Below are 144,179 nucleotides of genomic sequence, written 5' to 3' on the forward strand. Positions count from 1 at the left end.
TAAAAGACTTTCTTAGAGACCTACTAAGAAACTTAGACTCTCACACAATAATAGTGGGAGACTTTAACACCCCATGTCAATAATAGACATATCATCAAGACAGAAAATTAACAAGGATATTCAGGAAATTGATTCAGCTCTGGATCAAGTGGACCTGATAGAAATCTACAGAATTATCCACTGAAAAACAATGGAATATCCATTCTTCCCAGTGCCTCATGGCATTTATTCTAAAATCAATCACATAATTGGAAGTAAACACTCCTCAGCAAATACAAACAATTTGAAATCAGAACGGTTTCTCGGACCACAGTACAACCAATTAGAACTCAAGATTAAGAAACTCATTCAAAAGCACAAAACTACATGGATATTGAACAACCCACTCCTGAATGACACCTGGGTAAATAATTAAATTAAGGCAGAAAACAAGTTCTTTGCAACCAATAAGAACAAAGATAAAATATACCAGAATCTCTGACACTCAGCTAATGTATTTTTAAGAGGGAAATTTATAAGACTAAATGCCCACATCAAAAACCTAGGAAGATCTCAAATTGACATCTAACATCACAACAAAAAGAAAAAGAGAACCAAGAGCAAACAAATCCCAAAGCTAACAGAATAATAGAAATAACCAAGATCAGACCAAAACTGAAGGGACAGACACACACACACACACACAAAACAATGAACTCAGGAGCTTTTTGAAAAAATAATAAAATAGATATACCACTAGCTAAACTAATAAAGAAGAAAAGAGAGAAGAATCAAATAGAACCAACAAAAAACGATAAAGGGAATATCATCACTGCCCCCACGGAAATACAACCAACCATCAGAGAATACTATAAACACCTATATGCAAATAAACTAGAAAATCTAGGAGAAAAGGATAAATTCCTGGACACATACACCCTCCCTAGATTGAACAAGGAAGAAGTTGAATCCTTGAATAGACCAATAACAAGTTCTAAAATTGAGGCAGTAATAAATAGCCTACCAGCCAAAAAAAGCACAGAACCAGATGGATTTACAGCTGAATTCTACAAGAGGTACAAAGAGAAGCTGGTACCATTTCTTCTGAAACTATTCCAAACAAATGAAAAGGGACAGACTCCTCCCTAACTCACTTTATAAGGCCAGCATTGTCTTTATACAAAAACCTGGCAGAGATACAACAACAAAAAAAGAAATCTCCAGGTCAATATCCCTGATGAAATCAGTGAAAAAAATCCTCAATAAAATACCAGCAGACCAAATCCATTAGCACATCAAAAGCTTATCCACCACAACTGAGTCAGCTTCATCCCAAGGATATAAGGCTGGTTCAACATATGGAAATCAACAAACATAATTCATCATATAAACAGAACCAAAGACAAAACCCACATGACTACCTCAATAGATGCAGAAAAAGCCTTCAATAAAATGTAACATCCCTTCTGGTTAAAAACTCAATAAACTATGTATTGATGTAATATACCTCAAAATAATATGAGCCATTTATGACAAACTCACAGCCAATGTCACACTGAATGGGCAAAAGCTGTAAGCATTTCCCCTGAAAACTAGCACTAGACAAAGATGTCGTCCCTCCCCACTCCTATTCAACATAGTATTGGAAATTCTGGCTAGAATAATCAGGCAAGAAAAAGAAAGAACATTCAAATAGGAAGAGAGAAAGTCAAACCATCTCTGTAGATGACATGACTGATATCCAGAAAACCCCATTGTCTCAGGCCTAACATTTCTTAAGGTGATAAGCAACTTCAGCAATGTCTAAGGATACAAAATCAATGTGTAAAAATAACAAACATTCCTATATGGCAACAACAGACAAAGAGAGAGCCAAATCATGAATGAACTCCCATTCACAATTACTACAAAGAGAGCAACATATCTAGAAATATAGCTAACAAGGGAAGTGAAGGACTTCTTCACTGAGAAATACAAACCACTGTTAAAGAAAATCAGAGATGACGCAAACAAATGGAAAAACATTCCATGCTCATGGATAAGAAGAATCAATATAGTGAAAATGGTCATACTGCACAAAGTAATATATAGGTTCAATGCTATTCCCATTAAATGATCATTGACATTCTTCACAGATTTAGAAAAACTACTTTAAAATTCATATGGAACCAGAAAATATTTCATAGAGTCAAGACAGTCCTAAGCAAAAAGAACAAAGCTGGAGGCATCACACTACCTGACTTGAAACTATATTACAAGTTTACAGTAACCAAAACAGCATGTTATTGATACAAATACAGACACATAGACCAAAGGAATGGAATAGAGATCTCAGAAACAAGACTCCACATCTACAATCATCTGATTTTGACAAAGCTGACAAAAACAAACAATGAAGAAAGAGTTCCCATCATTAATAAATGGTGTTGGGACAACTGTCTAGCCATATGCAGAAAATTAAAACTGGACCCCTTCCTTACACCTTATACAAAAATTAACTCAAGATAGATTAAACACTTAAATATAACACCACAAATTATAAAAACCCTACAAGAAAATTTAGGCAATATCATTCAGGATATTGGCAAGGGCAAAAATTTCATGATTAAAACATCAAAAGCAATTGCAACAAAAGCTAATATTGATAAATGGGATCTAAAAAAACTAAAGAACTTCTCCACAGCAAAAGAACCTATCAACAGAGACAACCTACAGAATGGGTGAAAATTTTTGTCATATATCCACATGACAAATGGCTAATATCCAGAATCTGCAAAAAATTTAAACAAATTTACAAGAAAAAAAAGTGGGCAAAAGACATGAACCTACACTTCTCAAGAGAAGACATTCATGAGACCAACAAACATGAGAAAACCTTCTCATCACTGATCATTAGAGAAAAGCACAACGAGATACCCATCTCATGCCAGTCAGAATGGTGATTATTAAAAAGTCAAGAAACAACAGATGCTCATGAGGCTGAGTAGAAAGAGGAACGCTTTTACACTATGGTAGGAAAGTAAATTATTTCTACCATTGTGGAAGATAGTGTGGCAATTTCTCAAAGACCTAGAGGCAGAACTATCATTTGACCCAGCAATCCCATTATTGGGTATAAACTGAAAGGAATACAATTCATTCTATTATAAAGATATATGCACACATATGTTCATTTCAGCACTATTCACAATAGTAAAGACATGGAATTAACCCAAATGCCCATCAATGATAAACTGGTTAAAGAAAATGTGGTACATATACCCATGGAATACTATGCAGCTATAAAAAAGAATGAGATCATACTCTTTGCAGAAACATTGGTGGAGCTCGAAACCATTATTCTCTGCAATCTAATGCAGGAAGAGAAAACTAAACACCTCATGTTCTCACTTATAAGTGGGAGCTAAACAATGAGAAAACATGGACACAAGGAGGGAAACAATACACACTGGGGCTTGTGGTGGGGATGGGAAGGAAGAGCATCAGGAAAAATAGCTAATACATGTTAAGCTTAATACCTAGGTGATGGGTTGATAGGTGCAGCAAACCACCTTGGCAAACATTTACCTACCTAACAAACCTGCACTTCATGCACATGTGTCTCAGAACTTAAAATAAAATTTAATTTAAAAATAGTGTAATGTGAGAACACAACATGGGAACTACTCAAAATGGTACCTTTCTATGCAAAATTTAGTTTGGATAAATTTTAGCATTTTAAATAAGCATTTTGCAACTGAGGCTAAATATCAATCATCTCTTTAGGTTTTCTATGTACTAATGTCAGATCTATGTAGGAACAAACATTATTCTTATTTGTCTCCTTGATATCAGATGTCCTGAAGCCTTTGTGTTTCTTTGGAACAAGGTTAAGTTTTTGAAGGCACATTCCAGTATAAAAATTATCAATAGGGTAGAGATTGACCCAGTCACTGATATGGTACAGCCTCAAAGCCGGGTGGCTGGACTAGAGGATTCCACCCTCCCACTTGCATAGGGTGAGTAGAGGACAGAGTAAACAGCTTCTATAATGTAGTATTTCAGCTTCTTATCCCCATAAGGTCCAGCATTGTGGATCACATTACCTATAAACAGATCTTTGGCTTTTTTTCTTGGATAAGCTATTCAACTAATTCAGGATGTGATGGGTGTTCACAAAAATATCATTTTTGCCCTTGAAAACAAACTGGGCAGGAAGTACTTACCCAGTGAGAAACAATACTTTTTTCAGAGACAAGTTGAAGAAAATGTATAGCTCTGCATAAGAATGTATTGGTGCTTCTCACTCGCAAATTTCAGCATATCAGAAAAGTCCAGGTGGTTGACCTCTGGGTGTCTGGCCCAGCAAGACAACCTACACCACTGTTTGGTTTCCCAAGTTGCTTTCTCTGACCCAGGAATCCAGAATTGCTTGCCTTCTGATAAAACGCAGAGTGAGGTACTTAATCATCAGCAATTTGCACACCTATCTGACTGGTCTATAAGCAGTGAATCATTGCAGCATCTCAAATACATCAGAAAGTGTTCAAATCTGTCCAGGAAATTGTTAGAATCTGTAACCACTGACATGACCCTCAAGTCAGGTTCACAATAATTTGGAAAACCCATACACTTCCCCATCTGGTTGGCCAACATACTCAGGATGGGACTGTACCACTTGTTCAGCTTTTCTTGTTCTCTGGTCCAGTATGCCTCGGGAGGGGTAGCAATCTTCCAAAACTTGTCTTTGGGTATTACTACTAAGCCCCTTACATTTATTATTATTATTTTGGCTACTGCTTTTGGAGACTTTCACAATCAAATAAATGAAGATATTTGCCATCATCAGTTTACCCAAACAACTTTATTCTTCAGTGTCAAACACTTATTTCTCATATCTTGTCCAAGAATAGTTCCAGCTCTGTGGGGCAGGTCATGAGGGTGTGAGAAATCGTTGCATACCTACTTTTCCCATGCAGCTCTTCGCTGCTCAGCCCTAGGAAGGCTACAGCTCACCTTCTATGGGCAGGACAGCTCTAGTTCACCTCACCTGGTCTCCAGCACTGGCAACTGCAACCAATGTGTCTCAGTCTATGCTTGGTCTCCAGCTCCTGGCGCCGGTGCCACTGCCACACTGGGGCACCTCGCTGGGTCCCCATTTATTTTTTTTCACTTTTTTAAATAAAGTACTGATTAACAACCCTACTAGGTATGTTGGTAATCGGAATAGACAGACACACTGTTATTATCTTATCATCATCTTTGAGAATCTACAACAACAATAATTCTTAGAACTGATGATTTTATTCCAGGAAACATAAAATTCCCCCAAGAAAGATCTCAGCCTTATCTTCCATCCTAAAAGCCTAGAAAAAAAAATAAATTCAAAGCAAGCACAAGGAAGAAAATAATGAACATTAGAGTGGAAAAAAATAGACTAAAAATAGATAAAATCAATGAAAATAAAGGTTTCATTTTTGAAAAGTTGAACAAAATTTACAAATGTTTAGCTACACTGACCAAGAAAAGAGAGAGAAGATTCAAATTACTAGAAAGAAATAAAAGATGGGATATGACTACCAACATTATGAAATTAAAAGCATTGGCTGGGCGCAGTGCTCATGTCTGTAATCCCAGCATTTTGGGAGGCCGAGGCAGGTGCATCACTTGAGGTCAGGAGATGGAGACTAGCCTGGTCAACATAGCGAAACCCTGTCTCTACTAAAAATACAACAAAAATTAGCTGAGCGTGGTGGCACAGGCCTGTAATCCCAGCTACTTGACAGGCTGAGGCTCAAGAATTGCTTGAACCAGAGGCAGAAGTTGTAGTGAGCTGAGATTGTGATACTGCACTCCAGCCTGGGCAAAAGAGCAAGACTCTGCCTCAAAAAAAAATAAAAGGCAGAAAGAAAGAAAAGAAAAAGAAATAAAAAGTGTTATGAAGTAATACAATGAGCAATTGTGTGCCGATAAATCAATAAATTAGATAATTTATGTGAAATGGACACATTTTCCAGAAAGACACAAACATTGAAAACAAACTCAAGAAGATATTTTTTAAAAACCGAAATAGGCACACAACAAATAAAGCAATCAAATTAGTAATCAAACAACTACCAAAAAAAATTTTCCATGCCAATATTTCACTTGTAATTTTTCCACACATGTAAAGCATTAACACTATTGCTTCTCAAACTTCTCCAAAAAGTAGAATAGGAGGAAACACTTTTCAATTCACTTCATTAGGCCGGTATTACCCAGATACCAATTCCAGACAAATATTACATATACACAAACTGGAGACTAATATTCCTTATGAATATAGATGCAAAAATCCTTGACAAAATGTTAGCAAACCAAATCCAACAACATACAAAAATAATTATACAAGATTATACAATATAACCCAGTGAAATTTATCCCAGGAATTCAAAGTTGATATAACATTTGAAACCAATCAATATAACATACTGTTTCAGTCTGTGCTGCTATAACAAAATACCACAGACTGGATAATTTATAAAAAACAACAACAAAATATTTTTTCACAGTTCTGAAAGCTACAAGGTATAAAATCAAGGTGCTAGCATTTGGTGTTTGATGAGGACTGCTGTCTGGTTCCAAGATGGTGCCTTGCTGCTGCATCTTTCAGAGGAAATGAATGCTGTATCCTCTCATGGCAGAAGAGAAAGAAGGGACTGAGGGCAAGAGAGTGCTACCTTCAACCTTGAGCCTTTTCATAAGTCTGCTAATCTCGTTCATGAGGGTGGAGTCCTCATGACTTAATCATCTCCCATAAGCCATATTTTTTAATATTGCTGCATTAGGAATAAAGTTTCAACATGAATTTTGGAGGAGATACTGTCTTTCAAACCAGAATGTGCACCATATTAATAAAATAAAAGGCAAAACCATGTGATCATCTCACTTGATGCAAAAAAAGCATTTGACAAAATCCAATGCCTTTATATGGAAAAAAGAAAACAATGCCCTGGGAAGAGAAGAGGACATCCAGAACCTGATACAAGGAATCTATGAAAGTCCCATAGCTAACATACTTAATGATTAAAGACTGGAAGCTTTTGCATTGAGATAAAGTATAAGATAAGGTCATCAATGGATGAATGAATAACAGAAATGTAGTATATGTATACAATGGAATACTATTCAGCCATAAAGACAGGAAGGAAACCCTGCCATTTGCAACAACATAGATGAACCTGAAAGATATTAAGTTAACTGTAATAAGCCAGGTAGAGAAAGACAAATATTACATGATCTCATTCATATGTGGAAAAATAAAAGAATGGATTTTATAGAATTCAAGAATAGAATGGTAGTTACCAGACAGGAGGAGTTAGGGGAGGAAGATGAGATGATCATGGTCAAAGGATTAAAAATTGTATTTAGATAGGAGGAATAAATTCAAGAGCTTAATTGTGCTACATGATAACAATAGTTAATACAATATAACTGTCTTGGCATTTTCCAATGTACATACCATGTCACAAGTTATTTTTGTGATGAGAACACTTAACATTAACTCCCTTGGCATTTTCCAAGAGAGTTAATGTTAAGTGTTCTCATCACAAAAATAACTAATGACATAATATGTACATTAATTAACTACATGTTAATTATGTATATATTCCTCAAAACGTCATTTGTACATAATGAATATGTACAATTTTATTTGTCATTTCAAAGAGAAAAAAAAGAACAAGACAAGAATGTCCACTTTTACTACTGCTACACAACATTGTACTGAAGGTTATAGCCAAGCAATTACATAATAAAATGAAATTAAAAGTATCCAAATTGGAAAAGAAATAAAACTATCTCTATTTACAAATGGCATAACCTTACATATGGAAAATCCTAAGAAATACATTTTAAAAACATAAGCTAATAAGCAAGTTCCGCAAAGATTTCGTATACAAGATGAAAAAGTAACTTATAGATTCAATGTTATCCTCATCAAGCTAACATTGACTTTCTTTACAGAATTGGAAAAAAAAAACAACTTAAAATACCTATGGGACCAAAAGAGAGCCTGCATAACAAAGGCAATCCTAAGCAAAAAGAACAAAGATCGAAGCATCACATTACCTGAATTCAACTATACTACAAAGATACAGTAATGAAAACAGCATGGTACTGGTACCAAAACAGAGATATAGACCAATGGAACAGAACAGAGGACTCAGAGGTAATGCCACACATCTACATCCATCAGATCTTTGACAAACCTGCCAAAAACAAGGAATGGGGAAAGGATTCCCTGTTTAATAAAGCTGTTGGGAAAACTGGCTAACCATATGCAGAAATCTGAAACTGGATCAATTATCACACCTTATACAAAAACTAACTCCATATGTATTAAAGATTTAAATGTAAGACCTAACACCATAAAAACCCTACAGGAAAACCTAGGCAATACCATTCAGGATGTAGGCATAGGCAAGGACTTCACACTAAAACATACAAAACAATGGCAACAAAAGCCAAAATAGACAAATGGGATCTAATTAAACTTAAGAACTTCTTCACAGCAAAAGAAACTCATTAGAGTGAACCAGCAACCAACAGATTGGGGAAAAAAATTTGCAAGCTATCCTCTGACAAAGGGCTAATAACCAGAATCTACAAATAACTTAAACAAATTAACAAGAAAAAAACAACCCCGTCAAAAAGTGGGCAAAGGATAGGAACAGACTCTTTTCAAAAGAAGACATTTATGCAACCAAAAAGTATATGAAAAACAGCTCATCATCACTGTTCATTAGAGAAATGCAAATCAAAACCACACTGAGATACCATCTCATGCCAGTTAGAATGGCGATCATTAAAAAATCAGGAGACAACATATGCTGGAGATGATGTGGAGAAATAGGAAGAACACCTTTACAATGTTGGTGGAGTGTAAATTAGTTCATCCATTGTGGAAGACAGTGTGGTGATTCCTCAAAATCTAGAAACAGAAATATCATTTGACAAAGCAATCCCATTACTGGGTATATACCCAAAGTAATATAAAACATTAAATTATAAAGACACATGCACACATATGTTCATTGCAGCACTGTTTACAATAATAAAGACTTGGAACCAACCCAAATGGCCATCAATGATAGACTGGATAAAGAAAATGTGGCACATATACACAATGGAATACTGTGCAGCTGTAAAAAAGGATGAGTTCATGTCCTTTGTAGGGATATGGAGGAAGCTGGAAACCATCATTCTCAGAAAACTGACACAAGAACAGAAAACAAAACACCGCATTTTCTTTAAGTTCCGGGGCCTGTCGGGGGGTCAAGGGGCTAGGGGAGGGATAGGAGGGGGTAAAGGGATTGGGGAGGGCTAAGATTAGTAGAAATACCTAATGTAGATGACAGGGGGATGGATGAAGCAAACCACCATGGCACATGTATACCTATGTAACAAACCTGCATATTCTGCACATGTACCCCAAAACTTAAAGTATAAAAAAAAAAGAAACACAATCTAGCAAATAATATATAAAAATATGTTGGGAATAACAGTACTTTCATTGAATTGTAAAACAAACTCCTACATTTTATTTTAATAATTGTTTCTTCAACTCTATAGCAATGTTTTCAATTTTCCTTTCAAAATATTTGCTGACAATAAAATGTATTTTAATTTGTTGCCAAAAAAATTCAAATTTATACCTATGCAGTAACAATGAGCAATCTGAAAATGAAATTTAAAACAATTATACATGTGATAGCATCAGAACAATTAAATACTTAGGAATGAGCTTTAACAAAACCAGAACAAGATTTGTTTGCTTACAACCATAAAACATCACTGTATGGATGATGGAACAAATGTACACAATAAGGTTGGGTGGAAAAGATCATAGTATGCAAAATAATACAATTGAGATAAAGAATTCCTTTAGTTTCCCATGTACCTGGGTCAGTCCCCACCTAACCCTGCTCTATTATATTTTTTATTCTTTCAATTTTCTACACTTCCATTCATATATTCACTTTTTTCATTCATTTAATAAATGTTTCTTGAATGCCTACTATATAGCAAACATTGTTCTAAGCATCAGTTTTATGTTGGTGAATAAAACAAAAGTCCTTACTCCTATGAAGATTACTTTCTAGTGGTGGAGAGAGACAGAAAACAATAAGCATCATACATAAATTACACAGGTGGCAGAAGTTAATACGTGCTAAGGAAAAAGAAGAAAAATTAAATGTAAAAGAAACTGGCAGTGTGGGTTAAGAGTCAGGTAGATGGGTTGGTGAGTTAGATGACATTTAAATAAGGGCTTCAAGGAGGTGAAGAAGTTGGCCCTGTAGATATGGGTTGGGATGGAGTTGGTGGTGGAGATGGAGAGGGCTTTCAGACAGATGCAACAGCCAGTACAAAGTCCTTAATGTAGGAATATGCCTAGAATAGTCAAGGAATGTCAAGGATGAAAATGTGGGTGGAGTGAAATAACATGAAATAAAGTAAAGAGAACAAATAGTAGGCAATTCAATTAGACATAACGTAAGGATCGTAAAGATTGTGTAGGACCTTGTACTTATTGATATGACTTTCTTAAAAAACCCTAAGTGAAATACAGAGCCATTGGAGAATGTTATCAAAGGAGTAATGCAAAGTAACTTAACTTTTTAAAGAATTACAATTCATATTGTGTTGAAAATAGACTGTGGGTCAAGAATGAAAGCAGATACATAAGTTAGATACTATGACAATAACACAAATGAGAAATTGTCATAGCTTAGATTAGAGTTACAGCACTGGATATGGTGAGAAGTGGAAAAATTTAAATCAGTGCTATTTGCTGATGGATTAAATATAGGATATGAAGGAACACTTCCAAACTCATTTTGTAAGGCCAGCACCACCATGGTGCCGAAACCACACAAAGACAAAAAAGGAAAAGAAAATTACAGATCAATAACTCTGATGAACATAGGTGTCAAAATCGTCCATAAAACACTTGCAAACTAAAAGTAATAGCACATTTAAATGATTATATACTATGATCAAGTGGGATTTATCCCTGAGAAGTAAGGATAGCTTAAAATTTGCAAATTAATAAATGTGAAACACCACATTAACAGAATGAATAAAAAGCACATTACCCTCTCAATATTTGCAGAAGAGTATTTGAAAAAATTCAACACCCTTTGATAATAAAAATGCTCTAGAACCTATTAATAGGTATAGGCACCTCAACATAATAAAGGTCAAGCCTACGGCTAGCATCATACTAAATGTTTAAAAAAAAAACTGAAAGGTTTTCCTCTAAGATGAAGAACAAGACAAGCTAGAATAGACAAACCTACTGACAGAAAGCATATTAATTTTTGCCTGGGGCTGGGTGGGGAGATTGTGGGAAGATGGTGAGTGACTGCTAATGAGGATGGGGAGTTTTTTAGAAGCGTGATAAAAATTGATTGTGATAACGGTTACAGAACTCCGTGAAAATATTAAAAACCACTGTATTGTACATTTTAAATGGATGAATTGTGTGGCAATAACCTCACACGTTAGTATAACCAATATCCCATTATCTAGAAAAACACAGAGAGAGAGAGAGAGAGTGGTATAGGTGAAAATGTGGAGATATTTGAATTTTTTATTTTACACTGTTGGTGGGAAAGTAAAATGCTGCTGCCAGTATACAAAACAGTATGGATGTTCCTCAAAATATTAAAAATAGAATAATTACATGAATCAACAATCCCATTTCTGAGTACATATTCAAAAGAACTGGAAGGGAGCTCTCAGAAATATTTGCACTCCTGTGTTCATTGTATCATTATTCATAATAGCCAAGATATGGAAAGAATCTTAATATTCATTAACAAATAAGTGAATAAAGAAAATATGGTAAAGACACACAATGGAATATTATTCAGGCTTATAAAAGAAGGAAGTTCTGCCCTTTGCGATAATGTAGATGAATCTGGAGGAGATTATGCTAAAAGAAATAAGCCAGTCAAAAAAGGGCATATGGTTCCACTCATAAGAGATATCTAAAATATTAAAACTCATAAAAGCAGAGAGTAGAATGGTGGATGTCAGGAGCTTGTGGAGAAGACAAAATCAGATTTTGCTCAATAAGCATAAAGTTTCTGTTATACTGAATGAGTAAGTTCTAGAGACCTGCTGTACAACCCAGGACCTTTGGTAAACAATAGAGCATTGTTTTAATTTTGTTGAGTGGAGATTGCACATTTAGTGTTCTTACTACACTCATACACACAAAGGACATTAGAGAACTTTTGGAGGGGATGGATATGTGTATTACTTTGATTGTGGTGATGGTATCATTGGTGTATGCATATGTCTAAACTTATGAAATTATACACATTAGACACATGCAGTTTTTTTGTATATCAACTATACTTCATTAAATCTGTTTTTTAAAAAGGAAGAACCAAAGATTTATCTGCTATTTCTGGTCTGATAAGCTAGAGGGATGGATGTTCATGAAACTGTCTATTGTATTATTTCAATAAATCTCCCTTTTATCTGAAATAAACCTTACTCTTCTTTGCTTATGTCACATGTTACAAGGTGGACTATTTTAAGCCCCACAAATCTGGAAAATGAACAAGGGAATGAAGACTCTTCCATCTAATAATTCCTTGCATTTGCCTCATTCCTAACAGATTCCTCACTTCTTTAACCTCCTGAGTAGAATGTGGTTGACATCAATTAGGTAATTTGAGAGACTCACTGTATCAACTAAGCATAGAGTTTAAATGTGTTGGAGACCCAACTCCACCAAATCGAAGAGAATCACACATCTGTTTACATTGATAAAGCCTCCTACTGCTGATGCTTCCTGAGACTTTTCCATCAGAGGACATGGACGAAGAAAACCAGTGGAACATAAGCAGGGTCCAAAATCTGCTGTGTCCCTTAGGCATTTACCAGCCTAAGTGAAATAGAAACAGCAAAAGAAAAATGCTTCTACATTTCAGAAAATTGTATTTCATTCCAGTGTCAGGGCCAGAATATAGCCTCTTCCACAGCTTTATTTTAAAAGATCTATGTGATAAGATAGGAGTAGTTCTTTAGTGTTTAGCAAATATCCATGTTTCAAGTCTAAGCATAATAACAAACTCTCTTCGAAATACAAAATTTATGTAATTATAACTTCTTTGGAAAGAAGAATTAAGAAAATTCAAGACATTATCTTAGCATTTCTTTCATAATAGGGGAAAAGGAAATATAAGGGAAAATAAACAGAAATTATTGATTTTTCTTTAAAAAAAGGACAAATGCAGAGAGTTTTCAAAGCAATGTTAACAATGTTGCCCTTTATTTAACATGATGCATTGCTATTTTATTCATGACTGTGCTATTTGACAGAAGAAGAAACTGAGGCTCTGAGAATTTATATGGCTCTCCCACTGTAGGTCATTCAACTAGACAGCAATAAAAAAAGGACAAGAATCTAGGCCCTAAAAATTGTGCTTTGATTTCTTGCTATTATATCAATGTTACCTGTCAATTTTTAAACTAAAATGAATGAGGAAAGCAGATATAAGGATAGGGAATTTCTTACTCCTTAATGATGTCAAAAGGAAATTATGTAGGCTTCAAGTTATTGCATGATTATACATGACACAATTAATCTACCTGTGGAGCTATTTATGATTGACAACCAATGCATCAATTAAAGAAAGCTCAGGTAATACTCTAGCAAAGGAACACAGCTTCTAGAAAAATCAATAGGTTACTATAGCATCTTAGACTGGGAACAGAGGTGTAGAAATATCTAAATTGCAGACACTTTGGAAAACAGTACAATGTTTACAAGTCTGCAATTGGTATGGTAGTTTTGACTATAAGAATCAATCTGACCTGATAGCTCCTGCTAGTGATTGATAGCCACAGTAACTCTTCTCACAAAGTACAGTATTGGGGAGATGTAAAACACCATGCCTGGTATTCATTTGGCAGGAATATATGCCTTTCTTTTGCTGAGCACAGCTATCTTAGGTACACTGCTGACACAAATAGCAATTGCAAAGTCATCATGATAATTAGCATGAGTGCTTATCTTTAGAGATGTTTTGAGAACATCAGTGAGTGGGAAGTGACTTCATTTACCCTATATGATAACTAAGAAAGGAGGCTTTTAGGTGCCTATGATTTTGAAATATTGTGTAGATATAAGAGACACATACCAAATAAATATTTAGATATGGGAATTTCAAAAAGTTCATGGAAAAGGGGAATTAAAAGATAAAAGTAGAAACTATAAACATTTTTCAACATAAACTTCATCAAGTTCAAGATAATTTTGTAAGTGGTAACACCAGCCATTTAGTTCATCTCTAAAAGCTGAGGGTCATGGGAATTTAACCATATTAATGTGATCTTTTTTACATTATTAACTGAAGAAATATGGGTGCCTCTTACAGACTTTTTAATATTATGAAACAAATTAAGTCAGAAGAAGACAAATTATGACGTTAAGGTAGATGCTTAATGACTTCCCATCAAAACTCTACCAAAATTATCATAGTTGGATGAGAGAAATGAGCAGGAGCATTGTCCTGGCAGAGAATGACCCTCTGGTGAAGCTTTCCTGGGAATTTTTCTGCTAAAGCTTTGAATAACTTTCTCGAAACACCTCATAATTAGCAGATGTTATTGTTATTTGACCTGCCACAAAGTCAACAAGCAAAATGCCTTGAAGATTGCCGAAAAATTGTTGCTATAACCTTTTCTCTTTACAGTGCACTTTTGATTTGAGTCAATCACGTCCACTTCTTGGTAGCCATTGCTTTAATTGAGCTTCATTGTCAGGATCATACTGGCAAACCCATGTTTCATCTCCTGTTACAATTCCTTGAAGAAATGCTTCAGGATCTTGATCTTATTTGTTTAAAATTTCTATTTAAATCTCTGCTGTTCTGCTCAGCTATGCTAGGTGCAACAGTTTTGGCATCTACCAAGTGGAAGGTTTGCTCAACATTAATGTTTCAGTCAGAACTGTGTGAACTGAATCATATGAGATATCTGTGGTATTGGCTATTGTTTCTGCTATTAATTGTTGATCTTAAATTAGGGCATGAGCAAGATTAGTATTTTTCTCACAAAATTTGTGAAGTTACTTGGCAAATTTATGTGGATGGTCTGCTGCTGCAGGCTTCATTTTCAACATTATGTTGTCCCTTCGTAATATAAGTTAACTATTTGTAAACTGCTGATTTATTTAGGGGATTGTCTCCAAAAATGTTTCATAAAGCATCAATAATTTTACCATTCTTCCACCCAAATTTCACCATAAATTTCATGTTTGTTCTTGCTTCAATTTTAGTAGAATTCATGTTACTCTAATAGGGTCTCTTTTCAAACTGTGTTATCCTTTTTTTTTTTTTTTTTTTTTTGAGACTGAGTTTCGCTCTTGTTACCCAGGCTGGAGTGCAATGGTGCGATCTCGGCTCACCACAACCTCCGCCTCCTGGGTTCAGGCAATTCTCCTGCCTCAGCCACCCAAGTAGCTGGGATTACAGGCGCATGCCACCATGCCCAGCTAATTTTTTTTATTTTGAGTAGAGACGGGGTTCACCATATTGACCAGGATGGTTTCAATCTCTTGACCTCGTGATCCACCCACCTCGGCCTCCCAAAGTGCTGGGATTACAGGCTTGAGCCACCGCACCCGGCCTGTGTTATCCTTTTTAATGCCTCAAACTAGATACTACTCAAAAATATAACTAGCTAGTACAAGTTAATTTTGGTGCAAAAATATTTTAAAATCCAAGCATAAATTTTTCTTATAATATGCATTTTCTGTGAAGTTTTTGAAGACCCCTTATATTACAGTAGACTTCTTCCAATGCATTAGTTTCACAAGCTCTCCTTTATAAGAAAATAATACAACTGATTCTATCAGTAAAGCAGATGTTACTTCAAGGAAAGGAGAGACAGTGCCCTGATCCATCTACATTGCCTCGCAGCTTCCCCCTAAAAATTATAACGCATACTTTTAACAGAGTTGGCTGAGACTACAGGTATAGTCTATGGCCAGGGAACAAAATAGGGCTAATTGCACTGTGAGGGGGCAAACACTTGGCATCAGCTTTATTAAAGATGTATCAGCAGGGCTATTTGTCCACACTTAATATAAAGCATAAGTTCAAACACATCAAGGATATCATTCAGCTACAAAGAAAATAGATTCCTACCAGGTGTTGATATTTTCTCTTTCAAAAGTCTAAAAATAATTTTTGATAACTTTTTGCTAAACTTGTTGGGATACCTCCTTCAAAAATAAAATGATGTCAGATGGAAGTAAGATTCTAAGTTGATAAATAGTAGGACTTTCTTGTCTTTTAAGAAAATAAGAAAAACCTTTGAGAGTTTAGAATCTTAGAAAACTTTAGGGAAAAATATTCTGGATTCCCTTCATATTCTGAGATCATGTGAGCATGTCTTGGTTTAAGGCAATGTTTTTGACAAAATTTCTTTTCAAGATCCATTCCAGTACTATAAATTCATCACTCTACTTGACATAATATCAATATTCTATATAATGGGGTTATGGTTTTGACTCTACAAACTCATCAAAGTGACAACAAGCATGGCCTTTGAAAAATGAAACATTTTTAATGCAGAACATTTGATTTGGACAAAGTAAATTTTATCTATTCCCATATTAGCCAGTCTGCTTCACCTGCAGAAAAATTCTATTTCTTGGCAACTGGAAATTCCTAAAACAGGAGTCACTTCAAGAAATCAAGAAGGTCACAAAGCTATAAGAAATCTAAGAAAATGCACTTCTAAGTCACAGCAAGCCTTAGGGTTTACTGCTCAAGATAGGTAGCTGGGTGTAGAAATGTGAGGTTCTACATACATGAGGAAAAGTAAGACTGTCAGATGGCATTAGAATTAAGAGAAAATAAAGAAACAGAGTTTTACCCTTTTCATAAAAGAAAAAAAACCATCCATCTTGTGTGTTAAACTATATTACCATTGAAAGCATTTGAAATCCCATCTAATTTGAGCCTCAGATGAAATTGAGAGGTTTGCCTTTTGTCAAGTTCAGAAATGCATTGTCTTCTCAAAGGCACAATAAGAAGGTGACAGCATAGAATCACTTTCCCTTTTAAAACTATGTAAATTGAGAACAAACAATGTTTTTAAATGATTGTTTGTGCTGCTTTTGGGCTGTGAATAATTTTCTTACAACTGCAGAGCCATCTGTTAAACAGAGAGGTCTTGCTTGTTCAAAAAGATAAACTTAATTTTTAAAAATTTCAATATACAGGCTTTGTTTGAAAACTAAGCAACACATTCTTTGATAAGTAAAACTCCATGGTATTCATGGGCCAATTAACTAGGAAGGAAAATAAGGTACCTTTTGAAAATTATATTAAGGACTGCTTTCCATAGAGAAAGGACCACACAATCACACCTCTGAGGTCTTTCAGCTGCACCATCTGTGGCCAAGTAAGAAACTGTCATGTTTTGGTGATCTTCTTGACCTTGAAAGAATAGTCCTTAAATGAAGGAACTCAGGGTGGGTGGGGAGGGGACAATACAATGAACGGAATAATTCCTAGATACACAGCCTTCTGACCATCAAATTTTTTATGTAGCAATCCCAGTTTCAACACAACACACTACCGTCTTGTTACTAGCTCAATGTGTACTAAAATAACACTATTTTTTTTTTTTTTTTTTTTTAATTTTTTATTGGATTATAGGTTTTGGGGTACATGAGCAGAGCATGCAAGACAGTTGCGTAGGTACACACATGGCAGTGTGCTTTGCTTTTCTTCTCCCCTTCACCCACATTTGGCATTTCTCCCCAGGCTATCCCTCCCCACCTCCCCCTCCCACTGGCCCTCCCCTTTTCCCCCCAATAGACCCCAGTGTTTAGTACTCCCCTTTCTGTGTCCATGTGTTCTCATTTTTCATCACCCACCTATGAGTGAGAATATGCGGTGTTTCATTTTCTGTTCTTGTGTCAGTTTGCTGAGGATGATGTTTTCCAGATTCATCCATGTCCCTACAAACGACACGAACTCATCATTTCTGATTGCTGCATAATATTCCATGGTGTATGAATGTTCATTGCAGCACTGTTTACAATAGCAAAGACCTGGAATCAACCCAAATGCCCATTGATAATAGACTGGATTGGAAAAATGTGGCACATAAAATAACACTATTTTCATGTAGTTTTAGTGAATTACTTTTGATTTTTCAGTTTTCTTCACTTTCAGAGTTATCCATCACTGAAGAAACAGTGCATAAGTATGGCACAGTTACGTTCAAAACTATAAGATGTTTAGTGTCTTAGTTCTATGCATTATGACATAGTTCATTACAAAATAAAATATAATCGTAGTTGAGTCAATAGTATCTATTGAGCAGCTGCAATTTCCTAGCTAACCACATGCTCTACTCTTAAGTAAAATAACATATACTCTTCTTAATTCAGAACCCATCTATGATAGTCTTCTGAGTTTCAAATTAATGAGGTTTAACTATGTTTAGCTATTATCAGCCAATATGGTGGTTAGCAATATGTTAAAAAGAAGATGGGCATGGTGGCTCATGCCTGGCATTCCAGCACTTTGGGAGGCTGAGGCGGGCAGATCACAAGGTCAGGTGGTCAAGACTAGCCTGGCCAACATGATGAAATGCCACTTCTACTAAAAAATACAAAAATTAGACTGGCGTGGTGGTGCATGCTGGTAGTCCCAGCTACTCAGAGGTTGAGACAGGGGAATCGCTTGAACCCAGCAGACAGAAGTTGCAATCCTATAATCAAGCTTTCCATCCAAAGAGGAGTAAATTTGTTGTATATTAGCAATGAAAATATGTTGGCTGTCCTCATTAGAATAGAGACAGAAATGGTCAAGGCTAAAAACAATACAAGGAAGTGAAATGCATTCCCACAAAAATACATACTTTTCCAACACCAATTATATTTCCTATCTTGATCACTGTGCCCTCCTATGCTTCTCAAACTTTCAATAAATCAAGGTAAGGAGAGAATATCAGAAAGAGAGTATCAGAAATTCAGGGTCTGGTGAAGGGAAGGGGGGATAAAGGAGAACAAAATCACCTGGTGACCATCCAGCAGGCCTGAGACAAAAACTCCTTGTCTGAGGAATTTAGAAGTAATTAGACTTCCCTATTACCTAAAGTCACCTAGTTTCAGGCCTCTTTTCTACTTAAAATTTATGAGTAACTGGAATTTCTATACATCTCTGGAATGTATGCATACCAGAAACTCAATGTGCAACCCTTCCCCATATTAAGGTACGAAAATGTCTACAAATGTAATCATTTATCCTGTAAATTACCCTTCAGCTCCTGCTTAAAGGTCCATAAATACCCCCAAGGAAAAATCCACAGTGGTGCTCTCAGTCCTCTTGCTGAGGCACCCCACTGCACTCCTGCGGTGTTCTATCTCTCTAATAAAACTTTCCTTTTTAAAACCTATACTGTTAGTAAGATCTTCTTACCAACCCACAAGTCAACCATTTCCTTATGCTGGGGCTCTGACACCTTACCCAGCAGTAATGAAGTCGTATAAAATAACAAGGACAATTTATAGAAAAACAACAAGCTTTTGTTGAGTCATTGAAATATAGCATTTTTTAAGTTCTTAGGCTAACAAGCATTTGAGAGTACTACTACGAATTTGTTAGCTGAGTGGACACATTATGATTCCCATATTTCTTAATCAATTAATGAAGTGGTAGCATGAGATAGAGAACTACCAAAGGGCTTTTTTTTTTATACAGAGTCTCACTCTGTCACCCAGGCTGGAGTGCAGTGGCACAATCTCAGCTCACTACAAACTTCACCTCCTGATTCTCCTGCCTCATCCTCCTGAGTGGTTGGGATTACAGGCATGTGCCACTACTCCCAGCTAACTTTTTGTATTTTTGGTTGAGACGGGGCTTCACCATGTTGGCCAGGCTGGTCTAAAAATCCTAAACTAAAGTGATATGCATGCCTCAGGCTCCCAAAGTGCTGCAGTTACAGGCATGAACCACTGCACCAGGCCAAACATTTTTTTGTTTCATCTTATTTTCATTTCAGAATCAGTGTCACCAACTTGGTGAGTTGAGTCACAGTAGGTGCTCAGGAAATGGTTATTGAATAAAAAAGGCACAGAAAAGAAAATCAATGATGATGGTAAGAGATGGAAAAAATAGAAAAGAAACAAAGATAACACCCCAGTTTGGTTTGGCTCATCAAAGAAAAATTAAATAAGCCACTTGAACCTTCACGCCTCCTGAACAGTGTCACAGTATTTTACCATCATCCTGAAACCACCCAATAGGTTCACCTTGCCTGCTGCCTAGACAGAGCCCATTTATCAAGATAGGGGAATTGCAATAGAGAAAGAGTAACTCTGCTGGAGGTGGTTGGGGGGTAAAATGAACTCTGTGAGTTTCCTTGGCTTTGGTTTCTTAATGCACTATTTTTGCGCTGGTTGGCCTCCTTCCAGGAGGTGGTGCTTTCCAGAGAGCATCAGCTGTGGTAGTATGAGGAGGAACAGCCGGTGGGCAGGGTCCTAGAACTCCCAAGAATGTATCCACTTTTTCTTCAGTTACCAGAGTGGGTAGAAAATGACCACTAAGTAGGGGCAGGGCTAGGCATGTCTGGGCTCAGGCTCTCCTTTAGCAGATCTTGCTGCAGCTGCTGTGGGGGATGGGGTGTGGTTTCCAGGTCAATGGAGTTATGTTCCTAGGATGGTTATGGTTGCTTCCACTGTGTCATACAGGTTGTCAAGGAAATGAGGGAAAGTCATCAGTCACAGGCCTCACCCAGCTCCCATGCAACCCAAAAGACCGGTCTCACTTCCAACATGCCCCCACCCTCAACAGCCCCAAGTCTGTTTCCAGGCAGTGGGTGAGCATGGCTGAGAACTTGCCCAGGCTACCCACCTCCCAGCTGCAAAAGCAAGAAGGGCTTTCATTCTTCTCCCACCTATGAAGTCTGCACACACCAGATTCATGCCCTCCCCCAAGCTCTGGCCAGGAGACTTCTTGATCAGTTCAAATTGTTACAAGGTTCAGCTGGAGGTTTCCTTCTCCCTGTGACCTTTTCCCAGTGCTTCTGGCCTTCTACCTCCCCAAGGACCTCTGTGAGGCAGGGAAGAAATGGCTCACCCAGTGAGCCCACAGGGCTTTTCCCGCTGCTTCCTCTACCCCTGTGTTTCACTTGGCTCTCTAAATTTTCTCAGCTCCAGGTAGGGTCAGAATCTACTTCTGTAATCTAGACCCTCAGGTTCCCTAGTTGGGGTGTGTGGTCTGAGGTAGACAATCTCTCTTTCCCACTTCCACAGTTTGGGCACTCACAATACTTGGGATGTCTCCCAAGTCTTACAGGAGTAATCCACTTCCTTCAGAGGGTCTGTGGGTTCTCTTGGCTATCCTAATGTATTCTTGCAGTTGTTCTGGAGCAAAAGTTCACAATGCAAGCCTCCAAATGCTTCTCTGTTTGTCTGAGTGGGAGCTGTAATCTAATCTTGCCTGTCATCTGCCATGACCCTTTGTTGCTGTTTGCTGATGATATGATTGTTTACCTAGAAAACCACGAAGACTCTTCCAGAAAGCTCCTAGAACTGATACAAGAATTTGGCAAAGTTTATGAATACAAAATTAATGTACACAAATCAGTAGCTCTTCTTTACAACAGCAACCACGTAGAGAATCAAATCAAGAACTCCACCCCTTTTACAATAGCTGCAAAAAAAAAAAAAAAAAAAAAAAAACTTAGGAATATACCTAACGAAGGAGGGGAAAGACCTCTAAAAGGAAAACTACAAAACATGGTTGAAAGAAATCAGATAACACAAACAAATGGAAACATATCACATTCTCCTATATGGGTAAAATAAATATTGTGAAAATGATTATACTACCAGAAGCAATCTATAAATTCAACCAATTCCCATCAAAATACCATCATCATTCTTCATAAAAATAGGAAAAAAAAGACTAAAATTTTTTTTTTTAATTTTTTATTGGATTTTAGGTTTTGGGGTACATGAGCAGAGCATGCAAGACAGTTGCGTAGGAACACACATGGCAGTGTGCTTTTCTTTCCTTCTCCCCTTCACCCACATCTGGCATTTCTCCCCAGGCTACCCCTCCCCACCTCCCCCTCCCACTGGCCCTCCCCTTTTCCCCCCAATAGACCCCAGTGTTTAGTACTCCCCTTTCTGTGTCCATGTGTTCTCATTTTTCATCACCCACCTATGAGTGAGAATATGCGGTGTTTCCTTTTCTGTTCTTGTGTCAAAGAAGAGCCCACATAGCCAAAGCAAGACTAAACAAAAAGAACAAATCTGGAGGCATCACGCTACCTAATTTCAAAGTATACTATAAGACCATAGTCACCAAAACAGCATCGTACTGCTATAAAAATAGACAACTAGACCAATTAAATAGAATACAGAACCCAGAAATAAACGCAAATATTTACAGCCAACTAATCCTTAACAAAGCAAACAAAAACATAAAATGGGGAAAAGACACCCTATTGAACAAATGCTGCTGGGATAATTCACTAGTCACATGTAGGAGAAAGAAACTGGATCCTCATCTCTCACCTTACACAAAAATCAACTCAAAATAGATCAAGGACTTAAATCTAAGACCTGAAACTATAAAAATTCTAGAAGATAACATTGGAAAAACCCTTGAAGACATTGTCTTAGGCAATGATTTAATGACCAAGAACCCAAAAGCAAATGCAATAAAAACAAAGATAAATAGCTGGGACTTAATTAAACTAAAGAGCCTTTGCACAGCAAAAGGAACAGTCAGCAGTGTAAACAGGCAACCCACAGAGTGGGAGAAATTCTTCACAATCTATACACCTGACAAAAAACTAATATCCAGAATCTATGACAAACTCAAACAAATTAGCAAGAAAAAAACAAACAATCCCATCAAAAAGCAGGCTAAGGACATGAATAGACAATTCTCCAAATAAGATGTACAAATTACCAACAAGCATATGGAAAATGCTCACCATCACTAATGATCAGATAAATTCAATTCAAAATCACAATATGATACCACCTAATTCCTGCAAGAATGGCCATGATAAAAAAAATTTTAATAATAGATATTAGCATGGATGTGGTGAACAGGGAACATTTCTACACTGCTGGTGGGGAATAAAAACTACTACAACCACCATGGAAAACAGTGTAGAGGTTCTTTAAAGAACTAAAAGTAGAACTACCATTTGATCCAGCAATCCCACCACTGGGTATCTACCCAAAGGAAAACAAGTCACTACACAAAAAAGACATGCATACCCTTGTTTATAGCAGCACAATTCACAATTGCAAAAATATGGAACCAACCCACATGCCCATCAATCAACAAGTGGATAAAGAAACTGTGGTATATAGGTATGATGGAATATTACTCAGCCATAAAACTGGATTAATTGATGCCATTTGCAGGAACCTAGATGAGATTGGAGACTATTATTATAAATGATGTAACTCAGGAGTGGAAATGCAAACATCATATGTTTTCATCCATAAGTGGGAGCAAAGCCATGAGAATGCAAAGACATAAGAATGACACAATGGACTTTGGGGACACAGGAGGAAAGGGTGGGAAGGGGGTGAGGGATAAAATACCACAAATCATGTGCAGTGTATACTGCTCAGGTGATGGATGCACAAAAATCTCACAAATCACCACTAAAGATCTTACTCATGTAACCAAACACCACTGGTTCCCTAATAACATAAAGAAATTTTAAAAATTCATTTAAAAAAGAGAAAGAGTAATTCACTCATAGTCAGCTGTGGGGAAGACTGGCATTTTATTATTACTCAAATCCATCTTCCTGAGAATTCAAGGATCAGAATTGTTAAGGACAACTTGGTGGGTTGGTGGGGAAGCCAGTGAGCTGGGAGTCCTGATTGGTTAGGACAGGGATTAAACCATAGGGTCAAAGCTGTCTTCTTGTGCTGAGTCAGTCCCTAGGTAGGGGCCACAAGACCAGATGAGCCTGTTTATTGGTCTGGGTGGTGTCAGCTGATTCAGCAAGTGCAGGGTCTGCAAAAAATCTCAAGCACTGATTTTAGAAGCAATTTAGGAAAGGTCAGACTCTTGTAGCCTCTACTTATATGACTCTTAAACCATAATTTCTAATCTTATGGCTAATTTGTTAGTCCTACAAAGGCTGTCCAGTCCCCAGGCAAGAAGGATGTTTGTTTTGGGAAAGGGCAGTTATCATCTTTGTTTGAAACTTATAAACTAAGTTCCTCCCAAAGTTAGTTCGCCCTACACCCAGGAATGATAAAGGACAGCTGGGAGGTTAGAAGCAAGATGGAGTCGATTAGGTCAGATCTCTTTCACTGTCTCAGTTACCATTGTGCAATGGCGGTTTCAATCCCCAAACGATTTTCAACTAAAAAGTAAATCATTTTTCCTTTGCTCAATGTGTATAAATAGTACTCAAAGGATATTCTAATTCCTTCAAAAAATATTAGTTTTTATCCAATTATAATAAATGTCTGTTGTTTAGAATTTACTCCTAGTAATCCATTAAAATCTCTAATCTTCCCTATGTGTTAGTCTTAAAGATTAAATTTAGTTACAGAATGATAAAGAATCTCCATTGGAATTCAGACTTTTGGTAAAAAACAAAGCTCTCTGACCACTATCACCATTCTGACAGGCAGTAGCTATCTTCCATGAACGAATGTCTCAACTGGCCTGATGTATTCTCTGTAAAAAGCCCATTATACCTTCAGTAAATAGTTTATAAACTGGAAAACATAAAACTTTAATCATTTAATCTGGCTCAAGCCTTCCCAGAAGCAAAAGAAAAATAAACTGTGAATGTGTCTATGTGCTCACATTTTGAATTAAATACACCTCCCTTTAAATTATGCCTATTGAAGTTATAGCTTGCCAATTTTTCTGTATATGCTAAGCATGTTTATGATTATTTTCCTTAAGAATATATAAAAAGTATCAGCATAAGAGAAACCTGCAAACATTATAGATATGTAAGAAAGCATAATCTGTGAATTTGATCCAGACCATATTTTCATCAAAACATTTGACCAGAGCAAGACATCCGATAGTTTTTTTAGTTTCAAGCTTTGCCTTATGTCAATAGTTTTTAAAACCAGTAATCTAAAACAAACAAAAAACTTGCAGAATAAGGGAAGAATTAAATAAGGAAACTGAGAGGAGGTGTTCAATGGTCTCAAAGCATCATAATTAAGAACACACCTTGAATAAAACAGTCCTAAGCCAGAATATCAAATATGACATTGACTAGATTTAAAATTAAAACAAAGTATCTACTTATATGTCCTTTCTCCATTGGTGAGCAGGGGACAGTGATGTCTACTTTGCAATTAAAGATATTCATTTACATAGGAAGAAGCAAATATAGATACATACATACATATCACACAATGATTGGTGACCAGTGGATGTTCAATTAATAGTAGTTATTACCACTACTACTATGACTGTTATCACTGCTATTGTTATTACTACAACCCATTTGTTGTACCTGGTAGAGAATAAGTAGCATAGAAAGCAAACACTATGTCCAAAAGGAGCAGTTAATAAATTTGAATCTATGCACATTGAATTCTTGTTTTTAACCACTTGATTTATTTCTCTAATTTAACTAATAAAATTTTAATAATATCTTACACTGGTATACCCTTTATAATTTTCACAGGGCTTCCAAAAACTCCTGTCTTATTCTGTTTGTATTTCTATAAAAGAACACCCAAAGCTGGGTAATTCCTAAAGAAAATATGTTTATGTGTCTCATGATTCTGCAGGCTGCATAAGAAGCATGGCACCAGTATCTGCATCTAGTGAGGGCCTCAGACTGCTTTTCCTCTTAGGAGAAGTCAAAGGGAATCAGGCAAAAGGAAGATGGCATGTGCAGAGTTCATATGGTGAGAGAGGAAATGAGAGAAAGGTCAAGCCCTTTTTAACAACCAGCTCTCATGGGAACTAGGAGTGAGAACTGAAGGAGGGCATCAACTCATTCATTAGGAATCTGCCCCCTTGACCTGAATATTTCTCATTAGGCCTCACCTAATTTGAACAGTGGGGATTAAATTTCAACGTGAGGTTTGGAGGGGTTAAATATTCAAATCATAGCACAACTATTGCTATCTGAATTATTCTCAACAATTTTTGGTCTATTCTATCTCCCTGACCAAATATTATTCTAAGACAACCACTGTATTATACAGAACATTGTCAAATTATAAAATAACAGAGATAGAAAATTATTTAGGTTGGTGGCTCATTTGACATTAAAAGAAAGCAAGGCCTTGGAATATTGAAATATCTTGCACAAACCTACTTAGAAATAAAATTCTAAAACTTTCGCAATAAATAAAACTATCAACAAAAGATATCATAAGAAAATATTCAAAGTTTAACCAGTAGACCAACCATTCTAAATGATATTTAATACAAAATCAAATTCATAACAAACAAAAAAGTAGGCAGCTCATGTTTGCTATGCAATGTGGACCTGAGACTAATTATGTCAATAGCCATAGCACAAGTACAGCATTACCCGAGAACACAAATGAGTACATTCTGTGTCAATCTCACAAATGTTTCCAGAGCCACATTTAGAGCTATGCTTAAAGTTATTGATGATCTTTAAATTTTGCATGCTACATTACAGGATGTAGAGAGATATTTCATAAACATCTGACTTATTTTTACTTTCAATATTGATGTAATTACATTTTGAGAAGAGTTTCTTATTCCTATAGTATATCATCAGGAATAGAAATGCCAACCAATAATTCTCTTTTGGTGTGTGACTTTGTAATAGAGCACTCTTCAATTATTTTAGTTGTCTCATCCTTTCAGTGATACAAAATATTCATGATATGTTTACCTCATTCTCTTTGCTTTACCCCCAGGGAAAAAAAATCAGTAGAACTGATACAAAGCTATCATCTTTTTCATATTCAGTTTTTAAAATTGTACGTAAAATATTATTCACAACAGAAACAAATGTAGATAACATTATCACGTTATACATATAAATAAGTGATTAATTCATAGACTACCTAAATATTTTTAAATATTAAGATTCACATAGTAGAATATTTACAGTTCTCACTACACACCAAGCACTAGGTTTAGCATTGTAATATTGTTATTAATCCTAATGATCACTCTGTTAACCAAGTGTATTTTTTAATATATCTTGACATTTTACAAATAAGCAAACTAAAAGCGTAAGTAGTTTGCTCATGGTCACATAATAAGAATGTGAACCAAATTTGGACTGACTCTAAAGCTTATTCTCTTTTCACCACGCTATGCTTCCCCTCTAAAAAAAAAACACTCAAATATTTTGTATAAAAATTTAAGAAAAGCAAATGCTTCTGAGGACTGGCTCAGATCTAATATCAAATTAAAGTAAAATTTTGCCCTGGTACACACTCCCATTATGATCACAACCCTCTTCCATCCTGTTTTCTCTGTTGATGTCACAGAATATTTGATGGTTGTATAGATATCAGAGGCAACAGTCACAGGATGGACACTGGAGATTGTCTATCCCTCACAAGGATGAACAATAAAATGCCAGTTAAAGGAAAAGTTACTTGCATTGCATAGTGGTTCTACCCTTCTCTTGTATAGCCTTTCTTTAACCACCCCCATAGATTGCATTTTTACTTTATTTTCCCTTCCTCATTTGTCTGCTCAGACACAGCACATTTACCAGTGAATGCTCTCCAAATAAAAGTGAAAAGTATTGAGATAAAAACATAAAATCACAGTAAAATATGAACAACATTCTCTACTCTTATTTTATCCTGATATTGTACTATTCAATAATGACTGATACATGTGTTTCTGATGCCGTTCCTGATATACATGAAATCCTAATTGCATGAAGAAAAATATCTTTCAAATAATCTCAGCAAATGTTCTCCAAGCTCCTGGTAGGGTACCAGTTACACAATGAATACTCAATAAACATATGTTCATAAAGATAGTGATTATGAATATAATAATTTTGTTGAACTTGGTACATTCAAAGAGAGCCATAGTTCATGACACTAGAGTACCATTTAAGTTATCTCAGTGACTACTAATCAGTGTCTCCTATTAAAACCATATTGTTTGTTAAGATAAAGTTAATGTAAGAACTTTTAAGTGCCACTTTGCATATTTAGATTTTCTTGGTGTTTTAAGCTCTACTTCAGTTTTACCTCTAAGGAGTCTAAAATGTGTGATGACAGCTGGCACAGGATTTCAGAGAAAACGGATCAAATATGATGAGAACTTTCCCAGCATGTTGGACTTTTCACCAAAATTAATGTCAGCAATCAGCCAAAAATGTGAAATATATCAGAACACACATCTGACGATTCACAGGGGAATTAGCACCACTCAAGATTTCCTTTAGCAACAATTCCTGTTACTCAGTCTCAAACAAACATGAGTGTATACTCTGTTACCCTGGGAAAGCAGTAATGGCATATAGGACCTCTCCAGCATTATATATTAGGACAAAGGCAGGCCCCAAAGAGCTAGCCTCCAAGAATCTACCTGGATTGCTTATTCATAACATTCTTCACTTCCAACATATATTTAAGATACCTAGGGTTTTTTTAATTGCCCATTTAAGTAATTCTGGAATTTACTATTAAGGAAAAACATTTATCCATAATTTAAACCAATGTGCAATTAGAATATATGATCTGTCCAGAAACTGAAAAAATCATTATTGGCAATAGTTCTTGGCTGAGCCTAAGAAAGGAATATGTTGACATTTGCACATGCATAAATGCATAATATTAAATTGTTATGATTCAAATTCACTGATCAGGAAAGACTGTGAGAAAAAAGAACTTCTGATGAGTCAATGTCAGCTCTATTTCATCTGGTACTCCGGAGAATGGGAGTTCACTAAGAATATAAAACTTCTCCAAGCTAAAGAGCTCTTTCATGACTCTCAAAAGTAAGCTGGGATTCTTTCAAGATCAGATATTCTCCTAAAATTTTCACAACTTTGTGACCCTAAAAATGGCATGAAAAAACTTCTTTTTATTTCCAGTCTTTTTACAACCCTGAAATTCCAGATAAATATTAAATATAATATTAAACATTCATAAAATATGTAAAGATATTTATTGTTGAGGTTGAGGTTAAAAAAAGAAATGTAAATAGTTCTCTTATCACTAGCAAATAAACAGCACTGCTATAATGTAATTAACACAGGCATTAAAATATTTGCTATCTTAATAGCTAAAAAGCAATATGCTAGTTAAATGAATTTAGACATTCATGCATAGTATTAAGTGATGCTTTTATAATATTTGCAAAACCTTAAATTGGAGCATTTTTCTCTAAAATGTAGATGCCCTTGCATTATAGCTTTTCACAGAAACCTTGTTATTTATGAGCATCTGGTTACCTTCTCCCATCTCTATAGTCTGCCTGGACTTGGCATAATTGTGATACGAACATAGATGGCAGATGCCTTGACTTTTGATGTAGTTAATCATGACTGGAGGTGTTCCAAGACATTGGTCCTGAAGAAATGTGGCAGTGTGTGGGCTCTTGTGTAAAGTAAATAAAGCAATGAAGCTCCTGCACAGTTTCTCTGCTTATTAAAGATTTGGGGGATATTTTCTCTCCTTTAATTTGCTCTTAAGTAGACCTCTTTTGACAATATTGAGAGAAAGTAAAATCTATCTTCTGGATACTATGTTTAATGCTGCTCAATACTTAATCATAGAAAGTCAATTACCTGCATTTTATACTTGATTGTAGAAATTTACTTGGTGGAATTCTTTTGCATGTGAAATGTTGATAAATCATCAATTCAACAAATATCTGTTCTCTTATTGCTTTATTAACATACTTTAAGTTCTGCGGTACATATGCAGATCATGCAGGATTGTTACATAGGTATACACATGCCATGATGGTTTGCTGCATACATCTCCCCATCATCTACATTAGGTATTTCTCCTAATGTTATCCCTCCCCAATCCCCACATCCCCTGCTTTCCCTCCCCAACCCACACCCCCAGTGTGTGGTGTGTGATGTTCCCCTCCCTGTGTCCATGTGTTCTTATTGTTCAACACCCACTTATGAGCGAGAACATGCAGCCAACCCAAATGCCCATCAATGTTCTCTTGTTTCTGACAGTGAGAAAAACTTTAAAAAATAGAAAATAGAGGAAAATATGGTGAGTGTGTTTCCCAAAATTAAAATAAGAAAAGCGATCAACTTCAGAGCATTCTTATTTATGTAAAATCTCATGTTCTTTCAACAATTTTAATTAACAAGTTAAAATATTTATTCTTTCTCCCAACATGATCATTCTCTCCACTAACTAGCAGAACACAGTACCATCAATGCAGGCAAAAGCAGAGGTTATACCCTGACTTTCAGGCTTTGTTTTTTATGAAAGTTAGCAAAATTCAATGTCAAATTGATAATATAATAGAAGAGAATGGAAGAGTGTAACACCAAAGCCAGAGACAATATTCTTAGTGGAATGAATTCAAAAAGCAAATGTGTACTGAACAAAGTGGAGACATTCCTCCTAAATCAATTGCGTTAATAGGCATTATTTCAAGCTTAGCCTTTTCATACAGCAATCATCTGGCAAGTTGCCTTTTGCAGCATTCCTTATCTCCTACAAAGCTGTGCAATTTCAAAGACTGAATCAAAAAAAATGGTGCAGAACAACTAATGTGAAATAGAAGATCAGAATGCAGAGATGTTTCTCTGCATGTTTCCAGAATGCAGATGCTTCAGTGTAGAAGCATCTTAAAAAGAAGCATCTGAAGCCCAGAAATGAATAACAAATATTACTCAGTGAATCTGCCCATCAAGCCATGACTTGTCAAGTAAAGAGGTTTCATATTCTTCAAATATTCGAGTAATTTGCCCTGATATTAAACACTAATTGATTAAATTTTCATTCTTCCAGGTTGATCCCTCTTTCCATGTGATGTATAGCTCTTATGTGTTTACTTTTCTCATTTTTAATAAATGCTCTTATACGAAAACAATACAAGCTGGGCATGGTGGCTCATGCCTGTAATCCCAGCACTTTGTGGGGGCTGAGGCAGGTGGATCACCTGAGGTCAGGAGTTCAAGACCAAGCTGGTAAACATGGTGAAACGTCTCTACTAAAAATACAAAAAAATTAGCCAGGTGTGGTGGCACAGGAAAATTGCTTGAACTTGGGAGGTAGAGGTTGCAGTGACTAGAGAACTGCTGAGGCAGGAAAACTGCTTGAACTTGGGAGACAGAGGTTGCAGTGAGCAGAGATCACACCACCGCACTCCAGCTTAGGTAAAGGAGCAAGATTCAATCTCAAAAAAAAAAAAGTATCTTTGCTGCACCAGCCTAACATTTCTTTCTCCTTTTTTAAATTGTATTGCACTTTAGGTTCTGGGGTACATGTGCAGATCATGCATGATTGTAGCATAGGTACATACATGGCAATGTGGTTTGCTGCCTCCATCCCCCCATCACCTATATCTGGCATTTCTCCCCCTGTTATCCCTCCCCAATCTCCCTATCGCCCTCTGTGCCTCCCCTATTCCCCCACAACAAACCCCAGTGTGTGATGCTCCCCTCCCTGTGTCCATGTGTTCTTATTGTTCAACACCTGTTTATGAGTGAGAACATGCAGTGTTTGATTTTCTGTTCTGTGTCAGTTTGCTGAGAATGATGTTTTCCAGATTCATTCACATCCCCACAAAGGACAGGAACTCATCATTTTTTATGGCTGCATAGTATTCCATGGAAGAGATGAATAAATTCCTGGACACTTGCAACCTCCCAAGCCTGACCCAGGAAGAAGTTGAAACCCTGGATAGACCAATAGCAATGGCTGAAGTTGAGGCAGCAATTAATAACCTACCAACCAAATAAAGCCCAGGTCCAGACGGGTTCACAGCCGAATTCCACCAGACATACAAAGAGGAGCTGGTACCATTCCTTCTGAAACTATTCCAAACAATACAAAAAGAAGGAATCCTTCCTAAATCATTTAATAAGACCAACATCATCCTGATACCAAAACCCAGAAGAGACTCAACAAAAAAAAAATTCAGGCCAATATTCATGATGAACACAGATGCAAAAATCTTCAATGAAATACTGGCAAACCGATTGCAACAGCACATCAAAAAGCTTATCCATCACAATCAAATAGGCTTCATCCCTGGAATGCAAGGCTGGTTCAACATATACAAGTGTATAAACATAATCTAACACATAAAGAGAACCAAAGACAAAAACCACATGATTATCTCAGTAGACGCAGAGAAGACCTTCAACAAAATTCAACAGCCCTTTATGCTAAATACTCTCAAGAAACTAGGTATCGATGGAATGTATCTCAGAATAATAAATGCTATTTACTATAAACCCACAGCCAATATCATACAGAATAAACAAAAGCTGGAAGCATTCCATTTAAAATCTGGCACTAGACAAGGATGCCCTCTCTCACCACTCCTATTCAATATAGTACTGGAAGTTCTAGCCAGAGCAGTCAGGCAAGAAAAATAAATAAAGGGTATTCAAATAGGAAAGGTGGAAGCCAAATTGTCTCTATTTGCAGACGACATTATAGTATACCTAGAAGACCCCATCGCCTCAGCCCAAAAACTCCTTAAACTGATAAGCAACTTCAGCAAAGTCTCAGAATACAAAATCAATGTGCAGAAATCACAAGCATTTCTATACACCAATAACAGGCTTAAAGACAGCCCAATCAAGAACGAACTGCCATTCACAACTGCTACAAAGAGAATAAAATACCTAGGAATACAACTAACAAAGAATGTAAAGGACCTCTTCAGGAGAACTACCAGCCACTGATCAAGGAAATAAGAGAAGACATTAAACAGATGAAAAAACATTCCATGATCATGGTTAGAAAGAATTAATATTGTGAAAATGGCCATACTGCCCAAAGTAATTTATTAATTCAATGCTATCCCCATCAACCTACCTATGACCCTCTTCACAGAACTGGAAAAACCAACTTAAATTTCATCAGGAACCAAAAGAGAGCCCACATAGCCAAGACAATCCTAAGCAAAAAGAACAAAGCCAGAGGCATCATGCTACCTGACTTCAAACTATACTACAAGGCTACAGTATGTCTTTCTTTTCTTTAAATATTGAGTGGTTTTAGAGATCTCCTCCTGATTATTACTGTTCTTCCTCCCAGAAGCAACTCTTGTCTGTCATCTTCTCCAGTTGCTTGTTCAACATTAGCTAACATTTTCCTCTTTGAAAGATATAGCCACCTTCAGCATTCAAATTAAAGGCAGCATCACTTAAGAAACAGCCAATCTTGATGGCTGTGACCTACATATTTTCACCTGGTAAATTCTGGAGTATAAATTCACATGTCTAGAAATGCATTTAGTAATTTATATAGTCTTATCTTCTAAAATTAACTTTATACATTGCTTGGAATTTAGGACAGAGTTTGTATACGTACAGAGAGCTGAAGTGCAGAATTGGCATGCATAGCAGAGCAATAGATGACACAACTTTACTACAGACAACATTATGGCACAGGAGAGGTGGTGTCTTTTTACTTCTCAAACTAATTAATTCACAAACCTTCTAATTGTCTTTCAGGAAACAAATGGTTATAAAACAATGTCTTTTGCTTAATTTTCTCATAATAAAATATATTATCTAATTAGAAACATTTTTCCTATACCTATTTTCTTGAAATTTGTACTTCCTTCACATTGTGCTCTTGCAAGTGAAACAATAAAGCAATTAGGTGGGGAAGAACTATGAATTCTAATATTGCTATATTATTATGTATTCCATAGCTCTTTATTCACTAGCTTCCCAGGAATCTGGCTAAGAACCAAGAACTAATGCCATCCCACCATTGAGAGGAAGTGGAACAGAAATTTCATTCCCTCTGACATGACCTATTCAGTAAACTGTACCCCTGCAGTGGGAATTAAAATGTATTCCCCATCCCACCTCCCACTACACACACATATATCAAGCAAGAGTAGCTCTTTTTCTCCCCTCCATGACACTAAACTTATATTTAATTCTATCTGCAACACATTGAGAGAAAGATTATTTGGTTTTGAAATTGGACTTGCCTTTACCAAATATGTCAGTAGTTCATTTTTGTTTCTGAAATTGGATTTGCATAACTCCCCCTTTGTTACCATTAAAATAAACTGCTAAGACATAACACATATTGAATTCTGTTCAGACATTCTGTCATTACTAAAGGGTGATCCTCTCTTTAAAAGGTAAAAGAAATAATATGCATGAGTGTGTACATGCGAACAAAATGTGTGTGGGAGTAAAATGTGCACTGCAGAGGTTGCCTGCCAGCAGCCCATTAATTGAAGCTTCCTTGTTTTTCCAAATTCAAAATAATTCCCATATGCCTTGACTTACTCTGAGCATGAAATCCAAGTCCCTTAGCAGATCAGGGGAGCTGCAGACCTGATCACCAAGGCAGTTTAAGAATGTTAGTTTTGCCCCACGGGAAATATGAAACAGAGATTTCAAAGTGCTCTGCAATTCTTGCTTGTCCCTGAAACAACATGCAATTGTAGAGATAAGATGATAATCTGCTCCACTGATTACCAACTACATATTTGCACACGTGGGTGCGTTATGTGCAAATATTTTCTTTCAGAAACGGTGCAGGTGCACAGTAGCCTTTTGCTACACTGAATAAAAGTACCATTAAGTTCTGTGCTGCTGTTATGATTTAATTCCTTTACATAGCAGTCTGTCACCTCCATTCATATAGAGTTCCTCAATTTTATATTCCCAGGCCTGTCTTATAAAATTGTACCACCCCTCCCTTCAGCCACCCATTTGCTTTTCCTCGATAGAAAGATAGGATCTCACTCCTGAGTCAGCGGCTTTTAAAATTATTATTTACCCCACTGCATATTCAGGTTTTCCATAATAATAGCTCTTCAATTTCTGTATGCAGAGTGAATCAGTACTTTCTGTTCATTTCTTTTTGGGTCTCTATATCCGTTTATAACTTTTCTATACTTAATACAAACAGATAATGATGTGCCATCATTTCACTGTTCATCACAGGTAAGTTTTCAGGAACTCTGGTCTTTCAACTTTCTCTTTTCATCAGCATACTCTCTATAATACCTCTTCCATCCAAATTTTTTTATTTCATAGTCTTTTGCCTATATAAGTTTATTCTGAAATAATATACTATACCGATTCTATATCTACTTAAAACTAGGGTTTTTTTGATCACTCATGCTTATCAAAACACGTCATATGTATTTCTCTCATATTCTGCAACATTTTATCTTGAGCTAATTGTTCAATTTATGCAAAAAAATTGCTTCTGTGAGGAATACTGCCTCAGAAAGTATTATCTTAAAAAAAAGAAGCCCATCAGTAAGATGCCCAGAAACTGTCAGAAATCATGCACAACTGGACTCCTGTCTGAGACAGAATCTGCTGCTAAAGGACATCCATGGAAGTCGGAAGACGAGTATCCTGAAAATTACAGCGAATGGTTAATTGAAAGAAAGACAGATTGGTAAGCCATCTGTGGCCTGACTAGCTTTGGGAAGAGACTAGATCAGCTGGCTATCTGTTGTTGCTCTAATTTATAATACCCAGCAAATAATCACACTGCCATTTTCCGGCCTGTTCTCATGTCTCTGCCACCTAATAACTGTGCAACCATAGGCAAGTAACTTAACCCCAATATCCTCTGTGCCTCTTTATTTTTGTCAATAAAATGCTGATAATGGTCATTCCTACCTCACAATGTCATGTTAGAATTTACTGAGATAAAATGTGGCACTACTCTAAAAACAATGAATAGCACAGTGTTAAATATTAGGTGTTCATATTGTCTTCGTTACTCTTACTACCTAATATTTAATATGAAGTAGTCTGTTAATCTTGTGGCATTTGCCTTTTTGCTTTACTGGATATTATATCTGTTAATAAATAGTTTCTTCTCTAATTAAAATCAAGAGAGACCTCTTCCTGAATCACACACCTTGGCAGCCTTTACTTTTTATCTCACAAATCCTATGCAAGGATGTTTATACAAAACATCAGTACTTTATGTACAAGTCTATTCAACACTTATGCTTATGCCCCACCAAGACGTGAAGAATTCAGTCAATAATTAAAATTGAAAGCTTATGCTTTTCCTTTGCATGTGTGGGAAGAGGGTGTTTTTTAACTGGACAATTCAAATCAGTCTCCTTATTTATATTAAATATAAACCACTTTTCACCTATGAGTATCAATCAGGCCATAAAGATTTCTAATCAGAGAAAGAAGTACTAAGCCTGTTTCAGTGCACAGAATTTTTTTCAGTCCATTTCAGCAGTCTATTCCACTTTTTATCATATTCTGTTCTCTCTCATTTGACCAGCCAGACACTGAATGTAACACTGTTGTTTGTTTTACCATATCTGAAAACCAAAAACCAAACACAAATCAGGCATGTCTCTTGTAGATGACTATTTAGCATGGTCTAGCAGAAAGAGTGAGGCACCTAAGCTAACAAATAGCTGCCATCTTTATGCACAGCAAACAGTGACTATCATTTTACTCATTTACTATCCAATTCCAAAAACAATGTTAGGCTCACAAGGCATGCTACAATGTGACCGGTTAAATATATAAAGAATATACCTATCACCTCCCTTCAAAGACTGGTACAATAACCACATCATCAAATCCAGCTGCCATTTTCTGTTCATGAGTTATTTAAAAAGAAAACTCCAGCATATTATAAAACATGCTTTAATCACTACATCTAATTATCAAGAACAGTAAATAACTTTTACATTAATTGACTTCAACATAGCAAAGTTAATAATAATTACAGACTGAAATTCCAGCATTATATTGTCAACGAGGACAAGGGCCCAGAAACTGTGACCTTATCTACCACTGATTCTACGCACAGTTCTCATGGGTGTTTTGGAGAAAATGTCTGTCACTAGGTATCACCTGTTTAAGGTGAGATTTAACTGGGCTTTACGCTAATGCTTGTAATATATTCTGAATTAATTGGATGAACAGCATTAAATATTAATAAAATATCAGTTTAGTTGTCTTAATCTTATTAATCATCCCTTCCATAACTCATTTCCTCTGCCTGTCTCTCTACCCCCCTCTTGTGTTTTTGTTTTTGTTTTGTTTTATTTCATTGAGACAGAGTCTCACTCTTGCTTGTTGCCCAGGCTGGAGTGCAGTGGTGAGATCTCAGCTCACTGCAACCTCTGCCTCCTGGGTTCAAGCAATTCTCCTGCCTCAGCCTCCTGAATAGCTGGGATTACAGGTGCCCACCACCATGCCAGGCTAATTTTTGTATTTTTAGTAGAGACAGGGTTTCACCATGTTGGCCAGCTGGTCTCAAACTCCTTACCTCAAGTGATCTGCCCACCTTGGCTGAGCAAAGTGCTGAGATTACAGGTGAGCCACCATGTCCGGCCCTGACTCTTGTTCTTACTCTCACTTCATCTCCTTTTTTTCTTAAGAATCAGAAAACACTTTTATTTGGAATTCACTGAATATTTCTGTTTCATGCTTTAAATGACAAGCTGCTCTGAAAATTACATTAACTAATCCAAAGGGTTCAATAACTACATTTGAAGCCTTGTCCATATAACTGTAAGAACTAACCCAGGAACAGGTTTTGAGCAGAAATGTCAAGAGTTAGAAAGTTGTAGTATTTTTTCAAAATGTAGACATTATTCTATTGTGACATGCCCCTCATTCCTCAGTGAGATGGAATTTTTAAAAACTTCACCTAATATAGGTGTGCTTTTAACTTAAAAGCTTTATTTGTCTAACTACCTTAGTTGGCCTTCAATTCTAGCTGGTTGATGATCTGTACATAAATAGCTGGAAAGAGAAATAGGCTACATTTTACTCATATTTACTCTATCCCACAACACAATTATAATTGAGTTATTCTGAATTATTTTTCAATTATACTTTAATTTTTCAAACATAATTTAAAAATAAAGACTGGTATGAGGAGATTTGATAGTCTCCTAATTGTAAGCCCCCAGGCTTGGTACTGTCAAGTCTTTAGTGATCAAACACTTGGAGATACAATGATATTACACTTTACTGTCACCAATTGGATCCATCTGTATCTTTCTCCTATATTTTTCAGGTCCGTTTTTCCTGAATAAAGCCTTGGAATAGTACAACAATGACTTTTTCTCAGTCATTTTCAGTTCAATAAGTTGCCTTCATTCTTTTCTCTATTTCCTTTTATATAAATTTCAGTAGAGGAGTATGAGAAATCTATTATATAAAACCAATTTTTTTATGTTTCTGTTCAAAATTTTTGAAAACTTATAGAATTGAAGGGGGATGGGGCAATAGGTAATATTACTATAGGAGGCCTAAGGTCTAAAATATATAAAAAATATATAAGGTAGCTTGAGGAAGTTGTTGCAGTAGATTGGCTATTTTTCATAAAGAAGTACAGAGTGAAGATGAGAGAAGCTTAATAACCCACATTTCAGTGTGGGAAGGAGGAACTAAGTGAACTGACAGCATTAATATTAAAAAAAATGACAATCATCTCAGACTTTTGAAATTGAAGGAAATCATCATGAAGTGATGCCTGGTAGATGGCTATTCTATTATAATAAACTTTTTGTCATTTTAGCATTCCAGCTGACATCATTTATAGAAGAGGCTCTGGTGAGGGGAGATAAGGTTAGATAAGGTCACTGCTAAGAGCAATTAGAATTAACAATAATTAATAGTTTGATAATTGAATTATGATGCCAGCAAGTTCAGAACCAGAAACAGGAGGGTGACTTATATGTGCTAGACAGTCTGTAACTCACAGCTACTTTCAAATGCCAAGAAGCTTGATGGAAGGCTTGCATGCTTTGGATGACATCAGAATTAAAAGGTTGCGTATAAATACTAGAGCATAAAGCAAAGCCCCTCCTTTTTAAATGAGGAAACTAAAATGTGAGTTCTGCAGGTGATTCAATTAGCTACTGGCAAAACCAAGATAAGAACTCTCTCTTGACTCTCAGTTTAGCATTCTTTTTACATTACACAGGAAATAAAAGAGTTGAAGTTAGGCAGAATTCATTCATTTATTCCAGATGATATTATTTGTTCAAATAATACTTTTTGTTCCTTTTAACAGTAATGAGCAAATGATTGATTAGTATTTAATCCCATTTGGGTGGTGTGATAGTTAATATTAGGTGTCAACTTGATTGGATTGAGGAATGCCTGGATGACTGTTTCTGAGCCTGACTGTGAGGGTGTTTTCAGAAGAAATTGATGTGTGAGTCAGTAGACTGGGAGAGGGAGCTGCACTCTACAGGTGTAGGCACCATCCAATCAGCTGCAAGGGCAGCTAGAATAAAATAGGTGGAAGAAGCAGGTATTCAGCTTACTGAGCTTCCACTCTCCCTTCCTTCCAGAGCTAGGTGCCTTTTCTCCCATTCTTGGACATCAGACTCCAGATTCTTTGGCCTTTGGCACTAGCGTTAGTGGCCTTTGAGGGGCTCTCAGGCCCTTGGCCTCAGACTGAGGGGTACATTGTCAGCTTCCCTGGTTTTAAGGCTTTTGAACTTGGATTGAGCCACGCTACTGGCTTTTCTAATTTTCCAGCTTGCAGATGGCCTGTAGTGGGACTTTGCCTTTAATTTTATGAGCCATTTCTCCCTAATAATCTCTTTTTCACACACACACACACACCACATACACACATACACACACACACACACACACACACACAGGAGAGAGAGATGGTTCCTAATGATTCTGTCCCTCGGGAGAACCCTGACTACTACACTACTGCAGGTGGGGAAACAGAGAAGTCAATGTTATATAATTGAAAGAGCGCTACACTAGAGTCAGGGAGACCTAGGTTCTCATTCCAGGTATTTACACAAACTAGCAGTGTAGCGTTAGAAAAACTACTTAATCTCACTAGATCCAACCTTCCAAATTACAAACCAAGAGGCTTGAAGTAAAAAGTGTCTGTGATAGTTAGTGTTAGGTTTCACAATGTCAGGGACTACATCCTTTATTTCTCTGACATACATCTCCTTCCTTTAGTAGTAGTGCCTCGTTTGGGGCTCTGTTTTCACTGGTTACTTAGTCAGAGCTGACAGCACTAAGGATTAACAGTTATCATAAGACACCAAGGGATGCAACTAATCAAGAAATCCACTGATTCCAAAGGTAGGTAATTTGAGGTCTAAAATAATACGTAAATGCCTTATGTTCAACAAGTACAGGATAGAAGATTGAAGCTTTGCTGAGGAGGGTGTTCTTTCAACATGTCTCTGCTTCTAATCCTTTATCTTTAGCATTCTCTCTTTTGGTCAAGAATGTTTGGTTTCAGGTGTCTGAAATCCTACTTGAGAAACCCTGAGCAGAAAGGGGAGTTTGTTTATTAATTTAACTGGGAAGTCTAGGAGTGGAGTTCACCTCTAATATGACTATATCAGGGGCACAAACAACATTAGGACTCTTCCATCTCTGCTTTCTGCTTGTTGCTACATACTGGAATAGCTTACCATTTTCGCAGATCACCTCTTCCAAATAGTGGAAGATGTGGGCAGCAGTATTTCAGGCCTCCCATACTCACTATTTGCTATCTGAGAGACAAAAAGTCCATACTACCAGTATCAGTGAGAAAAATCCCTGGGGAAGACTTTGATTGGCTCAGTTGGAATCACTTGCATCTCTTGTATAGCTATCGTGGCCAATGGCCAGTAAGATAAGGTACTATTATTGTCTGACCTAGGCCACATGAGGAAATTGCTTTTGTTTCTTTAAGCTTTGATTTTACTTTTTTACTGTATAATGAACTTTCTTGCTCTTACTACCCAACCTGAGAGCCAGAACAATGACAATGACATAAATCCACTTTTGTGCTCTTCTGCTAGTCCATCTCCTACTTTCCTCTACCTAAGAAGAAACAATTTAATTTTTATTTTATTATTTCCTTATGTTTTCAAATAAGTTTTATCTCATATATTACAGGATTACATTATTAATAAGCTGAAACTTCTCTGTAGATGTTTATTAGGCATATGTTTTTTTTATCATTTGCAAAATGACTTTTATATGAATTTGCCCATTTTTCTGTTCATGTTCTTTGTTGTTTTTGTATTGATTGACCTATAGGAGTTTTATTTATATGGTGGGTAACAGTCTATGACAAATATTGTTGCAAATGTCTTCTCTCAGTTAGTAGGTTGTTTTTTCACTATAAGGTGTATGTTAATGAAACTTCATTAAGGTACTTAAAATAATCATTATTTTACTTTATGCTTAGCATTTTGTATGTTTTCATTAAAAAGTCTTTCATCTCTGTTTGCTTTTGGTATCAAAACACTTAAGTCACATGGAGTTTGTTTTTTGTATATAGTTTGAGGTAGAGATTTATTTTATTTTTTTCCATATGGGTAACTCCAGCTCTATTTATTCTTTCATCACAGATCTTCCCTAACATCACTGTTAAATTGCAAAGTTTCCAATATGTATGATATACCTAGTATTTAACCACCTGCCAATAAATAATTTGAAAACTTTCCTCCAAAGATATAAAAGCTGGATTCACTTTCTATATATGAGGCACTTGCAATAAATGAGAACATTTCAACAGTTCATTCAAGTGAAAAAAGAAAGATTCTGTATGTAGTTTCTACCCCATCACTTATCAGGCAGGTTTGTGCTTCATAAGGTAAAGTCATGTGAAAGGAGTGATCAAGACAGTGAATTTCCTTTGTGTTTGTGCTGCTAACCATAGTCAGTTTATGAGATATTTGGAAGAAGCTGAAAAGGAGAAGATATTTAATTTTGTTGAATGCTTTCAAATGGCTAGGTCATAAAACTTGCTAAAGAAATTCACTGAGCATGGACTTTTGGAATTAAGAGAGTTCTAATAGGCTAAACTTTTTGGACTCCCATGGTTCATAATATTGAACTTTCTTCTGATATGACAAGATACCTGACCATACTAAACATGAAACTTCAGCAAAAAACACAAGCACTCCTGATACATTCAAGGAAATGTGTATTTGAACTTAAAGTGACCATGCATTTAGCGAATATTATTGGAAGATTGCATGCATTTCATATTACAGAATGACACTAAACTCACTTTGTAAATGTAGAGCTATTTGTAGAAAGAAAGTTGCAATTTTGAAAGAGAGTCAGGAGTTTTAATAAGAATAAATCAACCTTCAAATTTCATTAGCTAAGAAAATAAAGTTAAAAGACAAATGCAGAAAGGTCTGTATAGCATGTATTTGCAATTCATGATATACAACATGTTCATATTTTAATTTACTAAGACCACCTATATATCAATGAGGTAAAACATCAATAGAAAGAAATGGACAGAAAAAAAAATGAAGCGGAACGGACTCAAGATGGTGCGGTGAGAAAAACCCAGGATTAAAGCTCTCAGTGAACGCGCAGAGGGTGAGTCCGGGCCGCATTACCAGACGGATCTTTGTTGCCCACAGAACGGGGAAATTCCCAGGAATAAAAGAGATGTGGGGTGCCAGCGCAGTGCAGCCTGCGGCCTGCGCTAAAGCACAGCAGCACTCCACAGTGCTCCCCACAAAGCGCATGGGTCCAGGTGCCCTGTTGAACCGGCAATCTGAGATTTGAGAGGGTAGACTGGCATATCCATCTGATTGAATGGGACTTCGACAGTGAGCCAGGCCAGGAGATTCCAGGGAAATGGCGTTTGGGCCAGTGCAGTGGGACAAACAAAACGACAATTCCAAATGCTCCGGGTGGAGACTTTCACTGTGGGCACAGCTGAACCCAGGATAGTGCAGCTCGGTAAGTGAGGGGCCTCCACCATTAACGAGGCAATCTGCCCCTACTGAGGTAAACTCCCATTGCTGACGCAGCCTGCCATTGCTGAGGCAACCCACCACAACAGAGAGACTCCGCTGCAGGGCATAGCCCGTGGCAGCAGGGTGGAGACCGAAGCAGCAGGGCAGAGCCTGCAGCAACAGTGCAGACCTCACACCAGCAGGGCGAGCCTCGGCAGGCAAATAGTGACTAGACTGCCTCCTAGCTGGGCAGGACAGCACAACAGACACTCATAAAGAAAGTCCCAACCCCTCCGAGACAGAGCATCTGAGAAAAAAAAGGTTTTTTTAATGAGTTCTGCTGCAGCAGAATTAAATGAAGCAGCCTAACAGCCCTGATTGAACAAAAGAGCTCACAGCTCAGCACTTGAGCTCCTATAAAGTACAGACTGTCTCCTCAAGCAGCTCCCTGACCCCTCTATATCCAGAAGACCGATATTTGGCAGGCATCATTCTGGGACAAAGATAGCACAAAAAGACACTGGTAGCATCCCTCACTGTTCCGCAGATTGCTATAGGTGCACCCCAGACTAGCAGGGCCTAAAGTGGACCTCAGCAGTTGTACAGTGGAGGGGCTAGACTTGTAGAAGGAAAACCAAGTAACAGAAATACTTCATCATCAACAATCTGGGCGTCCTCTCAGAGACCCAATCGAAAAGTCAGCAACTACTCAGACGAAAGGTGGATAAATACACAAAGATGGGAAGAAACCAGCATAAAAAGGAGGAAAACACTCGAAACCAGAACACCTCGCCTCCTACAAAAGACCAAAACTCCTCACCAGCCAGGGAACAAAGCTGGATGGAGAATGACTGATGAAATGACGGAATTACACTTCAGAAGGTAGATAATGAGAAACTTCTATGAGCTACAAGAACATGTTTTAAATCAATGCAAAGAAACTAAGAACCTTGAAAAAAGATTTGAAAAAGATATGAGGAAATGATAACAAGAATGGATAACTTAGACAGAAATATGAATGAATTGAAGGAGCTGAAAAACACAATACGAGAACGTCACGAAGCATGCACATGTTTTAACAGCCAAATTGACCAAGCAGAAGAAAGAATATCAGAAGTTGAAGATCAACTCAATGAAATAAAACGAGAAACCAAGATTAGAGAAAAAAGAGCAAAAAGGAATGAACAAAGTCTCCAAGAAATGTGGGACTATGTGAAGAGACTTCACCTACGTTTGATGAGTGTACCAGAATGTGACAAAGAGAATGAATCCAAGCTGGAAAATACTCTGCAGGATATTATCCAGGAAAATTTCCCCCACCTAGCAAGGCAGGCCAACACTCAAATGCAGGAAATACAGAGAACACCACAAAGATATTCCACAAAAAGAGCAACCCCAAGGCACATAATCGTCAGATTCAACAAGGTTGAAATAAAGGAGAAAATACTAAGGGCAGCTAGAGAGAAAGGTCGGATCACGCACAAAGGGAAGCCCATCAGACTCACAGCAGATCTCTCGGCAGAAACACTACAAGCCAGAAGAGAGTGGGGGCCAATATTCAACATCCTTAAAGAAAAGAACTTTCAACCCAGAATTTTATATCCAGCAAAACTGGGCTTCATAAGTGAAGGAAAAATAAAATCCTTTGTGAACAAGCAAGTACTCAGAGATTTTGTCACCATGAGGCCTGCTTTACAAGAGCTCCTGAAAGAGGCACTACACATAGAAAGGAACAACCAGTACCAGCCATTCCAAAAACACACTAAATGCTAAAGGGTATCAACATAATGAAGAATCTACATAAACTAACAAGCAAAACAGCCAGCTAGCATCAAAATGGCAGTATCAAATTCACACATAACAATATTAACCCAAAATGTAAATGGATTAAATGCACCAATCAAAAGACACAGATGGGCAAATTGGATAAAAAACCAAAACCCATCAGTGTGCTCTATCCAGGAAACCCATCTCACATGCAAGGATACAAAAAGACTCAAAATAAAGGGATGGAGGAAGACTTACCAAGCAAATGGAGAGCAAAAAAAAAGCAGGAGTTGCAATTCTGATCTCTGATAAAATAGACTTTAAAGCAATAGAGATCAAAAGAGACGAAAAAAGGCCATTACCTAATGGTAAAAATATCGATACAATAAGAGCTAACGATACTAAACATATATGGACCCAATACAGGAGCACCCAGATACATAAGGCAAGATCTTAATGACTTAAAAAGAGACTTAGACTCCCACACAATTATAGTGGAAGACTTTAACACTCCACTGTCAATATTAGACAGATCAACCAGACAGAAAATCAACAAGGATATCCAGGGCTTGAACTCAGACCTGGAACAAGCAAACCTGATAGACATCTACAGAACTCTCCACCCCAAATCCACAGAATATACATTCTTCTCAGTACCACATCACACCTACTCTAAATTGACCACATAATTGGAAGTAAAGCACTCCTCAGCAAATGCAAAACAACAAAAATCATAACAAACAGTCTCTCAGACCGTAGTGCAATCAAGTTAAAACTCAGAATTCAGAAACCAACACAGAACCACACAGCTTCATGGAAACGGAGCAACTGGCTCTTGAATGTTAACTGGATAAACAATGAAATGAAGGCAGAAATAAAGAAGTTCTTCGAAATCAACAAGAACGAAGACACAACATGCCAGAATCTCTGGGACACATTTAAAGCAGTCTCTAGGAAAATATATAGCTATAAGTGCCCACATTAGAAGAGTGGAGAGATCCAAAATTGACACCCTATCATCAAAATTGAAAGAGCTAGAGGAGCAAGATCAAAAAAACTCAAAACCTAGCAGAAGACAAGAAATAACTAAGATCAGAGCTGAACTGAAGGAGATAGAGACACCAAAAACACTTCAAAAAACCAATAAATCCAAGAGCTAGTTTTTTGAAAAGATCAACAAAATAGACAAACCACTAGCCAGATTGATAAAAAAGAAAAGAGAGAACAACCAAATAGATGCAATAAAAAATGATAAAGGGGATATCACCACAGATTCCACAGAAATTCAAACCATCGTCAGAGAATATTACAAACACCTCTATGCACGTAAACTAGTAAACCTGGAAGAAATGGATAAATTCCTGGACCTCTGTGTCCTCCCAAGCCTAAACCAGGAGGAAGCTGAAACTATGAATAGACCAATAACAAGGTCAGAAGTCGAGGCAGCAATTAAGAGCCTACCACACAAAAAAATCCCAGGTCCAGATGGGTTTACAGCCGAATTCTACCAGACACACAAAGAGGAGCTGGTACCATTTCTTCTGAAACTCTTCCAAATAATCCAAAAAGAGGGAATTCTTCCCAAATCATTTTATGAGACCAACATCATCCTTATACCAAAACCCGGCAGAGACCCAACAAGAAAAGAAAACTTCATGCCAATATTCATGATGAACATAAATGCAAAAATCTTTAATAAAATATTGGCAAGCCGATTGCAACAGCAAATCAAAAAACTTATCCATCATGATCAAGTAGGATTCATCCTGGGGATGCAAGGCTGGTTCAACATACGCAAGGCTATAAACGTAATTCACCACATAAACAGAACCAAAAACAAAAACCACATGACTATCTCAATTGACGCAGAGAAGGCATTCGACAAAATTCAACAGCCCTTTATGCTAAAAACCCTCAATAAACTCGGTATGGATGGAACATATCTCAAAGTAATAAAAGCTATTTACTACAAACCAATAGCCAATATCATACTGAATGGGCAAAAACTGGAAGCATTCCCTTTGAAATCCGGCACTAGACAAGGATGCCCTCTTTCACCACTCCTATTCAATATAGTACTGGAAGTTCTAGCCGGAGCAATCAGGCAAGAAAAAGAAATAAAGGGTATTCAAATAGGAAAGGTGGAAGCCAAATTGTCTGTATTTGGAGACGACATGATAGTATACCTAGAAGACCCCATCACCTCAGATCAAAAACTCCTGAAACTGATAAGCAACTTCAGCAGTTTCCGGATATAAAATCAATGTGCAAAAATAACAAGCATTCCTCCATCCCAATAACAGACTTAAAGGAAACCAAATCAAGAACGAACTGCCATTCACAATTGCTACAAAAAGAATAAAATACCTAGCAATACAACTCACAAGGAATGTAAGGGACCTCTTCAAGGAAAACTACAAACCACTGCTCAATGAAATAAGAGAGGACACAAACAGATGGAGAAGCATTCCATGTTCATGGTGAGAAAGAATTAATATCGTGAAAATGGCTATACTGCCTGAAGTAATTTACAGAATCAATGCTATTCCCATCAAGCTACAATTGACTTTCTTCACAGAACTGGAAAAAACCACTATGAACTTCATATGGAACCAAAGGAGAGCCTGCATAGCCAAGTCAATTCTAAGCAAAAAGAACACAGCAGGGGGCATCACACTACCGGATTTCAAACTATACTACAAGGTTACAGTAATCAAAACAGCATGGTACTGGTACCAAAACAGAGATATAGACCAATGGAACAGAACAGAGGCATCGGAGGCAACACAACATATCTACAACCATACAATCTTTGATAAACCTGACAAAAACCAGCAATGGGGAAAGGATTCCATGTTTAATAAATGGTGTTGGGAAAACTGGCTAGCCATGTGCAGAAAGCAGAAACTGGACCCCTTCCTGACACCTTACACTAAAATTAACTCCAGATGGATTAAACACTTAATCATAAGACCTGGCATCATAAAAACCCTAGAAGGAAATCTAGGGAAAACCATCCAGGATATAGGCGTAGGCAAGGACTTCATGAACAAAACACCAAAAGCATTGGCAACAAAAGCCAAAATAGACAAATGGGACCTAATCAAACTCCACAGCTTCTGCACAGCAAAAGAAAGAGTCACTAGAGTGAATCAGCAACCAAGAGAATGGGAAAACATTTTTGCAATTTACCCATCTGACAAAGGGCTGATATCCAGAATTTACAAAGAACTCAAACAGATTTACAGGTAAAAAAACAAACAAGCCCATTCAAAAATGGGCAAAGGATATGAACAGACACTTTACAAAAGAAGACATATATCAGGCCAACAATCATATGAAAAAATGCTCATCATCACTCGTCATTAGAGAGATGCAAATCAAAACCACATTGAGATACCATCTCACGCCAGTTAGAATGGCAATCATTAAAAAATCTGGAGACAACAGATGCTGGAGAGGATGTGGAGAAATAGGAACACTTTTACACTGTTGCTGGGAGTGTAAATTAGTTTAACCATTGTGGAAGACAGTGTGGCGATTCCTCAAGGCCTTAGAAATAGAAATTCCATTTGACCCAGCAATCCCATTACTGGGTTTATATCCAAAGGACTATAAATCATTCTACTATAAGGACACATGCACACGAATGTTCATTGCAGCACTGTTTACAATAGCAAAGACCTGGAACCAACCCAAATTCCCATTGATGATAGACTGGATTGAAAAAATGTTGTACATATACACCATGGAATATTATGCAGCAATCCGAAATGATGAGTTCGTGTCATTTGTAGGGACATGGATGAATCTGGAGAACATCATTCTCAGCAAACTGACACAAGAACAGAAAATGAAATACTGCATATTCTCACTCATAGGTGGGTGATGAAAAATGAAAACACATGGACACAGGGAGGGGAGTACTAAACACTGGGGTCTATTGGGGGGAAAATGGGAGGGCCAGTGGGGGGTGGCGGAGCTGGGGAGGGATAGCCTGGGGAGAAATGCCAAATGTGGGTGAAGGGGAGAAAGGAAGCAAAACTCTGCCATGTGTGTACCTATGCAACTGTCTTGCATGTTCTGTACATGTACCCCCAAACCTAAAATGCAATAAAAAATTTAAATAGAAAAGAAAGAAATGGGCAAAAGATATGAAAGGGCAATTCACCATAGAAGAAATACAAATGGCAAACATAAACTTGAAAGTATATTTAATCTCACTAGTAAAAGAAAAAAGCTTTTAAAACATGAAAGGCCATTTTTTTCAATTGGGATAGCTAAAATTTAAACGGTTGACAAATTCCAGTGTAGCTGAGAGTAGAGATAAATAGGACCTCTTATGAATCACTGATAGGAGTTGAAATTAGTATGAATTTTAAATAGGGCTGTTTTGTCAATATTTACAATGCACATACACTCTGACTCAATAATCCTATTGAGAGACAATTCTCCCCTCCATGGGTCTCTTACATTACCACCCATCTTGACAGTGAGGCACTGACAATTCTTTGTTCTCGACCACCTTTCCAAGGATGTTTATGTAGTGGACGATGGAGGTATTGCCTCCCTCCAGTATAAAGGGACAGATTTTCTTACAACTGGAGATGTTAAAGATAATGTCTCACCCCAGAGCAAGTAGGAAGTATGCCCATTAGAAAAGATTCTGATCCCCTAAACTCTGGGTTTTTTCTCCTGTAATGCAACTCACTATGCATGAAAGTGTCATCTGGTCCTCTTTCAGTCACTCTGTGGAAATTAGTACTTGAGGAATTGGCACATGCGTGTGCACACACACATACGATGCTGATACTATGGGCTATGGCTAATGTTGTGAATAGTAAACTGTTCTCTACCTTTGACCAGGGAACTTTATGTCTTCTACCAATATCCATGAAAGTGTGGCAGGCTAAGATGTTTCCTTCGCAAATAAGGCAACGTCTCAGATTCTTCACCCTTATTGTTAGGTATTACTCTGAGGACTTTAACTTGATATGGTACTAGCACAATAATTCTAAGATAATTGCACAAATATATTCAGGGCACTAGTATTTATATTGCAGAAAAACTGAAAACAACCTAAGTGTCCATGAAAATTGTTCATTAGTCATTACATGCCAATGATAGAGTACTGTAAAGCCATAAAAAATAAATACATAGCCTTATAGTTATTGAACATGATAATATTAACTATAGTGACAAGATAATATTAGCTATAAAAGCAAGTTATTGAACAGTGTAGGAGAGTTCTAATTTTATTAGTAAATTAATTTCTTTCTGGCTTGCTCTCTTTCACACAGATGTGTGCACACACACACACACACACACACACCCCACACACATTTCTAGATAGATATATATCAATATGCTAGTAATGGTTAACTCAGAATAGTGGATTATAGAATGATTTTAAGTTTTTCTGCTTATCTATATTTTCTGATTTTCCCAAAATTATCATGCATTATTTGTACATTTAAAAAATAAATGATTCAGGCTAAAAAATTCTGCAGCTGCCTTTGGAATTCATATCTCAGGAAGTATCTGAATTATCACACATCTGACCCATTAGTGAAGCTCATTTCAAAGAGGAACTGATTGAGCTGAAAGAAAACTACACCCACTACATAGACATAATATCTGTCAAATTTTGGAGAGGAAAATATAATTGCACAAATAATTCTAAAACTTCTGGCTATGTGACCAAACTCTGGGCTATGTCCGGGTCCATCTGGCTCTACGAAAGCATATTTTCCCTTATGTAACTTCTGAAATCACTATTAAGACCATTAGAGATGGAAAGCAGGAGTTAGTGCTTTGAATAAATTTACCCTTGGTTCCAGAATAAGTCCTCTGTTCATAGCAATGTTCTCATTGATTTGTAACTGTGCATTTTATATAAATACAATTTTTTTAAAAAGTTTAACTGATTTCTATCATTGCTTAAATTCACATTTTAAAATATGGAAGGTTCACCATGATCTTTATATATAAATTACATAAATATGTCTTTCTATTTTCCTCTCAAAATCCTCAAGCTCACCAGAACTAATAGAATATGTAAATATATCGCTTTTAGGCCTTTTGGCTAAGATTAAGTATAGAATATGTAAATATATTATTCTCTAGTATTATAAAAATACTTAGTTCTTCACACTTAACATTCTATTTCATACTTCCTTTTCTGTTCTCTTGTTATTCCTTTTGCTAGAGCCATTCCACTCTTTTTAACCTCGATAACTGGTTAATGTTTAAGACTCAGTTTAGCCATCATCCCTTTCAAGAAATTCACCTCAAATTCCAACATGAAATCTGCTATTCTTGCTGATAACATGACACTCATCATGCACCTGTGTTTTCTTCTTGAACAAACATTTACATATAAAACAATGAGCTAGATGATCAGGATATAGTTGAGCAACATTAAGCACAACTCTTGCCTTCATGGGGCTTATGGTTTATCTTGTCAGTTACCACATTAAAATAAAATTCACTATTTCATCTTTCTACCCTTTCTAAGTTATAAGCTCCTTAATATCAAGGCCTATGTATATTCATATTAGTCCCTATAAGGACTAGCACTATCCTGAAATATAATAGGCACACAACTTGTGTTTGTTGAACTAAGCTGTCTGATTATGCCCAAGACAAAAATGTCATTTTTCCAAATTGTCAATGCCTTAACTCTCTTACATGATCTGTTTCTAGTTTCTGCTACTGATTTTTATAAGTACTGAAATATAATAAGAGATCCTATCCCGTTAGGATAAGTGAGGAGTAGGAGATTTTGGAGGAAAAGAAGGTATAACTCAGCAATGTAAAAAGGTTGACTCAAAATTGTTTGTAGCACCTTTTCTGCTTGCTTTTCCTGTGTTCTCACCACATTAACTTTCTATTATCATGTATTCTCAAATCAAGTCTTCTCTCATATAGATGAATTAAAGAAAACTGTGTATGTGTCCGTGTGTGTGTGTGAGAGAGAGAGAGAAATTGGATCTCTTCCTAAATTATGATGTAGATGAGCCTTACATATGAATCAATTAGTCAGCATTAAGTAGCACTCATAACACACCTGAGACGCCAAAAATGACACATGCACCTAATCCACTAAATGAAGTTGGGTCAATATTAGAATCAATTTGGCTTTTTCACTTGACTTCCATTGTCCTCAAAACTGTTTCAATCAATTCGCCTGTGTTTTTATGTTCCAAATAACTGGCTTCTAGATTACACACAAGAGCTGTTGGGATGGTGTTTTGCCAATTCACTTTTGGAACCCAAAATAGCAATGGCTAAAATAGCCAATGAAAGATAATATTGTATGTTACCTAATAGTAGTAGATTCAGTAAGCTCCAAGAAGTTTTCACCATATGTTGGAGTGACTAACCCAAAGTGCTGGCCTGACCTACTGACCTCAAAATTATTTAGATATAATGTTCAGATGATTTAAGAAACTCATACCCTGGGTAGATCCTTATTATTTAATCCCTCCATACCCCATCCCTGCTTCACCCAGCTCCCTCTCCCTCTCCCTATTGCTTGCCCTCACCTTCTCCCTCTCCCAACACACACACACACACACACACACACACACACACATTTCACAGTCTACAAAAATTTGTCTACTCAGGAAGACAGTGTGGCTCCTGTTTTTATCTTCACCTGCTTCTTCTCTATTATTTGCATAATAAAAAAGATGAAAATTTAATGTTTTTAAAATGTGTTTCTTGTCAATTTGACTTTAATGTTAATCATGTTTTTCACTTTCCTCATGTGTTATAAAGAAAAAACAAGCTTCCTCCTCCAAATTGTAGCCACTATTGCTCCTCAGTCTTTTGGCTGAAATCATGTGCAAATTGTAGTACCTACGAGATTATCTTTGCCACAACAGGTAAGCACCATTAAATTCTATTTTTGCACCAATTAGTTCTTATTGTAAATAGAGGTCACTCAGTCTCTGTAAAGTAACTCTATTATGCCCTGTAACTATGTATCTTTATTTTAAAGAGCTAAAATTCAAATAAAGTACAGTTAACTAAATTGTATTTTAATCTCACAATTATTAGAACTTTAGTAAAATTGCTTCATCATTTTTTCTCTCTTTGCCAATATTGCAAAAGCCATTTTGTGGAATATGTTTCAGCCTACTTTCCAGCAACTTAAAGAAAAGATGAAATAGGTACTTGTCTCTGGAAGCTCTGTAACTACCCATGTGTATTTTTTACGCTATGCAAAAGTAAGCTCAATTTTCTATGAATGGGCTATTTAAATGCAGGCAGAACTGACATTTTAAGATTGTCATCAATTCTGAGACATGTTGCCTTCCTAGTTCCTTTAAGAAACCAATTTCATTCAAGGTCCTTTTCCCTCTAGAATTTGGCACTGGGGTTTCAAATGAATGCTATCAAAGGCACGATTAAATAGGATTGTATCCAGTTGACCAAGGTTCATGCTAGGAACCATTTTAGATATTGTCTAACATTGAAAATGCGATTCTTCAATTATACTTTCCAGATAAGATTAAATTACATTGAATACATGATCTAATTGGCTTACTACTGATAATACAATGCTAAATGATCAAATCCATCCTCACAGCAGAGTGGATCTGACAAAAAATTTAATGCATTATAAAAAGGAAGAAAGCTAAATGCAAAACAAAAGACCCAGGAAATAGTAAAATATGATCTCTCAAGCAGTTTGCCATCTAAAGAATCTCACTTACCCCTTCTATGCCAATGGATGTAATTATGTGTTGACTTGTTGAATTTATCTTTTTCTTACCTATTATTAATATAACAGACATTTATTTGGGCTGACTCTTTGCTACTTTTAAGGCTTTTAAGTTTCTGAAGTTATTATTCGCTTCATGCCTACTTAATTTTAAAATTTTTGAGTACTTCACTTATTGTAGGTAGGCTCTGAATGGATTCATACTTTGCTTTGTTATGTGTTTTCCACGAGGTGGGGTTGATTTCAACAATTCAGTGTGGGCATTCTGAAACATAATTTTTTTTTTTTTTGTAGAAGAAGTCTTGCTCTGTCACCCAGGCTGGAGTGTAGTGGTATAATCTTGGGTCACTGCAACCTCCGCCTCCCAGGTTCAAGCAATTCTCCTGCCTCATCCACCTGAATAGCTGGTACTACAGGTGCAGGCCACCACGCCTGGCTAATTTTTTGTATTTCAGTAGAGACAGGGTTTTACCATGTTGCCCAGGCTAGTTTTGAACTCCTGAACTTAGGCAATCCTCCCGCCTCAGCCTCCCAAAGTGCTGGGATTACAGGCCTGAGCCACTGTGCCCAGCCTGAATCATCATTTTTAAAATAACAAAAGGTAGCACAAATCCACCGAAGAAAATTTAGAAAATACAGAAAATCTAAATGGGAAAAACACTAAAATATAATTACTTGAAATCTCACCATGAAGACATTAAATAAACATTGTTAAAAATTGTATGTCTTTAATATTTTCTATACATATGTGCATGCATAAATATCATAAAATCACATTCAAATTCTTTGTTTTATATTCTGCTTTACCTAAAATTAAATCATATACATTTCTCATGTCATTAAATATTATTTTAATACATGCTTCCTAATGGTGTCAGTATTCCATCATTTGGATGCATCACAATTTATTTAAATAATTCCTTATCTTTGAATATTTAGACTGATTTCAAATGCTTGTTATGACAATAATGTTGTGGTCAGCATCCTTTAAAATATGTTTTTCTATGCACCTCTGATTGTTTCTTTAGAATAAATTCCAATTTATGTAATTACTAGGTCACAGAGTATAAAGCTATTTAAGGATTTTTTAATACATATAGTCAAGTTTTCCTGAAGATTATTTATACTGCTTTACACTCCATTATCAGGGTATATGAGGGCCAGTTACAAAACACTCTTTCCAGAATTAGCCATTTTTTCAAAATCATTTTCTAGTGTGATAGGAGAAAAACTATCTTATTATTTAATTTGAATTATTTTATTATTTTAATGTTAAACACTCTTCATACAGTAAATGATATTATTTATAAATTTTATGGTTATGCCCCCCACTCAATTTTCTTATAAGGTATTTTATGTTTACTAATTGACTTGCAGGTGATCTTTATATATTGAGGACATTTACCTTATATGTGTTATTTGTTTTCTAATTATCTTTCACTGTCTGCCATATTTCTTTTAGAATTATTTGTTGTTTCTTTAGAGCTGTCTATTCAAATTCATCAATTGTTTTAATTTTTCTTATATGGCTTCTGCCTTAGATGTCATGCTGAGAAAGCCCTTCCATAGCCCCAAAATTATATAAATTTTCACCTATATTTCAGGGTTTATTGTGTGTATACACACACACACACACACACACACAAATACAAACATATATTCATAAATGATATTAAGCTACTGTGTTTGCAGTAGCATTACCTTTCCCAAAGTTATGCATCAGAGATATGCTTGCTTTGAAAATAGACTTCGTCTCTATTTTTGAAGAGATTACTTTCTGGTAATACAAATAAGAAAATATGAAAATTTGCAGTTCTTTGAAGATTTAAAACAAATCAGCCATAATATAATTTAAAACAGATATTTTTCAGGCAATTCCCTTAAATTTGACTTTTCCCAACTTCCTTCATGGTTATGTCTATTTCATTTTTTCTATTCTGAAATCAATTTCAACAATTTACATTTTTGTAGAAAACTGCCCATTTTATGTTAACAATTAAATTATTAGTGTAAGATTTATTTATCACCGAGGTTAAATGAGGAAACTGAGGCAAGCCTAAGAAAGTGAGAAGTTAATTTATTCAGCTCCTGGGCAACCTTCAGTGGTCCAAGGGGGGGGCCAGAGAAGTCGTGCCCAGCTGTTCAGGGCGTGGGGCTTTATGGGGAGGGCAGGCAATTGCTTGGCTACTGGGGAAACAAACAGAAGGCATTTTTATTGGCTGTTGAGGAGTAGGAAGTACATGGAGTTTAAGTAGGAAGTACATGAAACTAGCTGCCATTGGTAAGCAGGCAGGACCTTGGGTAGGTGGGCCTTGACTGACTACTGGGGAAACAAAGAGAAGGCATTTCTATTGGCTGTTGAGAAGCAGGAAGTACATGGAGTTAAAGTAGGAAGTACATGAAACTAGTTGCCATTGGTAGGTGGGCGGGACCTTGGGTAGCAGCCCTGCCGGGGGCGTATGGGGCAGGCTGTTGCTGGGCAGGGTACGGTGGGGCTTCTTTAAAAAAATTTTCTGCAGGGTTTTTTTAACAGTGGGCTGGTTGTTGGATACATAATTTAGTGCTGAGTGTGGGCTTGGGCATGGTATGCAGAGGTGGGTGTGGGGAAGCTATGTGGGGAAGCCAGATAATGAGCTCAGGCGATGACGATGATGCAGTTATCAGGTGTGGAGAGTGATAAATGTGTCTGTTTGACTCCTGGCAAAGCAACCAGCCTTACAATTAGCATAAGGTTTTGCATAAGTTTATTCTTATATATTTAAAAAGGATTATTTGGTGGCTGGCAAGATGGCCAAATAGGAACAGCTCCAGTATGCAGCTCCCAGCAAGATCAATGCAGAATGGGGGTGATTTCTGCATTAGCAACTAAGGTACAGGGCTCATTTCAATGGGACATGTTAGACAGTGGGTGCAACCCACAGAGGGTGAGCTGAAGCAGGGTGGGGTGTTGACCCACCCAGGAAGCACAAGGGGTCAGAAACTCCCTCACATAGCCAAGGGAAGATGTGAGGCACTCTGCCATGAGGAGTGATACATTTTGGCCCAGATACTATGCTTTTCCCACAGTCTTTGCGACCTGCAGACCAGAAGATTCCCTCAGGTGTTAGCACCACCAGGGCCCTGGGTTTCAAGCACAAAACTGGGCAGCTGTTTGGGCAGACACTGAGCTAGCTGCAGGAGTTTTTTGTTTTTTTTGTTTTATTCATACCCCAGTGGCACTTGGAATGCCAGGGAGACAGAACCAGTCACTTCCCCGGAAAGGGGGCTAAAGCCAGTGAGCCAAGTGGTCTAGCTCAGCAAATCCCACCCTCACAGAGCCCAGCAAGCTAAGATCCACTGGCTTGAAATTTTTGCTGCCAGCACAGCAGTATGAAATTGACCTGGGATGCTCGAACTGGGTTGCAGGAGGGGTGTCCACCATTACTGAAGCTTGAGTAGATGGTTTTCTCCTCACAGTGTAAACAAAACCACTGGGAAGTTTGAACTGGGTGGAGCCTACCGCAGCTAGGCAAAGCCACTGTAGCCAGACTTCCTTTCATGATTGCTCCTCTCTGAGCAGGGCATCTCTAAAAGAAAGGCAGCAGCCCCAGTCAGAGGTTTCTAGATAAAGCTGCCATCTCCCTGGGACCTAGCTTGTGGGGAAAGGGGCAGAAGTGGGCACAGCTTCAGCAGACTTGAACATTCCATCCTGCAGTCTCTGAAGAGAACAGCAGATCCCCCAGAACAGCTCTGGAGCTCTGCTAAAGAGCAGACTGTCTCCTCAAGCGGGTCTCTGGCCCCCATGCCTCCTGATGGGGAGATACTTCCATGCAGGGGTGGACAGACACCTCATACAGGAGAACTCTGGCTGGCACTGAGTGGGTGTCCCTCTGGGATGAAGCTTCCAGAGCAAAGAACAAGCAGCAATCTTTGCTGTTCTGCAGCCTCTGCTGGTGATACTCAGGCAAAAAGGATCTGGAGTAGACCTCCAGCAAACTCCAGCAGACCTGCAGCAGAGGGTCCTGACTGTTAGAAGGAAAACTAACAAACAAAAAGGAATAGCATCAGTATCAATAAAAAGGACATCCAATCAGAGACACCATTTGAAGGTCACCAACATCAAAGACCAAAGGTAGATAAATCCATGAAAATGAAAAAAAAACAGTGCAAAAAGGCTGAAAAATCCAAAAACAACAATGGCTCTTCTCCTAAAAAAAATCACAACTCCTCACCAGCAAGAGAACAGAACTGGATGGAGAATGAGTTTTATGAATTCACAGAAGTAGGTCTCAGAAGGTAGGTAATAACAAAATCCTCTGAGCTAAAGGAGCATGTTCTATCCCAATCCAAGGAAGCTAAGATCCTTGAAAACAGGTTAGATGAATTGCTAACTAGAAAACCCAGTTTAAAGAAGAACATAAATGACCTGATGGAGCTGAAAATGCAGCATGAGAATTTCTTGAAGCACACACAAATATCAATAGCCAAATTGATCAAGTGGAAGATAGGATATCAGAGATTGAAGATTAACTTAATGAAATAAAGTGTGAAGAAAAGATTAGAGAAGAAGGAATGAAAGGAATGAAAAGGCCTCTAAGAAATATGGGACTATGTGAAAAGATCAAATCTACATTTGATTGATATAACTGAAAGTGACAGGGAGAATGGAACCAAGTTGGAAAACACACTTCAGGATATTATCCAGGAAAACTTCCCCAAACTAGCAAGACAGGACAACATTCAAATTCAGGTAATACAGAGACCACAAATATACTTCTCACAAAGAGCAATCCCAAGACAGATAATTGTCAGATTCACCAAGGTTGAAATGAAGGAAGAAACATTAAGGGCAATCGCAGAGTTTGGTCATGTTACCCACAAAGGGAAGTGCATCAGACTAACAGCAGATCTCTCTGTAGAAGTCCTACAAGCCAGAAGAGAGGGTAGGCCAATATTCAACATTCTCAAATAAAAGAATTTTCAACCCACAATTTCATATCCAGCCAAACTAAGCTTCATAAGTGGAGAAGAAATAAAATTGTTGGGGAAGGGGTGGCTTCCTTACAGACAAGCAAATGCTGAGAAATTTTGTCATAACCAGGCCTGCCTTACAGGAGCTCCTGAAGGAAGCACTAAACATGGAAAGGAAAAACCGGTACCAGTTACTACAAAAACATACCAAATCATAAAGACCACTGATACTACAAAGAAACTGTACAAACTAATGTGCAAAATAACCAGCCAGCATCATAATGATGCGATAAATTTTACACATAGAAATATTAACCTTATGTTTAAATGGGCTAAATGACCCAATTAAAAGACACAGACTGGCAAATTAAATAAAGAGTCAAGACCCATCCCTGTGTTGTATGCAGCAGATCCATATCACATGCAAAGATATATAGGCTCAAAGTAACGGGATGGATGAATATTTACCAAGCTAATGGAAAGCAAAAAAAAAAAAAAAAGGCAGGGCTTGAAATCCTAGTCTCTGATAAAACAGACTTTAAACCAACAAAGATCAAGAGACAAGGGCATTACATAATGGTAAAGGGATCAATGCAACAAGAAAATATAACTATTCTAAATATATACACACTTGATACAGGAGCACCTAGATTTATAAAGCAAGTTCTTAGAGACCTACAAAGAGACTTAGACTCCCACACAATAATAGTGGGACACTTTAACACACCACTATCAATATTAGATAGGTCAATGAGACAGAAAATAAACAAGGATGTTCAGGATTTGAACTCAGCTCTGGACCAAGTGGAAATAGAAATCTACAGGACTCTGCACTCCAAATAAACAGAATATACACTCTGCTCAGCACCACGTTAGACTTATTCTAAAACTGACCACATAATTGGAAGTAAAACACTCTTCAGGAAATGCAAAAGAATGAAAATCATAAAGTTGCTGGGGGAGTAAATAAGTTCAACTATTGTGGAAAAGAGTGTGGTGATTCCACAAGGATCTAGAACTAGAAATACCATTTGATTTAGCAATTCTATTATTGGGTATATACCCAAAGTATTATGAATCATTCTACTATAAAGATACATGCATACTGCACATGTATGTTTATTGTAGCACTATTCACAATAGCAAAGACTTGGAACCAACCCAATTCTCCATCAATGATAGGCTGGATAAAGAAAATGTGGCACATATACACCATGGAATACCATGCAGCCATAAAAAAGGATGAGTTTGTGTCCTTTCCATGGACATGAATGAAGGTGGAAACCATCATTCTCAACAAACTACTGCAACAACAGAAAACCAAATACTGCATGCTCTCACTCATAAGTGGGAGTTCAATAATGAGAACACATGAAGACAGAGAGGGGAACATCACACAATAATTTCTGTCAGGGTTGGGGACTAGGTGAGGGATAGCATAAGGATAAATAACTAATGTAGAACATGGGTTGATGGGTGCTGCAAACCATCATGGCACGTGTATACCTATGTAACAAATCTGCACATTCTGCACATGTGCCCCAGAACATAAAGTATAATAAATTTTTTTAAAAAAGAAACTAACTCAAAACCCCACAACTACATGGAAACTGAACAACCTGCTTCTGAATGACTACAAGGCAAATAGAAAAATGAAGGCAGACAAAAATAGTTCTTTGAAACCAGTGAGAAGAATGAGAAAATGTATCAGAATCTCTGTGACACAGCTAAAGAAGTGTTTAGAGAGAAATTTATAGCAATAAATGCCCACAGGATAAAGTGGGAAAGAACTAAAATTGACACTCTAACATCACAATTAACAGAACTAGAGAAGCAAAAGCAAGCAAATTTAAAAGCTAGCAGAAGACAAGAAATAACTCAGATCAGAGCAGAACTGAAAGAGATAGAGACAGGAAAAGCCCTTCAAAAAAATCAGTGTATCCAGAAGCTGTTTTTCTTTAAAGATTAATAAAATGGATAGATCACTAGCCAAACTAATAAAGAAAAAAAGAGAGAAGAATCAAATAAACACAATAAAAAATTATAAAGGAGATATTACCACTGATCCCACAGAAATACAAACTACCATCACACCTCTACACAAATAAACTAGAAAATCTAGAAGAAATGGAAGAATTCCTGAACACATACACCCTCTCAGGACTAAAACAGGAAGACATCAAATCCCTGAATAGACCAATAACAAGTTCTGAAATTGAGGCAGTAACTAACAGCCTATCAACCAAAAAAATCCCAGGACCAGACAATTTCACAGCTGAATTCTACCAGAGGTATAAAGAGGAGCTGGTACCATTCTTTCTGAAACCACTCTACAATAAAAAAAAGAGGGACTGCTCCCTTACTCATTTTATGAGGGCAGCATCATCTGATATCAAAACCTGGCAGAGACAAAACAAAAAAGAAAATTTCTGGCCAATATTCCTAATGAACATTGATCTGAAAAGCCTCAATAAAATACTGGTAAACCAAATCCAGCAGCACATCAAAAAGCTTATACACCATGATCATGTTGGCTTCATACCTGGGATGCAAGCCTGGTTCAACATATGCAAATCAATAAACATAATTCATCACATAAACAACCAATGACGAAAACCATATAATTATCTCAATAGATACAGAAAAGGCCTTTGATAAAATTCAACACCCCTTCCTGCTAAAAACTCTCAATAAACTATGTATTGATGGAATATATCTCAAAATAGTAAGAGTTATTTATGACAAACCCACTGTCAAAATCATACTGAATGGGCAAAAGATGGAAACATTCCCTTTGAAAACTGGCACAAGACAAGGATGCCCACTCTCACAACTCCTATTCAACATAGTATTAAAAGTTCTGGCCAGGGCAATCAGGCAAGAGAAAGAAATAAAGCTTATTCAAATAGAAAGAGAGGAAGTCAAATTGTTTCTGTTTGCAGATTACATAATTATATATTTAGAAAACCCTATCATCTCAGCCCAATAGCTCCTTAACCTGATAAGCAACTTCAGCAAAGTCTCCGGATACAAAATCAATGTGCAAAAATCTCAAACATTTCTATACCCCAATAATAGACAAACAGAGGCAAATCATGAGTGAACTCCCATTCACAGTTGCTATACAGAGAATAAAATACCTAGGAATACAACCTAGAAGGGATGCAAAGGACCTCTTCAAGGAGAACTACAAACCACTGCTCAAGGAATTAAGACAGGACACAAACAAATGGAAAAACATTCCATGCTCATCAATAGGAAGAATCAATATCATAAAAATGGCCATAATGCCCAAAGTAATTTATAGATTCAATGCTATCCTCATCAAGCCACCACTGACTTTCTTCACAGGGTTAGTAAAATCTACTTGAAATTTTATTATGGAACCAAAAGAGTCTGTATAGCCAAGACAATCCTAAGCAAAGATAACAAAATTAAAGGCATCAGGCTACTTGACTTCAAACTACACTGCAAGGCTACAGTAAACAAAACAGTATGGTACTGGTACCAAAACAGATATATAGAGAAATGGAATAGAACAGTGACCTCAGAAATAACACCACACATATAAAACCACCTGATCTTTGACAAACATGACGAAAACAAGCAATGGGGAAAGGATTCTCTATTTAATAAATAGTGTTGGGAATACTGGCTAGTCATATGCAGAAAACTGAAACTAGACCCCTTCTTAAAGTTTATACAAAAATTAAATCAAGATGGATTAAAGACTTAAACATAAAACCATAAAAACACTAGAAGAAAACCTAGGCAATACCACTCAGAACATAGGCATGGGCAAAAGTTCATGACTAAAACATCAAAGCAAAGGCAACAAAAGTGAAAATTGACAAATAGGATCTAACTAAACTAAAGAGAGTCTGCACAGCAAAAGAAACTGTCATCAGAGTGAACAGGCAGCATATAGAAGAAGAGAAAATATTTGCAATCTACACATCTAGAAAATTGCTAATATCCAGAATCTACAAAGAAACAAATTTACAAAAAAAAACCAACCCCATAAAAAAGGGGGCAAAGGATATGAACAAACAATTCTCAAAAGAAGAAATTTATGCAGCCAACAAAAATCTGAAAAAAATCCTTATCATCACTAGTCATTTGCAAATTAAAACCACAATGTGATATCATCTCACGCCAGTTAGAATGGCAATCATTAAAAAGTCAGGAAACAACAGATGCAGGAGACAATGTGGAGAAATAGGAACGCTTTTATACTGTTGGTGGGAGTGTAAATTAGTTCAACTATTGTGGGAGATAGTGTGGCAATTCCTCAAGAATCTAGAACCAGAAATATTATTTGACCCAGCAATCCCATTGCTGGGTTTATATCCAAAGGATTATAAATCATTCTACTATAAAGACACATACACACATATGTTTATTGCAGCATTGTTCACAAAAGCAAAGACTTGGAACCAACTCAAATACCCATCAATGAGAGCTGTATAAAGAAAATGTGGGACATATACACCATGGATTACTATGCAGCCATAAAAAAGGATGAGTTCATGTCCTTTCCAGGGACATGGATGAAGTTGGAAGCTATCATTCTCAGCAAACTAATGCAACAACAGAAAACCAAACACCACATGTTCTCACTCATAAATGGGAGTTGAACAATGAGAACACTTGGACATTGAGAAGGGACCATCACACACTGGGGCCTGTCAGGGAGTGGGGCCTAGGAGAGTGATAGCACTAGGATAAATACCTAATGTAGACGATGTGTTGATGGGTGCAGCAGACCACCACAGCACGTGTATACCTATGTAACAAACCTGCACGTTCTGCACATGTATTGCAGAACTTAAAATATAATAAAAATATATTTATATACACTCATTTGTAATTTTGTGTATCTTTCACATCTCTCTCAAATCATTCATCTAGAAAGATGAGAGAGACAGAGAGAGAGAGAGAGAGAGAGATGATTTGTCAAAGTTTTGTCTGGTTTTATTATCTTCACAGACTATTAAGCAAGATTTTTTAGAATATATGTAAAAGAATTGACAGTGGCAAGAGAGAGTAGTCCAGATAATTGGAAATGAATAAGCCAAGTACCTTCACAAGGTGCAATTACACTAAAGATGCTTGTGGGTTAAAATGACTTGGAAATTATTTATACTGATAGCAACCACACTTGGTGTGGGTGGGGAAAACCTCTTAGGTACTGTTTGTACTAAAAGAAACTTTGACCGTCTATTACCAATAAGGTGTTTTGCTGAAAATTTAGATAAATTATCAACTGGTAAGATGTGTGTTAATTGTACTCTTATATCTCAAAGAGTGAGATTTACTATAGGCAACATCCTCATAGAGAACGTATGTAAATGTTGGCATGATTTTTAACCTTAATATTATTGTAAATAATGGACATCTTTCTTAAAATAACAAGGCTTAACCACTAACTTGCATTAGAAATCATATTTTTAAAAGATGATACATACATAGAATAAGATTTAAGGAAATATAAACTTTTACCTAAAATTTCTTTCTCAGTAATTCTGAACCAATATGCTAATTATTAATCTTTGTTCACTTTGCCCCTATCCTCAGGATTAATGAGAATGCTGCTTAATTGAGGGTCAAAAATTTTCCACTGCAACATTACAACTCTTTGTCCTGTTTAAAATCACAATTCTTGCAAATATCACTTAATATATTTTCCTAAAGCATAACCGTCTTTAACAAAAGATCAAACTGTTTTCAAATCTTATCAAAGAGGAGGCATGAAGTTATCTTTTCAGCATCCCCAATCATTATTATTAATTACTACAATTTTCCTTTATTATTGTAAAAGTCTATGTAAATCTGTTTGCTTGCATGGCATTCTTTTATTCAAAGGAGTGTAATTTCCCTTCCTCAGTACTAATTATATGCCCTTTGAAAACCAATCTTATTTATACTTGTACATTTTGAATCGAACTATTTCCTAACAACATAATGCACAATATCACGAACACAAAATTTCAGACTATGTTCTAAAAAGTTTGATGTTCAAAACCAAGTTTACCGTAGCTTACATTAAAAATCACATTTATACACAACTTAAATTTTGAGATCTTGTCAGACTTATGATAGTGTCAACACAGCATGTTGAAGACAACAGCATGAACAAGAAATTTCAGGGCACCAAGGAAGTGTAGCTACATCTTAATATCCACCTGTCTATCCTTCTAAATCAAATAAAGTACTCATATTTTTCTGTTCACTCTTCCACAATATGGTGGGAGATACTTTACGAGTAGAGATAAGCAATATTTCCAGTATTTAGCTGTGTTTACCTTTTCACTTAAGGATAGATGAAAGTGAATTGGCTGTGAAAGCAAATATTGTTTCATTAGGTTGTACAAGATTGCTAAAAGTCACCTGAATAAGTGATGGCACTATAATTAAAGCACCAAATCTCTTATGATCTTTGACCAGTAGTATTTTTTTGAACAGTGTGTCATCACAGTGTAAAATATGAGTTAATGTTGATCAAAAAACACTCACTAATGATACAAAAGTTTTGACACATCACGTAGGAAATGTTCCAGCAGATACAACACATCAGTGCGAAGTGGAGCTTGTTGTTGGTGAAAATAAGATTAAGAAAATACACCAACACTCAACATAACTGAGATGTTTAGCTACTGTAAAGATCTAAATCATCACTGATGCTTTAGTTCCAGCATTTATCCCACAATCCAGAGAAGATAGGTTCTAGTTTATGAGTGAGTTGTGGTGACCATGAGGCTATATAGTAATTTTGGAGTCAGCCCAGAGGATTCTCTGAGTCCTCCAAATCTAGTGTTTTCTTGCACTGATTCATAAGTGCCACAACCTGTCTACAGGAATCTAAAACTACAATAACCAGAAGAAAGCCAAGTTTAATAGGAAACTATGGATCTACTTTACTCTAGGCCAACAATGGTAGACAGAGGCAAATCAATTTAACAGATATTTGCTGAGTAACTATGATGTGCCAGGTACTGTTTCTAGCACTGTAGATAAAAGTTATAAACAAAATGGGCAAGATATTTGGCCTCATGAAACTTACATTCTGATTCTGCACTGATGCTCTATGATTTTAAAAAAAGAGGTAGAAAATATCACAGCAAATGTTATCATTTCATTGTTTGTTTATTGGTTTTTTGAGAAGATGGCCCTCCTGGAATGCAGTTTAAACATTAGAACACACGATATAATCAGCAAAAAAATAGGGCAATTTCAAAGATCTGAGACAATTTAAATAAAGGTCTATTTTTCAAAAAAAGTAAAGGGAGTGAGTGAAAAGAAGCTTTGCTTCATAGGAGAGCAATAAAATAATGTGTAATGTAATTCAAGAAATAAGAAAAGTCTGTGTCAATTTTCTAAAGCTAATTATTATTATAATTATTGAGTCTCTATTCTGTACCAGGCACTGTACTAAGAATTCAACAGTAAACAAAACAGACTTTGCTGTCTCCAGTCTGGAATCAAAATGAAGTATGTTGAGCATAATGATGGAGGTGATGGGGCCTATGGGAGTACACATTAGATTTTTAACAAGTCTGAAGAACTTTTTTGAGAAAGTATTATCTATCTGAGCTTTGAAGAATGGGTTGGGCAAGGAGAGGTAAAAGAAAGAGTGTTTCAAGCTGAATGTATAGCAAATGTTAAGGCCTAAACTAAGAGAAAGGGCATGGCATATTCCAGGGATAGAAAGATCAGAGTGCCTGGAGGTTAGAAAACCAGATTGTGCAGAGATTCTAAAAATAAGGTAATGATTTGGGATGTTATCCACTGAAAGGAATCAGTCATGTGAATGTTATTGCATTTATATTTTTTGAAAGATTTTTCTGTCTAGTGTGAAGAATGGACTGGAAAAGAAAATCAAATGATAGAGGCTCTGAGAAGACCAACTGTTAACTTCCATATCAAAGAACATCATATCTGAATTCTCTAATATTGGTGGAAAGGAGAACATTAATGGAATTTAGAATTATGAGTTACATTAGGTTGCTTTAGATACCCTCACCACCCTTGTGATTCTTGAAAGGTAAGACTGGGATACACCTGGAGCTCTCTCTCCTATATCACATTTGAGTGTTCTTGTTCCTGGGACCCAACTCCTGAATCCAAAATACACTAATCTACTTCTAAACTAAAAAACTGATGGGACAAGATGTAATCACTGTCAAAATTTATTAATCTATTCAATTAATAAAGGCACCATTCCAGGTATTAAAGATATACCTGTGAACAAGACAATAAGGTACCACTTTCCCTGGGTTTATATTCTAGTGAGGGGAGACAAACAAAATAATATATAATTCCAGATAGAGATAAATGCTATGTGTATAGTCCTAAGAAGTTAAAAGGAAATTGTAAAATGTGCTTAGCTGGCCGGAACAGAAACAGGGGTAGAGGGGAGCAAATGTTCAGAGAAATCGGGCCAACCAGAAATGGTTCACTGGCACCCAAGCATCCTATTACAAGCCCCTGGCTCACAGCCCACCTGCACCCAAGCAGTATGTCTTCAAGCATTCATCCTAAGCAGCATGACCTTATAAAACTCCCCTCCATCCCTTGCCTCTTGGCAGACAGCCTTCTTTCTTCTGTCTTGCCTGTTGCTCCTTTGCAATATATCTCCTCCTTTCCTCTAAGTAAATCTGCCTTCCTAAACTCATTACTGTCTTGGTAAATCCCTTTACTATCCATGCACTGCCTTCATACCATCATTGGCCATGAAATTATGAAGTATTTAATATGAAGAAATAAGTAATACAGAGTGATTGCCAATGGTAGATGGGATTGGATAAACATGTGTTTAGATTGGATGGTCAGGGAAGGAATCTCTTACAGAAATAAAACTTGAGCTGTGATCTGAATGAAAAGAACATTATCCTAGATCAGAGGCTATAGTTTCCTAGGCAGGAAGGATGAAAAGTGAAAGGATCCCTAGGAGATAATAAATTTGATGTGTCTAAGGGTCAGAAAAGCCAACATGGCTGCAGTCTTACAAGGGGACAAATGGTAGGGGATGAGGTTGAAGAGGTATATGGTGGGGATCAGATAATGTAAAGCATTATAGATAATTCTAAATATTGGGGGCTAATTATAAGTATGATGTGAAACCCCAAAAACTCAATACTAATTAAGTACAATCCTAAATGTAGAGATTACATCCACCTTATAATTCTACTCTTACCTGAAAGATCTAGCTGCATACCTACATCTAGGCAAATGAAGATCTCTACAAACAATGAACAATTATGGCCATTTATCAATTCAATTAGCAACAGTGAGAAGTGTGTAATAGGGTTTGGACTGAACTTCCATTGACTTCACATAAATGCAAAGAGTAATCAGAGAGTAGCTGTATATACACTCATTTAAAAGCTTGAACTTATGGCTTGGAAATCCTTAATAGGCTTCACTTCAGGAAATCCTTGAGAATAATCACTAGTAGAATGAGCAAATGAATTTGTCTATCAAATGGTGAAATTTCAAAATGATCGAGAATCAGTCTTTATATTGTTTCCAGATTTTTGGGCATAAAGTTTTGACTGTCCAATATTCTTCCTGCAGAAAGATAAGATAACCTATGAATTTTCACAGCAAAGTCAAATATTACCAAAAAAATGAATTCTTAAGAGCTTATTTTGCTTCTGGATCAATAAGAAAAAAAGAACTTTCATTTTGGTTAAAATGAGTTTGTGACAATAAACATATATATTAAATAATTTTCTTTCTTGAGAGTAATAATAGAGTCAGTAATCCAGAATGGAAATAAGTGAAAAGCAGAATTTCTTACAACTGGAATTGTCACGGTTCCATGTTACATTCTTCAGAAAGTTCACTTCTGTTTAGTCAGTCATTTAAATTCTCGTTTCCTTACTTGTCTTGATTCTTTTTCATAATAATTGTTTTTCATGTGACTGTTAAAATTCTGCATTGTGACAGTCTAAACTAGTGTTTTGATAGTTCCCCCTTTGAAAGAAGGCAGAAAGAAGACAACTGCCAAAGATATGACAGGAGCAATACAAACTGGGGATACTGTGCCCCATTAAAACAAGAATAGGTTCCATCACATTACCTGATTACTAGTTAATAAGAATTTTTGAAGCAACTCATTTGCTAGGCTTTGGGACTGCTTAAACTAGGTTTTAGTTTGTCCAGCATATACACATATTGGGTACTGAACAAATGCTTGAGTATATAAGCACAAATATGTACTTATATAAAATAATTAAGCAACAGGAGATTAAGGCAAATGAGGTTCAACAATGTTAACTAATTTGTTAAATTTTCATGTTTAGTAAACTTTGGAGCTATATTTCAGCCCAAGTTTAATTCCAAAATGCATGCTATCTCCACTACATCACTGATTATAAAATGAGTAAGTGAATAAATAAATCAAACAGAATTTCATAAATGAAAGAATATCTATGACTAGAAATAATGCATTTTCTTTTAGAAGTAAAGTTCAGGTGCTCTATTTGACAAACTTAGCCATTTAATATATCACAAACTAAGCACACAAATTACAAGGGTTATCTTAAATTATAAAAAAAACTCTTGCTCGTAACTAAATTTCTGTCAAAAATCAACTTTTGCTTCTGTCACTTTTGTCTCCAAATAAAAAAGAAATATAGAAACAGTGCCAAACAGAGTTTCTATTTCTTCCCAATTTAATCTACCAGGGTTGTATGTTTCCAGAAATGTATCTACCTCTTCTAGATGCACTAGTTTGTGCATGTAAAAGTGTTTATAGGAGCCTTGAATGATGTTTTATATTTCTGTGGTATAAATTTTAATAACTCCTATTTTATTTGCAATTGAGCTTATTTGAATCTTCTCTCTTCTTTCCTTGGATAATATTGCTACTGGTCTATCAATTTTGTTCACCTTTTCAAAGAACCAGCTTTTTTTATTTATCTTTTGTATTTTTTATTTGCTTGTTTCAATTCCATTTAATTCTTCTCTGATCTTTGTTATTTATTTTCTTCTTCTGGGTTTGAGTTTGGTTTGTTCTTGTTTCTCTAGTTTCTTAATGTGTGACATTAGGTTGTCTGTGCTCTTTTGGACATTTTGATATAGGCATTTAATGTTATGAACTTTCCTCTTGACACCAGTTTTGCTGTATTCCAGAGGTTTTGATAGATTGTGTCACCATTATTGTTCAGTTCAAAGAATTTTTTTAAATTTCCATCTTAATTTCATTTGTAACCCCAAAATCATTCAAGAACATATTATTTTATTTCCATGTATTTGTATACTTTTGAGGGTTCCTTTTCTACTGCTGTCAGTGGTCTATTGGAGTCCCCCACTATTATTGTGTTGCCGTCTATCTCATTTCTTAGGTCTAGTAGTAATAGTTTAATTAATTTGGGAGCTCCCGAGGTAGGTGCCTATATATTTAGGACTGTGATACTTTCCTGTTGGACTAATCCTTTTATCATCATAAAATGTTCGTCTTTTTCTTTTTTTATTGTTGTTGCTTTAAAGTCTGTTTTGTTTCAGATATAAGAATAGTTACTCCTGCATGCTTTTGGTTTCCATTTGGGTGGAATATCTTTTTACACCCCTTTACCTCAAGTTTATGTGAGTCCTTATGTGTTAGGTGAGTCTCCTGAAGTTAGCAGATACTTCCTTGGTGGATTTTTATCCATTCTGCCAGTCTATGTCTTTAAAGTGGAGTGTTTATGTCATGTACATTCAACATTACTATTGAGATGTGAGGCATTGTTCTATTCATACTGTTAGTTGTTGCCTAAATACTTTGTTTTCATTGTGTTATTGTTTTGTAGGCCCTATGACATTTGTGCTTTAAGGAGGTTCTATATTGGTGTATTTTGAGGTTTTGCTTCAACATTTAGAAGTCTTTTTAGCATTTCTTGTAGTGCCAGTTTGTAGTGCATTTGTAGCTACTTGGATGGAGTTAGAGACAATTGTTCTAAGTGAAGTCACTCAGGAATGGAAAGCCAAATATATTCTCACTTACAATTGAGAACTAAACTATGAGGATGCAAAGGATCCTCAGGGGCAAATATGGGAAAGGGGTGAAGGACAACAGCCTCTACATTAGACACAGTGTACACTGCTTGGTTGATGGGTTCACCAAAATCTCAGAAATCACCACTTAAAGAATTTCTCCATGTAACCAAACACCACCTGTTCCCCTAAAACTATTGAAGTACTTTAAAAAAAAAGAAGGAAGGCTGCAAAACAAAGACACAAGTGACCAGAATAAATTTTTTAAATATGCTATCAGCCATTGCTTCAAAACATCCAGAACATAGTATATTTGATTATATATTGCAAACTATATAGGTATTTCTACAAATATATAGTGTCATAAAACTCTCATACTATTCACTATTTGAGGATAATACTTTTCATTCATGTATATCTTCATATATAATATATTCAATTACATTTGTAGCTAATGTTTTACAAGTTTAAGGAAGGGGGCTATCTCATCAGAAGGGGAGAACAAGGGAACTCCCATGGGAGATGGGGATCAGAGAGTGGGCTTATGTATTTAGGTTATATTACTCAGAAGCATGGTAGGAAGTTACTAGGTCAGAGATTCCAAAGGACCACAGCAGCTTGGAGTTTGATAACCACAAGGCTCTATCTTATCAATGGTGAGCACATGTTGGGTGAGGTTTCATAGAGTATGAAAGTCAGGCAGCCTCCAAATTGCTAAAAATTTGCTTTTGGAGATTATTTTAAAAAATAGTTGGATCTATAAAAATTTGGATTTGGTGTTGGTAGGCTTATGAACTAATGGGTTTTATCCTTCAGTGAAGAAATAACGTAGGGGCCAATATGCAGAGGCCATCTTTGGCTCCTACATTTTTTTAAATCATGGTAAAATCTTTGTGTATATTCATAGTTGCTACTTATGAGTTTTCATGGTTTCAATATAACATACATATACACATATGTGAATATTTAGAGAATATAGTCAGATATAGTCACATTCTCAAAGTCTTCATACCTAAATAAAAAATAAGTGGGTGATTTAAACAAAAGGCCATCTTTAATATAATAAAAAATTCTGGTGATTAAAAAACATAATTGTATTATTTAGGATATAAGCAGTCATGTAAGTTCAGTTTCAAAGACAATCATTTTGACATGAACCATATATACACGCTTTTATATTTAAAGTACAGTTGACCTTTGAACAACATGAGCTTGAACTTCAGGGCTTCATGCATATATTGATTTTTTTTCATCTGTCACCCTGAGACAGTAAGACAAAGTTATCCTTTTCCACCTCCTCCTCAGTCTCCTCAAGATGAGGAAGATGAAGACTTTTATGATAATCTACTTCCACTTAATTAATAGTAAATATATTTTATTTTCTTTATAATTTCCTTAATAACATCTTCTTTCCCCTGGCTTACTTTATTGTAAGAAAACAATATATAATACATATAACGTACAAAATATGTGTCTATCGACTGTATTATCATAAGGTTTTTGGTCAACAATAGGCTATTAGTAGTTAAGATTTTGGGGAATCAAAAGTCATACTTGGATTTCTGACTGTGCAAGAATGGTCAGCCCCTCTAAACCCTACATTGTTCAAGGGTCAACTGTACATTTATATGTAAAAATTGAAAGATGTGGGGTGTGTGTGTGTGTGTGTGTGTGTGTACGTGTGTGTGTGTGTGTGTGTGTCGCTATCTGGAAATATCAAAGAAAAATCTCAAACAGAAGAATCAGAATTCTGAGATGATACTTAAAAACCATAAATACTTTGTCCATCAATTAGGCAGATAATAGAAATTTTGATGGTCAAAATTTTCTGAGCATAAATTTTTCCCTTAAAAAAGTTATGTTTTGCTATGGCTTGAATATTTGTCCTCTTTAAAACTCTGTCTACAGATTGAAATTTGAGTTGTAATGTACTAAGTAATATGCATTACAACATTACTAAGAGGTTGGATTTTTCAGAGGTGATTAGACCACCAAATCTTTTCCCTCATGGGAGAAATTTATGCCATTATTAAAGGGTCAGTTTGGCCCCCTCTTGCTTTATTTTGCCCTCATGAAAGCTTTCATGAGATGCGGGCCTACAATTAGGGACTTCACAGCCTTCAGGACTATGAACCAATAAATTTCTGTTCATTGCCAATTAGTTGGTCTGTGGTATTTTGTTATAGCAGCACAAAGATCCCCAATACATGTTTTAACAGAGCAATTTTTAGGGAAATGGAGGAATCAGAGAATAAGGGTGAAATATTGATCTAGACTGGTTGAAAGGTGTATCATAAGTTATATCCTTTTAGTTAGATACACATGGTCAAGAGTCTCTCAGTTTATAGTGCTGACCCCTTGTACCAATGTGGAATGACGATAACTTGTTTTGAGCAGCCCTACCACCTTGTATCATACACCTTTTGCTTTAGGTAGTAATCCTCATTTCCCAGAACACCAGTACTCTCATATTCCACCACAAAGCATCCTACTTAGGATGTCCAATATCTTAGTGTTGACTCTTGTTTCTCATTTCTATCAAAACATGCTTTTCATAAATATGCCTTTGGGAACCTAAGTGAATAGTTTCTCTAATGAACTCATCCAAGTTTAAGCGCTGATGACTTGAAGTTTCTCTTTCTTTAATAACATTGTATTTTCTATAAGTACTTACATCAAAAAGATAGGCACCTGAGGTCAGATGTTTGAGACCAGCCTGGCTAACGTGATGAAACCCCATCTCTAATAAAAAGCCAGGCAAGGTGGCAGTCACATTTAATCCCAGGTACTTGGGAGACTCAGACAGGAGAATCACTTGAACCTGGGAGGCAGAGGTTGCAGTGAGCTGAGATCATGCCACTGCACTCCAGGCTGGGCTACAGAGCCAGACTCTGTCTCTAAATAAATAAATAAATAAGATAGGCAATCAAAAGACATTGAAGACAGAGAAACTATTTGAGGCCAGGGGAAGTTTGAAAGGTCTCTCAAAATATACCATTTGATTTACTGTCTGCTTCATCTATACCTAAAGAAATGCCATTTAATCAAATAGCTACAGTGAATTCAAGGAATCTCTAAAACACTTGCCTCTCAATTGTATTAAAATGCACATTTAAAAGTCATATAATCTAATGTATGTATAGTATTGATTTATGGTGCTGTAGTGGGAATAAAATAAATGTCCAAATATAGGGTATTGGAAAAATAAATTACCAAACAGTCATACAGTGAGAAACAGTGTAGACATTAAAAGTGGTAACAAAGCATATTTATTGATATAAAAATATGCTCATAGGAAAGTTGGAAAAAAATGTGAAAATTCAGCTTATAAAGGCCGGGCACAGTGGCTCACGCCTGTAATCCCAGCACTTTGGGAGGCCAAGGAGGGTGGATCATGAGGTCAAGAAATCGAGATCATCCTGGCCAACATGGTGAAACCCTGTCTTTAGTAAAAATACAAAAATTTGCTGGGCATGGTGGTGTGCACCTGTACTCCTAGCTACTCAGTAGGCTGAGGCATGAGAATTGCTTGAATCCGGGAGGCAGAGGTTGCATTGAGCCGAGATCACACCACTGCACTCCAGCCTGGTGCCTAGCAACACAGCAAGACTCTGTCTCACAGAAAAAAAAAACCCTCATAAAAGAAAATTCAGCTTATAAACCAATACATATATCATATTTTTAGAAACACACACATATAAATATAATAATATCTCCAGATAGTGGGTTTATAGGCAATTTTTTATTATCTTCCTTTTGCTTGTCTTCATTTTCTAGCTTTTTAGATCAAAAGAACATGTATTTCTTTTTATAACAGAGAGTTTTTTAGTAGCTGATATATTCCTTTAAATAGATGACCATGAATAATTTGAAAACAAGGTACTCATATCTTGAACAGCTAGCCTGACATCTAGAACACAGTAGATTACTATTTTTAATCAAAGGTGAACCATACAAGCCATAGGGTTTCAGATTAATCAGTTCTATAGGACTAGGATTTTAGCAGTGTAGTCAATGTATCCTACTCTCTTATCCATTCCTTTTGAAAAGTTTTAGGTTGGGCTTTAAAATTTCATGCAGAAACCATCATATGGTTATGAAGTAGATTTGTTATAAACTATAGAACTAATTCTTTAAAAATGTCAATGGTAGCTTGATAGAGATAGCATTGAATCTATACCATTGGGGAAGACAGTTTGGCGATTCCTCAAGGATCTAGAACCAGAAATACCATTTGACCCAGCAATGGAATTAATACCCAAAGGATTATAAGTCATTCTGCTATAAAGACAAATGAGCATGTATGTTTATTGCAGTACTATTCACAATAGCAAAGACTTGGAACCAACCCAAATGCTCATCAATGATAGACTGGATAAAGAAAATGTGGCACATATACACCATGGAATAATACACAACCATTAAAAAGGATGAGTTCATGTCCTTTGCAGGGGCGTGGATGAATCTGAAAGCCATCATTCTCAGCAAACTAACAAAGGAACAGAAAACGAAACACCACATGTTCTCACTCATAAGTGGGAGTTGAAAAATGGGAACACAGGGAGGGAAACATCACACACTGAGATCTGTCTGAGGGTGGGGACCTGGGGGAGGGATAGCATTAGGAGAAATACCTAATGTAGATGATGGGTTAATGGGTGCAGCAAACCACCATGACATGTGTATACCTATGTAACAAACCTGCACGTTCTGCACATGTATCCCAAAACATAAAGCTTAATATATATATATATATATGTATATACACATATAAGTTATAAATTTTAGAGGCTACTTCATAATGCTCTAATAATTTCTTGAAAGGTTTCATAGAGGAAAACTATTTTCTTGTAATGATATTGTAAAAATGTTCTCAGCTTAAATAACTTTTATCTACACTCTAACTCAGTCTTCATCTTAGACTTAATCATTGCATGGAATTTTCTGGTTGCCCTGTGTTCCTCTTATTTTTCTGAGTCTTTCCTGTTATCACATTTTAATAACTTCCTCAATACCTTATTGGCCTCACTATCCATCAAGAATCCTATTTTTCAAATGTTTCAACTAAATTCTTACCAATCCCCTGAACCTCTCAACTCCCTTATCCTTGCATTATACCTACCATGCTGAATCCCAACCCTGAATCAACCCAACCAACCATTTTCTTGAATCTTTTTCCCACTTTATACAAGTTGCTTCAAGAGAGACACATCACCATCCTATTAGGTACATTAAATATTCATGATACAAAATTTCAACTGAGACCCAATTTTTAATTATTTATTCTCAATTCTAAATCATTACCTCCTTGCTGAATCCACTGCAGCAACTACTGTAAAATTTTTCTGTTCCCCTCAATCCCTGCAAACTGAGTAGTCTACACTTATTGCATACTCACTTTTTGTTTTTCTTCAGCTCTAGTCATTCTGGGTTCAACATCTAGCATACTATGAAAACTTAAAGTCACTACAAAGTACCAATTCCAGTGACATCTCTAGTTTATTGTTCTAATCTACTCGTTTGTATAATTTGCTACTGTTGACAACCCATCATTCCTAAATTTTCCCTTCCAGTGATTTCTGTGATGGTCTCATTATCTTCTCTTCTTTTCTCTTTGAATTCTTCTGTCCTTCTCATGGATTCCTCTTCTAAGCATTTCTTATTTAAGGTACTTCCCAATGTTCTGTTCCTGATCCTCTCCTTTTGCCATTTATTCACCATTGGCAATTGTGTCCTTTCCTATAACTTCAACAATAAACTGCCCAGCCCCTGATTTCGTTCTGAAGTGCATTAACAAATTTGTATCTGCCTGATTGGCATTTATTAATGTTCCAGAAACATCTCAAACTTTACATGTATAAGCCATATCACCTCATCTGACTTCCAACTTTTCTATTCCTTCCCACTTTAAATTTAAAATATCAATAAATAATTGTGGGTGTTCATGGAATTTTTTATAATAGGACTTTGTATGTATAGTGACCCAAAAGCATAATTTTAAAAAAATGTAAGTAGTTTGTGTTTCACAACTAGGTCAATCACCCTGAAAATGATATTTAGGTGGCAGACTTACAATAACAGTTCCAAAAGCACAACAGTTTTAACCTGTGAAAGATGCTGAACTTTAGTTATGAACTGCAAGTCTGCAAAAAAATTAATGCTCTCAAGAGTTTCCCTGGATTGTCATTTTTGATATCTACATTCACTATGGTGAATCATTGATATGATTTTTGTCAAATGAGATTTTTATTAGCTTGTACATTTCATAACTCAGTAAAGATGTTGTTTGAGTTTGGGCAGATCTTTAACTCAAATCTCAGTTTTCACAGTATGTTTAATTAGCCCCCTAAGTTTTTTGCTTGAAGATCAGTAAATTCTTTTTTTTTAATGTCTTCAGACTGAAATCAACTATCTTACTTTGGGTTATGAAAGGTGGAGCCAACCTTGAATAATAAGACCCTGTGATTAATTTTTGTCAGAGCAATAATCTGCACTGTAATTTTCCCCAGCATTGTTGAAACATTAAATCACTCAATATGGGGGAAAATGACACTATGGAGAAATTCAAGATGAGTTATATAAGCTTTATCACTAATAAGATCTTGAAGAAGAGCAGTATGTGTCACTTCTGGTAACATGAAGATAAATGTCATAGCATTTCCAACCACAACAATATACAAGCAAAAGACCTCTCAATTTTAGAAATATAGAGTATATACAATACTCTCTAATTCCACCTCACTATAAATTTGGTTATAATTTGGTAGGTAGAAATTCATAAAGCTTTCAGATTTATCTTTCAGATAACTTCCCATTTGTCAAATTTTGTATACTAAGCTAACTGAAAAATTACTGAGAGCTTTCAGTGCACAAGTTTTTGTTTTCCCTCAATATTAATCATTTTGATTCTCTCTCTCTATTTTTATAGGGCACAATATCCTATCAGGAACTGTAGAAGAGATCAAATGCTCCCTCTGCAGTCCCTCCAGGAGAGGGAGATATAGTTGTTCCCTTGTTTGTTCTTTCATCCAGGTTAGCCACAGAACCCCATAGACCCACCCAGAAATTTCCCTCTGACTGTTAATGACAAATTAGCCTTTCATCTAAAATCAGATAATATGGTTTAATATAAATGTTATCTGGTAATTAGCTTATAACATTAAACATTGGTAAAATCTTGCAGAAACAGTTTTGGAAGTCATCTGCATGACCCAGAACAAGAAAAGCCAAAGTAGTCAGGCAGGCTCAGCTAAGCCTTCAGGAGCTATGCATATTTAAGCAGATTTGATTATCTCAAAGGGTAAGTTATGTGTCGGTAAGTTATAAGGGTAAGTTATTTTCCTTGCTGAGTCTCTGTGTAGAGCACATGGCTTTTCCTCTTTTTCCTTTCAGATATGGAATTGAAGAGTTCCATTCAGTTTATATGTGCACTAGACAACAAAAAATGTAGTTAATCCAACTGCACCTTCTTAAGCACACATCCGATTCTCTTATTCTTGGGTCCAAGAAACATGCCTTCCATTTAATATTACCCACCCCAGAAATTTGTGAAAAGTGTTTGCTACACTAAGAAAAAAAAGAAAAACAACAACAAGCTTAGTACAGCCAATGCCTTCCTCTCATTTAGTAGATGTGTGTTAGCAAGGTCATTTATTTTTATAATGTGTTTACTGGAAAAATGCGGTTGTATTTGAATGATTGTTTAGGTAAAAATGAAGTATTTGTGTGAGTCATAAGTAAAGAAAAAAAGGTCATTTGAGAAGATTTCAGCTGAAGGAGAAATGGATAAAGAATATGGAAACGAATTCTAATTAGACTAAAAGGTTCCAAGACTGCACCCTGTGGTGAAATTAGTATCTTCAATAGACAATACGCCTCGTTAACAATAGGAATCTAACTTTTATTACACTTTTTTGAATTTTTCGCTTCAAGTTATAACACTTAAAATATGCACTAATGACCAAATGAATGAATGTATTTGCTGTGGCTATTCTGAGTCTCTTGAATGAGCAAGACATCTAGCCTGAACCTTTGAAAGAGAACTAGAATAAATTCTATGCTGCATAATCTGCTAACAGATAATGATCTGATGAAAAGAGGCACCTTTACAGGAAGCACAAAGAATATTAACAAATGAAGGCTACTACTATTATACATGTTAAATCACTTAACATTTTCCAAATGAAGCCAGGATGTTGTTGAAATTTATTCTATGTATCTGACTGTACTATAGTTCAGTCTTGATCAAGAATCCCATGTCAAAATCTAATATGGAATACCTAAGATTGGTACTAAAATTATTCACAGGAAGTATTTTTAAGGTCTTTGTTTAATAGGCAAATCTTCATTACATTACTTGGGGAAAGCTGGGCTTAAATAATTCCTTCATCTAATTAAAAGGAAGACAAAGTTAGGTGATGTTTAAAACTTAAATATAATGTGGTACTCATACTGTTAAGTGCATAACAGAGTCCTACTTTTTGCACTTAATTGTATAATTGTTTAAGACTGACAAGTTTTAAATACAATAAGATAACTAGTGTTTAGAGTCTGTCATTTTGCTATTAGAAATATCTTCTAAGCCGGGCGCGGTGGCTCAAGCCTGTAATCCCAGCACTTTGGGAGGCCGAGGCGGGTGGATCACGGGGTCAAGAGATCGAGACCATCCTGGTCAACATGGTGAAACCCCGTCTCTACTAAAAATACAAAAAATTAGCTGGGCATGGTGGAGCGTGCCTGTAATCCCAGCTACTCAGGAGGCTGAGGCAGGAGAATTGCCTCAACCCAGGAGGCGGAGGTTGCAGTGAGCCGACATCGCACCATTGCACTCCACCCTGGGTAACAAGAGCGAAACTCCGTCTCAAAAAAAAAAAAAAAGAAAAGAAAAAGAAATATCTTCTAACAGCATGGAAGAAAGGAGAAAAAAGAAATATTAAGTATTGCTTAAAGTTGGCTTAACTGATTGGGAAGTTGAGGGTGGAGAGAAAACATAAATTGTGGTTTGTTGTTTCATTCACTTCATAGGTCATAACAAATGAAAATGGAGCATTACAAAAGGAAAACACCCAGGTACAACAGGAATTATCTCTTGGGCTGGTGAAATGTTTCACTATGTTGTATATAATTTCCCAAATGACAAATTTTTACTCTAATAAGGTCCTCAAATCCAGAAAGATTATTCAGATAAGAGAAGTAAAGATAATCATTGAAGAAAGGAAATAGAGCAAATAAATAATTTGCTTTAACTCCTAGTTGTTGTTAACAAATGTACATGCGCACTATAAGACAACTCATTGGGTATAATGATTTTAAAGTAACAACTTTGGAAAATATGAATTAACCCTCATAGAAAATGAGGTAGAAGTGGGAGAGCCTATACTAAATACAATATTTTGACCTTTCGGGTTGTGACTGAGGAATGAAGCAAACTACCCCAAAAGTAAAAGAACACAGTATTCTGCACATAGAGAAATTAAACAGCTATTTGCATCTAATACATTTTTCTGACAATCAATGAATAAAAGAGACAATGTTATTAAACTATATTACTCTTCATCAGTAAATGAATGGAATATTTTTTTTCCTTTTTTATTATACTTTAAGTTCTGTGATATAGGTGCAGAACATGCAGGTTTGTTACATAGGTATATATGTGCCATAGTAGTTTGCTGCACCCATCAATCTGTCATCTACATTAGGTATTTCTAGTAATGTTATCCCTCCCTTAGCCCCTCATTCCCTGACAGGCACTGGTGTGTGATTTTCCCTCCCTGTGTCCATGTGTTCTCATTTTTCAACTCCCACTTATAAGAGAGAATGTGCTGAGTTTTCTGTTCCTTTGCTAGTTTGCTGAGAATGATGGTTTCCAGCTTATTCATGTCCCTGCAAAGGACATTAACTCATCCTTTTTTATGACTGCATAGTATTCCATGGTGTATACGTGCAACCTTTCCTTTATCCAGTCTATCATTGTTAGGCATTTGGGATGATTCCAAGTCTTTGCTATTGTGAACAGTGCTGCAATAAACATACATGTGCACGTGTCTTTATAGTAGAGTAATTTATAATCTTTTGGGAATATTTTTTTCTTATAAACATCAGGTTTGGTAGAAAGGAGAAGCTGTATGAAAGGAAAATCTCATCTGTACTTCTTGCCAAGTTTTTCATTGCTAAAATCTGATTCCTTATTAATTTCTTATTATTTCTTGTACTCCTTGCAAATTTTTCATCTAAGCTATTGGAGTCCTAGAGTGAGTTTTATGTAACATAACTTGATAGTACAAGATTGAAAGCATTAAGCAAACTTTTTGCCAGTAATAAAAATGGTACATTGGTGATTTATTTCTTTTATTTCAATTGTGCAGAATGACTTCACAACTCAAACAATAAAATATAATCTTCCAACACTACTCTAACTTTTTCTCCAATTATATGTGATGGACAGCTAGAAGAAATAATAAAATAACAAAGCAGAAGGAAGAGTTAAGAAGCAAATCTCGGAATCACAAAAAATTATTCTTAAGGGAACATAGGTGGTAGTTGCAGCAGCCCAGTTGCAGTGCTGGGATACTTTCAATATTGGAGTGCTTTCTTATTAAGGGGAAAGGGAGATATTTTAGGCTTTTGGAGAAAGATCAGTCTAAATGTTATGGCTTATGAACACATTTATTTTCTTTAACACCTTTAATTTGATGACCCCAAATCAATATTTCCATCCCCAAATATTTCCTTGAACTACAGACACAAGATCCAAGTAAATAGCAGACATTTACACTTAAATGTCCCTAATGGCATAAAATTACTAAGTATTATTCTCCTGCGCTACCTTCCTCAAGTCAATAGCATTCCTCGCTTAAGCCAGAAGCTTGACATCATTGCCTGTAATTCATCAATTTCCAAATTGAGGCAATACAGGAGCCTCCTCCAAACTAAACAGATCAGAAAATTTTCTGCTTCTAAGCCTCTGTTCTCTTTTCCAGGAAACACATTCACATCTGCCAAGTGACACAACCCAGAAACTTGGCAGTGATAACAGATTCCTTCCTCTTCCTACCTCTGATCTCCATTCAGCTCTCCTTTCTCTCTCAGTAAACAGAGAATTGTGTTTTCTACAACTCCCAAATCTGTCTACATTGTATCCACACAGCCACAACTCTAGACCAGAACTTAATATCCCTCTCCCTAATGTCACTTTCCAGACTACATCATTGATATCAGAAATATGTTTTGAAGGCATAATGTGTCATATTATTGCCTCTATCATTAAATGAAAAGAAGGATTAAGAGGACAGTCATATTAAGGAGGAAGAAAGTGTGGAGCACTCTCTAATTCTATTATACTTCTTGAAATGTGAATGTCACCTTTGATTCCTTCCCTGCCTCATGTTCCTCCTACATTTAGCTGCTACATCCTGTTCTAACTCTTGAGTGTCTCTAACGTTCGCTTCCATTCCTGCTGTCACTAACTTAAGTTTTTATTATTTTTCATTCTATTTCCTTTTGTTAAAATAAAAATACTTTGTTTCTTGTTCTGCTTATACAAGTAATGCAAACTCATTACACTAAGACTTTTCAGTAAATGCAGAAATATAGTGAAAACATTAAAAATCTTTTGCTATCTCACTTTTCATAAATAACCATTGTCAACATTTTGGTATAAATCCTTGCTGATTTTTTCCATATAAATTTTCCTCCACCTCTACATTCCTCTTCCTTTCTCCCTCTCTCTTTCCTTTCTTTCTTCCTTTTTCCTTCCTTCCTTCCTTCGTTTCATTCTACCTCTCAAATTTTTGTTAAACTCTTATTATACACCAGACACTATGCTAATTGCTAATAATATACCTGTAAACAAGACAAATGTATTCTCACCAAACTCACCTTCTAGTGGAAAAATCAAGCAGCAACAAATAATTACATATTGCGATTGGTGCCATAAGAGATATAAACAGCATGCTGTAATGAGGAACGACAGGTTACCTAATATAGACAGGGTTGTCAGGAAAGGTCTTTCTGAGGGAGGTGACATTTAAGCTAAAATCTGAAGGATTAGAAAATATAGGTCAATGTTTGTAAAGTATCTGTTACGGGAAAAGCCATTCTAGGCCTTTGCAATTTCTGCTTTTCTTTTTTTAAATCATGCTTAGAAAGGCTTCCCCCATGAAAAGTATTCCATAAATATTGACCTCTATTGTCCTATAGTATGATTTCATCATTTGCATTTAAATTTTTTGTCCATGTGTGATACTTGGATATGATATTTTATAGAGATCTGAGGCAGAGGTAACAGTGATCAATCATCAAACACTTCAACTACTCTCCTTCATTTCCCAGATGCCTTATTGTTAGGAAAGATTATAAAACTAGTTCTGGTGGAATGTGGGAAAGAATTAAAAACTTAACTTATGATCTGACAGCTGTCTTTTCTTTTTTCACAATGTCTAAAGAGGCCACATGCTCCAGAGAGTACAACTATAAGATATTGGCACTTCTGCATCATGTATCCCTGAGTGATTATGTGAAGCAGAGATCCCACTGCCAATCATCAATGGAAATGCAGTTTAACTGTGAAATAAGTTTTGGTTTTGATAAGCCACTGAAATTTCATAGGTGATTTGTTACTGCAGCATAAAATAGCCTAGTGGTTCTCGAACTTTAGCATGTAGCAGAACTACTTGCAAAGTTTATTAAAACACAAATTGCAGGGTCTCGCAATCCAAAGTTTCTGACTCAGTGGGTCTGAAGTGGTGTCTGAAAATTTGCATTGCTAAAAATTCCCACATGATATGGACACTCTTGTCCAGAAGCTACACCTTGAAAACCACCACTGGACTTTACCTACAGAAGAGCTAATTCAATTTTAGTGTTTCCAAATAGCAATTTGCTCTGAAAATATTCCTTCATTTTTATATTCCCTTTAAAGTATCCCCTTATTATAAACTAACTTATGCATTTGGGCCAATTGCTAGCACTCCAGTGACCCTCACAATGACCTGGTTGCCTAATCAAGCACTAATATCACACTTTTAATTTTTACAACTACATAATTTAATATTGTTACAGTAAGTCTCCTCTTATTGCTTTTATTCCAAACTGCCCATCTATCATTGCAAGTTTTATTCTTTTTGGCCTTTCTGATAAATTTTAGAATCATTTTTCTAAGAAATATATAAAAAGAAAAATCCTATTGAAATTTTTACTGGAATTTTGAAAGAATATTATTTAAGTTGTTCATGTCAAAAATATAAAAATTCTCTCTATTCAAATCTGCTTAGATGTACCTTAGTAATAATCTTCTATAACTTTCCTACTAATTACAATATGGCATAACAACTCTCAGATCAATCTGCCAAAAGCAGGGCGCCAACATGAAATTCTACTATTTGAACATTTTTAATGCAATTACATTACTAAGAAAATAAGATTAGACTCCTTAGACCATGATTTAGTCTTTAGCTAAAAACTCATGATCAAGGAAAATCTAATGCAATTGGCACTCAATATATCTAACAGCAAAAGAGGGATTTTAAAACTTTTGAAATTCAAAGCTGGGTTGGAGGGATTACATTCTGAATTTAATATACTATTTATCACGCATGATAAATGACTTTGTTCAGGTAAAAGGGACTACCTTCCAAGTTAGTCAGAACATATTTAGACTTCAGATTCTTGGGGTGTTCTCTATTCTGTTTCATTTTCATCTTGCAAGTCTATGTAATGGGGTCAACTGTTGAATTCAACCAGCTTAAAGTTACTTTAAAATAAGTAAAGACTTTGAAGGGTTAAGTGGAAAATCAGTATTTTCTTTTCTTTTAGATTCACTTATTATTAGGTAACACAGAAGGAAAACTAATGCATTTCCTAATTATATTGAATAATGGAGCATACGACTCACTAAGCAATGAAATTTCAGGCAACTGTGAGATGGCTTGTTTGTGAGGACGCCTGTAAAATTTAGTGCCTATATTATTCAGAGTAATATTAATAGCTATAACTATGAAACTCTGAAAGTTCCAGTGGCTTAACAAAATAGAAGTTAATTTCTCATTAATGTTAATAGTTAAATGCAGTTTTTTTCTAGTCAGCATGTAGCTTTCTCCCACGTGGTGATTCTGGAACCTAGTTTCCTTTTTAAGGCCTTGAAATCCTTTGCACCCAGCTGGCAGACAGAGAAATTGAGTAGTGAAAGCATACCAACCTCATCAAGATAAACTATTGCCAAGGTGACATGGGTTTTTCTTCCCACATTTCATTAGTGAAAACTAGTCACATGGTCACTACAGAATGCAAAGGTTACTATATGGAGACATAACCACTGGCTGGACAGCTATCTTTAGGTAACAATTCCATGCTATGGAAATGGAGAAGCATAAGTGTATTTGCTGAACGCTAAGCCATCTCTGTCTTTAACCATGCTTCCAAAGTGATGAAATGTCTGGATGGAGTGGGATATTATAATTAACATTTTATGTTTTCCTTTATTACTTTCTAGCCATGCCATTATACAAAATTCATCATCTGAAATGCATACTTTGACACTTGACCATCCAGTTTTGTGTATGAATTGTTTCCTGTGCAGGTTTTTTGTCTCTCCAGATTATACATTCATCAAGGACACTTAATATGTAGCACAGAATAGGTGCTAAATATTACTAAATTCAATTGGATGCTACTGTACTTCTGCAAACTCTGTAAGAGCTTCTTATACTCTACCACATCAAAATTAAGCTCCTTAGATTTTGCTGTTATTCTTCCAACTATCCAGTCATCTGCATCACTTCTCATACTGTCTAAATCAACCTAATTCTCCAAAAATCATTCAAAATATATAAAGGCTTGTGAGGAGGATCCAAGATAGCCAAATAAGAACAGCTCCAGAGTGCAGTTCCCAACAAGAACAATGCAGAGTGTGAGTGCCCACTACATTTCCGAACAAATTTTCACTGCCCACAGACCAGGAGATTCCCAGCCAAAAAGCACCACAAGTTTTGAGCACTGCAGTTTCAGCCAGTCCTGGCTTGGTGCACAGAAATGCACACAAATCTTGGCAGCCATTTGAACTGGCTCCTGGAATGCCTGGGAGACAGAGCCACCCATTCAACTGAAGGGGAGGGGGCAGAGACAGGGAGCCAGGTGATCTGGCTCAGCGGGTTCCATCCCCACAAAACAAGCAATCTGAAATGCTCTGGATTGAGAGTTTCACAGCAAGCTCAGCTGGACCCAGGATGGTCCAGCTCAGCTGAGGGAAGGGTGACCACCACTATGGAGGCAGTCCACTATCGAGGCAGTTCAGCTGGGCAGAGCCTGCGGCAGCTCAGCAACCCCTCTGTTGGCAGACTGTGACTATACTACTCCATGTGGGGCAGGGCATCTATGAAAAAAAGGTGGCAGCATGACAGGAACTTATAAATAAAGCCAACTTTCCTAGGACAGAGCACCTGGGAAAAGAGGTGGTTATGAGTTCCACTGCAGCAGACTTAAAAGTAGCTGCCCAGCATCTCTGCATGGAACAAGGGAGCTCCCAGCACAGCACTTAAGCTCCAATAAGGGACAGACTGTCTCCTCAAGCAGCTCCTGGACCTCCATATACCCAAAGAGAAACCTGACATCCAGCAGGTACCCTTCTGGGATAAAGATAACAGAAGAAACCAGCAGCAACAGTTACTGTTCTGCAGCCCCCACACGTGATCCCCAGGTAAGCAGGGTCTAGAGTGGATCTCCAGCAGTCCTGCAGCAGAGGGGCCTGTTAGAAGGAAAACTAAGAAACAGAAAGAAAAAACTTCATCATACACAAAAAGGACATCCACTCAAAGACCCGATCCAAAAGCCACCAACTACAAAGAACACAGGTAGATAAAGCCACTAAGATGAGAATAAACCAGTGCAAAAAGGACGAAAAGACCCAAAACCAGAATGCCTCTCTTCCTCCAAAGGATCACAACTCCTCACCAGCTAGGGAACAAAGATGGATGGAGAATTAATCTCATGAATTGACAGAAACAGGCTTTGGAAGGTGGGTAATAACAAACTTTTCAGAGCTAAAAGAACATGTGCTAAACCAATGCAAAGAAACTAAGAACCTAGAAAAAAGGTTAGGTGAGTTGCTAACTAGAATAAACAGCTTAGAGAAGAATATAACAGACTTAATGGAGCTGAAAAACACAGCATGAGAATTTTGCGAAGCATACACAAGTTTCAATAGCTGAATTGACCTAGCAGAAGAAAGAATATCAGAGATTGAAGATCAACTTAATGAAATAAAACAAGAAGGCAAGAATAGAGAAAAAAGAGTGAAAAGAAATCAACAAAGCCTCCAAGAAATATGGGATTATGTGAAAAGACCTAATCTACATTTGATAGGTTTACCTGAATGTGACAGAGAGAATGAATCCAAGCTGGAAAACACTCTTCAGGATATTATCCAGGAGAACGTCCCCAACCTAGAAAGTCAGGCCACCATTCAAGTTCAAGAAATACAGAGAACACCACAAAGACATTCCTCAGGAAGAGCAATCCCAAGGCACATAATCATCAGATTCACCAGAGTTGAAATGAAGGAAAAAATGCTAAGGGCAGCCAAAGAGAAAGGTCAGGTTACCCACAAAGGGAAGCCCATCAAAGTCACAGAGGATCTCTCTGCAGAAACCCTACAAGTCAGAAGAGAGTGGGGACCAATATTCAACATCCTTAAAGAAAAGAACTTTCAACATAGAATTTCATATTCAGTCAAACTAAGCTTCATAAGCAAAGGAGAAAGAAAATTCTTTATGGCAAGCAATTGCTGAGATATTTTGTCACCAGTCCTGTCTTACAAGAGCTTCTGAAAGAAGCACTAAAGAAGAAAAGGAACAACCAGTACCCGCCACTCCAAAAACGTACCAAATGATAAAGACCATGAATACGATGAAAAAATGCATCAACTAACAGGCAAAACATCCACCTAGCAACAAAATGGTAGGATCAAATTCACGCATAACAATAATAACCTTAAATGTAAATGGGCTAAATGTGCCAATCAAAAGACACAGACTGGTAAATTGGATAAAAAGTCAAGACCCATCGGTGTGATGTATTCAGGAAACCCATCTCATGTGCAAGGATACACACAGCCTGAAAATAAAGGGATGGAGGAGGATTTACCACGCAAATGGAGAGCAAGAAAAAGCAGGAGTTGCAATCTAGTCTCTGATAAAATGGATTTCAAACCAATGAAGATCAAAAGAGACAAAGAAGGTAATTTCACCATTTTACATAATGGTAAAAGGATCAATGCATCAAGAAGCACTAACAATCCTAAATATATATGCACCCAATACAGGAGCACCCAGGTACATAAAGCAAATACTTAACAACCTACAAAGAGATTTAGACTCCCATACAATCATAGTGGGATACTTTAACACTCCACTGTCAATATTAGATGAATGAGACAGAAAATTAACAAGGATATTCAGGACTTGAACTCAGTTCTGGACCAAGCGGACCTAATAGACATCTACAGAATCCCCCATCCCAAATCCACAGAATATACATTCCTCTCAGCACTGCATTGTACCTACTCTAAAACTGACCACATAATTGGAAGTAAATCACTCCTCAGCAAATTCAAAAGAACGGTTATCATAACAGACAGTCTCTCAGACCACAGGGCAACCAAATTAGAATTCAGAATTAAGAAACTAACTCAGAACTGCACAGCTTCATGGAAGATGAACAACCGGCTCCTGAATGTCGACTGGATAAACAATGAAATGAAGGCAGAAATAAAGATATTCTTTGAAACCAACAAGAACAAAGACACAATGTACCAGAATCTCTGGGACACATTTAAAGCAGTCTCTAGAGGGAGATTTATAGAAATAAATGCCCACATGAGAAGTGAGAAAAGATCTAAAATTGACATCCTATCATCAAAATTGAAAGAACTAGATGAGCAATATCAAAAAAAAAAAAAAAAAACCTCAAAAGCTAACAGAAGGCAAGAAATAACTAAGATCAGAGCAGAACTGAAGGAGATAGAGACACACACAAAAAAACCCCTTCAAAAAATCAATAAATCCAGGAGCCCGTTTTTTTGAAAAGATCAACAAAATAGACCACTAGCCATATTAATAAAAAAGAAAAGGGAGAAGTATCAAATAGATCCAATAAAAACAATAAAGGGGATATCACCACTGATTTCACAGAAATACAAACCACCATCAGAGATTACTACAAACAGCTCTATGCACATAAATCAGTAAACCTGGAAGAAAAGGATAAATTCCTGGACACTTGCACCCTCCCAAGCCTAAACCAGGAAGAAGGTGAAACCTTTAATAGACCCATAACAAGGGCTGAGGTTGAGGCAGCAATTAACTGCCTACCAGCCAAAAAAAAAGTCCAGGTCCAGACAGGTTCACAGCTGAATTCTACAAGAGGTACAAAGAGGAGCTGGTGCCACTTCTTCTGAAACTATTCCAAACAATCCAAAAAGAGGGAATCCTTCCCAAATCATTTTATGTGACCAATATCATCCTGATACCAAAATCCAGAAGGAGACTCAACAAAAAAAGAAAACTTCAGGCCAATATCCATGATGAACACAGAGGCAAAAATCTTCAATCAAATACTGGCAAACTGATTGCAACAGCACATCAATAAGGTTATCTATCATGATCGAGTAGGCTTCAATCCAGGGATGCAAGGATGACAGTTCAACATACAGAAGTCTATAAATGTAATCCACCTCATAAACAGAACCAAAGACAAAAATCACATGATTATCTCAATAGATGCAGAGAAGTTCTTTGACAAAATTCAACAGTCCTTTATGCTAAAAACTCTCAATGAACTAGGTATCAAAGGGACATATCTTAAAACAATAAAAGCTATTCATGACAAATGTACAGCAAATATCATCCCGAATGGGCAAAAACTGGAAGCATTCCCTTTGAAATCCAACACTAGACAAGGATACTCTCTCCCACCACTCCTATTCAATATAGTATTGGAAGTTATAGCCAGAGAAATTAGGCAAGAAAAAAAATAAAGGGTATTCAATTAGGAAAAGAAGAAGTCAAATTGTCCCTCTCTGCAGATGACATGATTGAATATTTAGAACACCCTATCACCTCAGCCCAAAATTTCCTAAAACTGGCAAGAAACTTCAGCAAAGTCTCAGGATACAAAATCAATGTGCAGAAATCCCAAGCATTTCTGTACACCAATAACAGACTAACACAGAGCCAAATCATGAGCAAACACAAATTCACAATCGCTACAAAGAGAATAAAATACCTAGGAATACAACTAACAAAGAATGTAAAGGACCTCTTCAAGGAGAACTACAAACCACTGATCAACAAAATAAGAGACAACACAAACACATGGAGAAACATTCCATGCTCATGGTTGGGAAGAATAAATATTATGAAAATGGCAATACTGCCCAAAGTAATTTGTAGATTCAACGCTATCCCCATCAAACTACAATGACCTTCTTCACAGAATTTGAAAAAAACAGTTTAAACTTCATATGGAACCAAAAGAGAGCCCGCATAGCCAAGAAAATCCTAAGCAAAAAGAACAAAGCTGAAGGTATCACACTATCTGATTTCAAACTATACTATAAGGCTACAATAATAAAAATAGCATGGTACTGGTACCAAAACAGAGATTCAGACCAATGGAACATAACAGAGGCCCTGGAGGCAATGCCACACATCTGCAACCATCTGATTTTTGACAAACCTGACAAAAACAAGCAATGGGGAAAGGATTCCCTGTTTAATAAATGGTGTTGGGAAAACCAGCTAGCAGTGTGCAGAAAGCAGAAACTGGACTGCTTCCTGACACCTTACACTAAAATTAACTCCAGATGGATTAAAGATTTAAATATAAGACCTAACACCATAAAAACCCTTGAAGAAAACCTAGGCAAAACCATTCAGGATATAGGCATAGGCAAAGACTTCATGATGAAAACACCAAAAGCATTGGCAACAAAAGTCAAAATAGACAAATGGGACCTAATTAAACTCCAGAGCTTCTGTACAGCAAAATAAACTATTGTTAGAGTGAACCAGCAAGCAACAGAATGTGAAAAAGTTTTTACAATCTACCCATCTGACAAAGGGTTAATATCCAGAATCTACAAAGAATGAAAACAGATTTGCAAGAAAAAAACAAACCCGGCAGGGTGAGGTGGCTCAAGCCTGTAATCCCAGCACTTTGGGAGGCCGAGGCGGGTGGATCACAAGGTCAAGAGATCGAGACCATCCTGGTCAACAAGGTGAAACCCCGTCTCTACTCAAAATACAAAAAATTAGCTGGGCATGGTGGCACATGCCTGTCATCCCAGCTACTCAGGAGTCTGAGGCACGAGAATTGCCTGAACCCAGGAGGTGGAGGTTGAGGTGAGGCGAGATCATGCCATTGCACTCCAGCCTGGATAACAAGAGCGAAACTCCGTCTCAAAAAAAAAAAAGAGAGAGAGAAAGAAAAAAAAAACAAACCCATCCAAAAGTGGGCAAAGGATATGAACAGACACTTTACCAAAGTAGACATGTATGAGGCCAAAAAACACATGAAAAAAATGCTCATCGCAATCAAGTTAGAACTCAGAATTCAGAAACAAACTGAGAACCACACAGCTTCATGGAAACCAAACAACTGGCTCTTGAATGTTGACTGGATAAACAATGAAATACAGGCAGAAATAAAGAAGTTCTTCGAAACCAATGAGAATGAAGATACAACATACCAGAACCTCTGGTAAACATTTAAAGCAGTCTCTAGAGGAAAATATGTAGCTATAAGTGCCCACATTAGAAGAGTGGAGAGATCCAAAGTTGACACCCTATTGTCAAAATTGAAAGAGCTGGAGGAGCAAGATAAAAAAAACTCAAAACCTAGCAGAAGACAAGAAATAACTAAGATCAGAGCTGAACTTCAGGAGATAGAGACAGGAAAACCCCTTCAAAAAATCAATAAATCCAAGAGCTGGTTTTTTGAAAAGATCAACAAAATAGACCACTAGCCAGACTGATAAAAAAGAAAAGAGAGAATAACCAAATAGATGCAATAAAAACCAATAAAGAGATAATCACCACCGATTCCACAGAAATTCAAACCATCATCAGAGAATATTACAAACAACTCTATGCACATAAATTAGTAAACCTGGAAGAAATGGATAAATTCCTGGACACATGTGTCCTCCCAAGCCTAAACCAGGAGGAAGCCGAAACTATGAACAGACCAATAACAAGGTCTGAAGTTGAGGCAGCAATTAAGAGCCTACCACACAAAAAAAGCCCAGGTCCAGATGGGTTCACAGCCGAATTCTACCAGACACACAAAGTGGAACTGTTACCATTCCTTCTGAAACTATTCCAAATAATCCAAAAAAAGGGAATCCTTCCCAAATCATTATATGAGACCAACATCATCCTGATACCAAAAGCAGGCAGAGACTCAACAAGAAAAGAAAACTTCAAGCCAATATCCATGATGAACATAGCGCAAAAATCTTCAATAAAATATTGGCAAGCCAATTGCAACAGCACATCAAAAAGCTTATCCATCACGATCAAGTAGGATTCATCCCGGGGATGCAAGGCTGGTTCAACATATGCAAGTCTATAAACATAATTCACTACATAAACAGAACCAAAAACAAAAACCACATGATTATCTCAATTGACGCAGAGAAGGCCTTTGACAAAATCCAACAGCCCTTTATGCTAAAAATCCTCAATAAACTCGGTATTGATGGAATGTATCTCAAAATAATAAAAGCTATTTATGACAAACCAACAGCCAATATTATACTCATGGGCAAAAACTGGAAGCATTCCCTTTGAAATCCGGCACTAGACAAGGATGCCTTCTCTCACCACTCCTATTCAATATAGTACTGGAAGTTCTAGCCAGAGCAATCAGGAAAGAAAAAGAAATAAAGGGTATTCAAATAGGAAAGGAGGAAGACAAACTGTCTCTATTTGCAGACAACATGAGAGTATATCTAGAAGACCCCATCATCTCAACCCAAAAACTCCTGAAACTGATAAGCAACTTCAGCAAAGTCTCAGGATATAAAACCAATGTGCAAAAATCACAAGCATTCCTCTACACCAATAACAGACTTAAAGAGAGCCAAATCAAGAATGAACTGCCATTCACAATTGCTACAAAGAGAATAAAATACCTAGGAATACAACTCACAAGGAATGTAAGGGACCTCGTCAAGGAGAACTACAAACCACTGCTCAATGAAATAAGAGAGGACACAAACAGATGGAGAAACATTCCATGTTCATGGTTAGGAAGAATCAATATCGTGAAAATGGCCATACTGCCTAAAGTAATTTATAGACTCAACACTATCCCCATCAAGCTACCATTGACTTTCTTCACAGGACTGGAAAAAAACACCATGAACTTCATATGGAACCAAAAGAGAGCCCACATAGCCAAGTCAATCTAAGCAAAAAGAACACAGCAGGAGGCATCACACTGCTGGACTTCAAACTATACTACAAGGCTACAGTAATCAAAACAGCCTGGTATTGGTACCAAAACAGAGTATAGACCTATGGAACAGAACAGAGGCATCGGACGCAACACAACATATCTACAACCATACAATTTTTGATAAACCTGACAAAAACAATCAATGAGGAAAGGACTCCCTATTTAATAAATGGTGTTGGGAAAACTGGCTAACCATGTGCAGAAAACTTAAACATAAGACCTGGCACCGTAAAAACCCTAGAAGAAAATCTAGGCAAAACCATTCAGGACATAGAGGCAAGGACTTCATGACCAAAACACCAAAATCATTGGCAACAAAAGCCAAAATAGACAGATGGGACCTAATCAAACTCCACAGCTTTTGCACCGCAAAAGAAACGGTCACTAGACTGAATCGGCAACCAACAGAAGGGGAAAAAATTTTTTCAGTTTACCCATCTGACAAAGGGCTGATATCCAGAATTTACAAAGAACTCAAATAGATTTACAGGAAAATAACAAACAAGCCCATTCAAAATAGGCAAAGGATATAAATAGATGCTTTACAAAAGAAGACATACATGAGGCCAACAAACATATGAAAAAATGCTCATCATCACTGGTCATCAGAGAAATGCAAATCAAAACTACAGTGAGATGCCATCTCACGCCAGTTAGAATGGTGATCATTAAAAAATCTGGAGACAACAGATGCTGGAGAGGATGTAGAGACATAGAAACACTTTTACACTGCTGGTGGGAGTGTAAATTAGTTCAACCATTGTGGAAGACAGTGCAGCGATTCCTCAAAGACCTAGAAATAGAAATTCCATTTGGCCCAGCCATCCCATTACTGGGTATATATCCAAAGGACTATAAATGGTTCTACTATAAGGACACACGCACACGAATGTTCATTGCAGCACTGTTTACAATAGCAAAGACCTGGAACCAACCCAAATGCCCATCGATGATAGACTGGACTGGAAAAATGTGGCACATATACACCATGGAATATTATGCAGCAATCAAAAACGATGAGTTTGTGTCCTTTGTAGGGACATGGATGAATCTGGAGAACATAATTCTCAGCAAACTGACACAAGAACAGAAAATGAAAAACTGCATATTCTCACTCATAGGTGGGTGATGAACAATGAGAACACATGGACACAGAGAGGGGAGCACTACACACTGGGGTCTATTGGGGGGAATAGGGGAGGGACAGTGGCGGGGGGAGCTGTGGAGGGATAGCATGGGGAGAAATGCCAGATGTGGGTGAAGGGGAGGAAGACAGCAAATCACACTGCCACGTGTGTACCTATGCAACTATCTTGCATGTTCTGCACATGTACCCCAAAAACTAAAATGCAATAAAAAAAAGAAAAAAATGCTCATCATCACTGATTGTTAGAGAAATGCAAATCAAAACCATATTGAGATATCCCCTCATGCCATTTACAGTGGCAACTATTAAAAAATCTGGAGACAACAGATGCTGGAGGGGATGTGGAGAAATAGGAACACTTTTACACTGTTGGTGGGAGTGTAAACTAGTTCAACCATTGTGGCAGACAAGGTGGTGCTTCCTCAAGGACCTAGAAATAGAAATTTCATTTAACTCAGCAATCCCATTACTGGGTATATACCCAAATGATTATAAATCATAATATTATAAAGACACAGGGTGAGGGGACTCAAGATGGCGCTGTGAGAACAACCCAGGATTGGAGCCCGCGTTGAATTCGCAAACGGTGAGTCAGTGCTGCATTTCCAGACTGATCTTTGTTGCCCACAGAACGGGGAAACTCCCAAGTATAAAAAGACACGGGACGCCAGGCAGTAGGTCTGCCTGGCGAAGCCGGCAGCCGGGGCGGCGGCGGCCGGCCCTACCCAGCAATCCCCACAGGGCGCGCTTGTCCGGGTGCCTTGTTGAACCGGCAACCTGAGACTTCAGAGGGCTGGACTTGAGACTGAACGAGACTTGCACAGTAGCCCAGCCCAGGGGATTGCAGGGACAGATCGCTTGGGATACCCAGTGGGACGAACAAAACCGCGATTTCAAACTATCCCGGGCAGACGGTCCGAGATGCTCTGTGGGGGAGGGGCGTCCACCACTATGGAGGCAACCTACCCCAACTGATATACACGCCCACTGCTGAGGCAGCCAGCCATTGCCGAGGCAACCCGCCCCAACTGAGATACACGCCCACTGCTGACGCAGCCAGCCGTTGCCGAGGCAACCCGTCCCTACTGAGATACACGCCCACTGCTGACGCAGCCTGCCGTTGCTGAGGCAACACGCTACAACGAAGAGACTCCACCGCAGGGCGTGGCGGAGACCACAGCAGAGCCGGCAGGAACAGCGCGAATCACACAACAGCAGGGCGGAGCCTCGGCAGCCAAACAGTGGCTAGTCTGCCTTTGAGCTGGGCAGGACACCTGATCGGACATTCAAAAATAAAGCCCAAACCCCTCAACACAGAGCATTTGAGAAAAAAAAAGGGTTGTTTAATGAGCTGTGTTGCAGCAGAATCAAACATAGCAGCCTAACACCCCTGAATGAACAACAGAGTGCACAGCTCAGCAATTAAACCCCTATAAAGTACAAACTGTCTCCTCAAGCAGCTCCCTGACCCCTCTATATCCAAAAGACTGTCATTAGGCAGGCATCATCCTGGGACAAAGAGAGCAGAAAAAGAAACTGGTAGCATCCCTCGCTGTGCCACGGCTACTAGAGGTGCACCCCAGACAAGCAGGGTCTGGGGCGGACATCAACAGTCGTACAGCGAAGGGGCTAGACTGGTAGAAGGAAAACCAAGCAACAGAAATACTTCATCATCAACATTCTGGGTGTCCACTCAGAGACCCAAACGAAAACTCAGCAACTACGCAGACGACCAGCGGACATATCCACAAAGATGGGAAGAAACCAGCGCAAAAAGGAGGAAAACACCCGAAACCAGAACACCTCGCCTCCTAGAAAGGACCAAAACTCCTCACCAGCAAGGGAACAAAGCTGGACGGAGAATGACTGTGACGAAATGACGGAATTAGACTTCAGAAGATGGATAATGAGAAACTTTTGTGAGCTAAAAGATCATGTATTAAATCAATGCAAAGAAACTAAGAACCTTGAAAAAAGATTTGAAAAAAGATTCGAGGAAATGATAACAAGAATGGATACCTTAGAGAGGAATATGAATGAATTAAAGGAGCTGAAAAACACAATACGAGAACTACGCGAAGCAAACGCAAGTTTCAATAGCCGAATTGACCAAGCAGAAGAAAGAATATCTGAAGTCGAAGACCAACTCAATGAAATAAAACAAGAAACCAAGATCAGAGAAAAAAGCGCAAAAAGGGATGAACAAAGTCTCCAAGAAATGTGGGACTATGTGAAAAGACCTAACCTACGTTTGATAGGTGTACCAGAAGGGGACGAAGAGAATGAATCCCAGCTGGAAAATACTCTTCAGGACATCATCCAGGAAAATTTCCCCCATCTAGCAAGACAAGCCAACACTCAATTGCAGGAAATACAGAGAACACCACAAAGATATTCCGCAAGAAGAGCAACCCCAAGGCACATAATCGTCAGATTCAACAGGGTTGTAATAAAGGAGAGAATACTAAGGGCAGCCAGAGAGAAAGGTCGGGTCACCCACAAAGGGAAGCCCATCAGACTCACAGCAGATCTCTCGGCAGAAACACTACAAGCCAGAAGAGAGTGGGGGCCAATATTCAACATTCTTAAAGAAAAGAACTTTCAACCCAGAATTTCATATCCAGCCAAACTGAGCTTCAGAAGTGGAGGAAGAATAAAATCCTTTGCGAACAAGCAAGTACTCAGAGATTTTGTCACCACCAGGCCTGCTTTACAAGAGCTCCTAAAAGAGGCACTACACATAGAAAGGATCAATCAGTACCAGCCATTCCAAAATCACACTGAATGCTAAAGAGCTTCAACATAATGAAGAATCTACAACAACTAACAGGCAAAACAGCCACTTAGAATCAAAATGGCAGTATCAAATTCACACATAACAATATTAACCCTAAATGTAAATGGACTAAATGCACCAATCAAAAGACACAGACTGGCAAATTGGATAAAAAGCCAAAACCCATCAGTGTGCTGTATCCAGGAAACCCATCTCACATGCAAGGATACACAAAGGCTCAAAATAAAGGGATGGAGGAAGATTTACCAAGCTAATGGAAAGCAAAAAAAAGCAGGAGTTGCAATTCTCATCTCTGATAAAATAGACTTTAAAGCAACAAAGATCAAAAGAGACAAAGAAGGCCATTACATAATGGTAAAAGGATCGATACAACAAGAAGAGCTAACGATCCTAAACATATATGGACCCAACACAGGAGCACCCAGATACATAAGGCAAGTTCTTAATGACTTACAGAAGGACTTAGACTCCCACACAATAATAGTGGGAGACTTTAACACTCCACTGTCAATACTAGACAGATCAACCAGACAGAAAATCAACAAGGATACCCAGGGCTTGAACTCAGACCTGGAGCAAGCAAACCTGGTGGACATTTACAGAACTCTCCACCCCAAATCCACAGAATACACATTCTTCTCAGCACCACATCACACCTACTCTAAAATTGACCACATAATTGGAAGTAAAGCACTGCTCAACAAATGCAAAACAACTGAAATCATAACAAACAGCCTCTCAGACCATAGTGCAATCAAGTTAGAACTCAGAATTCAGAAACCAACCCAGAACCGCACAGCTTCATGGAAACTGAACAACTGGCTCTTGAATGTTGACTGGGTAAACAACGAAATGAAGGCAGAAATAAAGAAGTTCTTCGAAACCAATGAGAATGAAGACACAACGTGCCAGAACCTCTGGGACACATTTAAAGCAGTCTCTAGAGGAAAGTATATAGCAATAAGTGCCCATATGAGGAGAATGGAGAGATCCAAAATTGACACCCTATCGTCAAAATTGAAAGAGCTAGAGGAGCAAGATCAACAAAACTCAAAACCCAGCAGAAGACAAGAAATTACTAAGATCAGAGCTGAGCTGAAGGAGATTGAGACACGAAAAACCCTTCAAAAAATCAATAAATCCAAGAGCTGGTTTTTTGAAAAGATCAACAAAATAGACAGACCACTAGCCAGATTGATTAAAAATAAAAGAGAGAACAACCAAATAGATGCAATAAAAAATGATAAAGGGGAAATCACCACAGATTCCACAGAAATTCAAACCATCATCAGAGAATATTACAAACAACACTATGCACATAAACTAGTAAACCTGGAAGAAATGGATAAATTCCTGGACTCCTGTGTCCTCCCAAGCCTAAACCAGGAGGAAGCTGAAACTATGAATAGACCAATAACAAGGTCTGAAGTTGAGGCAGCAATTAAGAGCCTACCTCACAAAAAAAGCCCAGGTCCAGATGGGTTCACAGCCGAATTCTACCAGACACACAAGGAGGAGCTGGTACCATTCCTTCTAAAACTATTTCAAACAATCCAAAAAGAGGGAATCCTTCCCAAATCATTTTATGAGACCAACATCATCCTGATACCAAAACCCGGCAGAGACCCAACGAGAAAAGAAAACTTCAGGCCAATATCCATGATGAACATAGATGCAAAAATCTTCAATAAAATATTGGCAAGCCGATTGCAACAGCAAATCAAAAAACTTATTCATCATGATCAAGTAGGATTCATCCCAGGGATGCAAGGCTGGTTCAACATACGCAAGTCTATCAACGTAATTCACCACATAAACAGAACCAAAAACAAAAACCACATGATTATCTCAATTGACGCAGAGAAGGCATTTGACAAAATTCAACAGCCCTTTATGCTAAAAACCCTCAATAAACTCGGTATCGATGGAACGTATCTCAAAGTAATAAAAGCTATTTATGACAAACCAACAGCCAATATCATACTGAATGGGCAAAAACTGGAAGCATTCCCTTTGAAATCTGGTACTAGACAAGGATGCCCTCTCTCACCACTCCTATTCAATATAGTACTGGAAGTTCTAGCCAGAGCAATCAGGCAAGAAAAAGAAATAAAAGGTATTCAAATAGGAAAGGTGGAAGCCAAATTGTCTCTATTTGCAGACGACATGATAGTATACCTAGAAGACCCCATCGCCTCAGCCCAAAAACTCCTGAAACTGATAAACAACTTCAGCAAAGTCTCAGGATATAAAATCAATGTGCAAAAATCACAAGCATTCGTCTACACCAATAACAGACTTAAAGAAAGCCAAATCAAGAGCGAACTGCCATTCGCAATTGCTACAAAAAGAATAAAATACCTTGGAATACAACTCACAAGGAACGTAAGGGACCTCTTCAAGGAGAACTACAAACCACTGCTCAACGAAATCAGAGAGGACACAAACAGATGGAGAAACATTCCATGTTCATGGTTAGGAAGAATTAATATCGTGAAAATGGCTATACTGCCCAAAGTAATTTACAGAATCAACGCTATCCCCATCAAACTACCATTGACTTTCTTCACAGAACTGGAAAAAACCACCATGAACTTCATATGGAACCAAAAGAGAGCCCGCATAGCCAAGTCAATTCTAAGCAAAAAGAACACAGCGGGGAGCATCACACTACCGGATTTCAAACTATACTACAAGGCTACAGTAATCAAAACAGCATGGTACTGGTACCAAAACAGAGATATAGACCAATGGAACAAAACAGAGGCACCGGAGGCAACACAACATACATACAACTATACAATCTTTGATAAACCTGACAAAAACAAGCAATGGGGCAAGGATTCCATGTTTAACAAATGGTGTTGGGAAAACTGGCTAGCCATGTGCAGAAAGCAGAAACTGGACCCCTTCCTGACACCTTACACTAAAATTAACTCCAGATGGATTAAAGACTTCAACATAAGACCTGGCACCATAAAAACCCTAGAAGGAAATCTAGGCAAAACTATCCAGGACATAGGAGTAGGCAAGGACTTCATGAACAAAACACCAAGAGCATTGGCAACAAAAGCCAAAATAGACAAATGGGACCTAATGAAACTCCACAGCTTCTGCACGGCAAAAGAAACAGTCACTAGAGTGGATCGGCAACCAACAGAATGGGAAAAAATTTTCGCAGTCTACCCATCTGACAAAGGGCTGATATCCAGAATTTACAAACAACTCAAGCAGATTTACAGGAAAAAAACAAACAAGCCCATTCAAAAGTGGGCAAAGGATATGAACAGATACTTTACGAAAGAAGACATATATGAGGCCAACAATCATATGAAAAAATGCTCATCGTCACTGGTCATCAGAGAGATGCAAATCAAAACCACATTGAGATACCATCTCACGCCAGTTAGAATGGCGATCATTAAAAAATCTGGAGACAACAGATGCTGGAGAGGATGTGGAGAAAAAGGAACACTTTTACACTGTTGGTGGGAGTGTAAATTAGTTCAACCATTGTGGAAGACAGTGTGGCTATTCCTCAAGGCCTTAGAAATAGAAATTCCATTTGACCCAGCAATCCCATTACTGGGTATATATCCAAAAGACTATAAATCGTTTTACTATAAGGACACATGTACACGAATGTTCATTGCAGCACTGTTTACAATAGCAAAGACCTGGAATCAACCCAAATGCCCATTGATAATAGACTGGATTGGAAAAATGTGGCACATATACACCATGGAATATTATGCAGCAATCAGAAATGATGAGTTTGTGTCGTTTGTAGGGACATGGATGAATCTGGAAAACATCATCCTCAGCAAACTGACACAAGAACAGAAAATGAAACACCGCATATTCTCACTCATAGGTGGGTGATGAAAAATGAGAACACATGGACACAGAAAGGGGAGTACTAAACACTGGGGTCTATTGGGGGAAAAGGGGAGGGCCAGTGGGAGGGGGAGGTGGGGAGGGATAGCCTGGGGAGAAATGCCAAATGTGGGTGAAGGGGAGAAGCAAAGCAAAGCACACTGCCATGTGTGTACCTACGCAACTGTCTTGCATGCTCTGCTCATGTACCCCAAAACCTATAATCCAATAAAAAATTAAAAAAAAAAAAAAGACACATGCACACATATGTTCATAGTGGCACTGTTTACAGTAGCAAAGACCTGGAACCAACCCAAATGCCTACAGATGATAGACTGGACAAGGAAATTGTGGCACATATACCCCATGGAATAGTATGCAGCCATAAAAAATGATTACTTTCTGTCCTTTGTAGGGACATGGATGAATCTGAAAACCATAATCCTCAGCAAACTGACACAAGAACAAAAAATCAAACACTGCATATTCTCACTCATGGGTGGGTGTTGAACAATGAGAACACATGGACACGGGGAGAGGAACATCACACCCTGGGGTCTCTTGCAGGGGGCCAAGGGAGGGACAGCAGGGGAGTTGGGAGGTCAGGGAAGGATAATATTGGGAGAAATGCCAGATGTAGGTGCAGTGGGATAGAGGCAGCAAACCACATTGCCATATGTGTACCTATGCAACAATCCTGCATGATCTGTACATGTATCCCAGAACTTAAAATACAATTAAAAAAAAAAATATATATATATATGTAGTTTTTGTTTTTGAACAACCCTCCCCATATTTATTTAGTGAAACATTTCCCCTTATCTAAAGAGAAAGATGTCAAAACAATGCCTAGGACATATATGCAAGCACCCACCCCAATGTACTCAGATAACCTAAAAGACAAAAGGGCAAAGTTCTGTTCAACAGAGAAATTTATCTTCACTTCTGGAAGATATTCCCATGTGCCATTCCACATCCTCTTCCTCATATATATATATATATATATATATATATATATATATAGGCTTTTCAATGGCAGAAAGCAGATAAGTAAACCTCTATTCTTTAATTCAAGGCAGAGATTATAAATTATATTAAATTTATGTACAATAGGTGCATACAGATATAGATAATTCATGACTGAAAGTAAGACTAGATGTCTTGAAAATAATTGAAGAAGGAATAAGAATATAGAGAATGGTCTTTATTGATTCCTAAGTACTCATCATAAAAATAGATATGATGGCATTGCTTGTGTATGCCTTAGCCCCTCACATTGTAAGTCACCAAAAATCTGGATAAAGACTATAATGTTTGTTGATTCCAAGCCCCAATCCAGAAAAATTATTTTTTATCCACTCCAGAACTACGACATGTTCTGGTTTTCCCAGGAAGTCTTAGTTTATGTCTGTAGTAGTAGAATAATTATTTTCACTCCTTTTCACTCTTAAAAAGTGCCCATCTTTAGACAATCAATAATATGATCATCCTATGCAAATGCCTCAAGTCTTCTTCCTATTCTGAGTGATAGGTAGATACTATTGCCTTGGTGATTCCTGAAGTGTTTTTGTTCTTATCGTTGTTCTTCCACACTGCTGCTCTGATAACTTATTCTGAGGCTATGTTGTCTGCCACTGCCAAAATTACTAACAAAATGTGAGCAGTAGTATTGCTGATTGCCCCTCATCCTATCAAGGCTACTGCTCCAGTCACTGGCTACTGTGTTTCCATTTTTAGTGCTTTCACTCCATTCTCCATTACAATGAAACTTGAAGTTGGGAAAGGGTATCTTTCCAACCAGTAAATACAATTAGGCACCCTAAAGTAGCTTACCCTTGTGAGTTCTGTACTCTTGAACAGAGTTTGTGTCAAAGATTATTTGGATGGATCACTCATTGACACATGCAAAAAAAAGCCCCTCCCTCCCACCTATAGGCCCATCACAATTGATTGTATATTTTTAATCAGTACTCCTAGAAATTGGGGATGGTTTTTTTTCCCTCATTTTGTCAGAACTGTGAACTCTAATGTTCTGAAGGATGCAACTTCTCGTCCTCAAAAACTACTCCAACATTTCCCTCAAGAGGCAGGATATTCACTTTCAAATAGTATCCCTTGATTGTCTCTTTAGATATCCTACTGTCTACAGACTTCGAATGCAGTTTAGATCCCCATCCTGAAAGGTTTTTTTTATGATGCCATAATATTTTATTCAAACAGTTTTTATTTTTAACTAGATTATTTATAATATTACAATATTTCTGTACGTCTGAATATGCTCTTTTCCTTGTTCTGCTCTTTTCTTAATTGTTGATTCTGCTTTTGTTGTTTTGTTTTATTTTGTTTTAGTATTTTCTGTAATATAATGTTAACATAAAAATATTTGTTTGAGTTTTGGCTGAAGCCCTAAAATATCAGATGACACATTCCAACAGGTGGAAATTCATCATGCAGAACTGACAGAATTGGTTCACTACTTCTATGAAGATAGCAGAATATCTCATTTTCAGCCTATTAAAAAGGTTGGAGAGTTTGATAAAAATATTTGGTGTTTAGGAGGGGATTTTTAGAAAGAGCTATTGGTATGCTATGAGTACCAGTTTCTCAAAGGGTGAATAGTGTGGGATGTTTGCCTCTTATCACAAGTTGAAAAGTCTTCCACAGAATCAAATGAAAAGTTTAAAATATGTCTTTTTTAGCCTGATAGATAGTGGATTGATGTATGGCTTACAGCACCTGGACAATCGAAAGGACAATGCTTGTTGGCAAGTTGTTTTTCAAGCAGAGCAAGGGCAAGTTGCTGTATTTGAGGAACGTCTGCACTCCGAAAGTTTGTTGGGACAAAGAATACATGAGTATATCCTGTAGATCATATATCATTCACCAAAGAAAAAGCCAGCATGGAGTTCCTTAGAACTTTGCCCAGATAGGCCAAGAGAGAGACTTCCAATAAAGTAATAAATAGCCAGATTCTTACAGCACGAAAAAAAACCTGCAAATAAAAAGCCAAAAGAGACACATTAACAAGCATCAGGAGAATTGCAAGTGATTTATTTTCAGCGATCATGTGGTTTCTGAAAAAGCATTGCATTTCATTAAACAGAGAATCAAGCTTAAATACCTACCAACCCAGGGGAGTGTTTGTGCCTTCTCCTGACAGTATACTAAAGTACCTCCTTTCCTGCCCTCCTTTTTCTCCTCTCTTTCTGCCTTTCTAGTACCATGAGGAAGTCTCTCTTTCTCCCTCTCTCTCTCTCTCTCTCTCTCTCACACACACACACACACACACACTAAACAAAATAGAAGAGGAGGAAGAAAATGCAAGATACAGAAAACATGTCCTCTTTCCTGTAAAAACTAGGGAGCCTGCAATAGACCTGAGTTGAGAAAAAAAAAGAGAAGTTTTGAATAAAATCTGTACTTTTGATTATTACACTATTGTAGATATATTGGTTACTAAAATGATATTTTTATTACTTAAAAAGAACCTTAAAAACTATTGAACTTTATTTGAGTTTACCCAGGAGCAAGGGAAGAGGTTATCTCACAGATTAAGTTTAAAGGGCCCATAGAAAATGAAAACATGGCTGCTTTCTGATTATATCCTACAAATAATCTTTGATATATGCACCAGTTTCATGGTAATCATCTCCAAGTTGACTATTTTGCTTCTTACTCATTCCCGAATAAAAAGAAATCTACCAAGATCTAACATTTTTTAAGATAGCATCTGTAGATTTCTCTTGACATTGTTCTCTATCCATTTGTCAGTTGGACAACTTTTTAAAAGAAGTGTTAGAAACTAGTACATAAAGAATGACATTAAAATAAGAAACACTAGGGTTCACACCCTGGCTTTACCACTTTCTGTATGACCTTGGGAAGTTATTTGCATTTTTTGTCATCTGTAAAACTGGGATGACAGGCTTAGCTTACGAGATTGTGAGGATGCTGTGAATTGGTGCATGTAGCAAGATGCATGGTGTGCAGATAATATTACATACTAAACAAGAGGTTTTGTGCATAGTGACTTGACCAATTCTAATTATCTAATGGATTTTCACTTTTTGTTTGTTTTGTTAAATGGACTAAAAGATCTTTTATTGTCCTCACAAACCCATACTCTAAGATTCTTATTATATGGAGTACAGTTTTAAAAATCACTACACCAGCATACCATGCTAAAACACACCCTACTCTGTCCACCCATGCTATATTCGTTAACAATGCTAGCTTGCATAACAAATCTAAAATCTCAGTGTCTTATGATAGTATTTCTTGCTGAAACAACTCTTCAGTGAGTATTCAGTGGGTTAACTTCCAGTCTGCTCTCATCCAATGGCTCTGCCATACCCTAGGGCCTTGGAGTCATTCTTCACCTTCAGCTGCAAATAAAAAGGTACCATAGTAAAGAATGTCTGCGGACTGGGCGCAGTGGCTCACGCCTGTAATCCTAGCACTTTGGGAGGCCGAGGCAGGTGGATCATGAGGTCAAGAGATCAAGACCATCCTGGTCAACGTGGTGAAACCCCGTCTCTACTAAAAATACAAAAAGTTAGCTGGGCACGGTGATGCGTGCCTGTAATCCCAGCTACTCAGGAGGCTGAGACAGGAGAATTGCCAGAACCCAGGAGGTGGAGACTGCGGTGAGCCGATACCGCGCCATTGCACTCCAGCCTGGGTAACAAGAGCGAAACTCCGTCTCAAAAAAAATAGAATGTCTCCTTCCTAACTACTTCTCCTTCGAAGCAACACATATCACTTTTATTCACCTTCTTTTGGCAAGGAACATGGCCTATCCAGATGCAAGGACAAAGAGCATAGTTTCTGGAGGGACAGCAATTTCCCCCAAACAACTCTATTCTATGGAAAGGGTATGAGTATTCAGAACATAGCTAGTTGTTACTGACATGCTAGCCCACAGTCCTTTACTTTAAGGAATAATGTACACCTAAATTAGTGTATTACTGTTAGTTCCTCCCTACATCATGACTGAGTCATCATGGGAACTGTAGCTTCTAACTGTATATAGAAAGTGAAGTACTGATAGAAGTGAAAGAACACGGTGGGAATGCTAAAAAAGCAGGGCCTATGCAGTAGAAATATTTGCACCCAGTTTTATAGTACAAATTTGCATCTCAGAACCAAAGAATAAATGGAAAAACTATGAGAAAATAGTATACAAGTTCCTCAGAACCAACTTCAGGATTGAAATAGGCACAGATTTTGGTATATGGGGGAGTATGGGGTTGGAAAGGTGGGGAATGGGGAGGTTTGAGAGGTGAGGGGAACAATATGACCAACTTCAGGATTTAAATAGGCACAGATTTTGGTATATGAGGGAGGACGGGGTTGTAGAGGTGGGGAGTGGGGAGGTTTGGGAGGTGAGGGGAACGATCTGGAACCAATCAACCATACCACTGCAGTACATAATGATAAAGAAAGTAAATGGACTTTGTTTTCCAAAAATAAGTTTAAACATACATATTTTTATCTCTACATAAAATGTATAATGCAGATGTGCCATGGAAATTTTTTTTGCTTACTTAGAGAGGCTTAGGGAAATGTATTTTTTAATTTTTTTATTGTGGTAAAATACAGATAATAAAAATGCATCATTTTACCATTTTTTATTGCACAATGTAGTGGCATTAATTACGTTCACATTGTTTTGCAATGGTCACCACCATCTATCCCAGAACAATTTCATCATCCCACATGGAAACCTGTACCCATTCCATTAAACAATAAATCACTTCTTCCTCACTTTTCCCTAGCTCCTGGCAACTACCATCTAGTTTCTGTATTTGAGTTTGATTATGCTGGATACTTTATGTAAGTGAAATCATACAATATTGACCTTTTGTGTCTGGCTTATTTCACTTAGCATGATGTCTTCAAGGTTTGTTCCCATTGTAATATGTGTCAGAATTTTATTCATTGTTTAAGGCTTAATAATATTCCACTCTCTATATATACCATTTGTTTACTCATTCATCCATCCATGGACATTTGGGTTGTTTCCAACTTTTGGCTGCTGTGAACTATATTACCATCAACATTCAAGTACAAGTATCTTCTCATGTCTCTGATTTCAATTCTTTTGAGTATATATCCACAGAAAGTAATGTTTGATTATATTGTAATTCTGTTTAATTTTTGAGGAATCACCATGCTGCTCTTACAGTAACTGTGCACTTTTACATTCTAACTGGAAACATGTTTTAAAGTTCTGTTTACAAGTTTAAAATTCTTTAGTTTTGTAGAGGCTAGTAGGGTTTCCCAGGTATGCAGAATAAATGGAAATGGATCAAAGACAAAGCAAGTTACACTGGAAATTATATTTTCTTACATTTTCTCACCAAACTTGGTATATACATCATATTTTTTGCCCTGATGACCACCTTTTTTTTAAATAAAGTCTATTAGTTAGGCAGAAGTCATTCTATTTCCTGGAAAAGTAGAACCAACAAGTTATATGTGATTATACATGAATGCCACAGCCGTTACAAACAGGAAAAACAATTGAAAAAAGTGTAACTTTGTTTAGGAGCTTCATTCTCCCCTAGGATGCAACTCACATTTATACATACATCCACACAAACACACAGATATACACATACATACACACACACACACGGGAAAAAAATTGTATCCAATACAATTATGCCGTTTCTTTATTTCCTACCTTCAACCCCCTCCAAAGAAGGGATCCACTCAACCTTGTCCCTAATGCAATCTGCCAAAAATTTCTTTGATATCTCTCAAATCAAATCAGAAGTTGGTTATGTTATTACTCAGGAATACAGCCAGGTAGCTGGGGTTATCTTTTTTTTTTTTTAAGATGGAGTTTTACTCTTGTCACCCAGGTTGGAGTGCAATGGTATGATCTCAGCTCACTGCAACCCCTGCCCCTTGGGTTCAAGAGATTATCCTGCCTCAGCCGCCCAAGTAGTTTGGATTACAGGTGCCAGCCACCACATCTGGCTAGTTTTTGTATTTTTAATAGAGACGGGGTTTTACCATGTTGGCCAAGCTGGTCTCTAACTCCTGACCTCAAGTGATTCACCCACTCCAACCTCCCAAAGTGCTGGGATTACAGGCCCTGGAGTTATCTTAACTCCCCAGTTATGTTCCTTGAAGACTGAGACTGTCTTTTGTTTCTAAATTTGCCTTTCACTCCTGCAACAAGTAATGTACATTTTCACATAGTAGGTGTTCCAACATTACATTAACTAGTAAAACAAGAAGAAAGTTGATGTTTTGTAATAGCTTACCTACCCATATAATGTATGCATTTGAAAAACTTCAACTCTTAAGCCAAAGAAACTGAAAAAAAAATCATCTGATACCTTGACTAAGAAAGCTGTTTGAAGCAGAGGAATTTTTAATATTCCTTAAACCACATCTAGCAAGCTGTTGCCTTTAGTTCCAGTGGATGAGTACTATCCACAGTTGATGAAAGTGGAGTCAACACACCGAAGCATCATATTTCTGTCTAATTGAGAACCACGTTAAGTTAGACAGGAGAGCCAAAGAGTGGATGGAGGAGGCCTTCAAATACAAAACGAATCACTCTGGATTTTTGTCTTATGTTTTGTAAAATGTCTTCAAGTTACAAGGGAGAAATTTTAGACTGATAATGAAAGAAAACAAAGTATGTACAAAAATAAATACTTTGCTACTCACAGTCTCAACAATTCCTGCTCTATTTAAATCACCCCCAGTCACTTTCTGTTGCTTGCATCTTAGAATTCTGATTGACAACCCCGCCTACCTCTCTTTGAAGAAGGCAACCCGGCTCCATGTCAATTACAAGTCTTTAAGCAATCACTCACTAGATAAATGTCAATTTTGACAAGCATAAGGATATGTTTAACATGCAGTAATGTACCTAAAATGAATCATTTAAATAAGAACAACATAGCCACGGACACTTGTAGATACTAAGAGCTAATTAATTTAAAAGACTGAAATTTTATTTATTTCACAATCAAATGAAAACACCATGGGTCTAGTGCCAAGGAATATTCTTGGATTTGATATTTCAGTTCTCTGTATTTAACCAACTAGAATTTTTACCATTGTTATTCACTTTAACCTTTTTAAAATAAGTATTTCCCTGAGAAATATGCATTTCTTCATAAAAATGCAATATAGTTTGGTAATTCTCAAGATGAACACGATTCTTTTGATACAATGTAACTCTTAAAGACCCAGGTTCACATGAAACAATTTACATTAAGCATGATAGAATGGAAACATACATGAAAACTGAGAAGGATGAAAGACATGATTTTTAATTCAAGTGACTCAAATGCCGCATGACAAAATCCCTAGAAGTGATACCACAGTCATGTCTCCTTTCCCCCAAGTTCACAATTAAGAGGCCACAAAAACAGAATAGGCTCAGAAAAAAAAACTTTATAAAAAATAACATTTTTAGCTTTTATAACAAATGAAAGTTTGGTTTTCAGGGGTCAAAGCCGCTTGTTTACTCCAAGAAGTTAATCCAGACTTGTGAAGAACAGGTGTCTTGAATTCTCCAGGACTTTTCTTACTTAATGTAATGTAAGGAAGAAATGTCATTTAATAGAAATGACCAGGTTTTGAAGCCAGACATAGCTAGGTTTAAATTCTGATTCTACTACAAACTAGCCACAAAAGCTTGTATAAGTTACAAGGCCTCTAGAAGCCTCAATTTCTTTATCTGTAAAATGAGTATAATAATACTTTTCATGCAATTTGTTGTGAGGATTAAATGATGTAACGTTAGGAAAGTACTTGTCATAGAGTAGGCATCCAATAAATAACTGGTGTTATAATTTTTGGTAAGCTATGTTCCTCTTTTTCTTCAGTCAGAAGCATGATACTAACATAGAAAATATCTCCAATATATTCTTAAAAGTATTTTGTGTAACTCAAAGAGTAAACTATAGATGGGAGAAGTGCTTTTTGAACTTACATTTATAAAACAACTATGCACAGTATCAGTAGGTTATTTACAAATTTGTTATTGATGATGTTAAAGACACTGGCAAGACCCTAAAATCACTGATATTCATTTAATAAAACTAATATATCTCATTAAAAAAACTAAAAGAAAGTTTGATATTGATGAGAAACAATGTGAAGTACTGGGAAAAATATGTTTCAGAGTGTTGTAGATGTTCTTAGGTCAAATATGATTTCTCTGAAAATATGTAGGATTATTTTAAATTGTTTTAGAATGTATAAAACCCAAAGTAAAAGTGAAGTAGGGTTTTTTCCTGTTTTGTTTTTAGGAATAAGCAATAAAATCTCATGTCACCTAATTTTTGTATATGATAATTTTCATAAGTTTTTAATTCTGCAAATGGTATAGGAATTATTTTGATGTGTGTGCTGTTAAAATTCCTGGTTGCCTTTTTCAAACTCCAAAACCTGTCAATAATTGGTATATATGCTATGGAGAACTCCTACACAAACACTGGAAAAACAAGTTGATTGTCTGTTGAGACTCCTGCTCATTTTGAACATTTTTAGATTCCTTTCTTTGCTTTGAAAGAACCTAGCTATGTAGCCTCAAAGAATTATTTCAAGAAAGAGGCACAATATTGCATGTGGAATCAATAAAGCTGTAAGAAGCCCCAAGCATTCATTTTTCCTTAAATAAATTGAAGTATGCATACTAAAGATATTAGTGCTCCTGAACAAAATTCCTTTACTGTATCTCATCTATAAATGAAAAAGTGGTTGCTGAAAATATAGTCAGTGAGACATTTGTTTTAAAAAGTCAAAATAAATGCCCAGAATATTATAATGGAAACAGAGTTAAAATCCTCAGAAGCTGATTTCAAACATTTGTATTTTATTGCAGAGTAGCCACCTACATCTGTATGATCCCATTCCACTGTCATTCTGATCCAGCTTTGAGAAACCTTTGTAACACAATTAACAAACTGGAAACCAATGTAAAAAATTCAGAATGTCAAAGAGGAATTGGGAAAGTTTCCCCTGAAATGGAACAGACTGATACATCTTCTGTCATCAAAAATAAAAGAAAGTGACTCAAAAGGTGGAGAACATTTAGTGGTATGAAAGAAGCAGAAATGAAAACTAGTCAGAAATTGCTTTCATCTAATCTATCAATGCACTAGTAGACATCTTAAGCCTTTGAGAGATAAAGTGGACTACAAGACAATGCTTATTGGATCTACAAACTGATGATAGCCATAATGGCAGTACAGTATAATTTTAAAAGGCATGGGTTTGAAATTAAATAGGCATGTGTTTCAATGTCTAATTTGCTGCTTACTAGGTTTGTTATCATGGAAACAACACTTAACCTCTGAGTTTATTATACATCTGTAGAGACAATAATATGTAACTCACAGGACTGTTGTAAGAATCAAGAAAAAGGGCATTTAAGGTGCCTGACAACATACTTGACATATATTATTAAGTAATGGAACGGGGAGGGAACTCTAGGTCTGCCTCACTCCAAAATCTGCCCTTTTCACCACTTTGTTATATTGACAATCAATGAATCAAGTATGTTTTGCATCAGAATTTAGTTAAGTTTATATTCTTATGAATGATAATATTGCAGTTTATATTACCTTTTCAAATTATATGAAGTGATTTACAGATACATCATGGAAAAAGGCTATCAACACTAAGCATTTTCCTTATAACTTTACGGTCTAGGAAACTAACACTCAAATTAATTTTCCCAATTTTTTACAACACTTGATCTTAGCCAAAAGGCCAAGAAACAATACCCAAGTCTTTATAATTGGAAGGTAACAGATCTAAGATTCATCTTCAAGTCCATCTGATTTTAAAGCCTGGTTTCTTTATGACATACCCCTTCTCAGTAGAGCCCATATTTCTTTGTTCACCCAGAATAAGATATAGCATGTGACTTCAATGAATAAAAACCTGTTTGCATATTTTATAATTATATAAAGAGAAAAATTGCAAAAATGCATCTTACCAGTATCTGAGGAAGAGAAACCATTGATAAGATCTGAGTATAATCCACTCTGAGTTGCCTTGATGTATCACACCTGGTTTCGAGAAGTGTAGTTTTCCCATCCTCACTTTTCTTTTTAGACCTCTGTAAGATGATAATGTTAACAACTAATAAAATAGCAATGTCTTGAGGGCGAACAAAACTTATGTATATTTTTGTGGGTATATAATAGTTGTATATATTTACGGGGTACATGAGATATTTTGATACAGGCATGCAATGCTTAATAATTACATCAGGATAAATGGGAAATCCATCATCTCAAGAATTTATCCTTTCTTTGTGTTTCAAACAATCCAAATGTGCTCTTTTAGTTATTTTTAAATGAAAAATAAATTATTGTTGGGTGAACTCACCTTGATCTGTACACTACTAGACCTTACTCATTCTATCTAATCATATTTTTGGACCCATAAACCAGCCCCACTTCCCAACTCCATCTCACCACTGCCCTTCATAGCCTCTGGTGCCTATCCTATCTTCATGAGTTCAATTGTATTAATTTTTAGTTTCCACAAACAATTGAGAACATGTGAAGTTTGTTTTTCTTTGCCTGGCTCATTTCATGTATCATAATGGCCATCCATCTTGTTGCAAATGACAGAATCTCATTCTTTTTTATGGCTTAATAGTACTCTATTATGTATATATGCCACATTTTATTTATCCATTTATCTGTTGATGACACTTACCCTGCTTCCAAATCTGGCCTGTTATGAATAGTACTACAATAAATATGGGAGTACAGATATCTCTTCAATATATGGATTTCATTTCTTTTGTGTATATTTCTAGCAGTGGGATTCCTGGATTATATGGCGATTGTATTTTTAGTTTCTCGAGGAACGTCCAAACTTCTCCATAGCGGTTGTAATAATTTACATTCCCACAAATAGGGTACAAGGATTTCCTTTACTCCACATTATTGCCACCATTTGTTATTGCCTGACGTTTAGATATAAGCCATGTTAACTGGGGTGAGATGATATCTCTTTGAAGTTTTGATTTGCATTTCTCTGAAGATCAATGATGTTGAGCACCTTATCATATTCTTGTTTGCCATTTGTATGTCTTCTTTTGGTATTTTGACAGGCATGGCATTGAGTCTGTACATTGCCTTCAGAGGTATGGATATTTTAACCATATTGACTCTTTCAATTCATGAACATGGAATATTTTTCCATTTTTTGGATCCACTTCACTTCTTTTCATCTATGTTTTACAGCTCTTAATGCCAAGCTCTTTCACTTCTTTGGTTAATTCTTAGATATTTTATTTGTGGCTACTATAAATAGGGTTACTTTCTTTATCTCTTTTTCAGATTGTTCAATGTTGACATAAAAAAATGCTACTGATTTTTGTATGTTGATTTTGTATCTGGCAACTTCACTAAATTTGCCTATCAGTTCTAATAGTTTTTTGTGTGGAAGCTTTAGGTTTTTCAAAATATAAGATGCCATCATCTGCAAAGATAATTTGACTTCTTTCTGTTCAATTTGGATACCCTATATTTCTTTATCTTTTCTGATGGCTCTAACAAGTTGTTCCAGTACTATGGCGAATAACTAGTGAGAGTAGGTATCCTTCTTCAGATCTCAGAAGAAAAGCTTTCCATTTTTCCCCATTCATTTTGATACTGTGTGTCTCATGGATTTTACTATGATAAGGTATGTTTCTTCTTTACCCAGTTTTTTGAGGATTTTTAGCATGAAGGAATGTTCAACTTTATCAAATGTATTTTCAGCATCTATTGAAATGATAATATGGAGTTCATCCTTCACTATGTTGATAACTTGTATCACATTGATTGATTTGTTTATGTTGAACCATCCTTGCACCCCTGGGATAAATCCCACTTGGTCATAATGAATGACCTTTTTAACATGTTGTTCAATTTAGTTTTTTAGTATTTTGTTGAGGATTTTTGTATATATATTTATCAGAGATATTCGCCTGGAGTTTTCTCTTTTTGTGATGTGTCATCGTCTGGTTTTGGTATCAGGTAATACTCGCCTGGTAGAATGAGTTAGGAAGTAATCCCTCCTATGTTTTTTGGAATAGTTTGAGTAAGATTGGTATGAGTTTTTCTTTAAATATTTGGTAGAATTCAGCAATGAAGCCATTGAGTCATGGACAATTCTTTACTGGAAGTGCTTTACTATGGCTTCAATGTCATTACTTCTTATTTGTTCAGGTTTTGGATTTATTCATGTTTAAGTATGAGTAGGTTGTATGTGTATAGGAATTTGTTTATTTATTCCCTGTTTTCCAATTTATTGGCTTGTAGTTGCTCATAGTAGCCTCTAATAATCCTGTGAATTTCTGCAATATTGGTTATAATGTCTCCATTTTAATCTGCAATATTTGGGTTTTCTCTCTTTTTTCCTTATTCTGGCTAAAGGTTTGTCAATAGTGGTTATATTTTCACAAAACTAACATTTTGATTTCATTGATCTTTTATGCTGTTTTCTGTTTCAATTTCATTTATTTCTCCTCTGATTTTACTATTTCTTTTCTTCTACTAATTTTGGGTTTGGTTTGCTCTTGATTTTCTAGTTCTTTAGGATGTATCATTAAGTTGTTTATTTGAGATTTTTATACATTTTTGATGTAGGCACTATAAACTTTCTTCTTAGTACTGCATTTGTTGTATTCTGTCAGTTTTACTACACTATGTTTCTATTATCATTTGTTTCAAAAAATTAAAAAACTTTCCTTCTTAATTTCTTCATTGACCCACTGGTCATTCAGAATAATGTTGTTTAATTAACATGGGTTTGTATAGTTTCCAAAATTCCTTCTGTTATTGATTTCTAATTTGATTCCATTGTAGTCAGAGAAGATAATTGACATAATTTCAATTATTTTGAATTTCTTAAGGCATCTTTTGTGGCCTATCATATGGTCTGTCCTTGAGAATGATCTATGTGCTGAGCAAAACAATGTTTATTATGCAGCCATTGGAAGAAATTTGGAAGAAATATTCTTTAAATATCTATTAGATCCATTTGGTCTATAGTATAGATTAAGTCTGATTTTCTTTTTAATTTTCTGACTGGAAGACCTGTCTAATGATGAAACCGAGGTGTTGAAGCCTCCAGCTATCATTGTATTGGAATCTCTCTTTCTTTAGTGCTAATAATATTTGCTTTATATATGTGAGTCCTCCAGTGTTTGGTGCATATATATTTAAAATTGTCATATTTTCTTGTTGAATCGACTTCTTTATCATTATATAGTGACCTTCTTTGTCTTATCTTATAGTTTTTGTGTCGAAATCTATTTTGCCTTATATATAGTATAGCTACTCCGGTTCTTTTTTTGTTTGTATCCTTTGGCATGAAATATCTTTTTCACCCCTTTGTTTTAGTCTATGTGTGTTTTTTGTAGGAAGCAAATCAATGGGTCATGTTTATTCCTCTGCTCAGCCACTCTTTGTCTTTTCACTGGAGAGTTTAGTCCAATTACATTTAATGTTATTATTGATAAGCAAGGATTTATTCCTGCCATTTTGTTATTTGTTGCCTGGTCATCTGGTCATTTTGAGGTCTTCTCTTTCTTTTCTTTTTTCTTTTCTTTTTTTTTTTTTTTTTTTTGAGACGGAGTTTCGTTCTTGTTGCCCAGGCTGGAGTGCAATGGCGCGATCTCGGCTCACCGCAACCTCCGCCTCCTGGGATCAGGCAATTCTCCTACCACCGCCTCCCGAGTAGCTGGAATTACAGGCATGCGCCACCATGCCCAGCTAATTTTTTTTGTATTCTTAGTAGAGACGGGGTTTCACCATGTTGACCAGGATGGTCTCGATCTCTTGACCTCGTGATCCACCCGCCTCAGCCTCCCAAAGTGCTGGGATTACAGGCATGAGCCACCAAGTCTTCTCTTGCTTATTTATTTTTTTCCTGTCTTACTTTAGCAAAGGTGACTTTCTCTGTCATACTATTAAGTTTCTTGCTTTTTATTTTCTGTGTATACATTGTATGATTTTTTTGTTTGAGGTTACCATGAGACTTGAAAATGCTATCTTACAACCCATTATTATTAGCAAATAACTAAACACTGTTTTCATCAAGAAACAAACAAGAAAAGAAGACTACCTTTAGGTATTTAGTAATTAAACTTTAACATTTCTTGTAGGACAGGTCTGGTGTTGATGAAAAAAAATCATAAAAACTCTATGTCTTAACTTTATTCCCATACTTTTTACATTTTGTAGTTCCTATGTATATCTCATTATACTATTTCTTGAAAATTTGTCTTAGGTGTTATTTTTGCTTAGCTTATCATTTAGTTTTTCCTCTTAAATAAGAGTATTGTACACACCACAGTTACAGTGTTATAATCTTTTTCTATGTACTTATTACTACCAGTGAGTTTTGTTCATTCAGATGATTACTTTTTGCTCATTAAAGTCCCTTCCTTTCTGATTAAAGTATTTCTTTTATCATTTCTTGTAGGACAGATCTGCTGTTGATAAAATCGCTCAACTTTTGTTTTCTGGGAAAGTTTTCATTTATCCTTCATGTTTGAAGGATATTTTCACCACATATACCATTCTAGGGTAAAATTATTTGTTTACCTTTAGCACTTCAAATATATCATGCCATTATCTCCTGGCCTTTAAGGTTTCCAGTGGGAAGTCTGCTGCCAGACATATTGGAGCTGCCTTGTATGTTATTTGTTTCTTTTCTCCTGCTGCTTTTTTGATCCTTTCTTTATTGTTGACATTTGAATATTTATTAAATGTTTTAAGATGGTGTTAGTTGGGCTAAATCTACTCGGTGTTCTATAACTTTCTTGTACTTAGCTATTGATATCTTTCTCTCAGTTCAGGAAATTCTGTTATTATTTATTAAATAAGCTTTCTACCCCTATCTCTCTCTCTCTACTTCCTCTGTAAGGGTAATAACTCTTAAATTTGCCAATTTGAGGTACTTTCTAGAACTTCTAAGTGTGCTTCATTCTTTTTTGTTCTTTTTTTTCTTTTGTATCCTCTGTATTTTTAAATAACCTACCTTCAAGCTTACTAATTCTTTCTTCTGCTTGATCAAATCTGCTGCTAAGACACTCCAGTGAATTCTTCAGTATGTCAATTGCATTTTTCAACTCCAGAATTTCTGCTTGATTCTTTTGAATTATTTTAATCTTTTGGTTAAATTTATATGATAGGATTCTTAATTCCTTCTCTGCATTACCTTAAATTTCTTGAGTTTTCTCAAAACAGCTAATTCAAATACTCCATCTGAAATGTTACATATCTCTGTTTCTCAAGGATTAATATTTCTATGTTGCCTTACTTAGTTCATTTGGTGAAGTTATGCTTTACTGTATGGTCTTGATGCTTATGGATGTTCACTGGTGTCTGGATATTGAAGAGTTGGGTATTTATTGTGGACTTGTTTGTGTCCATCCATTTTGGGAAAACTTTCCAGGTAGTTGAAAGGACTTGAGTTTTGTGATCAAAGATTTTGGTCACTGCAGTTGTATTTTCATTAAATGGGTGCACCCCAAACTCAGGAATGCTGTGGCTTTTGATATTCTTGAATAAGATCCAGAAGAACTCTTTGGATTACACGGCAGAGACTCTTGTTCTCTTCCCTAACTTACTTTCTTCTAAACAGAGTCAGTCTCTCTCTCTCTCTCTCTCTCTCTCTCTCTCTCTCTCTCTCTCTCTCTCTCTCTCTGTTGAGCGGCCTGGAACTGTGGGAGGGGTGACACAAGTGTCCCTGTGGCCACCAATCTTGGGACTCTGCTGGGTCAGACCTGAAGCCAGCATAGTAGTGGGTTGTACTCAAGGCCCATGATAACCACTGCCTGGCTACTGCCTATGTTCACTCAAGGAGCTAAGGCTCTACAATCAGTAACTGATTAAACCAGACAGACTGTGTCCTTTCATTGAGGACAGCAAGTTATCCTTGTCCCAAACAGGTCCAGAGATGCCATCGGAGAGCCACAGCCTAGAGTCAGAAACCTTAGAAATCTACCTAGTGTTCTATTATACTGTGGCTGAGTTGGCACCCAAGCCACAAGACAAAGTCCTTCCCATTCCCACTCTTACCTCTCCTTTCCACAAGTGGAGGAGTTTTTCCCCATGGCCTCCAACCCAAGTTCATGGTAAGTACTGCCTGGCCTGAGACTCTTCCTTCAGGATAGTGGACTCCTCTCTGGGCCAGGGCAAGTCCAGAAATGCTGTTCAAGAGCCAAAGCCTGTAATCAGGAACACCAAGTACCTGTTTGCCGCTCTGTCCTGCTATGGACAAGCTTGTACCTAAGCTGCAAAACAAAACCTCCTTACTCTTCCCTTCTCCTTCTGTCAAGCAAAAGGAGTGCCTCTCCATAGCTACCACAACTGGGAATATGCTGGGTCACACCTGAAGTCTTACCCAAGGCCCATGGCAAGTACTTTGTGGGTACAGAGTCCAAGGGCTCATTAGTCTGCAGGTGTTGAATCCTCCACAGACTGGGTCTTTTCCTTCAAGGTAGTGGGTTCCTTTCTGTCCCAGGATGTGTCTAGAAGCTAGGTCCTAGAATGTTGGTCTCAGTACTATGATGCCCTATCCTACTGTGGCTGAGCTGATATACAGGTTTCAAGACAAAGTCCTCTTTACTATCCCTATCCTCCCCTCAAGTGGAAGAAAGGAGTCTGTCCTGGAGCTGCACTGCCTGGGGTCAGGGGATGGATGGCACAAGCACTTCTTTGGTGTCTCACTGTGTTGCATGCTCTGCTAGTCCACTGGCTCTGAGCCCAGCACAGCCCAGGACTTACCAGGAGTTGCAGTTCTTGTGGCCTAGACCGTCTTTCAAGTTTATGTAGAACCTCAAAGAACTTTAGCTCACAGAGGCAAGGCTTGACAGAACTCAGATTCTGGCCACTGGGATGGGGGCTTTCCCTATGGCTAGTCCTGGTATAGATGTTCCCTTCATGGATACCGGCTGACTTTTGCCTTGTGTTACTTTCTGCTGCGACATGACAGCACTGAGTTCCAATGCAAAGCCCCACAATCATTGTGCTCTTCCTCCCCTAAGAACACAGAATCTCTCTCCACGCTGCATTGCCACTGCTGTGGGAATGTGGGTGGGGTGGCATCAGTGATTCAAAATTGTCTTTCCTACCTTCTTCAGTGCCTCTTTCAGTGGTAGGAATTTAAATCCAGGATTTTTGGTTCTTATGACTGTACATTTTTACATGGATCATTGTACAATTTGGTGCTTCTGCAGGGAGGATGACTGGTGGAGGCTGTATTTGGCCATCTTGCCATCAAGGATTCTTCTCTAAGATTCATGAGACTTAAAAACAGCATTTCACAAATAGTCTCATTGAGTCTCTACTAAAATCTGCCTTGACAACTATATAAAATACCACCACCACTGGTTCCTCCTAACGGTCTCTATATCACTTAACACCTGGTGTAGCATATATTTAATAGGATTTTTATTCATTGTCTGCTTCTCCTTATTAGAATGTAAATTCCATGAGGGCATGCATTATGCCAGCCAGTTTTTTCACTCCTCTATCCCCTCTGTACCTAGCAGAATGGAAATCATTGTTCCTAAAAATTATTTGTTTAATCAATAAATATAATAGGCAACCAGTAAATGTCATTTTCATTATCTTCCCCTTATTTTATGTTAGATGAGAAGTTTCATTATCTCTAAATTATTTGAAATAGCCTTGTCAAAAGAAAATTCAGTTGTTATCTATGAACACTTAAATAAACTGGTCAGTTAACTCAAATAACTAGTAAGTTATGTGAAGCAACTGTTTGACTCATAAAATTCAATTTCATATCTTCATCCCTTTGTTCATGGTTTTTATGAATTGTGCCCAAACAATTTTGATCATTGCTATGGACCAACAACTGCTGAGTGGTTCCAATTCTCCTTTTGCTAAATTGGGGTTTTTGTGGCAACTATCCTCTTTCTTCACTACAGTTGTATACTGGGTGGGTGAATGAGAGGCCAGATAACTTCTCTGTAAGTTTATAGGTGACCACAACACAATGAATTATATCTGAATGTGATAAAAGGGTGTAGCATCAGAAATCTTGAACTTTGAGATGAACACAGTAAGTAGATAGAACTATGGGTCCTTTCTCTTGGGAAGAAATGAAATGTGTTCTCTGCATGGAAAGAAGAGTGAGCATTGTTATTTGTGTAGTCAATAAGGCAGAGTGTCTCAGAATTTACAATTTGTTTTCTTATCTAGTACCTACTTTTTTCATAGTAACACATTTTCAGCTGTGGTATATGTTACATCCTGAACCATCCTTAAAGCTAGATGTAGCTATGGGTCACAGTTATATGCAATGCAACCTAAGTAGAAATAGCCTATAGCAGCTTCCAGGATTCTTCCTCCATTAACAACTTTCCTCTCTCTATTTCAAATCTTCCTCCATCCTTCTTCTTGGAATACAGATGCCACAATCTTGCAACATAAAAGCAAGGATGACATACTCGATATGACATAATGATAGATTAGAAGAAACTTGGGCCTCAAATGCATGTCATAGACCAGAGGTGGAATGCCAGTTCTGCACTGCTTATAACTGAAACGTTTGTATGAGAGATAAATAAACTTCTGTTTTCATAAAGCTATTGCCATTTTAGGTTTATGTTCCTCACAACTGAACCTAATGCCAAGTCATAGATATTATAAATATCTGGTTATGCCATTAGTTTGTTAGGGCTGCCATAAGCAAAACACTACGGACCAGTTGACTTAAAGAGAAATTTGTTTTCTCACAGTTATAGAGACTGGAAGTTCAAGATCAAGGTGTCAGCAGATTTGGTTTCTTCTGAGGCCTCTTTCTTTGGCCTTGGTTACCTTCTCACTGTATCCTCACATGATCTTTTCTCTATGCCTATGCATTCCTGGTATCTCTTTGTGTGTCCAAATTTCTTCTACTTCTAAGGACCCCAGTCGCATTGGATTAAGGCCCACTTTAACCACTTCATTTCAATTTAATCACCTCTTAAAAACCCAATCTCCAAATAGATTCACTTTCTGAGGTACTTTGTGAAGGCAGGAACTGCATTTTCTACACTCATATTGGAAAGTGGTTAGCACACAGCCAGGCAGAGAATAGGCACTTGCTGGATATCAACTGCTTTTGAGAATTGAATCAATTTTCCTGAATGTTCAGACTGAAATGGCAGACCAATTTACCTCAATGGCCACAATCAGTGCAAACAAAGACACAGGCTTAAAATTCCATTTCTAAAAAAACAGATTGAGATATCTGAATCAACAAAAAATAATAGAAGGTAACATTGAAAGAAGCCAAACCCTAGGGAATTAATAATTAAGCATTTGCAGAAACTTAAAATATAGATTGTATTTACAAAAGAGAATATAATAGGAGATATTCAATATTAAGTACTGCTATTATGGTGGAATTAGATGTTGAGTACATCTCTGCTGAGCTTCCTATGAAGCCATCACTTTCTGCCTCAGTCATCCCACATAACCTATTCCAGAAGCCATGTGCGTTGCAGCAACAGTGAGTGGTGCGTTGGAGGTGCCTATGACTAGGCCACAAGAGCCGATTATTATATTTTCAAGTATTTTTCAAGCTAACAGTTAAAACCATTGGTAGCTGAAGATCAGCCATGGTGGGAATGTTCCTACCATGGAAATTGGCAAATGTTACAAATCAGGGTTTGTGGTCAGGGAGGCACTTTTTAAACATTTATCAGTAGAGCTCCGGATGACCTCATTCAATGTAAAGCCTCTTCACATAGCAAACAGTTGTAGAGCAAACACATTGAATGAGACAGATAAATAGGAAGGGTAACGAGAGTGATGATTTAGGAGAAGACTTCTCCCAATCTCACCCTTTACTCCCAAAAAGTTTAGGGTAAGCTGTCTTAGCTCAGAAAAGGGTACTTAAGTTTATTTTTATTGAATCTCATTAAACTATTTTCAAACTCTTCTCCCTCAAATCTTTATCACCAGATGTTCTATTTAAGAAAATGATCCTGTTATTCTGAAAATTTCCCTTGTCTATTTTCTTTGACTCTAAGGGTAGAAATATATACCATTTATTATCATTACTATTGACTTTATATTATTACGTGTCCAACACTTATTGTTGAACAAGATGAAGTATATTCTTTTATATTTTCTCATTAAGCAGTTCTGTAACATGTTGATACTTTCAAAGCATCACCAAACCATTATTTTGATTATTTTTATCAAAGTTACAGGAATTGGCGAGTAAAGAAGTGGTATTATGCTGTTTCAAAACCCCAAACTTCAGAAAGTTCAGATGTTTTCTTTAACTCGGGCACTAATCTGGGAGCTTATAGTGGATCATGGAATCTCTAAATCAATCTTTGTAGTGTATTAGTGCCAGCGTCCCCTTTTTACTTTCTATGTGGCTCTCTGATGCTGGCTCCTGTAACGCAAGTTCTTGTTCTTACCTCCCTCTCACCTCCCAACATTCTTTGAAAGGATCAAAGTTTATTATTAGCAGTAACAACTGCACCTCCTTTTATGTATTAGATACCATTCAAGGTAATGTCACAGATAATTTTCAGTGACACAAAATAGGTAGGCACAATTATGCTACTTTTCAGATGAGGAAACCGAGGCCTAGACATGTTAAATAACTTACTGAAGTAAGTAGTAAAGTCTAATAAATAATAATTAAAAAGAATTGAAAAAGTGGCTGAATTTAAATTTCATGGTTAATATAAGATGTAGTTGTTTGTCCATGAACTCATATATACATTATCTCATTTAATATTCACTATAGAGTATGAGGCTATTACTACCCTCTTTTTAGGGTTGTGGAATCAAGATCCAAGAAATTTAAGTCATTTGCCTGAGATCATACAACCAGTAAGTAACAATTCAGATTCATACCAAGATCTCCTGATTTCCCAACCAGGGTCCTTCTCACTCTAACATTAACACAGATATCTGGTAAATAACCATCTTGTTACCTGCTGTATTTCTCTCTACTATACAGACTGCATAATGACTACATTTTTTCTCTCTCTCTCTCTTTTTTACTTCACTCTTTCTTGTTCCTATGCAGTATTAGGTACCATCTTTACATCATTTATGTTGGCATTGATTTACTGGTCATGTATGATACTTGGCTTCTCTATTATATGCTAATTTAAAAATTGAAAAAATGAGATACACATGTTTCACAGACTTAGTAGAACAGTGACATAGTAAATTAAGAATTAAAAGAACTTTTGTTAATTCTATTGAAATTTATTAGGCTCCAAGGATGTACCAAGCAATGTTTTGAGTACTAGGAATACAATAGTGAACATGTCTGGCACAAGCCCTGCCACATGAAGCTGAAATTCTGGTGGAAGTGAGGGGGAAGACAAAGTACACAGAAAATAAATAAAGTTATTTAAAATTGTGATTAAGTGCCTTGAAATTAGCAAACAAGAATAAACTATAAAGAATGGCAGAAAGGAATGGGACCCACTTTATACTGATCAGTAAAGAACTCCCTAAGAATGATTTAAGCACATCCTACTATTAAGGAACATATGTATGAGTTGTCCACATACGTATGTGATGAGGAAGACTGATATTTTCTTCAGAAGTTTGAAGTATTAAACACTGGAAACTATGCTTAACAGAAAACAACAAAAACAATTACTTTTATCAAGATGTGATACATAAAATAATATTTAATAAGAATATGAAATACACATGTGGTACATGTGTATGTACACATATATAATTTTTCTCTTCTAGATAGACAATGGTTAAAACTGCAGTAACAGTAATTAAACCATATCTTAGAAACATCAAGATATTATACATTTAGGAAAAACAATAATACAATTAGAGCATGGTAGACTATTTATGATACTCATTCAGAAACTGATTTTCAATTAATTTCAATGATGTCCAAATCAATTCATTTTTCTTTAAGAATTACCCAGAAGATATTATTCAAATATGAGAAAACAGAAAGATATTGCTTCTCAAATTCAAAAAAAAAATTGAGTTGATTTTTTTAAATGTTAAAAGATTATTTTGTCTCTATAATTTTTGCCAAAAGGAATTGGGAAAGACTGTACTGATTTCTACTCCTAAAAAAAAAATCCCCAACTCTGAAGATAGTTATTGTCTACTTTGTTTTTTAGAAGTCAAAATTGGGCTATGGATTACTCAGAGTCATCTTTTTTTCTCTTAAAATGAAATGTAGTGGTGGCATTTATTATTAGGAATGTTTTATTGGACATGGAATCAACTCAGGTGTCCATCAGTGGTAGACTGAATAAATAAAATATGGTACATATATACCATGGAACAGTACATGACTATAAAAAGAATGAAATCATGCCCTTTGCAGCAACATAAACAGAGCTGGAGACCATCATTCTAAGCAAATTAATGCAGGAACAGAAAACCAAATACCGCATATTCTCAATTATAAGTGGGAGCTAAGCTTTGAGCATACATGGATATACATAAATATGAAAACAATAAACATTGTGAACTACTAGAAGGTAGGGGAAGGGGGTGGGTTAAAAGCTACCTGTTAGACATTGTGCTCACTACCAGGGTTACAGGAGCCATACTCCAAACTCAGCATCACACAATATTCCCATGCACCCCCAAATCTAAAATAATAGTTGAATAAAAAAGAGACATATCTTACTGGAATCAGAGCTCAGTGGCTAGTTCAAGTTAACTAAAAGACAGTGATTAGGACAGCTGCTGCCACTTTTTATTCTTTACCGATTCTGGTTGTTTTTCAGAGATGTTTCACAAAAAAGATGGGCTGACTGTAAAGCTGTCCCTTCTTGGGATGGGAGGCCAGGTTTGCCCTTCTCTAATATGTCAAGGCTGCTGTACCATGCACAAAAAAGCAGGAACAGAATGATAATTGAACAATTAATAATACCCATGATAAAACAATGTCCGTAAAATAAAACGCATAATTAAAACAACTGAACCACAAAAAAGTGCAACTATATACAGAAAATGTGCACGTACATGCTAAATAGGAGCACAACAATCCCATAAACAACACCACTAACAAATAATAATAAACATGCCAGATAAAAGAAGAAAAGATACACTCTAGGTATCTTAGGCCTATAAATGCAATCTGAGGTCATTTTGTAATATAGGAGGAAGAGGTAAATTCCCTTTGGGAATTTCTTAGCCGAGGAATTCTTTATTGGTGTATTGGTATTAATATATGTCTTTTGTCCTGTCTTTCATTACTCTTATACCCGCTCATATTTTTGATGATTATAAGGCTAAATTTGGTGGCTTAATAGTAAATGTGGAATACTAAGGGAAGAGTACATGGCATTTGTACTGTTTGTACTATTACCAATAAATTGATCTGACTTATAAAGACCATTTATTGAAGCCAAAAAATGTTAAAGAATAAAGAGAGAAGCATTTTACAAAGGCCCTCACAATTCTGCCTAGTGACCTAGAATCAACTATACTTGCCCAGACTGCTACCTGGAAAGTTCACCTCAGGCACTTTTGTAATCTCATGGGATCTTGATGAAACCATTAGGCAACTAAGCGCCTCCCCAGTTCACATTTCCCCCAGTAAGGGCAGGAAATGTAAGGATGACTGCCATATACCAAAGTTTGGTATATTTCCTAGAAATGAAGAAACTCAGTAGTCAATAACCTGAGTAAAATATTTGAACCTTGCATTACTGTCTTTTATTTTTTCATTTTATTTTAATTTATTTTGAAACAGATTCTTACTCTGTTGCCCAGGCTGTTACCAGTCCACAAGGAAATAAGTATAGCAACTGACTTTAGAAACTTCCATAGCCACAAGGGCATAATCACAATGTCTAAGAAAGTGTCTTTGTCATTGAACTCAGATGTTGAACTCAAATGATTCACATTTGATGATAGCTGTGTCATAGATATATGTGTGATAGACCCACATTACAATATTAAATATTTTAAGATTAGTTCGTGAACTAAACCCAAATGTGAATGAGATCTAAAATCCATTTCCTTCAACAACAGATAATTTTACTATAACTTTAAAGGGAAATTTTTAGAAATGATTATCAATGAACACTTAAAGATGAATTTTGAAACGATATTGTCATTTATTTTATTTTGAATAAAGGTTAAAAATAATAACTTGAGGTTGCTGAAAATGCTTGGAAATGTCTTTTATTCCTGTTAACATATTTATGAAGTGCATTTTTCTCCTCTAAATGTTATTAAAACAAAACATAGGAGAGTTATATATACATTATTTCTTGTGAATAGCATTGTCATCAATCCAGCCTAGGTTATGTAAATTCATTAGCTAGAAGCAGGCTCATTTGTCACATTGAAAACTTTAAATTTTGATATACACAGTGTCTTTTAAAATGTGTATATAGGCATCTAGTATGAGGAATGACCATTTCACTCATGTGATCATTAATTGCCTATACTTACACTTCCAATGACTAACAGAGTTTTGGTATCTAATTTTTTCCTATGATGTTTGTTCTCATTATATTTATTAAAATGTAATTTGAGGGCTGTTGAATCTAATAAAAGTGTAGGTTTATATTTCCTCTTATGCCAAACAAACTATGCCACCCTCTGAGGGTTTCCTTTGGGTGAATTCATTCCTCATCCTACTCAAGCTCCTCAATGGAGATGCCCTCATCATCCTATTTATGCGTAACATCCCACACATCCTTCCTATGCAGATGCCCTCTTTATCCCTCTAACCTCTCACACCTCACTCTGTACCTCCACAGCTCCCTATCCAATCAGATTCAGACATTTATATTTCTGTGCCCTACTTAGTGGACTCAAGACTGAATTCTTCAGGAAGAAAGTAAGGAAAGAAAATGAAATGGAAGAAATGCAAGCGATGGGTAGAGAAAGGGAAGGGAAAATAAAAAGGAAAGCTGTGATTTTTTATTTTAAAAAAATCAGAACATAATGATGAAATTAATTTTGAACTACCATAAGCACATATGCTTCCATCACTGCTTTCTTGCACATTGTACCAATAATGCTTTGTCATGGGAGGAGATTTTCTTGGTAGAAAGACAGTCCTATCTGAAAGCTCCTTCACTTTTTCAATCCTCTAATCACTATACTCCATCACAATGCCATACATGAACACATCTCCCAAAATCTGCTCACAGCTGCAATAAAGTGAATGGGTGATTGCTTGTCTCCAAGTTTCTTCTTAGAGAATGGAAAATATTAAAAAGATTAAGTAATAAAAATAGGCATAGGCCGGGCACAGTGGCTCACACCTGTAATCCCAGCACTTTGGGAGGCCAAAACGGGAAGATCACGAAGTCAGGAGATCGAGAACATCCTGGCCAATACAGCGAAAACCCGTCTCTATTATAAATACAAAACTTAGCTGGGCATGGTGGCACGTGCCTGTAATCCCAGATACTTGGAAGGCTGAGGCAGGAGAATCGCCTGAACCAGAGAGTCTGAGGTTGCAGTGAGCCGAGATTGCACCACTGCACTCTTGCCTCTGTCTGAAAAAAGTAAATAAATAAAATCAAATCAAAATTGAAAAAGTGAACGAAACTCCATCTCTAAATAAATAAATAAAATAATAAAAGTATAATACAAATATCAGAATGTACTCTTTTTTTGTAGTTCAGAGATATTTAAATGGTTTTGATAAGGAATACGTTTCATTCTCACTGACTTCAAATCCATTTGACGGCAGTCTAATGCAGAATGATGCATATCTATATTTTAGATTTGACAAGAATTTGTTCTTTATTCAATTAAATAGAAATAGTCAACTGTGGGGGATGGATTCTCTGCAATCATCAGCCATGCCAAGAATAGGATATATTTCAAACATAATCGTCTTTACCCAAGTTCACCATCTCTAAAATTTTGTAGAAATTTGTGCCCTTTGTCTCTTCTGTTCAAATTTTCTCATCACCACCCTGTCTATTGCCTCGAAGGCAAACCTCTTTTCACAATCCCAGACCCCTAACACTAATTGGTGTAAACCATGAATATAAGGACCTTCCATTCTTAAGTGAATGTAAATAGCCACAATTGTAAATGGAGGTCTGGAAACCTGGACCCAATCCTGGTTCTGCCACTTGTTACTTGTGTTACTTTAGCAACCATAATTTATCTGTCTTTGTATAAGGAGCAAGATAGAAGCAACCAACATGACTCTCTGAGGTCTCTCTCCAGTTTTAAAACTTTTGAAAGTATAATAAAGTGACCACAATGAAAAAGAAAGATCGCTGGCTTAGAAATCACCTATTTTTTTCTTTTTCATTGTACTTTGGGCTCTGGCTTACATGTGCACATCCTGCATCATGCAGGATTGTTGCATAGGTATATACATGCTGTGATGGTTTGTTGTCTCCATCCCCCACCTCCACTGCACCCGTCACCTTCATCAGGCATTTCTCCTGGTGTTATCCCTTCCCATCCTCCCTGACTCCTGCTGTTCCTTCCCTCCACCCCCCAACCTAGCCCAGTGAGTGTTGTTTCCTTCCCTGTGCCCAAGTGTTCTCATTGTTCATCACCTGCCTATGAGTGAAAACGTGGTGTTTGGTTTTCTGTTCTTGTGTCAGTTTGCTGAGAATGATGGTTTCTAGACTCATCCATGTCTCTACAAAGGACACAAACTCATTGCTTTTTATGGCTACATAGTATTCCATGGTGTATATATGCCACATTTTCTTTGTCCAGTCTATCATTCATGGGCATTTGGATTGGTTCCAGGTCTTTGATATTATAAACAGTGCCACACCGAACATAGGTGTGCATGTGTCCTTATTATAGAATGATTTATAATCCATTGGGTATATACCCAGTAATGGGATTGTTGGGTCAAATGGAATTTCTATTTCTAGATCCTTGAGGAGTCACCACACTGTCTTCCTTAATAATTGAACTAATTACACTCCTACCAACAGGGTAAAAGTGTTCCTTTTCTCCACATCCTCTCCAGCATCTGTTGTCTCCAGATTTTTTAATGATCGCCATTCTAACTGGCATGAGATGGTATCTCAATGTGGTTTTGATTTGCATTTCTCTAACAACCAGTGATGCTAAGCACTTTTTCATATGTTTCTTGGCCATACAAATGTCTTCGTTTGAAAAGTGTCTATTCATATCCTTTGCCCACTTTTGAATGGGTTTACTTTTTTCTTGTAAATCTGCTTTAGTTCTTTGTAGATTCTGCATATTAGCCCTTTGTCAGATGGGTAGATTGCAAACATTTATTCCCATTCTGTTGGTTGCTGGTTCACTCTAATGATTGTTTCTTTTGCTATACAGAAGCTCTTAAGTTTAATTAGATCCCATTTGTCTATTTTTGCTTTTCTTGCAGTTGCTTTTGGTGTTTTAGTCATGAAGTCCTTGCCTATGCCTACGTCCTGAATGGTGTTGGCTAGGTTTTCTTTGAGGGTTTTTATGGTGTTAGTTCTTATGTTTAAATCTTTAATCCATTTGGAGTTAAGCTTTGTATAAGATGTAAGGAAGGAGTCCAATTTCAGCTTCCTGCATATGGTTAGCCAGTTTTCCCAACATCATTTATTAAATAGGGAATCCTTTCCCCATTGCTTGTTTTTTGTCAGGTTTGTCAAAGATCAGATGGTTGTAGATGCGTGGTATTGCTTCCAAGGCCTCTTTTCTGTTCCATCCATCTATATCTGTTTTGATACCAGTACCATGCTCTTTTGATTACTGAAGACTTGTAGTATAGTTTGAAATCAGGTAGTGTGATGCCTCCAGCTTTGTTCTTTTTGCTTAGGATTGTCTTGGCTATGCAGGCTCTCTTTTGGTTCCATATGAAATTTAAAGTGGTTTTCTTTCCAGTTCTGTGAAGAAGGTCAATGGTAGCTTGATGAGGATAGCATTGAATCTATAAATTACTTTGGGCAGTATGGCCATTTTTGCAACATTGATTCTTCCTAACAATGAATATGGAATGTTTTCCCATCTGTTTATGTCCTCTCTTATTTCCTTGATCAGTGGTTTGTAGTTCTCCTTGAAGATATATTTTACATTCTTTGTTAGTTGTATTACTAGGTATTTTATTATCTTTGTAGCAATTATGAATGGGTGTTTGCTCATGGTTTGGCTCTCCGTTTGTCTGTTATTAGTATATAGGAATGCTTGTGATTTCTGCACATTGATTTTGTATCCTGAGATTTTGCTGAGGTTGCTTATCAGCTTAAAGAGGTTTTGGGCTGAGATGATGCAGTCTTCTAAATATACGATCATATTATCTGCAAATAGGGACAATTTGACTTCTTCTTTTCCTAATTGAATGCACTTCATTTCTTTTTCTTTCCTAATTGCTCTGGGTAGAACTTCCAATACTATATTAAATAGGAGAGAAATGGTGAGAAAGGGCATCCTTGTCTAGCACCAGTTTTTAAAGGAAATGTTTCTAGTTTTTGCCTGTTCAGTATGATATTGGCTGTGGGTTTGTTGTAAATAGATTTTATTATTTTCAGATATGTTCCATTGATACCTGGTTTATTGAGAGTTTTTAGCATAAAGTGCTGCTGAATTTTGTCGGAGGCCTTCTCTGCATCAGAAATCACCTTTTTAAAACATACATCTGATCATGCTCCCTGACCCTTAAAATATTCCTCTCTCTTTCTCCTCATATCCAATTCATCCCTAAGATGTAACAGTTTTACTTCCTAAATATCCTTCAAATATATGCACTCCTATTCTCTAGCCTGTTCTAAACTGTCATCGCTTTTGTCCAGACAAATACAACTGCTTTCTCAGTAATGCCCATAAATCTACCAATATCCCATATTTTCTCAATACTACAGCCAGGGGAATTTTTGTGAAAGGCAAATGTAATCATGTTACCTCATTCCATCTATGCTTATACTCTTCATTGGATTTCCATTGTAAATAGGATACAGACTCATTAATGTAACCAGTCTAAGCTATTTATGGTTTGGCCTGGAATTACCTCTCCAGCTTATTCTAAGACCACCATCTCACTATGAAGGTGCCCTCTACCCCCACTTTTAATGCCAATTCAACCTATGAACTCAACTTGAGCATCACTAGCTAAGGGAACCCTCTCGTAATCACCTAGAATTAGTCATATTTCCATATTATAAAATCTCATTGACTATTTGCCTCTCCTTTATAGCACTGCACATCAGTATTTTCACAAAAATTTGTTAGGTTATTTTATAAAGCTATGTCTTCCACGCTAGCCATTGAGCTTGAAGAGACTAGGTAACTTGTTTTAGTTGCTCACTACTGCATCCCCAGCATCTAACATTATGTTTGGCACAAAATGAGGTCTTCAGTCAGGTGGACTAGATTAGTTTTAGCTAGTATCTATTTTTGCTATGTGATCCTTGACTTTTCAAGGAATATAACCTCTCTGTGCTTCAATATTCTCACCTCTAATAAAAAAGTAATATTCCCTCTATCACAGGGTTGTTTTTAACAGGCAAATAGTATGTAGTAATAGACAAAATGCAATTATTAATTTTTGAAATTTCAGTATGTAGCTTAGTGACAGACATGCATGTGAAGTCAATAAACAGAATTCATAAAGTTAGTACTAGTAAAAAACTAGGTATATATTGGTATAACACTGTATATGTTACAAATACAGTAATACTTCCAAAAAGATGTAGATGGCAAACATACTAACTTCCTATCTCTTATTAAATACATTATTTATTTACTAAGAGTTTGTGGCTATCCCTTCTAATGGAAAAAATTAGCCTCTGTCAGCAACCCTAAAACCATTTTCCTATAGCCCATACATCTCCCACCACCTTCTTTTCTCTCATGCCTGTTAAATAATGGTTGCTTTCTACTAAGAACTTTAAGGGTTGATGAATTAGCCCTGGGAACTGATGTTTTCAGAGATGGGGTATACAACTAGGAATGGCCACTGATTAGCACATCCTGTCATGGGAAACGTAACAGACACATGGACCATGTTGTCAAGGAGCCAGAGGAAGACCAAAAGAGATTTTAAGTTTGAAACTTCCACATTTTCCTTTTACAAGATATTTAGCTTCTACCACAAAAAGATATTGACCATAATTAAGGTTTACACCCAGAAGCAATACTGTCAGGAAGAAAGGATAGTGAGGGCATTTGTTGACCACTACACTCTTGGTGTCTAATACAATGCCAGCATGCAGTGAGCCCTCATTCAGTATTTATTATAGCAATAAATGACTTGAATAAATAAAAGTAAATCAATTAATGAAATATTTTCAAAATGAAACTAGAAGCACTGAAGAAGCACATTACAGTTATCAGCAACCACTTATTCCAACCCAGAGGGTAAGTTAGGCTTTCAGCCTCCACATAATCCTTAACAATGTGCTCAAGGCCTAAAGGTATTTTAATACCAGTTATTTTCAGATTTTTCTGTGCATAAGGTCAAAAGATCCCCTCAATAACAGATGTAGCTGAAGCGAGTTAATTTTCCCTGAAAAGTAGTGCCAAATTTGAGCTAGCCCTCAAACTCCACTTCAAAGTGTATCTGCACTTGCTTCTTCTTTGCCCCCCAGAGTGTCACACAACATATTAGTGAGCCACACCTATTAAATATTTCCTGACTCTGTTTTGATGACCTGACACTGATAACTGAGGTAGAATGTAAATCTGAAGGATTTTCATAGGACCTTTAATTTGTTTTGATGAAACCAGAAAAGAAGAAATTGAAACATATATACTTGTTTATGGTGTAGTTGGAGAGAAGGTCACAAATTTGATTTGACCTTCAAGGGGCTGATTATAATATAACCATTATTGCTCAATGTTTTCTCCTTTAAACAAAAAGTAAAGTTTCAAAGTGTTTTTAAGTGGGCTGCCATATATTATAGTGTATGCTACCCTCAGGTATAATGCAAGTAATTTGTATGTATACATACATATTTAATATGTATATGTATATTTACATGATATACATAACCATATATATCCTGTAAGTGTATGGTTAGGGCCACTCTTTTACTTGAAAAGTAATAGAAGGAAAGATAATATTAACTAAACAATACACATACTTAATGTGTTTGTTTGATCTTTTGGTGGGGGTTGTGTGTGTGCTTAAAACTCTTGACTAGCCTCCCTTAGAAAAAAGGTCTGGTTAAATATGCAGTTTAACTCTTCACACAGAGACATGAAGGTCTGAAAACCTAACTCCCATGTACTTTGAAATTAAAGTAATGAAAAGGGGGAAAATGTTTGTCAAACAGGAGAATGGATCGAGACTATCCTGGTCAACAAGGTGAAACACTGTCTCTACTAAAAATACAAAAATTAGCTGGGTATGGTGGTGTGCACCTGTAGTCCCAGATACTAGGGAGGCTGAGGCAGGAGAATTGCTTGAACCCAGGAGGCGGAGGTTGTGGTGAGCCAAGATCGAGCCATTGCACTCCAGTCTGGGTAATAAGAGTGAAACTCTGTCTCAAAAAAAGAAAAAAAAAACCAGGAGAATGGTCAAACAAAACTACACAGTCTGAGTTTCAAACGGTTTCTCTTTTAAGAGTCATGGAGCTGTTAAGAGCAAAGAAAGAAAGAAAATCTATTTTTTTTAATACTACACCATGAAGGGCAACATTTGGCTCTGTTTTTAATACCAAGCATTCAAACTATAAAAAGAAGCATTATTTTAGAGTCCTTGAAATGACTTACAAAAAGCCTTTCAAAAGATTAAGATGCTAGTGGTGCTATGCAAATGTCTCACTTGAAATTGAAATTCTTAAAAATAAATGTTTATTTTGCTTTTCATTAAGAGAAAAAATGCAATGCCTCCTCACATAACCAGAGGGCTATTTAACCACCTGCTGAATGGCTAAATAGTTCAGCTGTCTTTCTCTTATCCTAGACTGTATAAGTAATATAAATATACCTTTACAATGGAATTATCTTGCACTCCATTTCCTTATTGATAGCATTCTTAATTTTTGTACTACTTCTATTGCCTCCTTCAGCCCATCAACCACAAACCTAAGGATCTATGCACTCGTACTATATATACTCTGTATCTAGGAACCGATCTAGCCTAGTATGTTATATATACTTTATAATGTATGTTTCTGGCCATAACACCTCTTCATACAGAATATCTCAGAATGCTAGATAAAATGTCTTTAGATATCCATTTTAAAGCATGGCTGCACTTGTAAAATAAGAGAATCGATGGGGCTAGAAATGACAATGAAATGTAATAACTGAAGCCCACAGAAATGGGCCTCTGACAATCATGTTGGTAGCATGCACCACGATCTTCCCACTGCTGGTTTACAGCTGTTTGGCAAAAGTCAGATACATGAGCCAAACTGAGATAATCAAATTTTCTCCTCTGGAGATTTGAATACAGGATTCAAAAATAGCAAGTCAATCTTTATAATGTGGTTCTAAATTTGAGAGTAGTAGGACAACTATATTTTGCCACATGGAAATGGAAACAAAGAAAGCTGTTTTCAGTATAGGACAAAAATGAAGCAGAGAAAGAGAAACAAGCAATCAGCAATATTCTCTGGATTTATAGCAGTTTTCTATTTTCTTATTTTAGTCCATTTTTGACACCCAGATGCTTTTCTGCCTGTATTAGTTTGCTGGGGCTGCCATAAAAATATACTACAACTGGGTGGCGTTAACAACAGAAACTTATTTTTTCACATTTCTAGAGGATAGAAGGTTGAGATCAAGGTGTCATCAAGGTTAGTTTCTTCTGATACTTCTGTCCAAGGCCTGTAGATGAACATTTTCGGCCTTTGTTTTCATGTGGTCTCCCTCTCTGTGTGTCCGTGTCATATTTGTTTTTCTTATAAGAAAACATGTCATATTGGATTGGGGCCCACCCTAATGATCTCATTTAAGCTTTATTACCTCTTTAAGGACCTCCAAATACCATCACATTCTTAAGTACTGGAGGTTAGGACTTTAATATATGAATTTTAGGGGGAACACTATTCAGCCCATAACACCGTCATTGGGTTCCTTAAGACAAATCTGTACTGTTACATAACCTGTATAAAGCTAAGCCACCAAGTGATTCGGTCTCAACTCAGAGTTGTCTAGAAAGAAATGCAAAAACAATGTAGAAAAAATAATTGAAAATTATTAACATATTTACTGAAATATCTTGGGAAATGTCACGAAGAAGTTCCAAAGTTCACACATCACAACAGTTCTTTAAAAATGTCCTCATCCACTCATCTCTTCAAAATCCTAGTCATCATAACATAGTAGCTAATCCTGATCTTTACTCTAAGTCATATCCAACCCTCCCTTCTCTCATTCCTGATCTATTATTTTCTTGTTCCATAATTTACATTCTGTGTTCTCCAATTAAAAATTATAAAGCCAGACTTGGATCTTTTCATTTCCACCCATTAGTGACTGCATTCATTTGCCCCAATTTAACAAAAGAAAGGCCTACTAACTTTCTCAAGTTATTTTCTATTAATTATGATAACTGAAAAATATTGACTATTATAAAATGTTATCAAAATATCTGTTTTACTATATTCCCTCACTCACAGGTATTTGTCCTTTTTCCCTGCATCTGTTCAATCTAATATTCAACCTATCTGTATTTCTCAAATTTTGAAGAAAGGATTTTTTGAAAACCTTTCTTCTTCTAGGGTTGGAATGGCTTGGCAGCACTGTAGAGCAAGACCATAGCCATTGCCCTCTGAAGGACCAAGACAAGACTCCTGCTGTTCTACCAGGTAGCTCAGTATTATGTGTACACATATGTTTTTATAGCCAGATCTGCTCTAACTGTAAATAGTATGTAAAGCCACTAGATAACTCAAAGATGTTAGGTGATAGGTGCCAAAAATACCATCTACCTCCTTCCAAAAATAAATTTATCCTCTACTCACCCCAGTTTAATTCCTAAAATTTCACTGTCCACTGGCTTTAGTAACTAAAGGACACAGACAAAATGTAAATGTATGCTCTAGGAAGGGAAATAAATTAACTTGCTTAATAAAGATAATGGCCTCAAGAGAATATGACAGTGGGTTGCTTAAGTGTTAATGAGTGGAGGAGGTTGGGTAGGAAAGAATGTTTTGGAGTTTGGAAGGCTACCCATGGTGATCAAGATAACCAAAGGGCTGAATGAGGGCAATGAGTACATGGGACAGGGAAAAGGGAAAATCAAGGATAGAAGGGTGTTGAACACAAATGTTGCTCACATATCTGTAACTCTCTTACAGTATAAACATCATAACAGAAATGAACTACTATTGTAAATGCATGAATCTTGGGCACTGAGGAAAAGACATGTGTTCTGCCTTTTAGGAGCTCAAATATCAGCTCATAAATAAAACTTTCAAATTGTTTTTCAATATGACTCAAGTCACTTGAACCTCTTTATTTTTTCTCACACCTACTCCATGCCTTCCATGTTACCCACTAACTATACTATTATTTAAATAGAGATCCCTGAAGCTACAGCATTTAGCCAGTGCTTGGCACATTATGCTTAGAAATAATGCAAATTGGTGTATCCTTCTGTGTTCAAAATATGCCCTTTAAAAAATCCCATTTGCCTCATCCTGCACTATAATCCAGTTTGTTTCTTTGTGTCTCAGGATGGCTGATTGCTTGGCTATTGGTTGCCTCCCTTGACATTTCCTCTGACTTTGTATATTACTTTTAGAACTCAAAATTTTGTTTGCTTCACTCCAAGGAGATTTCCCAAATTTGTATATATGATAAAAACCACACTATGTTGAATTGGAGAAATAGAGTCTTGGGGCATTTTTAGAGATCTGTTGTAACCAATTAGCATGACTTATTTATTTTCCATATATTTTTATTCTCTGTGATGTCTTTCATCCAAGGATCTCAGAGAGTTTTGCAAAATATTAACTAACCCTCACAGCACTCCCAGAGGTAAGAAGAGTAGAAAAGGGTTGGAAAGGAATTCCATCCATACAGTATTCAGAAGAAAAATAAAATCCTCTGTCCAATACATTAAAGAAATACCAGTCTTAGGACTAGTTTGCTAAAAAAGAAAAACAGCCTTGAAAATGCAACCTAGGAGTAATGTACTCTACCAGAACCAAGGAGGAGTGTAGGCATTCAGAAGTTATAAATAAATTGCCTTGTATTTCACTCTCAGAAAATCTCTGGAGGCAAGAACTATAGAAGATAGCTTCTCTGAAGTGAGAAGATTTTAAAGGCTTAGATGTAACTGTCAGTGGCAACTTTTCCCTGGGTAGGGGAAGATACAGAGTATGACCTTGAAGAAGAATGGCTTATGTCAATGGATCCATTTTTACAATTGGCAAGTCTCCACCATAAGCTATCTGAAGATAGTGTCAGGAACATGGATACCTACATGGGTCAGTACAGAGCAGCCGAGACTGAAGGTGGTAGGTTTAGGACAAATGAAAAGGAAGAGACCGAATCTATTTATAGTGATGACTAAGCCAGCTCTCCTTTCCTCTCAAAGACTCAGGCTTAGGGAAAGAGTAGAAGACAGTGAGGCAGAAGTCTAGACTACTTCTTTCCAGCCATGCTTAAGTTTCTCCTTCTTATCCTTTTACCTTTGGGTAAAGAAAGAAGACAGAGAGAAAGAAACAGAGGTGCCTGGTTTACAATGGGAATGTTAAAAGTACAAGTAATATATATGCCACAATTATGTTATACAGTGAGGGGTGATAATGACAATAAGCAACAACGACTGGGTAACTACAATATCCCAAGAACTGAAAACTTTAACATGCATAATGCCATTTAATTATTACAATAACCTTCACAAGGTAGGCACTGTTAGCATCTTAAGGTAATGGATGGAGAAATGGAGATTCTGAAAGGTTAAATAACTTGTCAAGATTACAAGGTTAGTGAGCTGCAGAGCCAAGATGCTAACACAGATCTGTCTGACTCCAAAGCCATTACTATCAATCCCTGTACCACATTGTCTCTATGACTGAGAGACTACAAAGGGCTCTGGCGGCCCTGACTATGTAACTGTAAGTGTATTCCAATCTGACCACAAATCTGGGAAAAAGTGATACTAGGGTATTATAGAAAGTTGTGAGAGTAAGATGAAAATCAAACAAAATATATTTGGCCAAAGATTAACTAAATAAGCTCTTTTTAGCCTTCTTGGGCCATTTCGTCAAAGAAAAAACATATTAATGGTAGAGATGAGCCAAGCGAGGTGGCACTGATATCTAGATATGGTGAGTGAATGTCCTCAGGCAGCCCCAGCAAACAAATGGTCACATAATACAGGGGGAATTTTTTTTCCCTTTATGAATTTCTTACTGTATGTAAAATTACTTCTGTAGCATGGCCACAATTTATAAAACAACACAAAAGTGAAAAGAGTTCTCAGGTTGGAGAAAGTCCGGCTATAACAATTCCATTGGTATGAGGGATATCTATCTAAAAGCCTTTTTCATTATTAGAAAAAACAGATTGAATAGGCATGTTATCTCCCTTGGTTTGTATCAACTCTAGTTTCCTTGGAAGCAAAAAGTAAAAATTAATGAATTAAACTGCATGAAGGTTAAAAAGAAAATGGAGGCTGGGTGCGGTGGCTCATGCCTTGTAATCCTAGCACTTTGGGAGGCCAAGCCAGGTGGATCACCTGAGGTCCAGAATTCAAGACCAGCCTAGCCAAAATGGCAAAAACCCCTCTCTACTAAAAATACAAAAATTAGCTGGGCATGGTGGTGAGCACCTATAATCCCAGCTACTCAGGAGGGTGAGGCAAGAGAATTGCTTTAACTAGGGGGCAAAGGTTGCAGTGAGCCGAGATCACAGCACTTCACTCCAGCCTGGGTGAAAGAGCAAATTTCGAGAAAAAAAAACAAACAAAAAAAAAGCAGAAAGAGAAAATGTACGTTTGAACCATACATTATTCTATTCTATATGGATGAATTCCCCTGTATACTAATAATGTAATAATGCAACCCAGGTCGTTCTAGTATTATTAGAGATAAAGCAAAAAATGTAGAGAAACAAAGCTAACATCCTTTTTTTTCTCTGCACTGAATAAAAACTAACAATTAAATACGTACTTAACTTCCTCTCCTGAGAACCTGAACGTGCTTGGAATGTTGGATCTCATAAATTTAGACATGTCAAGTAGAAAAGAACAAAACATCTTTGTTGGAATGTTTAGGGACCACAACAAAATAATTCTTTTAAGTGAATAATTTTTTGGCATCTCTGTTTCTAGCTGGTTTGAGGTTTTTTTTTCTCCTACCATTCATTTACCAAACTCATTTCAAATTCTACTCTGGCATTTTACTCCTCTGCTTAAAACCTTTCCATGGCTTCACGTGGCCCATAGGTTAAATCCAAACTCTTCAATATGACATACATAGTCTTACATGATCTTGTTCTTATATACACATCCCTGTTCCATCTCTCAACACAACACACTTGGCACTTAAATCTCCAGCTCTACTGAACTTTTTTAAGCTCCACAAATTACTATCGTCTTTCTTATCCTTACCTTTCAGATGCATCTGCTTCTTTCCAGTAATTACTCTAGTTTAAATTCACACCATCTCTGTCCTGGATTTGTTCAATGGCCTCCCACTTGATCCTTACCTCTACTTTTTCCCACTCCAATTCATTCTCTAGTTTACAATCACAGTCTGCCCATTCTAACTGGTTTATTGTTACCTCTCTTAAAGCATTCTCCACAAAACACAGCTTTGATTATGTCACACTTTTTTTTAAATTTTGGGGGAAGATCACCATTTCATTCAGGATAAAAACTAAAACTCCTTAGCATCAAATATGGTCATCCAAGACAAAACAACCTACCTGCCCTTTCAGCCACATACCTTCTCACCTCTTCACCTGCCATCTGTGTTTAGACAATACAGAAGTATCTGCACATCCCTCCAAATGTTCAGATTCCCCCCAAAATAAACCCAATTTATAGAAAAACTAGATGGTCACCACTGAGATGTGCTTTCAGAAGCTCCAGAAAGACCCCCTACACAAAATATTTTATTCCTTAGGTATCACTACCTCTCATATTAAGTACCCAAATATCCATCAATAGAGGTTCATTTCTCGGGTTTTGTAATGTATTATGCACCTGATATGGTAAATTCAACTATTATTAATGTACCTTAATGTACATTCATTTATCTGATTGCTATCCTCTATGAAAACTAGCTTTAAGTAATATAATAAAAAGTGGGGACTTTTAAGATTAAGTAATCCTATGTATCTGTGTAGAATATAATAGCACATAAAAAAACTTTCCATCATCTCATTTAGTTCTTGATTCTATGTGGTAGATATTTCATAAATGGACAAGCTGAGCTTTATATAAGATTAAGTTAGGAAGGAATAATGGTGGGGGTAGTAAAGAGAAGAGATGAAAGGTTGCCAAAAGATTTCTATTTAAACGTTTTGTCTAGAAGCAGAGAGGTTCCTCTTTGTTGGCTACTTCATTGGCACTCTCTCCATTATACCAAACTTTTGGATAAGTGAAAGCTCAATATGCTCGGAATTTTGTAAATGAAACATCTAGCAATTGAATTTTTAAATGTTCTGTATATGCTAGTGTTCTGAAGATATGTCAATATGGCAAAAATTTCCTAGAAAAAGCAAAACTTTTTTTAGAAGCCAATGGCTGAAGGGCAACATCAGGAATATAAATTACACCTGAGATACCAAATGTATTATTATAAGTGCACGTTATTATGTGTTAAGCAATGGAAAATTGAGGCAAGTGACAAGTTTGTGACTAGATTTATAATACAAAATGCTTCACTTATTCCCTCCAAATGAAATTATTTCTTGATTCAACAAATCTTATTTAATGCAGACAAAACCATTGTTGAGCTATATTGAACCACAAGAGAATATGAAATAAATAGATTTTTTTTAAAAAAAAGGATAGAGGCCAGGCGTGGTGGCTCACACCTGTAATCCCAGCACTTTGGAGGCCGAGGTGGACAGATCATGAGGACAGGAGTTTGAAACCAGACTGGTCAACATGGTGAACCCCGTCTCTACTAAAAATACAAAAATTCACCAGGCATAGTGGTGAGTACCTGTAATCCCAGCTACTCGGGAGGGTGAAGCAGGAGAATTGCTTGAACCCAGTAGGCAGAGATTTCAGTGAGCCAAGATTGCACCATTGCACTCCAGCCTAGGCAACAAGAGCAAGATTCCATCTAAAAAATTAATAAATTAAATAAAAGAATGTAGAGAAAGAAAAAAGAATAGGGCTCTCAGAAAATGTACTTTTTATAAAACATTCTGCTTAAAAATATTACACAAATAGATTATGAATGTAAACAGTTTTTTTTTAACTTTGGGAAGATAAACAAGGCTGAGTTTTTATTCAGGCATGCCCAGATTAACTTTTTTTTTTAATTTTTTATTGGATTTTAGGTTTTGGGGTACATGAGCAGAGCATGCAAGACAGTTGCGTAGGTACACACATGGCAGTGTGCAAAGCAACTTCAGCAAAGTCTCAGGATATAAAATCAAGTGCAAAAATCACAAGCATTCATCTGCACCAATAACAGACTTAAAGAAAGCCAAATCAAGAACGAACTGCCATTCACAATTGCTACAAAAAGAATAAAATACCTTGGAATACAACTCACAAGGAATGTAAGGGACCTCTTCAAGGAGAACTACAAACCACTGCTCAACGAAATCAGAGAGGACATAAACAGATGGAGAAACATTCCATGTTCATAGTTAGGAAGAATTAATATCGTGAAAATGGCTATACTGCCCAAAGTAATTTACAGAATCAATGCTATCCCCATCAAGCTACCATTGACTTTCTTCACAGAACTGGAAAAAACCACCATGAACTTCATATGGAACCAGATTAACTTTTATATATGAGTCACCACAAATGGAATTTCAAGAACTCAAATTTTTATTTTTAAAAATAAGTGGTTGCACTATACTATAAAATGTATTAATGTTTTGTTAAATCTGTAATTGAAACAAAGCATAGAAACAAGGCCCATAAATATAGACAACTAGATTAAACACATATTTTTTTTAAATCCATAAAAACTTGTTCTAAAAGGTTATCTGTTCTCATGTAAGTTGATGGTTATGAAGGATTTAAACAAAGAAACACTAAGTTCTTTTAATTAAATTTATTCATTCAACAAATATCTACTATAAATTATTACCATGAATCCATTATAATTCTAGGTGATAGGACACAAGAGTGAGAAAAATTGCAGTAACTATTTTTTAAAAATTTGCAGTCAAATAAGATAAATTGTATTATACTAATAATTGTCACAAAATTGAAAGAGAAATAGTACAGTCCAATATAGAGAGCACTAGAGAGGGGCAGATTTGTGGGAGGGCTCACAAAAGAGTGAGGCTACTAACAAGAATTGAAAAGAAAATATACTTGGAAATATTTTACACTCATTGCAGTGCTATGCCCAAAACATGATTATATAAGTCATTACTGCCTTGAAGAGTATGAAATTAAAAGGAGTTGCATAGGGCAAATATCTGGTGGTGGGGTTAAGGGAGAGAGAGGGTTAGAGGTTTAGATTACAGGTAATAGTAGATGAAATGCTGGACTGCCACCTGATTCACCTCTTTCATTATCTTGTAATTATCTTACTACCTGTAGCCAAGAAATGAAAGGAAAATTGACTCTCTAATGACTGTCAGGCATTTTGAGTTCTAAGAGAACCAAAGGACATTAAATGAAAGACAGTGAGAAGAGTTATATTTCTGCTTAAATGTTTTCTTATTAAAAAATCTGTCTTTGCTTTGTCACTAAGTTTGCTATACTTAGTGTATTTAGCCAGGATGTAAGAGAAGCCACTTAAAGACATGAGGATAATGCCACGGTACCCAGGGTTGGAGAGGTTAATCACTGAGAATTATTTGAGCAGTACAGGAACACAGCATGTGCTGTATTGTAGTATAACAGCATATAAAGTATCAAAGCCCAAAGACTAAAAATTATCTTACAGTATATGCACCCTCAGAGTCCTGCTCATAAATGCATCAGAATCAAGACTTTTAAAAACAACTTCCATATGTGGATCCTAACATATTTGTGTCACCCATTGTGCTATAGCCTTCAGTGTCATCCAGCTAAAGTAGCAATTATTGCTGCTTTACCTGCTATTTTCCAATCATTAGAGTAGTACAAAGGGACAGAGGTAAGGGTCCCATGGGAATCATATGCTGGTATTTCTTCGCTTTCATAAAATAAAACACCATCAGAATTGCATCATCAGCACTTAGCTATGCATCCATACAAGTGTAGGTGGATACCAATGTGATACAAGAATAATAAAACTGACCCAGCAGCAATTGGACATGAATTCTGTGGGTTTTCTTAGTTAACGAGAGGAGACAACTTGAGTTATCTCTACTCTCTCATTCAGGCTATTTAGTTACCAAGAAATCTACCTCTTTCAGAAGGAAACTGGGCAGGTTAAGAGCAGAAAATAATTGGGTTCTCCAAACGTTTTATTGTCTAAATCTTGCCTTGAAAGAACACAAAGTAAAACATGCAAATGAGAGTAATTCTGTATTTATGACCTAGCACTGAAAAAAACAGATGTCAATTCAAATGAAATTAGGAAGAAAACTGGTAAGTTTGTGGACGATTGGTTAAAAATATAATACCAAACAGAAATTGCTTTGTGTAACAATAATATCTAAAACAGTTAAAAGCTTGCATAGCTTACGTTAACCCACATGCCTAGGTATTTGTCTCTATAAGAGATCTCCTGCTTCACTGAGCAAAACTGACTGACAGCCCTAGCTGCTGCTCCTATGTATTCATCACTGTGTTTGCAAGATGATAACTCTTCCAATGGGTTGGTCCCAGCCAATGACTTACTATGGCAAAGGGACCCATTACTATAAGATGTGGGACTCCTCCAGTGGGTAAGTTTAGCTCAATAACTTTTTTGAGAGCCCCAAGCTACATTAGAGTTCCAATACCAGAGCAGCTAGCAAGACTGCCCTAACTGAAAATGAAGGGGAGCTGTACATGGGTTTTTACAGTGTGTTTTCATGGGATTCACCTTTTACCTACTGTGTGGTCTAATGCCTACTTGTTCAGCCCATGGACGAGAGGCCTTTCACAGAATAATTTGTTATATAGCTGAGAGTCTTGTGGTTTCTGTTTTACCCCTGTCCAGTTTATTACTGTCTGACCTTCTCTCTGGCCCTAGGAAACTGACCTTGTGTTCTCCCCAGCATCTTGCAGAAAACCCTACCTGGGGCAGTTCCTAGTTGTTCAGATGGAAGGCACAGATTCAAGATACTACCAAAATAGGAAAAAAGTTCAAAGGTTTTTTTCTTACAGATCCTGGGCAAGGAAGGTATAATGATTTGGTAGGTCAGTCCTCTGTTCCTGGGTCATGTGAGGTGGAATAAAAAGTCAGACAGAGAGGGTGTGGCAACAAACCACTCATCCACTGAATGAGTGGTCTTAGGTTTATTTCATATCTTGACTGTTTCGAGTAATGCTGCATTAACATGGGAGTACAGCTATCTCTTTGACATACTAATTTCATTTTCCTTGGGTATATACCCAGCAGTGGGACTGTTGGGTCATATGTTAGTTCTACTTTTAATTTTTTGAGGAACTTTCATACTGTTCTTC

The 144,179-nt window shown here is 36.7% G+C and overlaps 1 pseudogene; it reads right to left on the minus strand.

Moving 5' to 3' along the window:
* Nucleotides 1-3,688: 3,688 nt before the first annotated feature.
* On the minus strand, nucleotides 3,689-118,624 carry LOC100399422 (N-acetyllactosaminide beta-1,3-N-acetylglucosaminyltransferase 2-like; annotated as a pseudogene).
* Between the last annotated feature and the right edge of the window lie 25,555 nt (nucleotides 118,625-144,179).

The sequence above is a fragment of the Callithrix jacchus genome, chromosome X (assembly GCF_049354715.1).
Source record: "Callithrix jacchus isolate 240 chromosome X, calJac240_pri, whole genome shotgun sequence".
NCBI classification, from domain to species: Eukaryota; Metazoa; Chordata; class Mammalia; order Primates; family Cebidae; genus Callithrix; species Callithrix jacchus.